The sequence below is a fragment of the Zootoca vivipara genome, chromosome 3 (genome assembly GCF_963506605.1).
Source record: "Zootoca vivipara chromosome 3, rZooViv1.1, whole genome shotgun sequence".
Lineage (NCBI taxonomy): Eukaryota > Metazoa > Chordata > Lepidosauria > Squamata > Lacertidae > Zootoca > Zootoca vivipara.
Genome location: NC_083278.1, coordinates 98,846,163 through 98,990,341, shown reverse-complemented (window position 1 = coordinate 98,990,341; position 144,179 = coordinate 98,846,163).

Here is a 144,179-nt window from a genome sequence, read left to right as displayed (position 1 = left end):
CTTCTTCTTCTTCTTCTTCTTCTTCTTCTTCTTCTTCTTCTTCTTCTTCTTCACAACCTTCATGGCTCTCCAAGGATCATCAGTCATGGGAGCTGAAGCTCTAGAGCAGGTATAGGGAACCATGACCTTCCAGATCCTGCTGGAGTTCATCTCTCCCATCCTCCCTGACCACTGGCCATGCTGGCTGCACTGGGTGGGGAAGGCAGAAGGTGAGTGGCAGTGCTGGGGAGATGCTGGATTTTGGCATTGCACAGGGCAGTGCTGAAATTTGAGACTCCAGGATCTGCCAATGTCTATATTGCCTGAACCATCCTTGGATGCCTTTTTGACCTGTCCACATTCTGCACAGGTATGCAAAGCAGTGAGGAACTGGGCCCACCTGCTGCCCCAGGATTGGAATGAATGAGGATATTCTTGTATACCAGTAGAAGCTAACGCTAGCCCTTGGCTGAAAGGTTAACATCACCGATGGTGTCACTTTTTTTAGAAGCAAAACAAAACAGAGAGACTGATTAAAATGAAACCCTTGCCTGCATCTCTTGACACAGCAGTGGTGAGTCATATGTGATCAAAACCAGACTCTTAGCAAAACCAGACTGCTGGTGCATAACATCAAAAAGGTGGCAGGGCAGCTTTCAAAGTGATGGCTATGGGAGAAAAGCCAGTGGGAGCTGAGGAGCACACAGTTCAAGTTAAATGATCTCTACAGGTTGAGGGTGAAAATGTTTCATAGGATCTTCAAGTTCAGGTATCCCCAAACTTCGGCCCTCCAAATGTTTTGGACTACAATTCCCATCTTCCCCGACCACTGGTCCTGTTAGCTAGGGATCATGGGAGTTGTAGGCCAAAACATCTGGAGGGCCGCAGTTTGGGGATGCTATTCAAGTTGGAAGGGACCCAAGGGTCATCTAGTCCAACCCCCTGCAAAGCAGGAATCTCAGCTAAAGCATCCATGGCAGGTGGCCATCCAAACCTCTGCTTTCTAACTCCCAAGGAAGGTTTGAGGAAGTCCCTCAGTCCAGAAAAACACAATTGAAATCCTCAAGACTTCAGGAGATCACAGCTAATTTGTTCCCATGACTCCAGTGAAATTGAAAAGCACAACTTCCTTGCTCGTGATTGGGAATGCAGACTTGCAGCATTTCCATATGGTGGCTTTTTTCAGGTGGGACTCCGTGGCATACTGGTCAATGCAAGTTGTGGGATTAGAGTTAATTGGGAGGTCTTGTGCAACCAATTCCTTTCCTGGAAGAGGCTGCAATTAAAATTCTTGAGCATTTCGATAAGATTCAGCAGGAGATCAAGGCACACCTGAACACCTGGTTTCCCTGCCAGCTACAAGGGAAAGCTGCTTGAAACCCTTGAAACCCATGAAAAATGAAACTAGATATCTCACATCCTGCATTCAAAGATAATAGAATGCAACCAAGAAGGAACAGAGATTCAATGGGGAAGACTCATCCTATCCTGGCATGATGGAAAATAAATTAATCTACAGGAGCTTCATTCTCACCTGTTGCTGAATGGTGTGGAATAGTGAGGGATGGGGGACAGGGATGGGGAATCTTGTAATTGTTGTCAGTCTGAAATGAAAGTCCCAGAAAGAACATGACACTTGGGTAATTCTTGGCCTACTCATTTCCATTGTCATCATCAACACCACTACCAAGGAGTTTAGGTGGCCTAGGAAGGGAGAGAACCCTCAGGCCCAGAGGCCAAACGTGGCCCTCCATTTCTTTCTATCTGGCCTTCAGGACTCTCCTCAGGCCGCACAGATTCCTAAGCTACAGTCCTTGGCCGCCCTGCTTTGCACACACTATTGGAGTGTTTCTGCCTAGCTGGAGATTATCCTGGAATTCTGCTATTGCCACTTGCTTGCCTGGATGGAAAGGGGTGTAAGTTTTTGTAGAAACCAGACTCTTCTAGAAATGCAAAACTTACATTGGTTGCTTCTAGCCCTGGCCCTGCCTGTGACTGGCCCTTGGAAGGTTGCAGAATGCAGCCCTCGGTCTGAAAAAAAGCTCCCCACCACTAGCCTGAGAAATTGCAGTGGTGGTTTCAATCCGCATGGACCTTGTTCAGAGGACTAAGATGACTTAATGAATACGGAGGCCGTTGCATGTAGTTACCATATGAATAAATACCGTATGAATAAGTGGGGCTTCTCTGAGGTGCAGAGAAACAAAGAAGAGAGGATATCTGAGGTCAGGCTTGTCTGAATAAAGAAACTTTGAACAACGGAGACGTTGGTTTAAGATTTGAGGAAAGTTTTTTTTAAAAAAAAAAAGAAGAGAGAGAGAGAATGAGAGTAAATGAAGCGTAGTGGAATATTAGCGCAGCTTAGCAAAGGAACCCAGAACAGCCTGCCAATTGCTCCCAAAACACATGCAAGTTTAACTTTGTTGCTGAGGGGGAATTAGGGCCGACACCGCTGGAGTCTGACTGGAAAAAGAAAGAAAAGAAAGAGGTCCTCTTGAAGAACATGAAAGCTTTCCCCTCTCCTGCCTTTTTATTGACTTCGGATGTCAAATGTGGCCCTCGCCAGCAAGTTTCCACTGAGGTAACAAAGGTACGCAAGACTTCAATGGGGATTTGGTTCTACCAATTAGAGTCGGAGGGTCACTTGCTGGCAGGACGTGGGCCTGCTGGAAAAGAAAGCAGCCCCAAGCAGGCTGCATGAAAGCAAACATTTATTATTATTATTTTTCTAAGGAAGAGGGAATGAACTTTTTTTTAAGGAAGTGGGAATGAACAAATGTCACCAATGATTTTACTGATAATTACACCTAGCAACAAAGTCAAGAAAGCAGATTTGCACTGATATTAAAAAGGACCAACAACAACTCTCTTTCCTCCATAAAAAAAAGAAAGAAAGAAAGAGAAACTTTTCAGCTTTATACCAATGACCTCTTGGAAAATATATGAAAAATCCTGAGTGGCCAGTGCATGTCTAGAAGTTACAGAAAAGAAGTTGCTTTTTGCTAAGTGTGTGGGTGGGGGGGGGGGAGGAAGATATTGTATTTGGATGGGTACTCTTTCAGCATCAGCAATATTCATTTCCATGCTCAAGAGTTGAAAGTTCCCAATTCCATGACTTTAGGCCTTGAGGATATTAAATCTGATGAAGTTATAAGAATGCCTTATAGTACAGTGTTGGTGTATTTGTCCAACTGGTCCATGGTGACCAGTGCTCATTGGAACTGATAGGGCAGAAGGCAGGGAGACTGACCATAGGGGGCTATAGAGACAATGATAGGCAGAGCCAACCAAGGCTGAATCTACACATATATAAAAAACACTGTGAAAATGCCTTTTTAAAAAAAGTTTTAAAATATATATGGAATTTGCCATTAGCTCACCAGCGCCATCTAGTGTCGCATTTGTATAACACACTTAAAATGTTATATTTGCAGCTGTATCGTCTTTGGCAATCACTCGTAACCAAGTAAGATTGTCTTCCATAAACACAGTTTTAACAATGAGTCTGTAAGTGACTGTGGAGGCCAATTCTGGATCCACTCGTCCTTCCGCAGTTTCCAGGTGGGAGTTGATCACGGTGTGGATTTGCCAAGCATGCCTTCCTCTTAGCACGTTTCTCCCTTGCGTCCTGAGTTTGAGTGTCTTCAAAGCCCATGACACCTTTGGTAAAGGTGCTCGCAGGCCAGTGTTCCCCAGTTGTCAGTGTTTATACTACATTTTTAAAGATTTGCCTTGAGACAGTCCTTAAACCTCTTTTTTTGACCACCAGCATTTCCATTTTTAAGTTCGGAATAGAGTAGTTGCTTTGGAAGACGATCATCAGGCATCTGCACAACATGACCAGTCCAATGAAGTTGATGTTGAAGAATCATTGCTTAAACGCTGGTGATCTTTGCTTCTTCCAGTACACTGATATTTGTTCGCCTGTCTTCCCAAGTGATGTGTAAAATTTTTCGGAGACACCGTTGATGGAATCTTTTGAGGAGCTGGAGATGGCGTTTATAAGTGGTCCATGTTTCACAAGCATATAGTAAGGTTGGTAGTACAATAGCTTTGTAAACAAGCATTTTGGTTTCCCTGCGAATGTCCCGGTCCTCAAACGCTCTGCACTTCAATCGGGAGAAAGCCGCACTCGCAGAGCTCAGGCGATGCTGGATTTCGGCATCAATGTTGGCCCTTGTGGAAAGGTAACTGCCTAGGTAGGAGAAGTGGCCGACATTTTCCAACGTTGCACCATTGAGTTGGATTTGTGGCGCTGCAGAGGGGCTATTTTGTACTTGTTGGTGCAGCACTTTGGCCTTTCTGTATAGCTGAATCCCAATTCTAGTTTCCTCCCCATCCTCCTCTCTGCTGTGCTCTACAATGACCAAGGAAGAGGAGGAAGCTGACACACAGTGCTACTGCTTGAACTGGTTATAAGATAGTGGGGGTGGTATGTAGAATGAGCTTGAATACCCTCCAACATGTTGGAGCAGGAAATCAAGACGCCCATCTTCCAGGCTGCACTCCTGCAAGAGCCACATGACTTGCGCGAGAGCATGGTGCCCCAAAATGTGTGTCTTTGCTTGGCCTTCTATAGCTGGTGACCTGATTTTTCTTTGGGGGGGGGAGTTTCGCTGTGCTTTAAAATTTGGGCAAAGAAAAAAAAACACCTGTCATTCCAAACCTCGCAGTTTGCTTTTCAGGTTAATCAGAACCACACTAGAAATGTATGTTCTCTGAATTAAAGAAAAAGGAGGAGGAATGAGTGGGGTCAGCTGTAGATGTAATTTGCTAAGAGCGTGGAAAACAAACAAACCCCGAAACAAATAGTTCTAAATTTAAATAAATTTAAGAAGGCTTGTGACTGATCCGCTAATAAAAATCCATTGTAATAGTTATAGCTTATTTTCCTTGTATGAAACTACTTAGGGAAGTATTGAAATGCAATAATTAGCCTAAAAGGCCTCATTGTTTATGTCTTTTGATCACTGTGGCTTTCTGGCAGAGCAGCGCAGCATTTCAGTATCCTTGAGAGGGATGAGTAGGTTTTTGACTGCCATCCAGGGCTTTGTCAGTAACAGTATATGCCTATGATCCTCAAGATGTAGATAGATATCATCTTATTTCCTCTCATCAAATGCTTTCATAATAAATGCACTTTTTGTTATGTTATGTTATACACTGTCCAGTGAGTTCCTGGAGAAGCAAATGACTGAGAGGAGGGAAGAAAGAACACATTCTTTCCTTTTTCCTTTTCCTGGCGAGTGCTGTTCGCCGTAGACTTTTCGTATTTGTAGAAGAAATGATGCAGAGAGGAGGGCGGGAGGGAGATAATTCATGACTGAAATGGTGAGCATCTAAACCACAAACTATGGCAGGAGGAGCCTAGGGGCCAAGAAGCAGCTTCGTCTGGTTCTTGGAGGATTCTGCCATATGTGTGTGTTTGTGTGGTAAAAAAAAAAGGGGGGGCTGCTCAGTATTACTTGAGGAGAAAATAGCCTTGAGGACTTTCCCACATGCTCATATTCTTTCCCTCTTTGGTTCTTCTATGCAAAATGTGCTGGCTCATAACTATTTCGAGAACCTATGAGGATGCCATGGGCATTTCATATACATTGCTGTCTCACAGCTCAGTGGCGTCATACAACACACACAAGTGTCTTCCATAACTGCAAAGCCCTCTAAATGAAGCAACGGCAAACTTATTACAGAGTTCATAAGTACAGTGATACCTCGGTTTAAGAACTTAATTCATTCTGGAGGTCCATTCTTAACCAGAAACTGTTCTTAACCTGAGGTACCACTTTAGCTAATGGGGCCTCCCGCTGCCGCCACCACGTGGCCATGTGATTTCTGTTCTTCTCATCCTGAAGCAAAGTTCTTAACCCGAGGTAGTATTTCTGAGTTAGCGGAATCTGTAACCTGAAGCGTCTGTAACCCGAGGTACCACTGTAGAGTCTTGCCGTACCATTTTTGTGGGGGATATTTAAAATGCAGTCAAATCAGCAATTCATGTTTTGCTAGATAGGCACATGATAGGAGCAGAAGATCACAGAGTCTTCTTGTAAGTTTGCTAGAGAGGGACTCTGTGAGAGACACTCCCACTATGCTATGACAGCGAGAAGGTGTAGCTGCCTGGGTACACACCTTCCCATCACTTTCACTTTCTCTTTCCACTCTGCCAGCATTGTGAGAACACCTGCTAGTCTGAGCTCCAAGCTAAGACTCCATTTAAGCTACACTTAAGTGCAGTGGTACCTCGGTTGAAGAACAGCCCTGTTTACGAACTATTTGGTATATGAACTCCGCAAAACTGGAAGTAGTGTTCCGGTTAGCGAACTTTACCTTGGTCTACGAATGGAAGCTGAATGGTGGAAGGGCACCGGTGGCGGGAGGCCTCATTAGGGAAAGCGCGCCTTGGTTTAAGAATGGCTTTGGTTTAGGAACGGACTTCTGGAACGGATTAAGTTCGTAAACCGAGGTATCACTGTACAGTATGTCTTTGTAACCAAATGACCATTTTAAGTCTGCTTGAACAAAGCTGCTGCATCTGTTGCAAGTATTCTGAGTGAGTAAATGTTATTTTTACCTTTTACAATACTTTGTGATTGTGGGGAGAAAAGGGGAAGAAAAGGGGGAATAACAGGAAAATCCAGTCTGCCTTAAAGCATCCTGGATTACTGAAACTAAAAGGCTAAAACTAGCCTAAGCTTCCCTTTTAAATTGCAAAGGGGGTGGCACTCTGCTGATCTCACAAATGTGAGGAAGGAAGGATAATATCTAATAAATATATATAATCTCCTAGCATCTATTCACATCTCAACATTTTGAAGAAGTCAGGTTGTGCAACAAAATACAATTCTTTACGGCTTGTACTGTGTTGAAGGAGAATTTGATGAAAATGATGTATAGATGGTATCTGACGCCGGTTAAATTAGCCAAAATGTACCATAAAAGTGATAACAGATGTTGGAAATGTAAGCAGGATGTTGGCTCATTCTACCATATGTGGTGGACATGCCCTAAGATAAAAGGCTTCTGGGAAATGATTTATAATGAATTGAAAAAGATGTTTAAAAACACATTTTTGAAAAAACCGGAAGCCTTTTTGCTTGGAATAATTGGGGAAGAAATTCCCAAGGATGATGTTAACTTGTTTATGTATGCCACCACAGCTGCTAGGATTTTAATAGCAAAATATTGGAAAAAAGAGGAACTGCCTTCGAAGCAGGAATGGCAAATGAAAATGATGGACTATATGGAATTGGCAGAATTGACAGGAAGACTCCGGGACCAAACAAATGACAAAGTTTTAAAAGATTGGAAGAAATTTAAATTATATATAGGCAATGTATTTGTTAATTAGACTTTGAACATCCAGGAAAATAAAGAAGATAAGGCAATAGGGAGATAATAGAAGACTGAAAGGGAGAAATTATGGTGGATGATATAAGATGAAATTTTGAAGCGTTAATGAGATTATATGATGGGTAAGAAAGATGATTTAGAATCTGCTACAGAAGTTTATAAAAATGAAAATCAATTAGTGGGGAACTGGGGAAGCCAGAAGACAATGAATATTAAAATGGATTCGGGATGATATATATATATATATATATATTTGTTGTTGTTGATGTTGTTCTTTGTTTTTTGCTGTATTTGTATTACTGTATTATGTATTGTTTTTGTATTATGTATTGTTTCTTTTATGTGTGTTGATAAAATGTGTAATAAAAAATATAATGAAAAAAAAACAAAAACAAAATACAATTCCAATTCCCAGACTGTTATCTGGAGAACTGCATAGCCCATGACAATACAGTGGTACCTCGATTTACGAAGATGATCCGTTCCGCAGCTGTCTTCGTAAGTCGAGGTTTTCGGTTCTCGGAGCGCTGCTACGGCGCAATTTCGTGCTTCAGTGCATGCGCTGACCGCGCACAGCGAAAAAACTTCCGGGGGTTATCAACTTCCGAAGTCAAAACCTTCGGAAGTCGAAGCGTTTGGATGTCGAGGTATGACTGAGGAGTTCGCCATCCTTGTTTTATGGATGAAGTGTTGAGTTTGGAGCTGCCTTGCTGCCTTGTAAAGAGGTCATAAAAATGATAGCTTAACTAATTCTTAAAACGTAAATGACTCCGCTACTGGAATGAATGAGGAAGCCATTCTAGACATCAGAGCTCCATGTTCAGACTAGAACTTATGTCCATAATTATCCCGTTCTACTAGAGCTTAGCTGAGGAACTGGTAGCAATGAGATGGTAGGTTCTTGAAGTCAAGGTGAGGCGAGGCAAACCAAAATCATCAACACACACACCCCATTGTTCCTCAACTTCACCATGAAGTCCCAGGGCACACTACATCTAAGAAAGAAAATACAATACTATAAAACAAAACAAAACAAAACAAAACAAAAGCCCCACCCTAAAATACAAATCAGGTCTCTGGCCAGTTCCCAGTAGTCTCTGCCAGTTGCTCTTTGAAACAGGTTGTCTCAGCAAAGGACCAGAAGGTTGAAGAAGGTTAGCAAGGTCTTTACTTCCACCAGTGCCTCCACTGCCTGCAATCCCTAAAGGACCTGTAACTTATTCTGCAATTGCCTGCTCCTGCCTGGCTGTGGAGCAGAAGGCATAACCCCCAGTGTTTGAGGAAGATGGGAGTGTTGTTTCATCAGGTTGGGATGATGTACAAGGGGGTGCTCCCCTCCCAAGGGGGATTGGTTTGTGAATAATCTGAATATGAGTCCTCTTTGGGGCAACACTCAGACCTGGATGTAAGGGCCAGGAGGACAACAGGATCTCTAAATCAGGACAACACTGTTTTGTTGCTTTTGTTGTCACACCACACACTATTAACTCATGGAATTCATAAGATGCCATCCACGGTAAGGGCCACTGTGGTTTTAAGAAAGGAAAATAATGGAGGGTAGGTCTACCAGCTGCTTGGTAACAATGAAGGAAAAGGACTATTGGCTCCTTATGGGCTTCCCACAGGCATCTGCTTGGCTACTTTAAAAAAACAGGATGAAGGCTCAGATGGACCTTTGGTCTGATCCAGCAGGTCTCTTGTTATGTTGACTGTCTTCTGGATGAACCCACCTAGCTAGAAAGTTGTCTTCACAGAGCATTTGGGAGAGAAAATATAGGAGTTGACCAGAGGTCCATGGAGGAGAGGGATCTAGTCATGACCGTGGGTGGTCCTTCCTATGTGGCCTATGGTGCAGCCAAGACTTAAATAGCATCCAGCAATCATGGACTATCTCTGCCAATAGTAGCTGCGATTCATGAACAGCCTGAGAGTACTGAACTCTTGTCTTTGTGTTGCAATTATTCTGATAAATCATATAGAAGCACTGGCTGCCAGCTGGAGGAGGACAAGCTAAAATCTTGGCAGAATGTGTTGATTCCATAAACGCTGCTTTGGATTCTTCGATCAAAACACAACAGTAAAAAAATCGATCATGAGAATAATGACTTTCCTTATGCAAAATATATAGATACGTTTTTAGAATGGCAGATTTGGAAGGCCTAGTCTAGTATGCTTCATTGGTACATCTAGTCGCTTCAAGCTGCATAATATTAATATTTGCAATATAGCCTGGGGAGGGATGAGGCCTGGGGGAGAGAGAGGACCACATTCATTCATCCGCCAGGCAGGCCTCAGTTTCACAACCTCTGGCTTATCATGGCCAAACAAATGTTGAGAAGGAAAGTTTTGAAGTAATTGCTTGTTTATCATGTACTGAAATGACAAATTACAAGGAACAGCACAACTATATGCTCCATTAGGAACACAGTAAAATATTAACAAGTTTTAAGTGCTTAACAGTTTTCTTGCAAATTGTTATTGATTTCCACCCTCCCTGTAATGACAACTGAAGAAAACAATACAAACAAAACTTGTGGAGTATAATTATGTCCATGTTTAATAAAATAGCAAGGAATATAAGAAGTTGCAATACACCAAGTCACCAGTGTTCCACCTAGCTCTTAATGCAAACATTATTTCCAAGAAATGTCCTCTATTGTAAGGCTTTTTTAAAATGTTACTTTCCTGTGTTTTTTGTGTGCAGACTTCTCCCTCATAAAGGTTTTTTGAAGCACATTTGTTGGGTTGAAATTGCAAAATTTGGAAAAGTTTCAAAGGATACCAGTGTTTCACTTCATGCATTGTTTCAGGAAGTGCAAATTAGTTAGGTTTGTGTTAAAATGTGAACCTAAGCAGATTTCTTCATTGTTCCTATTGGTGCAGACATAATTCTCCTTTCTCCTGTCTTGGGGAGCGAATTGTTTCCACAGAAATCAAGCTCACGACTAATGAAACCTGATACAGGTCCTTTCCCCCTTGGGATCTCCCTGATCTGTGTTTTACTCTCTATCCAAACTGTTCTTTGTATTCCCTTTACTTATTCCAAACAGGCAGATACATTCCTTGGCAACCCTCTTTTGTTTACAACAGGCGAGATCTCCCTAACAAGGTAGTCATGGGATGGGAGGAGGAGAAACTAAACAGTCTCTGACTGCTCCCACCCATCATACTTTAGAAGAAGCACATCATCAGAGAACAAATCTGGATCCCATATAAAAACTGAAGCATTTGAGGAAATAGCAGAGGATCTACAAAATCTTTATCAGTGTTACTGAAGAGCTGGGTGATTCTGAGCAGGAAAAAGGAAGGAAGGCAGCCATAACAGGGTCACAAATCATTGATTAAAAGGTAAAGGGACCCCTGACCATTAGGTCCAGTCGTGACCGACTCTGGGGTTGCGCGCTCATCTCGCATTATTGGCCGAGTGAGCCGGCGTACAGCTTCCAGGTCTTGTGGCCAGCATGACAAAGCCGCTTCTGGCAAACCAGAGCAGCACATGGAAACGCCGTTTACCTTCCCACTGTAGCGGTTCCTATTTATCTACTTGCATTTTGACGTGCTTTCGAACTGCTAGGTTGGCAGGAGCTGGGACCAAGCAACGGGAGCTCACCCCGTCACAGGGATTCGAACCGCCGACCTTCTGATCAGCAAGCCCTAGGCTCAGTGGTTTAACCACAGCGCCACCTGGGTCCCTCAAATCATTGATTAGCTGTCCCCTAATTTTGGACCACCATGGTTGTGTCTTGCACATGCAGAGGGTAGGAAAGTTGGAAGATTCCCAGGGTCTTTCAATGCCTCTCTTCCAGGGCTGGTTCTCACATGCATGTGGAACAATTGATTATTGCTGTATGATGAGGAGATGGCCTTTCCATTCTCCCCAAACAGATTCATGAGGCATCTACAGCTGTGCAAGCACCATTGATTGGGTTCAGGGCCCAATTTGGTGATCCCGATTAGTCTCCAAACTGAACCAGACAGATCCACCCGTAATTTGAATCGAGGTGCTTGCACAGTCCTAATCCCTAATTAAATATGTGGTTGGCAGCAAGGGGGGAGAGACAAGGAGACATTCAAGCATCATCTCCCTCTCCAAGCTCTCCTTTCTGCCCCCCATTTTTCACAGGCCTGGTGGACCTGATCCAGGGCAAATTGGGGCTGCCTTGACTTGCTCTGGACAAATCCCATATCAGCCGAATTCATTTTGGGATCTGGGATTTGTCCAGACTTGGTGCACGGCCCTAGCAATCTACATTGTTATTGTTTAGATGCCAGTTCAAGACCCCGTGACTACTCAAGGCTTCTCATCAGCGTGTTCCTGCTCTACAACTTACCCCTTTCCCTCTCACCCACTGCTTCTGCCCTCTAAAACGTCCCTTCAGAACTCATGGAGATTGGCAGGCACATATTTGCGAAACATGGAGACGGCATAATCCTACCCTGAGAGAGTTGATTTGCATGACATACTCTGGTGCGAGTGCTAGACTGGAATGACATTAACAAAGCCTGGCAGCCCAGTGAGTTGTCTTTTGAAGGGCCAGTTCCCAGTTGGTGTTTATTGTGTCCAATGCCAAAAGAAACAGAAAATGTATTTCACAATTTTGTCCAGTGCTGAATAATAACCTGGCTCCCAGTTGCATTCCTTTGCTCCTTCCTTTCTTTACATAGAGACGTTTGGTCAAGTCTTCTCAGCTTGGGTTCTTAATATCCGGCCACCGATGAATACTCACTCCTTTAAGTGAGGTTAAAATGATAGAAAGCAATCCTCTCTCCCTCCCTTATCCCAAGGGGGTGGCTTTGGCAAGAAGAAAAGGGAGGGGGTGACAAGGAGGAAAGGGAGGGGTCGGGTGGGGGTGGGGGTTGGTGAGAGCAGGGGCACAGCCCCTAGTTCAATCTCAAAAGAACAGAGGTATTTAGGAACTCAAGCTGTTAAGGGCTGTATAAACCTAAACCTGGACATTGAATTGTGCCTGGAAGACAACTGAATAGAATTCCCCGGCAGGTGCAATAGAGATCAGTGAAACTGTGGATTTCAGTTTCTAATTTTCCCATTTTAGGTTCAGTTCACATGGCCACAATTTTTTTAAGTCCTTGTGAAAAATTCATCAGCACTTTACTGCAAATATCTCCTACATTCCCCCCCCCCCTGTGCAATTCTGCCTAATATTCACATTTTTGCAAAGCATATTCTTCTCGTGTGTATCTGAAGAAGTGTGCATGCACACGAAAGCTCATACCAAAATATAAACTTAGTTGGTCTTTAAGGTGCTACTGAAGGAATTTTTTTATTTTTCTTCTCGTTAGAGTCACACTTTCTGTAATATCATGCATTTTGGATGTTATTTCCACTGATATGTGCTAATTTGGATGTTCACTTTACCTTAGTATATGCATTTTTCATATGCATGATTTGCCTGAAGGACTGCAAGGCAAAAAAAACCCCAGAAATGTGTGGATTTCAGAGAATGGGTTCATTTCATTTCACATATTGTTTCAGAAGGTGCAGATCAAGTACATTCATCTTTAAATATAAACTGAATTGGGTCCCTCCCCCATCCTCAAAGAATTACATCCACTGCAAGAGGAACATACAGAAATAAGTCATCATGAGCAGAGCCCTTTTCACTTAGGAATCATTATCAGGTTATAAAAATAATGGGGAGGTCTAAGTGAGCATCATAGAATTCATTTTCATTTTCATTTCTGCTTGTCTATTCCCCCCACCCCAATAAAGCTTTCTTTTATGGTCTTGTCACAAATGAAAAAGGGTGGATTGGAGTTTGATAGTTTATAGGAACCCCTGCCATTTGTCTCCAGAATGTTTACATGCAAAAAAAAAAAAAAGCAGGCGTTCTGTGGGAGATTTAGACTCCCTAGCAAAACCCTTTTCACCCCTGTAAAAACTTTAGATTTGGTCTGAATCTGGCTTCGGTCCCAGAACTTGTCATAACTTAACTTTATTATAAATCTGGAGTTCTGCTAGAATGCAGTTCACTCTACAACAACCGGTCCGTGCCCTTAAAATAAGATCAAGAGCACATTTCTTTGTTTCATATTTTGGACACTGTTGGGATTTTGAGAGAATTTTTATTAGAAAACAGAATTATCTTGGTTTGGGGGGGGGGGAGATAGCCATCATTGACCGCAAGAAAACAAATGGTGCGCATCTGAAATATGTAAAATGATACGTCCTACTATTTAGAAGAGACCAAGGATGACTAATCATGTAAACAATGGTTTTCATACCACCCCACAAGCATTCTTTGGGTTAAGGAGAAAGTGCAAAGCAGACTTTGGCAGAGAAGAAGCTGGGGATCAATCATAAAGGGGTCGTCTATCTGAAAGGGATCTTCAGCAGCTCTTTTTTTTAAAAAAAAGAATCAGTTTAACACATCCTCTGCATGTTGGAATGTAAGATAAAAACATAAGAACTTGCTGGATAGGGTCAATAAGAGCCCATCTCATCCAGCATCTTGTTCTCACAGTGGCCAGCCAGATGCCTGTGGGGAACTGGGAAGCAGGACTTGAATATAAGAGCACTCTCCCTTCCTTTGGTTTCTAGCAAATGGTGTTCAGAACCATTCTTTCTCTGACTGTGTAAGCAGAACACAGTTATCATGACTACTAGCCACTGATATCTTATCCGCCAAATGATGCAACGTACGGCAATTAAGGACAGAACTACATTTTACAAAGAAAATGGCTCTACCACAAAAAAACCCCTGAAACCTTGCCCTCTTATCATGTCTATTTCAACTTAGAATCATAGAATCATAGAGTTGGAAGAGACCACAAGGGCCATCCAGTCCAACCCCCTGCCAAGCAGGAAACACCACCAAAGCATTCCTGACATATGCCTATGAAGCCTCTGCTTCAAGACCTCCAAAGAAGGAGACTCCACCACACTCCTTGGCAGCAAATTCCACTGCCGAACAGCTCTTACTGTCAGGAAGTTCTTCCTAACGTTTAGGTGGAATCTTCTTTCTTGAAGTTTGAATCCATTGCTCCGCGTCCGCTTCTCTGGAGCAGCAGAAAACAATCTTTCTCACTTATCCCATGGCCTGAATCACTGGGAAGTACCTTTTTTGATCCTGGCCATATTGCTGAAACAGATGTTAGGGACAGGGAGGGACAGACTTGACACTGGGATGCTATATTTGCCAGGAGCACTGTGTTTTTTGTAACATCAGAGCCCATCCTGAATTGCTGCCCTGATCCTGGATGAAGCCGTTCAATGAGAATTGGCATCAAAACAGGCTTGGGAAACCCTGTGGTTGTCCAAAGGTCGCTAGACTACAACTCCCATCATCAACGTGCATTTGCTATGCTGGCTAGAGCTGATAGGAGTTGGAGTCCAACAGGTCCCCGCCCCCTGCATCAAAGGGAACATTACTCAAGACCAGCAATGGTAAGTGTCATTCTATTAGTTTCTCTTTTGATTTAATAATAATAATAATAATAATAATAATAATAATAATAATAATAAATTTTTATTTATACCCCGCTCTCCCCAGCCAAGGCCAGGCTCAGAGCGGCTAACACCAAATATAAATATAGCTTAAAACCATGGAGCCACCTGGGATGAATAGAGACATCGGATTCTTATCTCATTATGCATGATCAAGCTTTCTTTAGCACCTCAGCCCTTGCTCCCCCCCCCAGGACTAATTGCAGTCATCAGCAGTCGTTAACAGCCATCTACAGGTTTACCACTCCCATCAGCCCATCACCCATTCCCACCCACCCCCACCACCCTCTGTATATATATAAGGGTCTGACACTTCTGTTTCAAGTGTATCTGAAGAAGTGTGCATGCACACGAAAGCTCATACCAAAATAAAAACTTAGTTGGTCTTTAAGGTGCTACTGAAGGAATTTTTTTATTTTACCAAATATAAAACAACTAGTTAAAATATGATTCAACAACAAGACTAAATAAATTAAAAATTAAAAAATTAAAAATGCAGCCTCATACAAAAGAGGAAAAGAAAGGGAAAATGGGGGAAGGGATCAGGTTGGCTCCAGGCCAAATGCCAGGTGGAACAACTCTGTCTTACAGGCCCTGCAGAAAGAAATCAGGTCCCGCAGGGCCCTGGTCTCAGGAGACAGAGTGTTCCACCAGGTCGGGACCAGTGTTGAGAAGGCCCTGGTTCTAGTTGAGGCTAATCTGATTTCCTTCGGGCACGGGACCTCTAAGGTGTTACTATTTATGGACCTTAAGGTCCTCCGTGGGGAATACCAGGAGAGACGTTCCCGTAAATACGAGGGCCCTAGGCCGCAAAGGGCTTTAAAGGTCAAAACCAGCACCTTAAATCTGACCCTGTACTCCACCAGGAGCCAGTGCAGCTGGAAAAGCACTGGGCGAATATGCTCCCATGACAGGGACCCCGTGAGGAGCATCGCTGCAGCATTCTGCACCCGCTGGAGTTTCTGGGACAGCTTCAAGGGCAGCCCCACATAGAGCGAATTACAGTAGTCCAGCCTGGAGGTGACTGTTGCATGGATCACTGTGGCCAGGTCGGGGCAGGAAAGGTAAGGGACCAACTGCTTAATGCGGCGAAGGTGGGAAAACGTCGCCTTAGCTGTTGTAGTAACCTGTGCCTCCATAGAAAAGGAGGTGTCAAGGATTACACCCAAACTATTAACGGAAGGCAGTGGGGGAGGAACCTTACTACACAACTTGGGAGGCAACAGCTGGGGAACTCCCAAGGGAACCCCCTCCCCAGGGGAGGAAGCTTCAGAGCCAGGGGGTTGGTGATGGGATGACAATGAGTGGTCAGAAGCAGAGAGAGCAGACTGTGGGGGAAAGGACTGTGGGGATTGAAGGGTTTAGGGAGCAGGAAGAGGCTGTGGCAGAGGACAGTCCAGGCTCAGAGGCAGAAGAGGGGGGCCAGGAGACAGAGATGAGGCAGGCTGCTGGGAGTATCCAGGCAGGGCCGTCTTAACCATACCTGGCGCCCTGGTGCCAAGATTCCTCCGGCGCCCCCCATGAGTGAGGTGGGCAGGAGGGGCACACGGGGAGCTGAGAGGTGTGGAGGAGGCAGCCCCAAGCTCCCGCTCCCCGCACGAAGCTCTGGAGGTGCGCGGGGAGCACGAGCCTGGGGCCGCCGCGCTGTGCCTCTCAGCTGTTCAGCCAGCCCCAGGCCAGCGATCCCCACGTGCCTCCGGAGAGCTGCCTGAAGCCGCTCAACAGCAGAGGCGCGCGGAGGAAGACATCAGCGTCCAGCGCCCCTTCCGCGCCCCTGATGGCCAAGCGCCCTGGCGCCTTGCGCCACCCAGCCCGGGCCTAGGGACGGCCCTGTATCCAGGGAGTTTCCCCTCCCTCCTAGACATGCAGAATAACTGGTAGAGGAGCCTTAGGGAGCAGTGGGAAGGTGGGGACCTTCAGTTCTTACAACCTCTTCATTGGGGCAATATCTACTGGGAGGTGTTGTTGTGATCACTAGGCCTGCACTCTTTTGGTTTCTTTGAATAAAGAGTTAACTTCACTGTCATTGGTGTTTTTATTGCTGACTCCGGCTCCTGACAAGATCTCCCTCCACACGTAGCACAGCAAATGGACTTCAAAAGGGCTCACTGATTGGTGGTTACAGCAAGACCTTTCAGAAGCACACTCTCAGCACCCATCAGCTGCCTGGTCCTGACAGCAGCTCATTTGAACTTTAAAACAGATGGATGGGGCTGCCTGCCTGCCAATCAGCCTTTTGCTATTTTGACATGTGATTGACCTGTCAACCTGGCCATGGAATGGGCAGGGATTAAGGCTCCGCCAAGTGCATGCATATTGAGAAAAGTATTGTTTTATACCTCAATAAAGTCATACCAGTCCATTTGACTAATATCAGAAAGGAAAACACCCATCTCAGTTTGTGAAAATAACTTCATGCATCTCTTCTAAAGTGCTTCGACAGTTCTTTCGAAGTGGAAATCCAACCAGGGTGACTGGATTTCAGTCCAGATCTTCTGCTGGGATTTTTGATCATATTTCACTTCAAATCACCCTTCCCTTCAGCTTCTGTTCCACAAACCAGATTTCTTTTTGTAGCCTTATGAACTTACATCTGACGTGTGTCTTTCTGCTGACACCCTCAATATTAAGCAGGGAGCTGGGATATTAAACGCACCCCACGATGATATAAGCCATGCTTTTTGGATTGGTTAATTAATGCGCCACACATATCCCCTGAAGGAAAATTTAGGGGGTCATGTTTTTGCTGCCTCAGCATCCCGGGATGTTTCAGCTACTAACCAGTTTCAGATGCTCTGTGCCTTTCAAGAAAGAATAGCCATCTTGCTCTAGGGGCAAGGGAAGGGGGAGAAAGAAAGTAATGTCTCTGCGAAGGGTTTGTGTTTTTTACCAGCTGCTTTGTGTTGGGTTAATGGATGGCTGGAGTGAAGGATTATATCCTCCGAATTCTTCTAAAGTGGCAAAATATTTATTCTGAAGCTGAGATAGCTGACTTGAATGTGACTTTGGGGCTCCATCATTTTTATTGAACTGTTGATTGACTCGACTTGATTTAACCTCAAAATAGCTGTTCTGGCTTAGAACCACCGAGTTAGAGGTTTGTATGTATGTACACAACCTGCCGGGCCTCCCAGGAGTTGACATAAGTCATATTTTAAATATTTGTAAATGGGACGACTTAGCTGGAGGGATGAAATCCGAGTCTCCAGCCAAACAGAAGGTCTGCTTAATGCAACAAAGAGCAAATGCCACAAAACAGGGAAGAGTTTGTAAAAAGGGAGGCGTATAAATGTGAATGAAACTGCTTAATGTTTAAGTAGTGTGGGCTTTTATTATAAAGCCACATTCCTTTCCTAAGGCAAGAAAGCACTAAACCTTTACATTTTCTAAGGATAGAAAAAAGAGAAGAATAACTAAGATAGAAAGATAGAGCAGTAGAAGCTAAGTTAGATCTTATTTACCTAAGAGATGGAAATGAAATTCCTTCAGACAATTTACTTCACTCCAGAAGGAATAATGGCATCTTTCATAATATGCTTGCCTTGCATGGCTGCTTCTCATTTTTGAATGAATCATGTGAAATTCTAATGGTGGTAGAGGTCTTCTATTAGACACGACATAGAATGCTCCCCCTCGTTTAACAGCATATTATCTAATAGAATTTCAAATTTAGCAGAGGACGGTGATTCTATTCAATGTATGAGTTTCTTGGCTCCAAGTCGCTTGCAAACCTAAATCATGGCATGAAACTAGAGGGGGAAAAAGGAAACAAAGCCATTCAGTAATCTATGAAACAAAAAACAGCAATAAATTCAGCAGAATTTCAGAAATAGACTGGAAAGAGAAGTTGCTGAATTGCAACTTATCACCAAGCTCAAAACCATGGAGGGACCTGGTTTGAACAGAGATATCGGGTTCTTATCTCATTATACATGATAAGCGATCTTCAGCCATCTCAACCCTTGCTTTTTCATGCAAAACCATTTGCAGTCGTTTGCGGTCATCAACAGCTATCAGTCAGTCAATCACCCATTTCCACCACCCTTCTGAGTGATCCCCCCTCCCCATCCCCACCCCTCCCCACCCCTTCTCTACATAAGTGCCTGGAAACTTCCATTTCACTGTATCTGAAGAAGTGTGCATGCACACGAAAGCTCATACCAAAATAAAAACTTAGTTGGTCTTTAAGGTGCTACTGAAGGAATTTTTTTATTTTACTTCGATCCAGACCAACACGGCTACCTACCTGTATTCAGCAGCAAAACACACTGCTGTCTTCCGTCTGCCTTGAGAGACAATGGAGTGCGCCTCTGGGGGTGAAGGCAAACCACTATGTTAGCGGAACTGAAGTGACCTTCCCAGGGCACAAGCCTGGGCAGTGTGTATGGAGATCCTAGGCTGCCTAGACAACAATACCCCCCTCTCAGCCTCACTGATGTGGTCCAATGGAAAGCAGTAAAGGTAAAAGGTAAAGGACCCCTGGATGGTTAAGTCCAGTCAAAGGGGACTGTGGGGTTGTGGCGCTCATCTCACTTTCAGGCCAAGGGAGCCGGTATTTGTCCGCAGACAGCTTTCCAGTTCATGCGGCCAGCAGGACTAAAACGCTTCTGGCATAACGGAACACTGTGACGGAAGCCAGAGCACATGGAAATGCCATCGACCTCCCCGCCACAGCGGTACCTATTCATCTACTTGCACTGGCGTGATTTCGAACTGCTAGGTTGGAAGGAGCTGGGACAGAGCAACGGGAGCTCACCCCATCGCGGGGATTCAAACCACCAAGAGGCTCAGTGATTTAGACCACAGCGTCACCCGTGTAGTAGACACCAAAATCACCATAACCTGTCAAATGTGTGGGAGAAGAGAAAAGCTGGTGTTGCAAGGATGTTAATGATGGAGACAGATGGGCCTTCCTGGGAAGAGGATCCCACAAGCAAGGAGGCAGAATTGAAAAGGTTGCGAAGGCTTACAAGCCTCCAAACCTCCCTCACAGAGGCACCCAGACAAGGATTTCAAATGAAGACAGAATGGTTTGAGTAGATTTATATTGATGTTTCAACAGACTTAGGCCACATCCTCAGTAGGCCACTACAGACCTAGGCCACTACACAGTCGTGACTTCCACCAAAGAATTCTGGCAGCTGTAGCCCATTAAGGGTGTCAAGAGTTAGGAGAGCCCAATTCCCCTCACAGAACTACAATTCCCAGAGTAGTTTAGCAATGAATCCCTCTTGCCTAGGGAACCCTGGAAATTGTAGTTGTATGAGGGGAATAGGGGTTTCTTGACAACTCTCAGCACCTGTAACAAACTGCAGTTCCCTGGATTACTTGGAGGAAGCCATGGCTGTGGCATAATAATGCTTTAAATATATAGTGCAGATGTGGCCCTAATGAAAGCGAGCTGTATACTAGCATGCTTGAGAAAACATAAATGAAGGCTGAGACATACGGCAAGCTAATCTTAGTCCTGATCCTTGCTTTGCCAGGCAAATGTGTCTTGAATTTAGAATGCTGTGAAATGTCTAGAGAGCACAGTTGGGTAGGCAGTATAAAAACATGACTAATAAATAACAAGAAATGAATTTACTTTGGAACTTGGGGTGTGACCTGGTAATAGTTCCTTGATAATTTTATTTGGTTTCTTTCATTTTTCAACACTTCTATGTTGCTTTTCATGAGAAAGCCCACAACAACTATTGAAACATTGCATACAGAGAGAAAGTTTATGATGCATAAGGCCAATTAAAACAACAAAAAAGGTATTGACCTGTATTTGAGGGCAGGAAGAAACAATAGGAAGAGGCTACAGTTGTTCCATCCAACCAACTGAACTTGCTTCTAGTAAATCTTCAGGGTTATTGATATCTTGAACACAACCTGAACAACGATGATGAAATGCTTATCTGTGAAGAAGGACGAATCATGAATGGTTGAATCCTATTGAAGAGAAGGTATGGGAAAAGTGCAAAAGAAAATGAAACCCACCACAGGAAATCCAGGAGAAATGGCAGGAACGTTCTCCATGCCATGACCCTCATCCTTACAGGAGAGTGCATTTTCACCCATAGTTGAAATTTCCCCCATGTAATTGGTCCACTGAGTACCCCACCAGTTCTGTTCTATCTGGATTCAGGGCATAGCTGCCAAGTTATCCCTTTTTTAAAGGAATTTTCCCTTATGCTGAATAGGCTTCCTCGCGAGAAAAGGGAAAACTTGGCAGCTATGATTTAGGGCCAGTTTCTTCCCATGCTAACAACCAAGATATACTGCCTTATACAGGATCAGAACACTTGTCAATTTAGTTCAGTGCTATCTGTCCACAGCAACTCCGCACACATCTTTGGCTGTGGGCTTTCTCATCTTTTCTGCTGGGGATGATTTGAACATGGGCTGAAACTTGAGACCTTCAGAGAAGTATAGAGATAGCCAGTGGGGTGGAGTGGTTAGAGTGTTGGACTATGATATGGACGATCAGGGTTCAAATCCCCTCTCAGCCATGAGGCTCACAAGGTGACCTTGGGCCCATTACTGCTTCTTAGCCTAACCTGCTTCAGGGGGTTATTGTGGGGATCAAATGAGAGGGAGAACCATGTACACCTCTTGGAGCTCAATGGAGAAAAGGTGGATTTAAATGCAATAAATCAATAAAATCATATCCTTACTACAGGGATATGGAGACTTCCTCCAACTTTGCATTAGCACACCACCCTCTGAATACTTACTGCAGAGATAGCTCTGTTCAGGATTTTTCTTCCTTGATTTCAAGGGCGTTTCAAATGTATTAATGGCTTGATTTTGCTAACTGGTGAAAAATCTCCCCCAGCAATAGTGTGCGTCAGCAGTTTTCAAAGCACAGATGGCCATTTATGTAACTCTGTTTGCAGTTGTGGCTGTGTTCCACGGCAACAGGGAAATGGAATACATCTGCATGCTTCGAAGAAAATAGATGTACACGAACTGGATGCTTAAATGATGGCGAAGCAGGATTGTGATCAGCCATGAACTTTTATGAACAGGAAGGCTGATCCGGCCTCAGCCAGGAGCTGAAAAAGGAGAGGTCCAATTATGGCCCACACTGCTTCATTGAATGGAAGTTTGTTGTGTATAACCTTCCTTCCTCAAGAGTTTCCTCTGAGAGGAAATGGCGTCACTATGGGGGTCAATTGTTGGACGTTCCTCTCTGAAAGTAAAATGCCACCCACAAATACAGCTTAATTGAAAGCGAGCAAAGGGAACTCAGGTTGCCTAGAGCCCTGTGCTTTAATGAGGGGTCTCCTTCCTAGGCAGGCATCAAAGGTCAGGGGCAGAGCATGTGCTTTGCTCTAGAAGGTTCCAGCTGCGACCCCTAAAGTCTCCATTTGCAAGCAGTGGCCAAGAGATGGATTCCCTCTCCCTGAGACCCTGGAGTGCTGCTGCCAGTCAGAGAAGGCAGTACTGGGCTGGGATCTGCTCTTGGTGGGCTGGCTGCCGTTTCTTTCACCTCCAAAATGGGCAAATTGTACATTTTGGTTTCTCTCAGTTTCTCATTATTCCAGTCTTAACTTTAGACCTCCATATATGCTTGTGATTTATTAGTTTCTTGGTGTTTTTTTTAAGTCCTCATGAAAATTCTTCCAGATTTCAGTGTGAATTTTTCATAGTGTACATATTTTGTTATGCCGTATTGGACACATTTCTGCAAAACCATTTCCCCTAATGCAATGCATTTTTGGGACACATGACATGGCCAGAGAACAGCATCACAACATTAAGAAAAGCACACATTTTGAAGGGTTGCTGTGTTTCTTCTGCTTAATTACTGTTTAGAAAAGGGCGAATTTTGTAGGTTTGCCTTTTGATGCAAACTGAACCAAATCCTTGCCTTACCCCCAAATGACCCAGCTACAGTCAACCAGATTGGGGTGGTGGTGGTGAGGTGGGTGATGACAGTATAGCCACTATGGCTGTGCACCAGCTCCAGCCAAATCCCAAACCGAATCGGGCCAATTAGAGTAAACCTGGGATTTAATCATAGTAGGTTGAGTAGGTCAGATTAGGTCAACCCAGAGTGAACTGGGACTGCCCAGAGTGGGAGAGGGCGGTCTGGGGACAAGGAGAGGGAGGCCATGGTGCCTATCCTCCAACATTCTCCTGCCTGGCTGCATGTTTAATCTAACACTGTTCAAGCCCTCAAAGTTGGTTTGGACCGCATGTCCAAGTCATTCACGAATCGTCCTTGGTTGAAAAAGGTTTATCCCAATTGGATTGTGTGTATGTGTACAGTCCTGGGAGCCACCATGCTTTTGGGCTGGCCACCATGTTTCCTCCCAAAAGGGCCCAGAATGACACTGCGTCTGCGTCATTTGGAGGAGGAGAGAAATGATAGCTTGCCCACAGGCAAAGGCAACACCTTTTGTTTTGTTATGAGTCTTTGAGGTGCCACTAGACTCTGTTGAGTTTGCTTGACTTGGCTGCTACCCCTCTGGAAAGAATCGATAGTTTGCCGTCAAACAATTTGAAAACCGCTCCCATGTCATATTTGACTGCACTTGACAATTGGCATAAAGTATTTCTCTAAAAACCTTACAGCATTTGATCTATTTGCAGTTTCAATTAGAATTTGCGATTAACCTTTTATGGGAATTCTTATCTGACGCTTGCCAAAAATAAATTTAATTTTTTTAAAAAATAAAACACATAAGAAATGTTAACAGGTCTCGAGAGTGCAAACTCGGAATTAAGCATTGCATATTCAAAATGTGAATTCAAAAATGGAAGGACAAAATTAGGAGACTTTCAGGATAATTGGTTTCAGCTCTAGACCTGTCCCTACCATGTCGCCCGCAGAACTATGAGCTTGTGGATTATTATCTTGCTGAGCTAAGCATTAAAGACTGGGCAGCCTGCTGCATGAGTTTTCTTTTCCCAATATTTCCCATTGTGATTTCTCAATTTAGCATTTCTTTTGGCTAGGAAATGTGTGCAGCATTTTCCTTTTGTTATCCGCCGTGTGTGTGTGTGTGTGTGTGTGTGTGTGAAAGACAGAGAAGGGGAGAGGGAGAAAGATGGTTCTTTAAGGGGGAAATTTCCATCTCTCATTTTCTTGCTATGTACCCGGGTCATTAGGCAAACTGCACGAACACCGCTTTTGAGCCCGAAATTCCCACTATCAGAATCGTTCCTCTGTGTTAAGCAACAAAAGCCATGGCATTGTCTCAGTGTTAAGCGGGTGTTAAAATGTGCATATCTTACTGGGCTCATTGTATAGGAGGTCCCATTCAGGGCAGGCCATTTCTGATCCACTGGCTGCTGTGAGCTCTCGCATCTAAGACACACACAGTCACCTCTGATAATATTAGCTACAGTTGTCCTCGATTAATTTGCTTCGTGAAAGAACCACCAAAGGACCTTCTGACTACAAAATTTAAAAGAGCCACCTTTGAGTTATCAGGGTTTTAATATGAATTCAATGGAACATTATCTCCCCCACCCACCCACTTGCAAGACAGCTGTGAATGAAAAATAAAAGATATATAATACAGGAGTCCCTGGACTTATGTAGGGGTTATGTTCTGGGCCCCCACAAGCATAAGTGAAATTGCGTGAAGTGGGGAGCGCCCTCTAAACACCTTTAAAGGCCTTCCCTGCTGCTCTCTCATCAATCCATACCAAATATACTTATCCAAAAATATCCGTTACCAGATTGAAGCTCTGGGGTCAGCTGGAGGCTGTGCAGGAAAGTAGTTGTTGCTGCACTACCCCATGTGTCAGCTGTAAGGCAGGGAGGCTGGGTGGTGTAAACAAAGCTCCACTGTGCCTCTGGTCTCTTTGGAGCTTCCTCTACCCTCACTGATGTCCTTTTCCAGCTCTGGGAAGGGTCTGCCCTCCTCTACTTCCCTCTTCCATTGAACTTCCATCTCCAGGGTCTGCCCCTGTGACATCACCAGGGGCCTCCTCTAGGTCTCAGGTTTGGGCCCTGAAATCTCAGGGTCTCGGATGTTTCTGACCTGGCAAACCTAGTCCATTGTGTGGGCAGCATGCAACTCTCCATGGACAAAAAGAGGACCCATGTAGGAGGATGTTGAGACCTTTACCCCAACGCCATCTTTCCTCGCAGGCTCTCAGTTTGGCACAAATTGTGCCAGCTGTATTAAAACGCAACTATATTATGGGACCCAGGTGGCGCTGTGGTTAAACCACTGAGCCTAGGGCTTGCTGACCACAAGGTCGGCGGTTCGAATCCCTGTGACGGGGTGAGCTCCCGTTGCTTGGTCCCAGCTCCTGCCAACCTAGCAGTTCGAAAGCATGTCAAAATGCACATAGATAAATAGGAACCGCTACAGTGGGAAGGTAAACGGTGTTTCCATGTGCAGCTCTGGTTTGCCAGAAGCGGCTTTGTCATGCTGGTCACATGACCTGGAAGCTATACGCCGGCTCCCTCGGCCAATAATGCGAAATGAGTGCGCAACCCCAGAGTCGGTCACGACTGGACCTAATGGTCAGGGGTCCCTTTACCTTTACCTTATATTATGTAAAGCAAATAGCTGCACAGGGGTGGGGGTGGGGAGCTTTGCAGCATTCTACCTCTTTGTGGTCCTGTGCCAGATCACTTGCTCAAACCTTGCATAATGATTTCTGACAGGCATCTGATCGACAACTGTGAGAACAGGATACTGGACTAGATGGGCCATGCTGGACTAGATGGGCCATTGGCCTGATCCAGTATGTTCTCCACCCCTCTCATAAAATATCAAAAGCATAAAACCAGTATATATCAAATATCTCAATTGCTTTTTAAATTCATGATCGCCATTTCCTTATCCAACATGAATTTTTAAGCTTAGTGATGTGGGCTACAACTTAACAACCACTGTTACCACTGAAATTCTTGTCCTGAAAGATCATGCCTGCAGTTGTGCCTGGCGGCTAGAACAGAAGCTTCCAGCTCCATTTTAAAATATGTTAGGCCTGGTCTATGGCACCAGCCAAAAAGGTTTCCCCCTCCCCCTCTAGACCCGCCTGCACTCGATCATTGAGCAGCACAGGGTCACCGAGCAGCTCAGATGAGGTAAATTTGGCTTCTTCTATCAACCTCCCTGCCCCACAAAAGCAGTCCCTCGTCATCAAGATAATAGCTCTTCCTGCCTGTCATGATTGAGATCCAGAAAGTCTGCCTCTTAGGCGCATCTTTTAATGTGGGTTGTTCCCCCTGAGCCCCGAGCCAATCCATCTCTATTTCAGCAAAATCAACCCGCTTATTCTTCCACATGACTTCATAGTTTTTATAACATGTTTAATATGGGGGTTACGCTTGCCAGCGACGTGCCAAATGTGGGTGGAAATGAGATGGATCTCGATTTGGGCAGCTCTATTTTGACAGGTAGAGATCAAGGATTTTCGCTGCTATAATAACCAATCACCCCTTTCATTTTTCTTCTGGTTTTCCTTTCCTGACATCTGAGATCCGCAGCTGACTTCAGGGTAATCTTACTCCTCACTTTTAGAGAGAAATGCTGTAAGGCTCACAGATTTACGCAATCTACTTATGTTCCCAAGCCGGGAGGCCTGTGGTAAAAATCTCTCACTGAAGATGGTACCAGTTTGAAATCTGCAACTTTAGGGTTGAAAGCTGGCCCATGGGTCAGATTTGGTGTCCCCATTCTCCAAACCACAGGCACCTGCCCCACACCTGATATGATATATGGGGTAAAGACATCGCTGCTCACGAAGCCAGTTCCTCCAGAAAGCAAGACTGAAACACACACAGTCCATCCTTAGCTGCCAAGTATCCCGTTTTTCACGGGAAACCCCTGGATTTTAATCGGTTTCCTGCTGTTCTCCCGAATGGAGAAAAATCCCGGAAATCCCCGGATTTCCTACCTGCCAGGGAGCCTCCATTTTGGGTGCCGCTCTGCCCATGTGTGGGCACCGGAAATCAGGCAGAGCAGCACCGGAAGTTGCTTCTATGCATGTCCGGCGGCCATCTTGGTGGTGGCCACATGGCGGCGGCCGTCACCAAGATGGCTGCCGCCATGCGGCCACCACCAAGATGGCCACTGGGAATGCGTAGAAGCGACTTCCGGTGCCGCTCCGCCCGATTTCCGGTGCCCACACATGGGCAGAGCGGCAACTTCCAGTGCCGCGCCGCTGCTGATCCTGCATTTTTCAGCGGGAGACTTGGCAGGTATGAGTCCATCACCTGATGCGCAAGGAGTTCAATCCTGCTTGGTCACTATCTTCCCCACCTGATAGTCACTATCTTCCCCACCTGATAGTAGCTGACCACCCACCTGCCAATCCCCCCTGCTGTGCCAGAACGGTCATGCCGAGTCTCTCCAGAGCCTCACGCCTAACAATGGCTCCCTCATACCATGTCTATGTTCCCAGTCCTTCCAGACTTGAGAGAAGGATTGTGGCTGTTCTTCCTACTATTAAACTTTAAGCAGCCTTTGTCGACAAAGCGGCAGCAGTGAAGGCGTTCTTTGAGGTTACCTCTCCCAGGATTCCTTGCAATGTGAGTGACCAGTCACCACTGGAGAGCCTTGTGGCAGTGCTGCTGCCTGCTCTCCTACAGTGACAAAGTGGCGGTGGCTCTCCTAGTCCTAAATGACACGTGGTTGGTGGACAGAGGCGCCAGGGGGAGGGTGCGCCAATCCAAGTCTCACTGTGGCTATTGGGTGGGCTGGCCCTGACTCCCCCACACTTTTCTTCATCCTCCAACCAGGCAAGCAAGAAGCATTTGCAGGGTGCAAGGACCACAGTCCAACCAGGCCTTGAGGAAGGGGTGGAGCTGTCATGGAATTCTACTCAATATCGATACAGAGTAGATTCCAATGCATAGTTAACAGAGTAAAAACTTAAACATGTTGCAGAATTCCCCAAAAAATAGACCAGAGGCAATTAATATTTCATCCAGCAGAGCTTTACTGCTACTGAAGGCAAATGAGCATAATGGTCACAAATCCAATGCATTCAGGATTGGCGCTGTCCATAAGAAATCCAGTTGCAGGAGACTTAACTTAAACCGACAATAATTTATAATAAGTCTATACCTTGACAGAAAGAAAGTGAAACCCAGGCTCCTTCTGGCCTTACTATTATAGTCAGCATGACCTTGACAGAAAGAGATTACAGTTTAAACCAGCTGTACTCGGCTTCTCTGAAGAAATAATCCAAACATCATGAACCTTCTGCTTGTTTCTTTCACACAGAGAAGCTTCCAGAACCCCCTTGAACTAATTAGAATAGGAAAGATCTCTACACATCAGATCAATACTTTCTGTACTAAGAAACTGACAGGAGCAGTGAGGTGTGTGGCCTGGAGCAAAGGGGTGTGGCTTAGGGAGAAGCCTCCAGAGTGGGCAATGAGATTTGGAGGATTGCGTTTGGCCTCCTTGCCTGAGGTGCCCACCTGTACCTCAGGGCATGTCCACAAATTATCCATTTTTTAAGACATTGTTGACTAGTGTCCCCAGTAGGAGAATGTCTCTATAAACAAGGGAAGGGAAAGCTGGACTTCCCTTCCAGCTTTGAGAGCCAGCATGGTGGTTAGAGTGTTGGACCAAGACCTGGGAGACCAGGGTTTAAATCCTTGCTCGGCCATGAAGCTTGCTGGGTGATCTTGAGCCAGTCTTTGCCTTTTAGTCTAATCTACTTCACAGGGTTGTTGTGGGAATAAAATGGAGAGTCGGGGAAAGCTATATATGGTTCCTTGGAGGAAAGGCAGGACAAATCAAACAAATACAGTGGTACCTCTGGATACGAACGGGATCCGTTCTGGAGCCCTGTACGCATCCCGAGTCGTATGTACCTTGAAGCGCTGAATCTGCGCATGCTCCCTGCGCAATCCGGCACTTCTGCGCACGCGTGTGATGTCATTTGTCACGTCTGCGCATGCATGAATTGCCAAACCCGGAAGTAACTTGTTTCGTTACTTCCAGGTTCGGGGCGTATGTATCCCGTGTCGTACGCAACCTAAAGCATATGTAAGTAGAGATATGACTGTAACATAACAGAAGAGCAAAGTCATTTACATCAGTACTGTGATCCTGTGAACTTCGACCCACATGTGGGCTGTTGACATTATAATGTTGTTGTTGTTTAGTCGTTTAGTCGTGTCCGACTCTTCGTGACCCCATGGACCATAGCACGCCAGGCACTCCTGTCTTGCACTGCCTGCCGCAGTTTGGTCAGACTCATGTTCGTAGCTTCGAGAACACTGTCCCACCATCTTGTCCTCTGTCGTCCCCTTCTCCTAGTGCCCTCAATCTTTCCCAACATCAGGATCTTTTCCAAGGATTCTTCTCTTCTCATGAGGTGGCCAAAGTATTGGAGCCTCAGCTTCACGATCTGTCCTTCCAGTGAGCACTCAGGGCTGATTTCCTTAAGAATGGATAGATTTCCTTAAGAATGGATAAAACAACCACCAACAGACCTTTCTTAACCACCAACAGTCCCTATTTTTACTGCTGCTTATGGAAGATAATCTATGTCAGGTCGATTTCTAAACGAAATAAACTTCTGCCAGACAATGTGAAAAAAAGAAAAAAAGAATGGATAGACCATTATAATGGTCGGTGACAGAAAAAGGTTTCCCACCTTTGGTCCTTTCTCTCTCTGTCTCCCATCAGATAAGAAGATACTTGGATTGCTCTCTCTCTCTCTCTCTCTCTCTCTCTCTCTCTCTCTCTCTCTCTCTCTCTCTCTCTCTCTGTGTGTGTGTGTGTGTGAAGCAGAATTTCCTGCTCCACTCGGAAGAGGAAACCTTCCAGGAAGAAAAGCAACAACAACAACCCCATTTGTTCCTTAGCAAATGGTAGAATTGAAGGAGAGAAGGTGGTAGGAAGTATAATGGGCTGTGGCACTTCTTAAATCGCAAAGCGTCATGAGAAGAAAGGGCTGGGTGGGAGAGGGTTGCTATAGCGAGCGCAACCAGAAGGCCTTAATGTGTGTGCTCACTGAAAGACTGGCTGTTCCAGCTCAGTGAAGCAAGATGGACCCATGCAGCTCTCTGGGAACGGCTCACAGAAACGCCGACCTCCAGTAGGGAAGCAGAAGTCTGAGGCTGCGCTGTTGTGAGGGATGGGTGGATCGGCCCGTTTTGGCTCCTCTCTATATCTCGTTTCCCCAGTTTTCATTTTGTACTTCACATCAGTTTGCAAATATGTACATATCTTTTAATATGTGATTTTGCCTACTTTATTTCCACAAACCACGGAGGATAAGGCTATTAGCCTCCATCGTTGGAGGCAGTAATGCTTTTAAATACCAATTGTTGTAAATTTCAGGAGGGGAGGGTGTGTTTGTGCTCTGGTCCTACTTGTAGGCTTCCCAGGGGCATCTGGTTGGCAACTGTGAGAGCAGGATGCTGCACTCAATGGGCTATTGGCCTGATCCAGTAGACTTTTCTTACGTTCTTACGGCTTCTATGCAATTAAATTTGACTCAGAATAGACCTATTAAAATTAATGGACTGAAATTAGCCATGCCTGTTTATTTAAATGGGTCTACTCTGAGTAGGACCAGCATTGGGTTCAACCCCATTTCTCTCTAATATAATGCATCACGTATGCTATTTTCCCCAAATATATGCATTTTAATGCACATTTTAACCCAGAATATTCATTTTTCTATGCGGTAACTGGGTGGAGAACTGTGCTGCAAATTTCAGAGGTGTGCAAATTTCAAAGTACGGATGTGTTTCAGTTCACAAATTGATTCAAAAATTGATTGCATACCGTAAGTTTGCCTTTAAGTACAGCATGAGCCATGTTTCTTGCCCCAACCCTAGTTGTCCCCATGTAGCTAAATCCAAGCAGCCTATACTGCGGCCCTCCAGATGTTTTGGCCTACAACTCCCATGATCCCTAGCTAACAGGAACAGTGGTTGGGGAAGATGGGAATTGTAGTCCAAAACATCTGGAGGGCTGAAGTTTGGGGATGCCTGGTCTAGAAGATTGTATTAGAAAGGTCCCGTTCTCTTCTGGCATTGATGAATTGCTTTGCCAAAACATAGGCCAGCGAGGGAGGAAGAATATTCCCCCCCATGCAACCTTCCTTCACTGCCTTGCCTTCTAAAGAGTTGGTGGCATGCAACTCGGTTTTACTCAAAGTAGTCCTATCAAAATTAATGGGTCTAACATAGGGCTGGATCCAACTAAGCTGTTGCGCGAGCTGAACAAAATCTGCTTGTACAATGGAACTCCCCCCCATGCTCCCCCTATATCTGCCCTGGAGGCTTGGTGGAACCACCGGAATAGGTTTGGGGGGGCACATGGGGGCGGGGAGGATAGGGGGAGAAGTCCTGTTGTGCGAAAGGACCTTATTTTGCTCAACACACCCCGCTTAACATGACGTTGAATTCCACCCTCGGTCATGTTCATTTTAATCGGTCTACTCTTGAGTAACACTTGATTGGCAACCACCCAGAGATTTCCAATAGCCCACTGGGAAGGAGATGGAGAGAGATGGTTGCCAGAGGCTTGGCTTGGGACTTCCACTTCTCAAATAGAAGGAGCTTTGATTGTGAAGTTGAAGGAGAGGTTCAATTTCACACACCAGGCACTGCATTATAAAAGAAAGAAAGAGTAAAGACCTGCTAATATGTTTTTCTCATTCTGTGTTCTGTAGGCTAATTCCCTTCTTTAACTTATCCCAAGAGAGCCCCGTGAAACGGCTGCGGGATCTGCGAATGGCCAAAAGGCTTTTTATACAAGCTTTTCTTTTCCCTCTGAAGTTGGGATAACTTCCTTTTTTTTGCTATTGTTAAATGATAATGAGCAATAAAAGGGGTACCCCCAACTCCACCAACAGACAGGCCCCAAGGCTGCGGCACATTACACGCGCATTTTTATTGGCCTGACGCTGCTAAATGGAGTCATTCTTCCAATGTAAACTGAAGTCTGCTGCCTTTGATGTAGGCAATGGCATATCTCCCTCAGATGTTTAGACTTGGATTAGAGCTGCATACAATATTCAGGAACGAGTTCTGGCAAAGCAGACAGGACGGCATATTAGGGATCTGATGAAAGGTTCCATCTGATCATTGCATCACCCGCAGAGCCTGCGAGTAATATCCTCGACAGACGCCAGTATTCTTCACTGGGAATGCCTGCATGACATACCTTCTGTATTGGGATTAGAAAGGCATTACGGGCCTTTCATGGGAGGCAATGGAAACCAGGTTCCATGGACACGATCCAGGCCAAGTTCCCAATGTTTAAACCCCATTGATTGCAATGTGAGAGGCTTCGAAGGTTTGCTTTGCTTTCATGCTGCAACTCAACAGAACTGGCAAATGCTTGATTTCGGCTGAATCATATTCATTCCATTTCCTGTGTCTGCATGAAGATCTTACCTCAGACAATTCCTGCTCAAGTGGTAAATGAAGGCTACAGTTCTATTCACATTTACTGGGGAGTAAATCCAGTCAAACTCAATGAGACCAAGGTTTGAGTCAGCAAACACTAGTAAGCATCCTTACAAATACTTCATTCTTTCGCCGCACCCTATTCCAAGAGCAGCAGAGGCTACATCCTCAGGAAGTTGAACCCAGATGCTATGACCCACTTTGGTGCTGGTGGGGATGTAATCTAGTGTCTGAATACGCATGCCATATTTACAGTGCTTTTTTCTGCTGGGATGCATACCCCTAAACATTTTGTGAATCTTAGTTTGGCCTCATTGAGGGACAGGATTTCAATATGAGTAGGAAAATGAGAGTACAGTCGTACCTCGGGTTACGAACACCTCGGGTTACAATCACCTCGGGTTACGAACTCCGCAAACCCGGAAGTATTTTTGCCGCGCATGCGCAGAAGCGGCACGTGCGGTTTGCGCATGCGCAAAATGGCGCTTCAGGTTACGACCATTTCGGGTTACGAACTGCGTCCCACAACGGATAGTGTTCGTAACCCAAGGTACCACTGTACCCCTAAACATTATTATTATTTTTAGAAACAAAGCACTGCATATTTAAGATCATGCCAGTTAACAGGAGGCAAAATTTGCGACCATCTAATCATCGCAACTAAATAGCCGGACTTCTAGGAAGTAACATTCACATTAAAAATGGCTGTTCTCCACATTAAATTGACAATTAAACATGCACACATTGATTATAAAGAGTGCTTTGGAAAAAAACTTATTTTTATTGTTAGCATCTTTCATCATGAAAGTGCTCTGTTATGAACAGCTGAGCATGAACACAGAGGTAACATTTCAAGTTGTTGCACAATATGAAAGTGTTGCTATGCTGGTCGAGAACCATAACAATAACTAACTAACTAACTAACTAACTAACTAAATGAAAGTGTTGCTGTTGTTCTAGGGTAAGCTGTTAAAAAAATAATCTACAGATTTGCATTTTTAAAAGCAACAACACACAGTTGTTCAGTATTGATCCAGGGATTAATTAGATGTTTCCTGGAATCCATGATAGAATCTTCCAAAATAATGCTCTTATTCTAAAAGCAGGTTTGGATCAGGGAATCTATATACAGTGGTACCTCGGTTTATGAACACAATTGGTTCCGGAAGTCTTTTCATAAACTGAAGCATTCATAAACTGAAGCAAACTTTCCCATTGAAAGTAATGGAAAGTGAATTAATCCGTTCCAGATGGGTCTGCGGCGTTCGTAAACTGAAAATTCATAAACTGAGGTGTTCATAAACCGAGGTTCCACTGTATATGGAGATGCTAGCCTTCTACATGCTGAAGCACCCTCTATTCCAAATCACTTCTCTTGGGGCTGTAATAGGCATAAGGGGGAAACCAGAGACACTCTCATTTGTTTGTTTGTTTGTTTGTTTGTTTCTTATATAAAATATTTGGGCCCATTCTTCATCCCTAAGCAGCATGCATATCAGTTTTTTAAAAAGAGGAAGACAGTTATCTGCCCCAAGGCTTACATTCTAAAAGACATTACACGAAAGGAAAAGGTGAGGAGGAGGGAGGAGAACAACAAACAAGCTCAGGCACTAGTTCTTAAAGTTACATTTACCTTACAGCGACCATCTCTGATGGAAACAGTCCAGGTAGCCTGATGGGAATGGCTGCCATTAGGTGACACTTGAGAGATGACCAAAGGCAGAAACAGTGAAGAAGTCCTGCTTCCATTTTCTCTCCCTCTGCTTTGTAGCCAGATGGAACAGCTGTTCCTAGGTTGTCATTGCCATTCTTTTTATTTAACATTATGCCATATATATATATATATATGTGTGTGTGTGTGTGTGTGTGTGTGTGTGTTTACCTAAATATGTTACCACGTATGGGCAGGTCCTCATCCACCTTTGGTCGCAATCCAAATCGCTGGCTGATTTGAGAGGAAGAAAACTATATTGGGAAAATCAGTCATTGTCCGCCCATATATGACATGCTGTTAGGGTTGCCAGACTCAAGAGAGGACAGGACGTCTGTGCCTTCAATTGCCCTGCTCTCTTTTGAGTCTGGAAACCTTAAGGAGAAACCAGCAGACCCTTTGTTTAATTTCCAAGCAAAGGGTCTGCTGGTTTCTCTTTAAGGTTTCCAAACTCAAAAGAGAGCAGGGCAATGAAAGGCACAGAAGTCCTGTCCTCTATTGAGTCTGGCAACCCTACATGCAGTTTAGACCTCAGTTTCGACTGAGGGGAAATGGCCATAGTGTGTGTCCATTGACTATAGTAGCCTCCCTCAATCTGTTGCCTTCCAGGAGATGGTGGACTACAACTTCCACCAGCCCCTTCCTGGATGGCCAATGGTTAACAAGGACTGATGGGAGCTGTAGGCCAACAACTTGTACAGAGCACCAGGTTGGGAAAGGCTGGATTTAAGCCTATGACATCAGCAAATCACCTCACTCTGATCCCTCAGCACTATTTTTTTTGCAAACTTTTTTTTTGGTGGGTGAGTGGGGGGGAAGAATACTTGTGAATTATGTTGCACGACAAGCGAACCTTCATACTACAAACAAAAATGTGATGCTTTAATAAAAGAAAGGTTTTATTCCAATGCCAAATGAAGAAATCAGGCAGAAGGCCCACTATGTGTTAGAAAACCAGGTTTCATAATGTACAGGTTAGATAATGTACGGCGAGGATCACTGGATTTCGTTTTAAATTTTGAAAGGCATTTAATCCGTATGAAACATCTCATTCTGCTCACAAATACGACAGCAGCAGCAGGAAGCAAGGGCAAAGTTGCCGGATGAAGCATTTATTTCTCAGAGTTTTTCATAATATGCAAAGGGCAACTTTATGAGGAGCATGTAGTAATAACCAAAAATGGAGATGGCAGGGAGAGCAAGCAATCTTCCTCTCTCTCCCTCTCCTCCCCTTGCCAATAATCTCTTTTCTGTTCCTTAGCTCTGAGAGCTTTTGACTCAAATATTAAAGATTCCAGCTTTAAGGCTCCTGGAGTGAAACTCTGGCAACATGCCAGCCCCTCTGACTGAGCCCCAGAAACTCTCCAAGAAACTTCACAAAGAATAAGAAAGAAACCGAATACAGGCTGGAATGAGAAATCAGATATTCCCTCCCTCCTTCCTACCCTCCCTCTCTCTTTTTTAAAATTGATGCTCAGATCTGTGAAAACTGGCCCAGCCTTTGAATGGTAAAGCAATTTGCAAACACTAGGAGAGGTTGTTTTGCTCCCCAGAACTGAACTGACAAGAAGTTCTTTGAGTGAGACCAAGGTTAACCCAAGCTTTTCAACAATGCAAAACATGGATTCCTCAAGTCAGCTTCATGGGAAGGTATTATTCAGCTGTCAAAACCTGTTTTGAGCTTAGAAAGAATGGTAAGGCAAATTTATTTGGGGGGGGGAATAAAGACATTAAGTAGACCTGGCAGATCTTTCCACCCTCCTAAATAACTATTTGATACAACAGGATTCATACAGAAAAGATTTCTTAATATATGATGGATTTCCCTGACAGGAGAAGAAAAGGCCCATCATATGATAAGCACTAGCCTTGGAAAGAGCATTAGGCTGTCATTAAGTGATATATGCTTTCTTTTTTTAAATGCTCGAGTGAAACTCCTAGCTCACATTCTGTTCCTTGCCCATGTGTATGAAGCAGATCAAAGAAACAATGCAAATATTGCCATGTCATGTCAATTCACGGGGCACCATCGTCACCCCTAATTAATGGCATTCTCAATATCTTTCAGTTAAAAGTGGTGCAGCCATTTTGTATTCGGCCATGACTTTTTTTTGCTTCATCTTTATCCTGCCCTTTCTCAGAGGACCTCAAGACTCTCTCTATGCTTGTCTCCACACTTTTAATTCTCACAACAACCCTGTGAGGTAGGTTTGGCTGAGAACCAGTGACTGGCGCAAGGTCACTTGGTGAGCTTCACAGGTGAACAGGCTTCCCTGGTCATAGAGTGCTTTGAGATGGGGGCTTAATTCTTCACAAATGGATCACTGGCAAGAAGGGGTTTTTTTTATAAAAAAAAACACCTTACTGGATTTTCCTTAAAAGGGGAGGGCCTGTGGAAATTGTAAAAATCTTGGAGCATATTACAGGGCCGGATTTAGGTTTGATGAGACCCATAGCTACTGAAGGTAATGGGGTCCTTTATATGTCCAGCTGTCCTTTGTCAACAACAAATTGACGCTGTTTTTTTGTGTTGAATTCACGCTATATGGTAATATGGACCCAATAGGCATGTAAAGCCATTTGCACATAACAGAACATGTATTTTATCAAAGTAATCATTGAACTGAAATACAATTAAGAAGAAGTATATTAATAGTGAAATACAATTAAGAAGAAGTATATTGGGGGGGGGCAAGAGAGTGGGGCCCTAAGCTATAGCTTGTTTAGCTTATACGTAAATCCGGCACAGAGCATATAACACAAAACACTGATTTAACAATAATCACCTATCTGGAAGTTCTCTTCGTTCAATAATAAATTGTTTTTAAAAAATAAATTTTAAAAAACGAACCCAGAAATTCAGGCTCTTCCAAACAGCTGTGAAAGCTGGTTCTTTGTGAGCAGGTCATCACATTATATCTCTGCTGCAGCAGAATCTTTTGCTTGTTGCAATCCAGACTTGGCTCCAGACTCAGGTTCCAGCTCAAGTCTCCCACTTCAATTCTTGCAAGAGACATCCAAGTCCCTAGAATGAACAACTCTTGCTACAACTATGCATGCTGGTAGCTGGTAGCCCTAGCATAGCCATAGGTGAACTGCAACAGCTGAATCAATTGAAGGAAAGGCCCATTGACAGACCAAATATGGCCCATACTCTGTTTAGCTCTTAAGACGTTGGTTGACACTTGTAGACTATTCTAATATGAACTGACATATCAATTCCTTTTTTACACAGCAAAGTACAAACTTTGACTCTCTAGGCCAGGGGTCAGCAACCTTTTTCAGCCACGGGCCGGTCCACCATCCCTCAGACCATGTGGTGGGAGGACTATATTTTGAAAAAAACAAAAAACCATGAACGAATTCCTAGTCCCCATAAATAACCCACAAATAAAAATTATCATTAAAAATTATCATTAAAAAAACAAACCCACAAATAACATTCTACTCATGTAAAAACACCAGGCAGGCCCCACAAATAACCCAGAGATGCATTTTAAATAAAAGGACACATTCTACTCATGTAAAAACATGCTGATTCCCGGACCATCCGCAGGCCGGATTGAGAAGACGATTGGGCCTTAGGTTGCCTACCCCTACTCTAGGCTGAGTCAAAGCAAAGGATTCCATAATATATCAGCTAACAGATCCAATCAAGTATATCTCCCCTGGTCAGGTAACACGAAAGAATAAAAAGGAATATTCACATAAAATGTCAGCTTCTGATTTCTCTGTCCTTTTCCAGTTTGTAACCGAAAATACATGGCTGAAAAAAATGAATGCAGATATCCACTGTTTGTTTTGTGTAGTCAGATTTTGCTGTAAAGCTATGAATAATGACCTCGGAGTCAAATGTCAACTTTTGGCAGGGCAATGTAAGCTTCATTTAGATCTGGCATGGATTACAAATTTTAGATTTGTTTCAGTCAGAGTTTTATTGAAAATTTCAGGAATCTCTCTCTATGTGCACGTAGGCTTCTTTTGATTTAGCTTCCTTTTGAAATCTCCATAACCGTTGCAGGTTTACGAGACTATGAAGTTAAACAGGAGAATGAAGGAAATACGTGTTTCTTGGCATACCAAGAATTCGGTACTGCTTACCTTTATTGTTAGCTTGTAATTCTACCAGCTAATTACTCCAGATTAAGTCCACTGAAAGTGATGAAACTATTATGAAATGAGAATTTTGAAAGTAGCAGTAAGCATTCTTAAGGCAGTGGGCCAAATGAAGCTGCAGGAGACTCCAAATTTGACTGGAGCAACAGCACTGGGGAAATGGGTGCTTAATACCCCTGCTGTTCAATGAGCCCCATCTAAATCCCTTCCAAGTTATTTTTTGCCCCAAAGGGGACTCCATCCCCCCCCCCTGCATCTTTTATAAAAATCAATGAAGATGCACTTCTTCTGGCAGGCTTTTCACAGAGCTGTAGAGTTGGAAGGGACCCCAAGGATCATTGAGTCCAACGGCTTGCAATGCAGGAATCACAGCTAAGGAATCCCTAACAGTTGGCCATCCAACCTCTGTTTAAAAACCTCCAAGGAAGGAGAGTCCACAACTTCCCAAGCTAGTCCATTCCACTGTCAAAACAGCTCTCACAACCAGAAAGCTCCTCCTAATTTTTAGGCGGAATCGCATTTGTTGTAATTGGAATCCATCGGTTTGGGTCTACTCTCCAGAGCAGGAGAAAATAAGCTCGCTCTATCTTCCATGTAACAGTCCTTGTTACATGAGATATTTGAAGATGGCTATGGTATCTCCTCTCAGTCTTCTGTTATCCAGGCTAAACATACCCAAGTCCTTCAACAGTTTCTCATAGGGCTTAGTTTCTAGACCCTTGATCATCTTGGTCGCCCTCCTCTGCAGACGTTCCAGCTTGTCAATTTCCGTCTTAAATTGTGGCACCCAGAATTGGACACAATATTCCAGGTGTGGTCAGACCGAAGCAGAATAGAGCGGGACTATTACTTCCCTCAACCTGGACACTGTATTTCTGTTGATGCAACCTAGAATTTTGGATGAGACTATCAATAATTTGATGCTGATGCTTACATTGGATTGTATTTATGTGCCTTTCTGTATTTTATCAATATTATGTTATGCATGCAAATTATTGCTAGGTTTATTACGTTGCTATGCTGCCAACTGCCCTGTGGCCTCTTGATGGAGGTCATAGACATTTCTTAAATGAGGATTTCCTCTCATGGGGCTCATTGCAGCAGGGTTTTTGGGGGTGCTGGCTGACATAACTTTGCAGTGAGTCCCAGGTAAGATTGTACAAAGCTACAGCCTTAGGTCTTGTGACATGTTCCAGTCAGAGTCTTCTTTTAAAAAAACCAATGATTTTTGGCAGATTCAGCCACAAACCTCACATGTAATGTGCAATTTGGTTTGAAGTTTGAGCTGGGATATGTTTGCAAGAAAACCTTAAAGATAAATCGATACGAATAATTCAGTTAAGCCTGAAACACCCACAGGGGACTAAGTCCCATTGAACTAGGTGGGGCTTACTTTTCAGTAAACAGGCATAGGACTGGCTGTTTGAAAACCACTTGATTCTTTATGAAGGAAATAAAACAAAAATGGTATGTGTGTGCAGTATAGAGGGGTGGGTGGAATAGGGGTGGATTTCTTGGTTAGCCAGCAACACCTATTTGAAAGCTCCTTTATCCTTGAGCTCATATAACAGGAGCTGTGATCCCTGAAGCTGAGTCGGGTTTGAGCTGATTGAATCAATCCATTGCGCTGGGTAAATGGGACCTGTCACAGTGCAGGAGAAAACCACAATGAGGTCACATTTTTTTGGAGTTGCTCCCCTGGGCTTTTAAAATCTTTTCAAAAGCAAGAGGATTGCCTGTAGAACGAAACACCAAGGTGCATTTATGATAAACTGCATATCAGCCCTGCCTTTTTCCTTGTATATGTAACAGACCTAACCTGCAAGTTCTAAAAATCTCAGAAGCCCACTCCACAGTAACTGGGGCTTTTAGTGTGGCTGCCCCTGACGTGTGGGATACCATCCCTGTTGAGATACAACAGTCACCCACGCCACTGTCTGCACTTTCTGGAAACGACTGAAGACATTTTTGTTCCAACAGACCGTCCCAGCTAGATGAATAGGTGTCTGCCATGAGTGCCTATTTGGTATTGTTTTTTTAAAAAAATCTTCTGCTCTTTTCTGTAATGTTTTAAACTACCCTTCCCTGCTGTTTTTATTGCAATCTGTTCATCATCTTGAGATGTGTGTGGGAAGCAATTAATTAATTAATAACTAAATACTATCAGAAGCAGCATGGACATTTGCCTCGTAACCCAACTTAGGAACCAAGGAGCGCTTTGAGACATTTAACCTTTTGTTGTCTCTTCCACCAGGTGGAAAAGGAAGAGGTTGGTTTCTGAGCAGTCAGAAAGTTCTGTAGTGTTTGTGATAATTTTTGTGGATGACTTAAACCCGGCCGGCGCTGATCCCGTAGGACACAGAAAGGTTCTGAGATAACCGAAACCTGCCCACCTCATGGAAACTCTCCAGAGTGCCTTGACTATCCATGTTTATAGGAACTGTGGACTCTACTCAGGTACCCATTTGGATATAAATCTGAATGTGCATCTTTAAGCAGATGCTGTCCTTTGCTCTCACATTCAGATGGCCAAAAATGTACACCAGTTGACAGATCTTTTCTCCTTCTCCAGACCTATGCTTGGCAACAGTTGAAAGCTACAATATAAAGCACAGAATCTGCTTTTGACTTTGCAAAGCAGCACTGGCTGCCTCACCTATGAAAGATTTGGAGGGGTGTGTGGATAATATAGTTTTGTGTCGGTTAAAACAAGTTCTGATTATTTGACAGAGTTTGAATCCGAGCTGCTGCATCAAGTCTTGATGAGAAATAAATCGGATAGACTGTTCAGGATAACTGTCCACACGGGCAGAAACTGAATCTTGGGCAGGAATCTGGTGAACTTTCTTGATTGGCATGGATCAGATTGGGAAGAAGCCTCCTGGTGACTGTAATAGCTCCCAGTTCTGCCAGCTGCTACAGACACCCATGGCTTCCTGTTCACCTGTTTGCTCATCCTCATCCTGGCAGCAACTGGCTTCCTCTCCCTGGAGAGAAACAAGCTTTCTCGCTACTAACCAAAGCACTCCTGGAAGCTGGCTAGGTGAAAAGGTTAATGGATAGGTGCCCGTGGGGATGGATGTGTGCTCCTTACCCTTTCAAGGTTTCGAGAAGCCAGCTGGGATCAAGTTACAGCTCAGCAATGTTGACAAACATGCACCCCTCAGAAGCCTCCCCTCTATGAAAGGCAATGCTGATCTGAATAACAGAAAGAGGGGAAGAAAATTGGCACAAGGCACACATGAAATTCAACCCAACAGCCCCTCTCCTCTCCTGCCCCCCCCACTTTTGTTAAGCCCTCTCCCCCCACAGAGGGAATCAGCCATGGCTGGGGTTAAATGGGCAACTGTTGTGTCCCTCACAATGGCCCGGAGTGACGAGTGAGATCAATGATTTACTGGTGGAGATAGTTTGAAGGACAGAGGCATGTAGCCTTGGGAACACACACACACAGAGCCATACAGAGGATGGGACAAGCCATACAAGAGGATGGGACTTTCTCTCCTCCCAACCCACTGCAGCAATTCAGACAAAAGATTGCAGGACAAAAAATAAATAAAAATAAAATGACAGGCGACAAGACACACACTGGGCTGTTTGTGGCTTCTGCAGCTGTGAAGACATCTGAGCTTAATTATCACTTACTTTTGATTCACTTTTCTTAAAACCAAACTTTTTTTAAAAAAAAGTTAACCATACAAAAAAGCAGTTTCTTACCGGGCTCAGTTTGGTCAGGAACCACTTCCGTACGTGATTCTGATATAAACAGGCCATAGAAGGAGGTGGTGGTGTAAAAAGAATCCTTTTTTTATAGCTCAACAGAACTACTTCACTAATGGCCACTTTCATTTTTTAAAAAAAATAATTTTTATTGGTTTTATTAATAACACAAAAAAGACAGAACATCAAGAAGAAACAAACATATCCATCCACCTTCCCTCCCTCCCCCCACAAGTCCCCTTCTGCCACAAGTAGGTTCTGCGGGTGTTGAGAGTCGAAGGTAGTCCATTTTAAAGCCGGGTTTGTCCTCCCCCCTCCTCCCGGGCCCCCGGACCCCCCTCTGCCACCAAGAGGCCCCAAGACCAAGGAGAGATTGGGGTAGGTTTCCCCTCAGCTGTTCATATATCATCCTCGAACATAACACACAAACAGACAAACAATAAAAATATATATATCAATATCTAGCTTTCTTAAACATTATATTTGTGACTTCTTCAGATCCCTTCTTCCTGGTTTTCATTATTTCCTAATATAGTTATAGCGGGTTTCTTATTCTTAATTCCAATTCTTAATCTTTAAAATCACCATTATTTCCCATCTTCTTCGTATCACCTCCCCACAGGCCCCCTCCTGCCACAAGAGGAACCTATGAGGTGTGACCATCCAAAGGAGGTCCATTTTTGTAATTGGGTTTCCTTCCGCCCCCTCCCCCCGAGCCCCCCCCCCCGACTAATGGCCACTTTCAGACCCTACGTTTAAGGCACTATGGTACCACTTCAAAAAGGCACAGCATCCCCGAAGAATTCTGGGAGTTTTCGTAGTTGTGGGTGCTGAATGTTAGGAGACCCACTATTTCCCTGCAAAACCTACAATTCCCAGAACTCCTTGTGTAGAGGGTTTGTTAAAACCAGGGTTTTTTCCATCCGGAATTCACCAGAACTCAGTTCTGGCCCCTCTCAGGTGGGTGCCATTGCCAGTATAACAGGATGCATTCTTTTTTCTAGAAAAATAGCCCTGGTTAAAAAAACTCTGGGTGTTGTAGCTTTGTGAGGGGAACAGGAGCCTTGACAACTCACAACTGCAAACTGGCTAAATGTATGAACCGGGTCTGTGCCTCCTGGTATCATTTCAGTTTAACCAGCTGGTCAGTTGGTTTAAACATTGCCACTCATTTTGCCTCCACCCTCCACTCACAGAGACTTTTGTGGCAATGTTTAAATCAACAATAACAACACACACACACCCCTAGTACTGAAATACCACTCTGCAAGTTGAAAACCTGGAAACGTAATGGCTTTGTGGCCTCAAGCACAGATACTAAGTGGGCAGGATGCTTTCTATTAAAAATCAGAAGGCTTCTTTGTCTGGAACTCGCAAGAGGGAGAAGAGGCAGAGTATCACAAGAGTGACTCACTCCCCAGTTCCTGCCCCCACCCGCCCCTCCTCGTGCGCAGCAACAATCGTTTGCTTCCAGGCAAACTTTTTCCAAGCTGCCTTTCTTTACATTGAAAGCCCTTCCATTCCTTCGCAGCCCCCTTACGTCATGTCACAAGACCTCTGGCACGTTACAGTGCTGTGTAACTTGACCCAGTTCTGGCATTGCTCTGTGATGTGTCACGGTAGAAATGTAAAGACTTTTATTTTTAGAGAGGGCCTCTGGGCTGCAATTTGCTGGTTGGCAAGAGATGCTCTGTGAGATGGTGGTGAGGCAATGAAGTCGGCAGGGTTGTCAAAGTGGAAAACAAAGAAGACACCCTGCATTAAATGCACTGCTTTTTCTGATCAAAACCATATATGAGTTCATTGCCTGCATACATTTATTCCCATATGCATTGAGTTGTTGTTGTTGTTCGCCGTTGTTTTTCTTGCTTACAGTATGCAAATAATGCATACATTTATTCCCATTTGCATTGAGTTGTTGTTTTGCATTGAAGTGAATGGGGTGGAATAACATATTGGCATCATTAGGTAATTTATGTAATTAATTATTATTATCATGTCATTATTATCAGTGTCATTGTTATTTATAAGAGAGAGAAAATCTCAATGTGGTCTACAACCTTGGACCTTAGGAGTTGGCTCCTATGGTTACAGGGGGGAGGAAGGCCCTGGGAGATGTAATTCTTCCAGGGGTTGCTGCAGCAGCCTTTAAAACTACAACCTCAGGGTCTCCCACAGCCCAGCATGTTGTGCTTCAGTGAGATGGAAAAGAAGAGGAGGGGAAACTGCCTCTTTCTCTCTCCTTGCAGACCTCTGCTATTGCTCATGCCTAGGGTTGCCAGACTCAAGAGAGGACAGGACTTCTGTGCCTTTAATTGCCCTGCTCTCTTTTGAGTCTGGAAACCTTAAAGAGAAACCAGCAGACCCTTTGTTTAATTTCCAAGCAAAGGGTCTGCTGGTTTCTCTTTAAGGTTTCCAGACTCAAAAGAGATCAGGGCAATTAAAGGCACAGAAGTCCTGTCCTCTATTGAGTCTGGCAACCCTACTCATGCCACTGATTCAGGTGAAGGGAATGTATGGGTTTTTTTTGCGGGGTGCAGACAGGTTGGGGTGATTTTTCAGAGCAGTCTCAGGTGGTCGAGATGAATTGGGTGAAGCTGTGAATTCTTCTGCGGCTCAGATTTGGATTTCGCTTCTTTTCTTTTTAGGCAGGGTTAACAGACCCCTGAAAGTTGCTTTCTGAGCCTTGCTCAATGGAACTGTGCTGACCTATCTATTGTTTAGCCAATTTAAGAAGCCATTGCTAGAGTCTTCTCTTTCTTCACTCACTGCATCCCTCTCTCTTAGACTCCCTGGGCTTGTTTCTGCTGATCTTCACATCCATTTACAATCAAAGTTCCCCAGCTTTAACTTGCTGAAAACACAGCTCCTGCTGAGTCACTTTCATGTATGCTGGGATCCCCCATCTGGTGACTTCAAAGTTCACCACACCATAGGGGAGAAATATTTCCATCTGAATTCCTGTTCGGCAAGAAGGTATTCAGATTCCCCCTCCCGTTCCTTGTTGCAATTTCTTTCTTGAAAAGCATTGCTAAAAAGAAAGCGGTTTCGGAACCAGAGTGTCAAATGGGTTGACAAACTGAGAACTGCAATTATATTCAGGGCAGATTACACATTTTTCCTTCCTGATCAAACGTAGTTAAGGATCATGGTGGAAGGATCATTGTCAAACATGCAGGATTGCTATACTCCAGCGCTGAAACACGAGCCCAAAGGATATAGTCCAAATGTCAAATCTAATTATAGAGAACAGCATATTAATTTAGGCCTTTCATATTTCTCTAATCACGAAATTGCCCCGTCATTTGTGAAGGGTGGCTGTGAGTTCCCCCCTCAAAATACAAAGAAGCAGGGACTAGATTCTTCGCGCTTGAATTGGGGTTAAAGGGACAGAGAGAGAACGTATACAAGAACTGACACTTGAATGTTTCAAACGAACATTTTATTTGCAAGATTAGGAATAATAGAATTGTAGAGATAGAAGGGACTCCAAGGGTCATCTAGAAGAAGAAGAGTTTGGATTTGATATCCCGCTTTATCACTACCCGAAGGAGTCTCAAAGCGGCTAACATTCTCCTTTCCCTTCCTCTCCCACAACAAACACTCTGTGAGGTGAGTGGGGCTGAGAGACTTCGAAGAAGTGTGACTAACCCAAGGTCACCCAGCGGCTGCATGTGGAGGAGCGGAGACGCGAACCCGGTTCCCCAGATTACAAGTCTACCGCTCTTAACCACTACACCACACTGGCTCTAGTCCAACCCCCTGGATTCTCTATTAAATGATCCATGAAAGATGGCCATCCAACCTCTGCTTAAAGACCTCCAAGTAAGGAGAGTCCACTGTCTCCAGAGGGAGACAGATCCACTGTTGAACAGCTCTTACTGCCAGAAAGTTCTTCCTGATGTTTTGTCGGAATCTCATTTTTTGTAACCATTGGTTTGGGTCCTACCCTCCACAGGAGGAGAAAACAAGCTTGCTCCATCTTCCACATGATAGTTTTTGAGATATTCAAAGAGGGCTATCACACCTCCTCTTTTCTAGGCTAAACATGTGCAATTCCCTCAAGTGTTCCTTGTTGGGCTTGGTTTCCAGATCCTTGATCATCTTGGTAGCCCTCCTCTGCATACCTTCCAGCTTGTCAGTATCCTTCTGGACTGGACACAGTATGCCCGGTGTGGTCTGGCCAAGGCAGAATAGAGTGGTACTACCAATGTTTCTATCACCCTGACTGCTAACAGTGGTGTTCACAGTCCATCAACTGGAGAGGTATTCAGGGAAGAAAACTAACTTAGAGGATCCAGCATATTCTAGGAGTAGTGTATGTCAGACTCAGGGGCCAAATGTGTCCCCTAGGCCCCTCCCTTTGAGCTCTCTCTAGGTCACACCTACTTCCCAGCCACACCCTTTCTCCACTGGCCACACCTCCATCTGTCTTGCTTTGTATCATCCTTGAGTGTTTTTGCCTGGCTGGAATGTGGAACTCTGATGGTGCCTCTCTTGGATTTTTTGAATAGTCAAGTTAATTTAGAGCCAGTCTAATGTAAATACTGTCTGTTTAAGAGAAACAGGTGTCTGTGTTTCTGTTAATTGCTCACAGGCATGGGCTCTGCTTCTTTTATATAAGGCTCTGCCAGAAAGCCTTCTGCATCTCTTAGTTAGATCTTTCAGTTTGATTCATCTCTAAGTAGATCACTCTTTCAGTTGTTCTCAGTTTGAGAGATTCCTTAGTTGAATCTTAGTATGAGAGTTGCTTAGTTATAAAGCTAGTTTGTTGTTAATTCTCGGGTAGTTTAATGGGAGTTTTGTGGGAATTTTGTGGGAGGTTTGGAAAGTGGGTAGATAACATTGCTAAGAGAGAAAGCATTTATCTTTAGTTTAAAGTCTCTGTAGAGTCAGTTTGTTTTTCAGTTAAAGAAACCCAACCGTTTATATTTTCATCTGCATACTTTTACAAGTGTGCAGCTAGTAAGGGGTTTCGTATAAGGGAGATAATTCCCTACGCTCTTGGTGGTGTTTTCTTAGCCAGGTCAACTTCTGACTGTGTATACTCTGCGTGAAGCGTACTTTAAAGGGCCGCTGTAAAACTGGGATATATGATTTAGGTTAAGCAGGTTTCAATATCCAGTTTTCTCCAATATTATTCTTATCATATATATATATATTCCAATAGCCTCTTGCTTGTCTGGATGGAGGCTGGAAAAGGGAAAGTAGCCTGGCCTCACAAAGGTAACATTTACACCTGTTGCTCCACCCACCTTTGCCTCTGGCCTCACAAGCTGGTGGCGCATGGTTTCAGAAGAGGATGCATCCCTCTGGCCTGAAAAGGTTCCCCGTCTTGGGTATGTGTCACTGCCATGAAGAAGAGAGGGTGGCAAGAGCACCAGCCCCCAAAGTCGCCTGGCCCCAGAGCTCTTACCTTCTAGGAGCTCCCCTGAAGGAATGCATTTTTCTATTTTTTCCACAGCCCCAGCACCTAATCAATGGTCAGTTGTGACCAGTGGGTTCAGAACAAGACCCATCCAAGGAAAAGAAACATAACTGTGTCTCCGTACACACCACACATTTAAAGCACCACCGAAGAATTCTAGGAACTGTCGTTTATCCCCAAAGCGCTGCAATGCCCAGCACACTCAACAAACTATAGCTCACATAATTATTTAAGGGGGTGTGTGCACTTTCAATGCAAAGCGAGTGAGCAGTCTGGGTTTGCTATAAAATAAGGCAAAAAACAAAACAAAACCCCAAAGCAAATCTAGCTTTGTGAGGAATGTGGGTAAAATCAAGAATGCAAGCTAAATTCCTTCCCAGCCCCATCAATCAGCAACTGACAAGTAAACTATGACAAGCACCTGCTTTTACATACGAAATTGTCTTTAATATATGGAATTACTTTTGTTTGCACGGACTTGTCTGTCTATCTGGAATTGTCTTTCATCATTTTTATATAAGGAATTGTCTGTTGTTGTTGTTGTTTGTTGTTAGTGCCTAGACCGTGGATTCACTTTGAGATGTTTTATCGGAAGCAATTCATAAATGGAATCCAATATATAAGAATAAGAAATCAAGATAAACTTTTTATAAAAGAATGGAAATGGTTTCTTGAATATTTACAGATAAATTGTAAACAGGTAAGAACATTGGCAGGATTATTGTCATAACCTGCAGTTTGATAAGAGTATATATTTAAAGTAGATGAATAAATGAGCAAATTAAGTTAATTTGGATATTCAGAAGATATTAAAAATAAATTTAAGGAGCTGCAGAAAGAGAGGGAAGGAAGTCAAGTTTTGAAATGTTAAAATGACTGTAAAATTAGTGAAATGTATAAACCTGGAAAGCATATCTCTCTCTCTCTCTCTCTCTCTCTCTCTCACACACACACACACACACACACACACCTATCTATCATCATCTATCTATCATCTATCTATCTATCTATCTATCTATCTATCTATCTATCTATCTATAATCACCTACCTACCTACCTACCTACCTACCTACCATCATCTATCTATCGGAATAATAATAATAAAAAAAGTAGCATTGGATAAGTTCATTAGAAAGGCAGGGCAGGCTGGCCAGAAAGCCAGTGGCTGGTGTCTTAGTTAACCAGAGATGGAAGTTCCCTTTTAGGTCCACCCCTAGCCTATTTTGAGTCAAGTGGTACGGTGGGTGTGGTACAGCCTGGCCAGACCACAGAGGCCCACACTGAGCACAACAGCATCTGCTCACCAGCCTGCAGGCTACCACAAGAGGCAGAACTGTTGCTACTGTGTAGGGATGGTGAAAAATGCAATTCAGTTTGTGCTTTGAGCCAAACGTACCTAATCTGCGAAACAACACTGGAACTGAAACAACGAATACCCTTTGAAATTCACACTTCCTTTTGGGAATTATAGGGACAGAACAACCCAAACTGCACTGAAACTTGTTCATGTATGCTACCAAAGCGGCAAGAATGTTACTTGCTCAAAAATGGAAAGAGGAAGAAGTCCCAGCAAAAGAAGAATGGGTGCAAAAACGTATGGAGTATGCAGAACTGGCGAAACTTACTGGAAAAATAAATCAAGATAACAAACCTTTTTATACAAGAATGGAAATGGTTTATTGAATATTTACAAACAAATTGTAAATAGATAAGAACATTGGCAGTATTATTGTAATAACCTGCAGTTTGATATGAGTATATATTTAAAGTAGATGAATAAATGAACAAATTAAGTTAATTTGGATATGCAGAAAATATTAAATATAAATTAAGGAACCACAGAAAGAGGGGGAAGGAAGTCAAATTTTGAAATGTTAAAATGACTGTAAATTTTTTGAAATGTACAAACCTGAAATATATATATATAATGAAATTCACACTTCTGCAAATTTTGCAATGCAGCCAGGCATTTTGTGCAAAAATGCATATAATGTACTAAGGTTATGCATTATACGAAGGTTATCCATTTTAAAAGTGAATTTTATTGCTTTGTCATTTTGGTTGAATAGCTTGAGCTGTGTTTTCCCTCTCTTTCTACTGCAGCCATAATTCACAGATCTGCACAACAGGCTTTCAAGTGGTACAATCTGCCTTGTCTTATTCTCACCTCCTAGTTTAGAAATGAAGTATTGCTTGGTGGGGCACACCAGAGGGTCTTTAGGCTAACCACTCCTCATGCCGTAAAACTGCTCCGTAGCTATACCACATCAAAGAGTGGGGGGGGGTAGTGATTCTAGTGCCTTTTTTTTTACTCCAAAGTCGCTGGGGTATTGGTTTTCACACAAACCATCAGCAGCAATATCACATTGCTGCAACTTCATAGAGCCATAGAATTGTACTTCCAGTTTGTTTTCCCCACTACATTACTGATGCATGTGGAAAATATTACTTTTTAAAAAATGTATATACACACCTTATACCCAGAATAAAATGTCATCTGATCATAAGTATAATTGCATCAACAGTTTGTGCAGTGTTTTAGTGGTGTGCACTTTTGTACCTTGGTACATGCCACACACATGAAAGAGTTGATACTACCACATGTACAATCACATCTGCATTGCCTTTTATGTGATGTTTTTTTCAGGGATTTTTTTCCAGCCAGAACTCACCAGAACTCAGTTCCAGCACCTATCAGGTGGTTGCCATTGCCATTATAAGAGATCAAGGGAGGCGTTCATACCGAGTTTTGGCACCTCTTTTTCTAGAAAAATAGCACTGGTTTTATCAATACACACACGGTTGCATCAAGATTGCGTTTATTGTAGTATTTTATCAATGCGTGCATGGGAGAAAGTATGAAAGAAGGAAGAGAACCCTGTGTCAAACTGTGTACAAAATGCAGAAATGAAAAATTGGAATAATGGGGAATTGCTATTGCATACGTTTTACTTTGGAAACATGGCAGATAATTTAGAACTTAAAATCCCAGCAGTAAAACTCATGATGATAAGAATCTGAAATCTTAATCTTGCTGCACAGACCCTGCGATTTTCACTAGACTACCATGAATTTTTTTCTGGGAGCTTTTCATTCCTGATGGTGTGAACTAGGCAGAAGTTTTTAAAAAATCTGAAAGGGATTTCTATCCTTCCCTTCCCTTTCGCTCTGCTTGCATGAGTAATATATCACTACGCGAGACAGCAGTGTGGCATGCTAATCTTAAAAGTCAGCTGCTCATATAAACAAATCCATTAGCTGTTGAAGCCAATTATATGAACCATCAGAAAGAATTGAGCATTGCAGTTAAATGATGGACTTGTAAAGATTAAATGCACAGAACACTAATACTCATCGAGTGGTGGTTTGAAGTAGTCAACAGAGTTCCCATTTCTTTCCTTCTTGTATTTCTGGAGAAAGGAAAAAGCAGCAAAAACAGCTAAAATGGACCAATGGATGAAAATGACAGCAGCTTCAGTTTCCTTATGTTTGAAATGTATCACAAAGACTGATTGCATCACAGACTGAAAAAAAAGGCTGGAAAAACAATCACACCCCGAAACATAGACTGGCCTGACCTTTCATTCATCAGGCTTAAAGTCCAGGTGGTGAAATTCTGCAGTGATTACAGTAAAGGTTGAAAAAATGGATGGACGGGTGTAAAGATCAAGGTTCATGGCATATAGGCTTTTCTTACGGGAATCACAAGTAGCCTCTACCTTGAGGGCAAGAGGAAGAGCAGAGCTGTTTCCCAGTTGTCGGTGTTTATATTACATTTTTAAAGATTTGCCTTGAGAGAGTCTTTAAACCTCTTTTGTTGACCACCAGCATTACGTTTTCCATTTTTATGTTCAGAATAGAGTAGTTGTTTTGGAAGACGATCATCAGGCATCCACACAACATGACCAGTCCAACGAGGTTAATGTTGAAGAATCATTGCTTCGACATTGGTGATCTTTGCTTCCTCCAGTACACTGGCATTAGTTCGGACCAGCATGCTTGCTTTTCTATGCTAAGCCACAGTGATTGAAGCTTTTCTGTCCAGGGGCGTCTTGCCCATAGAGGCAAGTGGCACGGGGCGCCAGGGTGCCAAGTTCTGGAGGACGGCAGGGAAGAGGCGGAGGCTGGATGCGGCACCTCCCGGCATCAGTTTGCTGCCCTTGCCTTCCTCCGCCATGCCGTGCCAAAGCAGCGCCACGCCTGGCAGCGCCGTAAAAAGGTCAGCAACTCTGGGAAAGGGGGGGGGGAGGCGCCAGAGGGATCTTTGCACCACGGTGCCGGATATACTTAAAATGGCCCTGTGTCTGTCAGTGCTGTCTGAAAACATTTTGCTGCCTAAAGCGGAATCCAAAACCTTAGCACCTTTCTGAGCCATTCCTCAGTTAGAGCCTCTACTTTAAGAACTTTTGCTGTACCATTCGGACACCTATATCTGCCTTCATCTATCCTTCTGCCCATGGGAGCCAACTCCAAGGGGCTGAGATCTCTTTAGTCCCTCCAATAAAATAAGGGTGCTGGGTCCCCCCCCCCCAAAGTTGATGGGCATTGCAATTCAAGTGTGTGTGTGTGTTGCATCATGATTGATTTTGCGGGTCAGGGCCTACCTGCCCCCCCCATATTTTATTCAAGTTCGCACCCTTGTTCCTGTCCCTTATTGCAACCTGACCAGGACCAGTCCAAGACATTTTGCTGGCTGAGATGGAGCAGCAAATGCCCCAACCAAGACGCACAGAGACCAAAGCCAAACGGATTATTTTGGCACCTGAGGCACAAGATTCCACAAGCCCTTCTCCCTGACAGAATTATTATTGTATTTTCAAATGAAATAACTAACACTTTGTTGCCATTTCCTGACTCCCAAAAACCAGCTGCCTGAGGGAGCTGCTTCAGTTTGTCTAATGGTAGGATCAACGCTGCATGAAACAGGTCACATCTCCCTGCTGTTTGGCCTGGCCAGGCCGGCTTCCCGTACTGTTCCAACATCCTGAGGTGATAATGCAGCCAGATTGTTGTTGCAGTTAAAGTTTGCTGGTGATGAAGAATGTGAAGGCCTATGCTAAACTAAATACTCTCTCTTAGGATTCATAAAAGGGACATAGGCAGATTTTTCTGTCTCAACCTCACATTCCTCATCAGCAATGTATTTTCATTGATCTGTTACCATTTCCCCTCTAGTATGTAAGGGTATTTTCTTCATATAACCTGTTGTTGTTGTTGTTGTTGTTGTTGTTGTTGTTGTTGTTGATACCCTGCCCATCTTGCTGGGTTTCCCCAGCCACTCTTCTCCTTGCAGAGAAGAATATAAAAAATGATAAAACATCAAACATTAAAAACTTCCCTAAACAGAAGCCTTCAGATGTCTTCTACAAGTCAGATAGTTGTTTATTTCCTTGACATCTGATGGGAGGGGCTTCCACAGGGCGGGTGCCACTACCGAGAAGGCCCTCTGCCTGGTTCCCTGAAACCTCAACTCTCGTAGTGAGGAGGACCTCAGTGTCTGTTGGGCTCTTTTTGAGAAAAGAAAATTGCTGCTGCTGCTGCTGCTGCTGCTGCTATTACTACTACTACTACTACTAATAATAATAATAATGGCATCTGCTTTGAAGCTCATTCTATGCTGGGCACTTATTGTGTTCGGTTTTTGTATGACTAGTATCTGGTTTAGTCATTAGGTGGCATGTGACTTAAGCTTCATCTGCAATATACATAAAAGGAGGGATTCCACATTGTGCTAAGGCAATAATTCCATCATGGCAAGCATTTCGGCTTGGCAGGCAGAATGATAATCTGTCCCCCCGCCCTGTGCCCTGTTCCAGTAATTCTCCCAGCCTCTCTAAGCCAGTTTTGGGTGTGTGTAGGGGACAGACAGAAGGAAGAGGATGGAAAGCCCATTGCACAAGCAGAGGTCCCTGCGCAGAGCTTCTGCTGATGGGACTCGTTTGTTGAATCCTATCTTCAAAGCAGTGTCATGCCACTTTAAACAGGATGTTGAGAGCTGTTCTCACAAAGGAGGAAATGGACCACTTTCGTGGAATATTGTGCTATGCCGTCAGGATGACAAAGCTGACAGAGCCGAATACAGAATACAAGTTCATACATTCCTCCTCCACCCTGCCTGCTCTTTTTCCTTTTCAACCATATTCTTGGGCGAAACTTCCCTGTTTCTGAGACAGCTTAGAGGAAAAAAAACACAATATTTTCACCCCCTCACATGTGGCAATTAGCTTCGGGATTTAACTAACAATCCCACAGAAGTGATTGCATGTTTGATGGGTATCTTGGTTGCCAGCAGCAAACTCAGAACCCGTTTCGGTCAGACTTGCATGGCTTTTGGTGTAGCTTGGCAGCAGAACGCCTTTTGCACATCAAAGAAGCAGCAGTGCATAAATTCCAGTGGCTGTTTATGTAACTGTAGGCTGTTATTCTGCGAAAAATGCCGGTGTCCCAATGCAGCAGTGAGGATTAGTTCATGGGAACAAACCAGCCTCTGCACATGGGATGGCTCATTTGCATGCAGTCCTGCATGAGCAAAAGGGTGCTCTGTGGAGGTGGGGGAGATGCCCAGCATGACGCTTTTGATCCCAAAAACCTGCTTCTCTTCTTATTTCTTCTTCCCAGCCAGAGTCAGCACAGCCAAACTTGACAACAGCTTGGGACTAAAATACTTAAAATATGTCTTCTAGATGGGATTCTACCTGTTGCCCTGACATTTTAATTTGCTTGCTGCTAAAATCTAGTGTATATTTTAGGTTGTTTGGAAAAAATAAGCCACGGCTTACTATAATATTGCCATTACAGTATTGTTGGTTGGTCTAGTACAGGGGTGGCCAACTCCCAAGAGACTGCAATCTACACACAGAGTTAAAAACTGGCAGTGATCTACCTCCTTTTTAGGGGTTCAGGTCAGTTGTTGAGCTTTTTTAGGGGAGCCAAAGTTGTTCAGCTTCTTTGGGGACGTCCAGTGATCTACTGGTAGATCATGATCCACCTGTTGGACATGCCTGGTTTAGTATATGCTGATGAACTCCATATCCCATCACCCCTGACCATTGGCTATGCTAGCGAAGGGGTGATAGGATTTTGAGTCTAAGAACATTTGGAGGGCTATACATGCCCTGGAGTTTGAAGCGACCCCGAGGATCATCTTGTCCAACCCCCTGCAATGCTGGAATATCCAGCTGCCCCATACAGGGACTGAACCTGCAACCTCAGTTTTTTTCAGCACCATGCTCTAACCAACTGAGCTATCCATACCATATGTTTCATTGCAGTTTATTTCAATGCTACTTTTTAGCCATAGAGTTAGGTGACTAACAGTGCTGTCCTATGCAAGTTTGCTCAGAATTTCTCATTGAGGTTTAGTCTCGAGTACTGAGCTGTAGAATTGCATTTTAACTTGAATTGATGCTTTTGAATTATGGTGAGCTGGAGGAGACTCTTGAGAGTCCCGTGGACTGCAAGAAGATCAAATCTATCCATTCTGAAGGAAATCAGCCCTGAGTGCTCACTGGAAGGACAGATCCTGAAGCTGAGGCTCCAGTACTTTGGCCACCTCATGAGAAGAGAAGACTCCCTGGAAAAGACCCTGATGCTGGGAAAGATTGAGGGCACAAGGAGAAGGGGACGACAGAAGATGAGATGGTTGGACACTGTTCTCGAAGCTACAAACATGAGTTTGACCAAGGTGGAGGAGGCAGTGGAAAACAGGAGTGCCTGGCGTGCTCTGGTCCATGGGGTCACAAAGAGTCGGACATGACTAAACGATTAAACGAGAGCAACAGTGAGTTTGACTAACCCTGGATCCAATCTTATCTAAAATGTGACTTTAAGAGAATAAGGAACAACAAAGGCTTTGAGTTCTTGCTTTCATAATTTTATGTTGTGAACCGCCCTGAGATTTGCAGATGAAGGGTAGTATTATATCATCATCATCATCATCATCATCATCATCATCATCAACATCATCATCTCACTTATCTAGCAAGGCCCATCCCATCTGCACACAGGGACAAGCTGCCATGTGTAGATTCCCCTTCTGGATGAGACCCTGCGTGCACCTGAGAATGCTGAATAGGGATATAAAGTCCACATCCAGCTGTGCTTGAGAGTACCTGGATAAAGCCCATTGACTAGCAACACGTCTATGTATGCAAGGTGTTCTCCTGCTGAGTTTGGAGAGTGCTATGGTAAATTTGATTTGCAGCTTTAAGAAAAGCTTGATTTAAAATACTCCAGGCAGAAGCGACAGGAACAAGAGATCTGGGCGAGGACAATAGACCCAAAGGATCTTTGGTGTAACTGCAATTTATTCACAGGGATTTGTTTTGCCCTAATGACTCCCCAAATGATGCTAATGAGAATCCTTAACACCATGGCTACGGAGCTCTCTATTTAACCCATGCTGTGGCAGTTCATGTGAAAAAGCAAATGAAACATTCACATGAACTGACACAGTATAAAGCAAGTGGCTATAATAAATTGGCTTCCTTCCTCTCTCCCAGGGCTTAGGCAAATGGGTCACATTGTTGTTCAGAGTTCTATTATCACTGCTGCTCCATCAACTGCATGATGTTCTCCCATGCTCAAAAATCCCAGCGAGGTGATTCAGTGGTCACTTGCGCGGGCTTAATTAAATGATTGGGGCTATATCCGTGTAAGTGCCCACTCCTTGTGGTCTTCTAGATATTTGTTCTTACAAGGGACATAGAGCAAAATTTTATCCACAAAGAATGGAAACATGGTCGGTCACATGCCTTACTTTACAGAAAACAGTCTTCTACTGTACTTGAAGGTATCCTTTGTATGAAGGGCAGTCTCGGAGGACAATCCTGTGTTTGAAACTGACTGGCCCAAGTCTGGTTTAAAGATAAAGAACCATAAAAAGTGACATCTCAGGCCCTGAATTTGCCCATCTACAATTAGCATCTGAGCAGCAGACTGAGTAGGCACACAGATCTCTGGTTGGATATTCCCCATTTTGGAGAGAGATATTTCTAATGATATTTGTTTCTAAAAATAACATCTATACATTAAAAATATTATATGCAAGCCTTTGCTCTCTTTCTCTCTCCCTCCTTGTTGACAATGTCAAGAGTTTCTGGAGTTTCTAAGGCAGGCATAGGCAAACTCGGTCCTCCAGATGTTTTGGGACTACAAATCCCATCATCCCTAGCTAACAGGGACCAGTGGTCAGGGATGATGGGAGTTGTAGTCCCAAAACATCTGGAGGGCCGAGTTTGCCTATGCCTGTTCTAAGGGCATCTTGACATACTCAAGACAGGGGGAAATAACCTCACTCCTAAGGCTTGAAAACACATTGGTGGTTCCATGGGAAGGTTGTTCAGGAGTGGTGCACCATGACTGAACTTGCAGGACACATCTGTGTCCTGAACATGCACAATAATTTCATCCTGACACTTCAGTGTTCTGGAGGTGGGGAAGAGCTCTGAACTGAATGTGGCGGAAGGCAGGATCATGTATCCCTTCAACAATTCCTGAATTTTCAGGGTTCCAATTTGTGTGAAGAGGATGCTTCATGCAGTTGTATACCCAGTGACTTTTTAATTACACTGAAAGCATACGATCTCATTCCCGTCCATATATTAAGTCATGTAACAACTGAAAAGGCCTTATTGTTTTTCCATCAAGCAAACACTCTGCCAACCACGATGCTGAAGTTTTTAAAAGCAGTAGACCCAGTCCCGAAGACCTCTAATGGAAAACATACGTAAATATTTTCCCTACCTTCTCCCACTGCAATTACAGAGCTGTAGTTGTGAAAGACAGAAGCACACACTCTCATTGAATCAGCTTGATATTTTATTTTTTATCTCCTTAGCATCGTTATGTTAGCAAAACAGGGCTTCCTAAAACATGAGCCTTTCAAACATGCTTGAAATAAAATCTATTGTGCATTTGATGAAGCTATGAGAACACAGTGTGGTATTGTAAACACCAGTTGGTCATTTTCCTAGAAAATCTACTCTTGGTTATCATCAAGAACAGTTGTGTTATATATATTTTTTATTAAAAAAACACGATAATTTCTGAGGCCCTTGCCAGGCATTTGAAACCCATGCTTTTGTCTGGTTCTAACTTGCTATTTTCAAGTTGAAGAGCAATTGGGGAAACACCTACTCTGGTTCCCACAGCGTTTCAAAGGTGATAAAATCTTCACCAGAAAAAGAAAAAGGGAGAGACCCTAATCTTTGCTATTCCTCGAGGCTTTCAGTATTATGAAACTGAAGCCTATTTTCCCTCATCTGCATATCTTCCTGAACCTGCTTGTCCGCCTAACTTTGGCTCCTGTCTGTGACCTTTTTCTTTCCACCCTTTTCTTCTGTGTAGTGTCTGAAGGACCTTTTGTTCTTCTGTCAAATTGTTGTCCTCAAACTTTTTAAAAAAGTATTTCCCCTCCATACCTCATGGTGCCTTCTCACTGAATCACACCTTTGCACTTGGATTTCTTTTGAGTGATACTAAAAGGCAGCCAACACCCCCCCCCAATTTTTCTCTGAACAGAATTTTTCCAAGATGTGAAGAAAAAAACCACCCATATGTCAAATATGATTAACTGCTTTTTCACAACAATTCCAATAAAAATAGACATTGTACAGGGACCAAATCCTTTTGGTTCCAGTATTCTGAACACTGAGAGCGAGGAGAGAGGGACATAGATGGACCCCTTAAGATTTATTTATTTAATACATTGCATTTAAAAAACACTCTTCAACTCCAAGACCCCCAGAATTTAAAATAAAATACGGCATATATTCATGAAACCATTGGTTGAGCATTAAAGAGCAGTAATGATCGTTCCCCACATAAAAGGAGAGGCATATTTTGCGCGGTCGCACACAGCCCCCTGGGATCCCTAAGGCAGCCCTAGAAGTTTGGAGGCTGGTGCTGTCTTCCCGGGCTGGATACTGGTGGACTCCACCCACGCAGTTACCTGTCCAATCCAGCTCGGGGAGGCGTTGCCAGGGGGATTGGCCAGGTAGGGAGGAGGTAACCTTACCGTGCATACGGCTGAAGCAGAGTCATTCCTGGGAAGCAGTCGACGGCTCCAGAAGCTTCCCCACCCTCCACTCCCCCAAAATTAATGATCGCATTACAGGTTATTTTCTTCCACAGGCGTACACGCATGCAGGCGCTGCTATGACACGGCTGCTGTTGAAGGGCCAGAAAGGAATTTCCCTGCATTGGCAGGTTTCGCCTTTCCCGTAGCAATTCGTCACAACTTTGGCGGATGCAGGCCTTGGGCGGAATCCTTTAGTCATCTACATAAATGGGGGGCATGGGGCAGTGACCCCCTCCCCCATTGCGACGGCGATAACAGGGTTCCTGTAAATGGGGCTAAGGGGGAGGCATTGACCATAGGCAATAGGCTGTCATTGCCCTCCCCCTCCAGCAGCGGCGATCGAGGGGGGCAGGCTATCTGCTTGAACATATGTTCTCCAGAGCTAGCCCAACCCCCACACATGCTGGATAACCCTGAAATTACCCAGATCCCCTGCTGGGGGCTGGGAAGGATATACGCCCAATGCCTGAGCCAAGGTCTCCCTACATCTGAATCCTCTATAATAATATCCAAGTGTCTCTGCGTCCAGTCCCTGTGTCCGTGGGATTGCGCTACTGCACATGTGCCCCATGGACAGCCGTTGGGACTTGGAGGCTCACGTGCGCCGCCAGGACTGTAGGCTCTTGCCGCTCGCTGTGATGGGAGGGATTAAGTACGTGAGGTGAAGCAGGGCGGCGCTGGAGGAAGACGCGGAATCCTCCTGAGAGGAGCTGCCGTCGCCGCCCCCGTCGCCGCCCCCGCCCGCCGGCACCAGCCGGAGCCCTGGCAGTGCCGCCGCCGCCAGTTCACAGGGGCCAGACATGTGGGTGTGGGCGGCGCATGGGGGCCAAGCCGGCCAAGCCCTCCTTCGTCTCCTACATCAGCCTGGAGGTAGGTCGGGCACTGAGGGGACCAGGAGAGACGGTTGGTCTGAGAGGAAGGGAGTCCGTGCGCGCGGGTGGGGCTGGCTGGCGGCACGCGGGACAAGGAGGGAATTGGGACTCGGGGGGAGAAGGGTTTATTTACACATTCCTGGTAAAATTAAATCAGGTGTCCCTCCAGGGAAATTATGTGTTTCTGTTAATGACCATGATGATACCAGGGAAGTTCTCAAACAAGACATAGTCCATCACCAATTATAACTCACTGTTCTAGCACCCGTTAATTTAACGGGCTTCATGATACTAGTTCTTAATAAAGTTGTGGCCAATTTTAATCCCATAGAACGTGGTCTTCTGTCATCATTCCGCTCGGGGGCTGCCTGGGGCTTTGGGGGACTCCGCCTGATCGCGCAAATAGTTCAACAGGGAACAACCAGCAGCCAGCTCAGTTATCTCCAAAGGCCTGAAGAAATCATCACCATCATCATCATCATCATCTTCAATTGCTGTTGGGACAATAATCATGAGGGGACAATTGTATCTCTACTGGGAAGAAGCTCCACAACTGGGGTACTATAATGGTGTCTTTTGATGGCACCCTTATTTTTAAAAGGTAGAATAGTGTTTTTTAAAAGCTGAATAGTTCAGCATGACTTGGCAAAAGAGAAACCTTGGGGAGTGTCAGAAAAGCAGTTTTTAATGCTTGGAAAGTGAAATAAAGCCAAAAGGGAAAAGATTGTATCTCCAAGTTGGCCCAATTTAAAAACTGTGGGAGGTTGTAAAACTGCAAACAACCAGTCAAGTTCTTAGTCACTGATTATTGTACTGAAATAAGTCTGTTGCTAACTGTATGCATCTGCAAGAATACTGCCAGTGCAAGAACAGGATACAGTGGTGCCTCGCTAGACGAATGCCCTGTAAGACGAATTTTTCGCTTAACGAAGAGATTTTTCGAGCGGAGGTTGCCTCGCGAGACGAATTCGTTTTGTGAAAAATCCGTCTAGCGAATCGCAGTTTCCCATAGGAATGCATTGAAATTCAATTAATGCGTTCCTATGGGCAAAAAAATAAAATAAATCAATGCATTCCTATGGGATTCGCTAGACGAATTTTTCGCAAAACGAATTGACTCACAGAACGAATTAAATTTGTTTAGCGAGGCACCACTGTAGATTTTTAAAATAGATTTGACAATCAATTGAAAATAAGGCTACCCACAGAGTTTCTCCGATCAGAATTACTGTAACAAGGTTACAGGCACCTTCCAGCTGAAGGGTGGCCCTGTCCAATCTCGGCTCTGGGATCCCTTCATCAGTGCAGGCAAGAAAACAACCTGTTAAGAAGGGGAATGTAGTAAACATTTTGGAGAACCTCTCACCTTGAGAGAAACTCCCCCCCCCCCCATGTCTTACCTCAAGGGCTGGCCCTATCATTAGACAGAGTGAGATGGCTGCAGTGGGAAGGAGTTGTAAGACAGAGCAGAGAGTGCCATATAGCCTAGGGTTGCCATATGTCTGGAAATTCCCGGACATTGCTGGGATCCAGCTGTCGGAAACAGTGTCTGGGCGGAAATCGCTCTAAGTGCAGGTTTTGGCGAATTTCATTAAAAATAACTAAAAAAGCTTCTCTCAACAACTTTGCCCCCTAAAAGCCTGCCCTGTGTCCCCTAAACAGTGACATAATCTACAACTGCCCTGAAAATGCCAGGAACCTCACAAAAACCCTTAAGCCATCATGGCTTCTCAAGCAGAGTCTTTGCTAAGGTATGGTAACCAGAAATGGCTGCACACTGGTACAAGCAGGGGGAAGAGAGAATTGCTGACAGAGGGAAGAGTCCTGTGCTGGGTCTGAGGGAGGGAGCCAGGTAGGCAGGCTGGTGGGTTGCAGTGGCGTAGCTGCCCAGGGCGGCAAACCCGAAGGCACCCCGCCAAGGAGCGGGGTGTCCATCGCGACGCATGGCGCATGCACACACAGGAGGCATACAATGTGGCGTCGCGGCAAACCCCGTGAGCAAGCCGCGGAGTGAGGCAGTCTCGCTTGCATCGGTGCTTCTCCTCGATGGCGGCGGCTGCGTCGAGCGGCAGCGGTGCTGGCCATCGGAGGTGGTCAGCCCCGTCCAGCCTGCTGCCCCCCGCCCAGCCTGCCTCCCGGGGCTGCATGCCCCCACCCCCCATTACTACGGCACTGGTGAGCTGGCCGGCCAGTGGCACAGCAGCAGCAGGAGGAGGAAGAGGAGGAGAAGGAAGAGAGAATTAGGCAACAGGGTTACCATTCCCGCCTTGGGAGGCTGCGACTCTCCAGCCTGGCAGGCCCCCAGCCAGTCGGTTGTGCCAAATAAGAACAAGAAGGAGAAAGTGAGCCAAGTCAGGCTTCAAGAGAAGATGGCAGCTGGAGGAGCAGGCCCTAGGGGTGGTGGGGAAGGGTGTAGCTGGTAGGGTGGGGGGCTGGAGTTTGAGGGGTGGTGGGGCAAGGAGGTTATGGGAGTCAAGGGTGGGTGCTGGAGCTAGCTGGATTCGGCAGGGGGATTTGTCCGTATCATAAAAACTTTATTAAATATCTTAATGTGTAAAAGATAAAAAAAGCTCTCGCCCCCCTGGCAATGATATTGACGTAGAATAGAATGGCCCTATTTTCATCTGAGGAATATTGGGGGGTATGTAGTGATGAAGTGCAGCCATCCGAAGTAAGAGTCAGCGGTGAGTCTGGTTGGCTTTTGCATGTGAAATGGAGGTAGAGGGTGCCATCTTGAATTTAGCCTCAGGCAGGAAAATCTTCTGAATTGGTCTTGCTCACCTTATGAACAATAGTAAGGAAAAGGCATTCTCACTATAAAATGAGGAATGACTGTGTCATCAGCAGCGAAGGGGCCAATTCTCTCCCTCCTCTTCGCATGTTTGGAAGTTCAAGCTGTAAATGGCAAACAGATTTCAGATGTTGTCTTCATTTGGTGGACATCTCACTGCTCTACTATAAACAGTAGATCAAAACTAGTTTCTGTTACAGAGCTTTGTGTACCTCATCAGTAATACATCTTTATACTGCAGTCCTGCCCTGTTTACATTTAAATGTACAGCAGAATGCTGCAATTTAATTGTATTTAATTGTCATTCCCTAAAAAATAAGGGGGGGGGGAACTATGCAAGAAATCGGAGCAAATCTTGTTATCCACCAAGATAACATTACTTGGATAACAGATGTCAAATGGATCTGAAGAGAAATCAAAATAGCTACCGACAGTACTTCAACTTTTTTACTTGTCATATGGAGAATAAATCAGGGAGCAATAAATTATGCAATGTTTTGAAGGCTGCTCTCTAAATGTCTCTTGACTCTAAATGCTAGGTATTAGGTTTGGAAGTAAATGTGATTTATGGTACTGTTGTTGACATGCAGTCAGGGACCTAACCGCCGGGCCTTGCCGCCTCTGCTTCAGTCAAAGCTGACTCTTTGAAGTCCAGAGTAGTTTGTGCCCACACTTTCCCCTTTCCTCACGCAAAAAGGCACCTCTGCATTTAAAGTGGTCACAGGGTGTTTTGCTCCAGAGTCCACGGCACAGTGTGCGAGTTGTGTTCTGTTTGGAAGTCGCAGCCAGTGGAAAATGCTGTGGCTTCTTTGCTAAGTGCCCATGCATACTGTGACCCCATTCAGTCAGTAATCTGAGAACGTACACTGATCCTTCTGTGTCGAGCTTCCTCCTTGGGGCCTGATCCAAAGATTATAGTACCGTGCAGTGAGAGCTGCAAGACATATTGAGGCACCCTTGCGATGAACCAGAAACAATTTATCAGCATGCTTGCCTTTTATAAGGTTGCATCGCAGTGCTGCACAAAGCGGGGCTCCACTTGTCCATGTTCCTCTCCTCTCGTACTATCCCCCCCAGATCTGATCTGGAGGGTACCTCAACCTTCTGGAGCAGATTTCTGACAATTGGGCATGCTGGAGGGAACTGGAAGGCCAGCCACATCTGGAGGACACCAGTTGGGTGCATGAAAATATCAAAAAACCCAAGTACAGACTGGAAATTCCTGGAGAAGTTAACCTTTCTCTCCAGCTGTGTGAACAGCAGAACAACCACTAAGACTCCCTAGTATTTGTTTAGGACCTGCATATTGTTACCAATTGTCCTTTTTCCATCTGGTCCAGCCCACCACTGGTGTGTGGGCCCAGGAAAGTCATTCATGCGGAAATTTTTGTCTTTGGGCTAAAAAAGTTTCTCCATCCTTGATGTAGACAATAAGAAGCCAGATGGACCAATGGATTGGTTCGGTATAAAGCAGCTTTGGGCATCTCTATTGTCAGAAAAGAGGAGGGGGGAATTGCATAACCTAACAGCAAGCAACAAATATGAGAATCATATGCAACAATTTTTATTGTTCTGGTATAAGCTGTTTGGAAAACAATACACCATTTGTTCTTACTTATGTCAGGGTCCGTTTGGTTGGCAGCCCTCCGCTATGGCCTTAGTTGCCCAGTTGTCAACATTAGGTTTATGAAATAGCTAAGAACGCAAAGAGAGCCATGAAAACTATTTTTTAAGGCCTGCCATATTTGGGCTCATCGCCATTTTACCGTATGAAATGCAAGGCAGAGTTAATAATTCCCCTTGTTTTCTGTGATTAAAAATAAAATAAAATCCAAAAATGATTTAGACTCACAGGACAATGGAATGCAAAGAAGCTAGGCTAGGCACACCTGCAAGCTCTTAGCTAAAAGGATTAACACATGTACAGATAACCCTCTTATAAGCATTCAGTGAATGTGTGAAGGCAATGGGAATGCATCCGCAAGCCATGCTGCCTTGCCACACGTTTTGTGTGGCCTGATCCAAGTGAACAGGAACCCTGAGTGGGTGTGGAAATGGGAATGAGCAATAAACTCAAAATCCTCTCCTCTTCATCTCCTTCCCTCCTTTTCTCATGTGAGCCCAATAAACTTCCTGGTTTGTTAATAAAGCACAGTTTTGCCCTGACTTTGAAACGTTTTGACAAACCAACTTCAGCTCCATACAAAGCAGGATTACAAACCGGGAGCAAATCATGGCTTCACAAACCAGGAAGCACATGAGAAGAGGAGACATGAATGTCTGACCTGGTGTGTTCACACACTGTTGAACCCTGTGTGAGGAATGGGAGTGGCAGTAGGTGTGTCTGGAAGGTGAGCAGTGGTATGAAAGATGGAGGCAGGGGAAGGACAGTGAAGACATGGTCATTGGGACCTGTGGGAGAATGAAAGAGTCATGTTCCAGGCTGTGGATCCCAACAGAGAGAGATGGAACAGAGTGGAAAGATGGAGAGATGGAACAGTCCAGACATGCGTAGAAGCAACTTCCGGTGCCGCTCTGCCCGATTTCCGGTGCCCAGATATGGGCAGAGCGGCACCCGAAATGGAGCCTCCCTGGCAGGTAGAAAATCCAGGGGATTTTGGGGATTTTTTTCTATTTGGGATAACAGCGAAAAATGGGTCACTTGGCAGCTATGGCTGGGACTGAGCAACGGGAGCTCACCCCAATGTGGGGATTTGAACCACCGACCTTCTGATTGGCAAGCCCAAGAGGCTCGGTGGTTTATTTACTGACATGTATTTATTGGTTCATTACATCTAAGTCGATAGGTTTGGATCCAGATTAAACTGGTTGAAATACACTAATTCAATTGGTCTAGTTGGTATCTGAAGAAGTGTGTATGCACACGAAAGCTCATACCTATGACAAACTTAGTTGGTCTCTAAGGTGCTGCTGGAAGGAATTTTTTTATTTTGTTTCAATGGGTCTACTCTAAGTATGAATAAGTCTGAATTCAATCCACTTAGTTTGAGCACCTTTATGTTTCCTTTGGATGAATGTTTTCAAAGCCTACCTAGGCTATGTAGTGCCAAGCAAGCGTTGTATTCATAGCACCCCTGCAAGCAGTTTGTAGATTTTGCTGGTTCATTTTTATTATTATTATTAAACATGCTATACTGAGCATAAATGTAGGCATTATATTTATTCTTTTCTGAGTTTTGTATCTGGTTGAAGTTTTAAATAAAGACTGAGGAAATTGGGGTTTTATTTATTTATTTATTTACCTGGACTAGCATAATAATAATATAAAAATCCTGCCATGACAAAATAGTGTTCATTTCCTATAGAATTTGCAATGGTTGCTGTCTTAACTGTGACTAATACTCATTGGTCTCAGTAGACATATTCTGTATCATTGCATTTGAAAAGCATTCTTTCGCAAAGGGAATAAAACAAAAACAAAAAACCCCAAACAAACAAAAAATAGCCTATCAGAATTCAGTTTGCTAGGACAAGGAACCTTTAAAAATAAGAATAAAAAAATGTATCTAATCAGATGCAATCTCTGCATTAAAATGAAGCATTCCACGCTACTCCAAGTTTCAAAGACCCCTCGCTTTAAAACCCTGTTGAAATATAAGCCGCTGGTGGTAGGTCGTATTGTCCCACAGCAAACCTTACAGGCTCATTCCAGCGAACATCAGCTTCCAATTAAAAAAAGGAAAGAAAAAAAACACCCAGACTGCATCCTGTCCGTCAACAGATTCATCCCCTCTGCTTTGGGGCAGCCTGTCTTCCTTGTAAACAAGCTTTCAAAGATCTAGTGAAGACAGACAAATGTCCAAACAGAGATAACAGGAACCAATGTGCCTTAGTTGTTTCTCTTGTAGTCTCGGGGATCCATTTTGGCAGGGGACCTGTAAGCCAGCGTTTCTCAACCGCTGTTCCGCGGTACACTAGTGTGCCGCGAGAGGCTGGCCGGTGTGCCGTGACATGCCGCGGCGAGAAGGGCGACTTGCTGCCTTGTCACGTGCCGCCGGCCTTGGGCAGCCCCCCCCCCAAGAAGAAGAAGAAATAGAAGAAGAAGAAGAAGAAGAAGAAGAAGAAGAAGAAGAAGAAGAAGAAGAAGAAGAAGAAGAAGAAGAAGAAGAGGCCAGGCGCTGCAGGGCGCTCCGAGCGCTCGCCGTTTCGGAGCGCTCCGCTCTGCAGCCGCTGGCCTTGGGCAGCAAAAAAGAAAAGAAAAGAGGCCAGGCGCTGCAGGGCGCTCCGAGCGCTCGCCGTTTCGGAGCGCTCCGCTCTGCAGCCGCCGGTTCCAGGCACCGAGGCGGCAGGCCTCGGGCAGCCCCCCCCCAAAAAAAGAAGAGGCCAGGCACTGCAGGGCGCTCCGCGCGCTCCCTGCTGCTACAGCAGCAGCAACAGCAGCCGGTTCCAGGCCCCTCTGGCTGGCTGGGGCGCTCGGTGGTCTCGCTCTACAGGGCATGGAGGTATGTCTTATGGAGGTGGTGTGCCTCGTGATTTTTTTCACGGAACAAGTGTGCCGTGGCCCAAAAAAGGTTGAGAAACACTGCTGTAAGCATTTGTCTGAATGAATAAATGGAGCCATTTTCTTCCCACAGAACTTACTAAGTACCTCTCTCCTCATTAGTTTCCATTGTTTCTTTCTCCGCATCCAACATGCCACAGGAAGCCTTTTTGATCATGGGGGTGGGGGAGAGTTGGAGATATTTCGTAACCAAGGTACCAGGCTTTGGAACAATACAGAACCAACAGGCTGTCAAAAGCAATGTTTGCTGTTTGGCCCAGGTTTTGCAAATACCATTAAGCTGAGTTATTGGTTTGTGTGTCCTTACCGCCTGTTGCCCCCCCCACCCCCAGGACCCTCCCCCAACCTGCCTAGTTGTCAATAATAATGCTAGAAGGCACTTTTCTCGTTACGGCTTCCTTGTGAATTGCATTTGCTTTCCGAAAGGATCAGGAGGAATTTTGTTTCAAGCAAAATGGAACCAATGTCCATTAATGCCATAAAATCCCACTGGAGCATTAAGGAAGCCCACGTTTCCAAACCTTTGTGAAATCGCAACTCCTTGTAAATGTACTAACCTTTTGTAAGAGTGTCTCCAGCCACTTTTAGACCTTTAAATCCACAAGGAATGACTGCACATGGGGCTGGGATGTGGGATTGCAGTGGCAGGCCATGCTCATGACCTACACATGTTCATCCGAACACCAGAACAGGCAATGCTCATAAAAGTTAAAACAGTTCAACTCATCATCAAAGATCTACAACCTCTCCTAGGCAATGACAGTTCTCTTTCTCAAGCTCTGGGAGGAAGACCTTTCATTGCCTACAGACAGCCACCCAATTTGAAACTCCTCACCCACAATAATACAACCACCAGACTTAACATGGACACTGGTACCAGAGCCTGCAATAAACCCAGATGCCAACTTTGCTGCTACGTACACCCGGACAACACCATTACTGGCCCTAACAACATCAAATATACCATCTCAGGACTATTTAATTGCTCATCTTCTAACGTTGTGTATGCCATCAAATGCCAACAGTGCCCTTCAGCTCTCTATATTGGAAAAACAGGCCAAACCCTATGCCAAAGGATAAATGGACATAAATCTGACATCAGGAATCACAAGACAGAGAAACCAGTAGGAGAACACTTCAATCTCCCAGGATATTTTATACAAGATCTCAAAGTAGCTGTCTTATTACAAAAGAATTTCAGAAATAGACTGGAAAGAGAAGTTGCTGAATTGCAACTTATTACCAAACCTAGACAGCACCTTAAAAAGCAGAGACATCACCTTGCCGACAAAGGTCCATATAGTTAAAGCTATGGTTTTCCCAGTAGTAATGTATGGAAGTGAGAGCTGGACCATAAAGAAGGCTGATTGCCGAAGAATTGATGCTTTTGAATTATGGTGCTGGAGGAGAGTCCCATGGATTGCAAGAAGATCAAACCTATCCATTCTTCAGGAAATCAGCCCTGAGTGCTGACTGGAAGGACAGATCCTGAAGCTGAGGCTCCAATACTTTGGCTACCTCATGAGAAGAGAAGACTCCCTGGAAAAGACCCTGATGTTGGGAAAGATTGAGGGCACAAGGAGAAGGGGACGACAGAGGACGAGATGGTTGGACAGTGTTCTTGAAGCTACCAACATGAGTCTGACCAACCTGCGGGAGACAGTGCAAGACAGGAGTGCCTGGGGTGCTCTGGTCCATGGGGTCACGAAGAGTCGGACACGACTAAACGACTAAACAACACCACCAAACTTTAAACCATGGAGAGACCTGGTCTGAACAGAGACATTTGATTCTTATCTCATTCTACATGATAAAGCTATTTTTAGCCGTCTCACCCCTTGCTTTTTCCTGTAAGACCAATTGCAGTCGTTAACAGTCGTCAACAGGTTTACCACACCTATCAGCCAATCACCCATTCCCACCACCCTTCTGAGTAATACCCCTCCCCACCCTCTCACTATATATAAGGGTCTGGTGACTTCTGTTTCAGTGTATCTGAAGAAGTGTGCATGCACATGAAGGCTCATACCAATGACTAACTTAGTTGGTCTCTAAGGTCCGACTGGAAGGAATTTTTTTATTTTGTTTTGACTACGGCATACCAACACGGCTACCTACTTGTAATTCATAAAAGTAGATATGCAGAGCTTCTTTTCTGACACTGGGATGGACATGTGGAGGTTTTTTTTGGCAACGTTATAAGGAGATGAGTGTAGGGAGTGCAAGTGCAGTTAAGTCTTGCTTCTGGGCTTCTTGCAGGCCTTTGGTTGGCCACTGTGAGAACAGGATGTTGGACTAGATGGGCCATTGGTCTGATCCAGCAGGGCATTTTTTATGTTGTGTTTCAGCTTGCTGCTGCAATCCTACTCCCTACTCGACACATGTTTTTTCTACCCTGATTGGAAGGTCTAAAAGGAGCTACAGTCGTACCTCGGAAGTTGAATGGAATCTGTTCCAGAAGTCCGTTTGACTTCCAAAATGTTCGATAACCAAAGTGTGGCTTCTGTTTGGCTGCAGGAAGCTACTGCAGCCAATGGGAAGCCACGGAAGCCCCGTTGGACGTTTGGCTTCCAAAAATAGTTCACAAACCGGAACACTCACTTCCGGGTTGGCTTCCAAAAATAGTTCACAAACCGGAACACTCACTTCCGGGTTTGCAGTGTTCGGGAGCCAAAACGTTCGGGAACTAAGTTATTTGAAAACCAAGGTACAACTCAAGCAAAGACACAACTTTAATAAACATTGTTTGAAATACCAGACCCTCCAACATGTTGAGTCCCAAAAGCAGGACACATGTCTTCCTGTCGGTGCTCTCATGTGAGTCACATGATCTGCACAAGATCACAGAGCCTCAAACCTAGCAGTTCAAAAGCACGTCAAAGTAGAAGTAGATAAATAGGTACCGCTCTGGCGGGAAGGTAATTGGCGTTTCCGTGTGCTGCTCTGGTTCGCCGGAAGCTGCTTAGTCATGACCTGGAAGCTGTACGCTGGCTCCCTCGGCCAATAAAGTGAGATGAGCGCACAACCCCAGAGTTGTCCGCGACTGGACCTACTAATGGTCAGGGGTCCCTTTACCTTTACCTTTAAGCAACTGTAGAGTCTTACAGCCAAATCTGAAAGAGGTTTGCTCAGAGGTCTCACAGAAGTTGACAGGATCGTTTTCCTGCTCTGGATGCTCTGGATTGTAAGTCTTGCTGAAAGGAAAATTCCCGCATGAATCCAAAGTCAACTTTCCTGACACATCTAAAGGTTCATATTCAATGTTTCCCAGGTGCTTTCTAAAATCTATTTAGTTTCCCAGATAAAATGGCACAAGTGCCACTAGTCATTACTACCTTCCAAAATGACCCTTACAATTCAGCTGGCAGGGACTGTTTGTGGACAGGCACTAAATTTGGCCTGGACTTATTTAGCCACACTAAATACAGCAATTTAGATGGATAGAGTTTCTAGAGAATGCAGGGTTTCTGTGAAAACGCTATATTTAACGTAAAGTAAATTGTATATCCCGATTTGGAGTACGCAAACGTAACACACTCCTTAAGCGATGGCAAGTAGAGCCTTCTCTGTACAATTACTGCAAAAGCCACCTCAAACGTTGCAGGTGTCCCCAACCTTTTTGGCCCTTGGAGCACATCTAGAAATCTATGTTGGAGGGCACCATAAAATACCCAGCAGTGCAAGTGGTGATGGTCATAAACACATGATGCAACAACATCACTACAGGCAATATACCTCCATAAAACATAAACCGTCAGGCTACCCACCATAAAAAACACCACAAAGAACAATCACCCCCTGAAAAGACAGACACTGGGGGTGGGGATGGGGAAGCAAAAAGAGGAACAGGCAGTCTAAAAAATGCATGTAGAACACACACACACCCCGCAACAGACATAAAGGTAATGGTAAAGGGACCCCTGACAATTAAGTCCAGTCACGAATGACTCTGGGGTTGCGGCGCTCATCTCGCTTTAAAGGCTGAGGAGCCGACGTTTGTCCGCTTCCACAGAGTTTTTCCAGGTCATGTGGCCAGCATGACTAATCCGCTTCTGGCGAAACCAGAGCAGCACACGGAAACGCCGTTTACCTTCCTGCCAGAGTGGTACCTATTTATCTACTTGCAGTGTGTGCTTTCGAACTGCTAGGTTGGCAGGAGCTGGGACCAAACAACGGGAGCTCACCCCATCCCGGGGACTCAAACCGTCGACCTTTCAATCGGCAAGCCCAAGCGGCACAGTGGTTTAACTCACAGCGCCATCCGCGTCGCCCCAAACATAAGCACACACCAAATCTCCTCTCTCAGGTCACTCCCATAATTCCCCCAAAATGTAGCAGTAAAATGGTCCAAGGTGCAAGACAAAAGTCCATGCCTCTGTCCCTCCCTGGTATTTTCTTCTCCTGTCTCTGGGCTTATATGCAGGCTAAAGGCATTCTGGGAATGGAATGGGAAAGGGTAGGATGGGTTGGAGACCTGCCCTTCTCTTTTCATCCAGCCAGACACTAACCAAGGTAAAAATAAAATAAAACAGAGCCCCCCCTCAAAAATATTAAAAACTGGAAGGTGCAGGGGGTCGCAACTGGTACCCGGGGGTTATCTGGGGTGCCATGGCAGCCACAGCTACAACTTTGGGGATCCCAACCTTAGTGGGAGTAGTCAAAATAAAATGTTATTCTAGACATTACTTCTTGCAATCTCATTTTGACTGATTCTGCCCCCTCACAGATACCGGTAGCTACTTCGTGAATGACAGTCATAGCTATTTTGAGATGTTCATTAGGGCAATGCTCATTCCGTGAACACATAGGTTATGAGGGGAGCCTGCAGCTGCAATAACACCCCCAGGTGCATTTGTCGAATGTGTGAATGAAAGTCTGCTAAGGGCACATAGAATGGTAAAATTGTAGTGTTGGAAGGGGACCACAGGCATCATCGAGTCCAATCCGCTGCAATGCAGGAATCTTTTGCCCAAACTGGGGCTCGAACCCATGACCTGGAGATTTAGAGTTTCATGCTCTATGGCAAGGGTGGCCAACTCCCATGAGACTGTGATCTACTGGCAGTGATCTACCCCCTTTTTGGAGGTTCAGGTCAAAGTTGTTGAGCTTTCTTTAGGGAAGAGGTAGGCCCCGTTTTGGGGGGATGAAGGGCAAATAAATATGTTGAGCTTATTTGGGGGAAGCCAGTAATCTACCAGTGATCTACCACAGATGTCCAATGATCTACCTGTTGAATGTGCCTGCAGGGAATGAAAATTTTAAAAATGCCCAATACAGAGCACTGATGTCCAAGCTACCACTCAACAGATAAACATTTTGGATAGAATCCTACTGATGCCCTTGCATTCACAGAAAGTCTTTTGGTCAAAGAGGGTCACTCACTAATGGAAAAGGAAGGGAGTAAGACCATTGATACATCTGCACAGACAGGCAGTGGCTCTCTAGAATTGCAGGGGTCTCTTCCTGTCCCACTTGGAGATACCAGGGATTGATGCTCTACCACCGAGCTATGGCCTACCCCCTGTAGGAGCATCTCCTGAGTGGGGTTCTAGCCCCAGGAACTCTGGATCCAACCAAAAGCATTTTTATGGGATTGAGAAAGGCAGGCAGGCAGGCAGGCAGGCAGGCAGGCAGGCAGGCAGGCAGGCAGGCAGGCTGGGGCCAAAGAGATGTGGAGGCTCATCAAGAGTCTCAGTGTACTGGCTGCCTTCCTAGATAATGGATGTGAAAGCACCAAACTTTGGGCTGACTGCCAGTCTTCAATGCTAGGTGTTCATCTATATTCAACCTGTATATTTCTAAATAAACACCAATATTTAAAAATGCCAATAAACTTTCATTGGCTACCTTCTAAAGGAAATTGAGCCCTGGGTAAGACCACCGAAACCTCTCACCTCTTGGAGAGAGGTTAACACTGTAATTAAAAGCTTGGCTCCCAAATTATTCCCAAAGTTAAAAGCTGATGCCCCAAACTAAAATTTGCCATGCTATTACTTTTAAGGAAAGAAAGCGTTATGTGAACATACCAAACATCCACTTACCCAGCAAATTACTATTTTCCAGCGCAAAAGGTTCCTGACCACTTGCGATTGTAAATGTGACATTTATTATAGTAATTGCATCAATATATCATGGGATGATTTCTGCACGCTGCATGCGCCGAGAGTGTTTTCATTGATTTTGCCCCCATCAATTGTTTGGATGAAACGGGGGGATTTGTTTTGATTTTAAATTGCTTGGTTGTTTGCACAGCTCGGCTTAATTAGCGTCTGTACAGCCATCGCAGAGTGCCGCATGTGGTGTTCTAGCATGATTAAATGAATATTAAACTGCCTTACAGGAATGTGAGGAGGCTACAAGGCATAAGGATGTAATTCAAAAAGGATTCTCTGAAAGGCTGAGTTGTGCAGCTATGAAAGGAAAAACTTGAGAAAGGAAAGAGCAGTTCCTGGTAACTAGTGCTTTGAAATCAGCTGCTGAGCACTCTTCAAATACCTGGTGTTGCTGCTGTTTACAAAAGGCGTTCCTAATAAAGGCACCTACCTGCTAAACTTATAGATATTGTCTGATAGCTTTTAGGAAATGATTGCTGGAACCTCCCTAGTGCATGCTTGGTTTGTGAAATGACAAATTTATTGAGTGAATTGAAAACTGTTGAAAACATGCATTACTTTGAGCTTCTTCTCCCACAGAACACGGCCTTTCTCATATGTAACGTTGAGTGTTAGTTGTTCTCTCATTAATTTACATGGCGGTGGCTGAGAGTTGTGACCATTAGCAACATTGCTAATGTCTGGGAATGCCAATGTGGCACTCCTGAGGTCATCCCCTGCTGCCTGTGCAGCTTCCCCTCACATTCATTGCCCTCTTAGTCATGAGGAAGTGGGAAGAGTGGCACTCTTCCCACTTCCAAGGCACAGATTAATTTTGCTGGACTCAACTTTTGCCCCATTCCCTGAGGAAGTGTGGGTGCTTTCTCTCCTTCTGCCTCCCAGGGGGCAGCTGATCCAGGGAAGTGGGGAAAGAAATGCCAGAGGGGCTGGGGCCCAGGTCACTCACTCAAAAACCCAAATGTTCCTAAAGGCTGAAAAAGGTTGGAGACCGCTGGCTCATGTGATTGGATAGCATCTGTCATCACAAATAGAGTGGTACCTCGGTTTACAACCACAATTGGTTCTGGGAGTCTGTACTTAAACCGAAGCATACTTAACCTGAAGGGAACTTTCCCATTGAAAGCAATGGAAAGTGGATTAATCCGTTCCAGACGATGAAAAACACCCCCTAAAACAGCAACTTAACACGAATTTTACTGTCTAATGAGGCCATTGATCCATAAAATGAAGGCAATAATCAATGTACTGTACTATAAAAATAATTAAGACAGCATTGTAGATGAAAAAAATTAACATTTTTTATTACCTGGGCTGATGATAGTCATTGTTTGGATAGGGGCTCAGGGTCCTCTTCCACAAACACTTCTCTCCTGCCATTCTGCAGCTGCCCGGAGCGTCCACGACTGGGCCGCAGCTGCGGAAGCGCTCCGATGGCTCCGCGAAAGTCCGGAGCGAAGGCCCGGCCTCCGTGAAGGCATCGGAGTGTCATAGGCCTCGGAAACCTTGGCTTACTTACTTCTGGGTTACGATTGTTCATAAACCGAAAATTCGTAAACCGAGGCGTTCGTAAACCGAGGTTCCACTGTTGTTGGCCAACCTTTATATTCTCCCCATGCCTTAGTTAACTGAAAGGTTGATACCTCCTTCAACAAAAACTTACCTCAGCCTTCCCCAACCTGAAGTTATTTTTACCAATCCTAATTCAGTGATTATTTATTGTAATTGATAAGAGTGAATTTCTGTTATTTGCTGGTGTTTTGAGAGTCACATTTATTGTGTACTAATATATTCCAATAGATTATTGAATATCTCTTTATCAGATATAAGTTGTTCCGTTTTAAAGTTATGTTTTATAAGGTGGGGTCCTTTGTTGTGCGTTTTGTTGCTATAAACTGACTTGTGTACAGTAATATAGAAAAGTGGCATACAAACTAAAAGTGAAATGAAATGAAATCTTTTCCCACATGTACTGTATCTGCAGTAGCATTGCGATCATTCCAAGTTAGGTGGGTCACTCAGTTGGCCTCCTCACGTGTGGTGACTAGGTAAGACCAGGCAGACTTACCTAGCCCCTCCTCTTGTATCCTTTCAGCATCAAGAGAATAAGCTGTTGTTTTGTTTTGTTTTGAACCCTAGGCCAGTCTCCCTGAAATTGGTGCTTTCCTGATGTTTTGGACCCTAATTCCCATCAGCCCCTAACAGCATGGCCAATGTTAAGGAGTGATGGAAGCTGAAGTTCAAATCATCTACAGACCACAAGGGTGGGGAAAGTTGTCTTATTTTATACCTCATAAAAGTAAGAGCTGTCAAGGTAAAGTGGGGAAAAAGGGAGAGGAGAATTTACATTTATATCCTGTCCTATCAGACCTCAAGTGAACCTTCAGAGCTGCTGACATAAAATTTAATTCAATCAAAAATGGTCTTAGAGCATCGTTAAAATCCAAGCTGTAAAAGCGAAAACCCAGAAAGAGCACCAAACTCTCAAACATACAGCAACAGCAAAACTACAGCCATTTTTGGCTGACTCCCTCAGAAGTTTAGAATCGGTGGAGGCAGAGACAAGGTGGGACCCAAAGAAATTAACAGGAAACTTACATCCGTGATCTGAAGTTGTCTCAACAGTCAATGGCAGCTCCCCTTAATGAAGGATGACTGCTTGAGAGATGCTCCCCCAGGCAAGACTCAGAGGATCTGCATGCACAATTCATTAAAAAAATAAAAAAAATAAAAAGCCATGAAATGTGGCAGGGCAGCAAGTTGTATAAACAGCAACACAATTGGGAATACGCAAGGGACCACTTGGGGAATATGATTGTAACTGATACCGAGACCTTGAAAGGCCGTTGTAAGTATTCGCATGTAAAGACTTTCACCTGTTGCCTTAAATCATTCATACCAAAGGCATGTCCGCCGTCGACTTCGACCTCGGGCGCAGGGCAGAAGGACATCAAAGGGTGTTAAGGGATCAGGTGGCAGGTAGGTAGCATGCTCATGTTCCTGAATGAAAGGAACGTGTCAGTAAGTTGCAAAAACAGGTGGAGGGGAGACTTTAGCACCTGGGCGCATGAGTGATGTCAGAAGAAGAAGAAGAAGAAGAAGAAAAGAGAGAATTTCTCATTCTGTATATATGGATGTGAATACTGATGAGATGAAACTGCTTGCTGCTGAGGTTGGGTTTGAAGAATACACAGCATGGTCCAGCTAAGACTGAACTCAGGAAAGCCCCACTGATTTCAATAGGGTTAAGCATGTGAACATCGCAAGTATTTTTCTTCAGGCTTAACCTCAGGCTTGTGCCTCTTTCTATCAAGGAAAGCCTGCATTTTCTTTCTCTGTTCATGTAAAAGTTAGGCTGGCTTTGAATGGGACCAGCTGGGAAGTATCAGCAAGACTTTGACACATAAAAATCTAGACACATAAAAAACAAACAAACATGTTTCAGGAAAACGCATTGTAAACATAAGGTTGCGGTAAGATGGAACTCTACAGCTCCATCTGCTGTAATAATAATAATAATAATAATAATAATAATAATAATAATAATAATAATAATAATAATATATTATTTATACCCTGCCCATCTGGTTGGGTTTCCCCAGCCACTCTGGGCAGCTTCCAACAGAAAAATAAAACACAGTGATCTATTAAACATTAAAAGCCTCCCTAAACAGGGCTGCCTTCAGTTGTCTTCTAAAAGTCTGGTAGTTGTTTTTCTCTTTGACACCTGATGGGAGGGCGTTCCACAGGGCGGGCGCCACTACCTAGAAGGCCCTCTGTCTAGTTCCCTGCAACTTGGCTTCTCACAATGAGGGAACCGCCAGAAGGCCCTCGGTGCTGGACCTCAGTGTCCGGGCAGAACGATGGAGGTGGAGACGCTCCTTCACAGTGTTATAACACATTTAAAACAAATAATAATAATAATAATAATAATAATAATAATAATAATAATAATAATATAGCTGAGTCATAACATTAATATTTTATTTAAAAGTTTTTTCTAGTGCCCTCCTCTGATGTTGATGCCCTCTCTTTTGGGCTTACCTGTCACAGGTGGTAGCAACAGCATTTCAAAGGGGACTGAGACCTGCCAATTTATTCCCCACAATGCCTTGAAGTGCCAAGCATAATGCCACCCACGACATTGTGGAAAATCAAACTGGAGGCTCACAGCTATGGCCAATAACTCTCTAATCCCTCAGCTTGGAGGGCCCAGGACAGGTCTTGGTGCTCACGAGCCTTTCTGTGGCCCTGGGAGTTGTGCTATTAGGCTAGGTGATGGCAGTTTTCATTGGACCAGTTTCCAAGACTGAGATACAATCGTATAACCACCGTATGTGAGAAGAAGCACCATTGGGCCGTGGCTCAGTGGTACAGCACCTGTTTGCATGCAGAAAGCCCTGGGTTCAATCCCCGGCATCTCCAGGTAGGGTTGGAAAAGATTCCCTGCCTGTAACCTGGGGAGCTGCTGCCAGTCAGTGTAGGCAGTGCTGAACTGGATCGTCCAATGGTCCGACTCTGTACAAGGAATTGCAGCTAAAGAATCCCCAAATTGATGAGTTTTATTTAAAGGCAATGGATTAGGCTGTATTGGTGTACAATGGATTAGTCTGTATTGGTGTAACTAGATCAAGCAGTTGCATGCACTGTGTTTTTGGATCGTAGTTCTCTTTTGCATGGTGGTGGTTGTATAAATCAGATCACAACATTTCAATATCTGCCTTGCAGTTTGATTCCTTGGTATTCAGAATCCCATTCAGTAGGAACATTTCCTGTAACTCGGAATGAGGGAAAAGGCCAGGCTACAAACTCCCATGAATGCATTAAATGACCATTTCCCCTAAACATAAGTAGCTGCAGATTCTCGATTAGCCAAGAAAAACTTTTTTTTTCTTGCTCAAATACACACACAGAGATACTGTTCATGGGCAAAAAGTATGTTTTACAACACAATCCTGCACATGTCTACAGAGAAGTATGACACACTGAGTTCAATGTGGCTTACTCCAATGTAAGTGGATGTAGGAATGGAGCCTATATGGTTTATTTAATCAGTGTTTCTGCAGCAGCCTGGAAAGCTATGTATATTACATAATATTATCTGTTATAAATCTGGAAACCACTCTGTGGCTTGCAAAGATATCTGTCTGCACCAATTCTTTTAAAAACAAGTATATGTGTGTTTAATAATTCCTATCTCTTATGCCAATTATTGACCACTTTGGCCCCGTTCCTTTTCCTGCATGGCATATATGATCAAGAATCTTTCCAGTGTTTTCTGGAACCAGACTTAAAACCAGCATTTCAAATGCCACAAAAGAAAAGAGAAAGTCTGTGTTTTTTTACTCTTCTTCAAGTCAAGGAAACCATGAAGCACAAGATCATAAATAGAGCCTTGCTGGGTTTTCCAGCATCCTATTCTCACAGTGGCCAACTGGATGCTTGTAGGAACAGAGAAGGAGGACCTGAGTGTCACAGGGCTCTCCCAATTTGTGATTCTCTTTCAGGTCACTGTGAGAACAGGTTGCTGGACTAGATGTTAGGGAGTTCAAAATCTGGGTGGAGCAAGAAATAAGGTTTGATTGCGGGGGGATTGGAAGGAAACCTGGAGGCAATTTGGAAAGAAAGACTATTTCTAAGGGATTGAGGGAGGTTAACATTTGAGTAGGCTGCAACTGTGAGTCTTCTTTTTTTAACAAGTATCTTTTTGGGTGTTGTTATGTATTAAGTTAACTGCAGTACTCCTTCTGGCCAACGTGGCTGCAGTTCTTACCCTGCCCACTGTGGCTGCAGTTCTCACTCAGGTCCACAATGGGTGTTATGTATAAAGTTAACTGCAGTACTCCTTCTGGCCAACGTGGCTGCAGTTCTTACCCTGCCCACTGTGGCTGCAGTTCTCACTCAGGTCCACAACATGCAAATGAAGGATTGAGAGTGCTGTTCACAGATTGGGTAGCTAGGGGAAGTTTGTTACTGTTGCAAGTTACTGAGTACTATATAAGCCAGTCGGCTAAGCTGCTGTTCAGTCTTGACTGAGAGCTAGAATAAAGAGCTGGTTGTTTTAAGAGCTGTGTCTTCAGCCTTCTTACCCACTATTCTACAGGTGTCACCAGCTGGGGGAGAGCTCTTTCTTGCTCCAACTCTCACTGCATCCAGAGACATTTTTTTTTCAAGGGGGGGGGGAATGGTGGCTACTAGACAGCAACTGCCAAGAAGATTCCCACCTGAAAGATCTGAAAATAATGCTGTCCAAACCTCTTACACGAAGTACCCCCTCTTTTTTGTGCTGAAAAGTCTCCCGCAAATTCACTGCTTGCAAATTGTTGGCATCTGTCTGTCTCAAGAGACAATGGGGTATGCCTCCATGGGGGGGGGGGAGTCAAACGGCTTCATTAGCAGCACTGAAGTGACCTCCCCCAGACACAAGCCTGGGCAGTGTGTTCTGGGATTCCCAGGCAACAAGACTTCCTTCTTGGCCACACCGATGTGGTCCAAAGGAAAGCAGAGCACCAGCAAACACAATGACCCCAGGACACCTCCACTCCTTAAATCAGCCTTCTCCAACCTTATCACCTCCAGGTGTTTTAGATTAGTGGCTGGGGATGATGGGAGTTGTAGTCCAAAATGTAACAGGTTGCAGAAATCAGCCATAAATCTTACATCCCTTGGTTTCATTCTTTAATATATATTTTTAAAAACCTCATTCAATTTTATGCCAAGACCACATCATTAAAAAACAACAACACCCTATTCCTGAAAAAAGAAGCAGCAGCTATGAAAGCAATACAGGTAGCATTGCTATCTACCATGCCATACCCTGGGGGAATTTACTTTACTAATGTTTGCAATTCCTTTTTAGAATTAATATTAGCTTTACTTGCTTCCCTATCATGGTGCTGATATGAGTAGGGTACATGCGGGGGGTACTTTTTGTATGTCTCTATTTACTTTAAAGTCTCATTTCAAGACCTGAAGAATGGGAGCCAAAAGTCTGAACAAAGAATGCATTGTAGCGATAACTAGCAATTTTGCTGTTAAGTAGAAAAATTCACGAATAAAACAATCTGGTGCTACCTTCTTTCTTTTTCTCTTTTTTATCTTTTGCCTCTGAGTCCCTTTGCCAAAATGCTGGAGGTGTGATATAATCCCCTGTAATTACATGTTTTGTGATTGAGCATTCCTTGGCTGTTTAAATGGATTAAAAATTGATTTAGGAGGCTGGGGTGGGGAGTTGCATTTCAGACAGGCTGGTGAAATAATTAGCAATTAATACTGTGCTGCTGTTTAGCAAGCCATTGTTCAGCTACACTTTGCCATTGGCACACGGACACCAGCGACTTGTTGAATGGTTTCCCAGTGCCTTATCTCACTGTGTGGAATTTGTGTTGCTTTGTGGGCAGGCGGGCATTTCAAAAAGGGGAAACCCAATTTGGCGGGCTAAAATGGAAATAACCCCAAGGCTCTCTTCTCCTGTTACCTTTGCAGAGAGGGACCAAGGGTGCCAGCTGAACTGGGGAGGAAATAGGCTGGCCTGCCCCTGTGCCTTTTATTTCCATTTAGCCAAGAGTCCTCCAGACAACCTGTTTATTGAACTTTCACCCTTGCAGAAAGCCAGCAGGGAGGTTAGACTATTATGCGGTCTGGTGGAGGTTATATGGCAGTAAACATTCACCTCTGTTTGCTTGTGGGCTGTCCATGCATCTTCTTGCTAATCATTCATTCATCCCATGCTTTTCAGTGTATTGCCCCATCATTGTTATAACTGCAACAAGCCTGTATTTTTTTATTTTTTTAAAAAACCCACAATCGGCTTTGTTGTACCAGGGTGAAAGAGCGCTTGAATAAACTTTAATTGCAGAACCCTCCATTTCCATTATGCACTGGAATCCCTCGCACAAAATAGCGAGCATCTTTATTTGCTAACACACTTGCACGATACTCTCTCTGCAATACCATACTCTCAGGGCTAACAATAGAAGCAACTAAGACCATTGCTAAATAAATCCTATCCCACCTCCTTAGAAACAGCAACAACCTGATGGCATGATGGCTTGCAGATTTAAACATCATACAATGTATAAAAGGGTGCAGAACCACAACATCAAAGAAAAATTGAAGAAATAACAACCACAGAGCATCAATGTTAAAATAACAAGCCAAGAAAAGAAAAATCCGATAGAGGAAAATAATTCATTGAAACAGCAGCGATTCATAAAGTGACGATCCTCAGCAGCAGTGAGATGATTAAAACAACAAAGGCTCAAAAACAAAATAGATATGTATTTAAAAAGTGAAAAAAAACCCCACTAGGATTCAATTGATGGTAACTTGGTGCTATCCAGATGTCTTGGACTACAACTCCCATCCTTTAGGGTTGCCCTGGAAAAACAAGATGTTGAGCTTTTTTTTTTTTTTAAGAAAAACCAGAGACTTGTTGAGCTTTTATTTGCCTAAGAACCAGGAAAAAGTGCTGCCTTTCGGAAAATCCCCCCAGACGTCAATTCCCCCTTTGAGATTCCAGTAATGCAATACATCCTTCCTTACCATTGGGGCTGATGGGAGTTCTGGTCCGAAACATCTGGAAAGAACCAGTCTGGGGAAGACTGGTCTGAGATAATGAAAAGCTCTTCAAGGGCCATATCAAACTAACAAAGATGGGATCAAGTATTCATATTTCTTGCTTGGGAGTTCCACAAATGTGGGGAGGAACATAGGAAGCTGCCTTATACTGAGTTATAGAACTGTAGAGTTGGAAGGAGTCACAAGGGACATCTAGTCACACCCCCTGCAATGCAAGAATCTCAGCTAAAGCATCCATGACAAATGGCCCTGCAACCTCTGCTTGAAAACCTCTGGAAGGAACCACAATTTCCCGAGGGAGACTGTTCCACTGAGAACAGTTCTTAGCATTAGAAAGTTCTTCCTGATGTTTAGTCAGAATCTCCTTTCTTGTAAATTGAAGCCATTGGTTTGAGTCCTACCCTCCAGAGCAGGATAAAACAAGCTTGCGCTATCCTACATGTGAGATATTTGAAAATGGCTGTCACATCTCCTCTAAGTCTCCTCAACTGTCTACACTGACTGGAAGCCAATCTCAGGCAGGTCTCTTTGAAGCTGAGACCTCTTGCTTCTAAGGCAGATGCTTGATCACTAAACTATGGTTCTTCCCCGAGGTGATAGAAGACGCCCTGTCCCTGGAGCAGAACAATTTAATTGGGTAATGCTCCTGGCAAACTATGGACCAAACTATTTCTACTCCTGATACTACAATGGAATGTGATTATATTATGGAAATCTTGAGTAAGCTGCTTTGAAAGCTGCTCTCAGGCTACCAACCTGGATATAAGTAACTTATTATAAATAATTTGCATATATTTGCATGAATATAAGAAATTATGGTGCTGGAGGAGACTCTTGAGAGTCCCATGGACTGCAAGAAGATCAAACCTATCCATTCTTAAGGAAATCAGCCCTGAGTGCTCACTGGAAGGACAGATCGTGAAGCTGAGGCTCCAATACTTTGGCCACCTCATGAGAAGAGAAGAATCCTTGGAAAAGACCCTGATGTTGGGAAAGATGGAGGGCACAAGGAGAAGAGGACAACAGAGGACGAGATGGTTGGACAGTGTTCTCGAAGCTACGGACATGAGTTTGACCAAACTGCGGGAGGCAGTGGAAGACAGGAGTGCCTGGCGTGCTCTGGTTCATGGGGTCACGAAGAGTCGGACACGACTAAACGACCAAACAACAAGAAATTATTTGCATAGATTTGCATGAAATTCATCCAGCCATGTTAAACTCACTCTGATGATGATGATTTTTTAAATTTTTACCCTGCCCATCCACTCTGGGCAGCTTCAAGAAATATAAAAGCGTAATGAAACATCAGACATTAAAAACTTTCTTATACACTCGAGACATAGGCACTCTCGAGGTCGAACTAAAGATAAACCAGGTCAAACGTTATATTCCGATAGTGGGGGGGGGGGCACCACTGCTACTTTTGAATGAGAGCCAAACTCAGCTCCATGATGGTTGGTCAAGCTGGAGGAGCCAATCATTTGTGTTGCTGCCTCCCCAATGGCAGCAACAGCAGAGGAAAGGGATATTACTGCATTGGGTGGGTGAGTTGAGGAATGGGTGCCCCCTGGCAGCATCATATCCCCTGAAATTTGATGCTGGCCTTGGCATCAAGTCCATTGCTCACTCTTTAAATAAGATCACAGTCAGGACTACTCCCCCCCTCCCCCGTCAATATAGCCTCCTGGTACTTCAAAATTTAAGGCCTAAATTGACAATGTTTTGCTAGCATCACAGCCAGGGCATTATTAAAGTGGTGGCTTTCTCAGACCACAGTATATTTGAAACAGGAGCTTAGCTTTCACAGCAGTGAACCTCGATTGTGCAGAACAATGATCACTGTACCATGGAGAAGACCTGTAATGCTCTCCCACTTGAAAGAAACAAAACAAAATCCGATCCTCGGGTAACCTTAGAAGCTATTTGCTCTAGCGGGTCAGAAAAACGCTCAAGTAGCTGAGATTAAAAGAGCGCCACAGCCAGTTCAAGGAGGGTTTCGGTTCCAATATGACATCCAAAATCATCTTTAAATCTCTCTCTCTTTCTCTCTCAGACATACATATCCCTCCCTCTTTCTTTGTACCTATGTTTCTGCAAGCCTGTCTGCACGAATCAGTCGCCTTAGGGAATGTGCAAAAACCTGCACTGGTTGTATATGTTAATTTAATACACGTTGTAATTATTGATTCTCTTGGGTTTATATCCTGCTTTAAAAATAAATAAACTATGGACTCAAGGTGGTGTGCAAGTGGTCCAAAGATGGCTACCCAATCAAGGTACTGACCAGATCCGGGCCTGCTTAGCTTCAGCATACCTTGGACACCAGGCCTGGAATCTGCACTTGGCCTACTGGGACATTTGCCAGGGCCTAAATACCCAGGTGAGCTCAGCAGATTTGATAACTTGCTTGGCTTCCCCCACCCCAGTACTCACAGCCACTCATGCCCCCCAAATGCTAGCAGAAACTGAAGAGATGGTAGTTAGTGCTGGGGCCCTCGTTGCAGGCATCATGAATGCCTTGGGGACCACATCCATTTGAAGGGGTGAGAGAATATCTCCTATTCTCTTCCTTTATTGTTCCTCCGTTTCCCTCTTCACTCCTGTCATATTCTGAATTAATCCATACATTTGCATCTTTCCCCCGCTCCAGTGCTCATGTGTGCATTTACAAAGCACTGTGTCTTTGCCACGATGCAATCACACACCTGATTGAATGCTCTTTATTATGGGAGTAATGTTTCACTGTGGCCATGTGTATGACCAAGATTGCTTTTGGGGTGCACCTGCAGACACGGTGGAGATGGGACAGGTAGGAATGGGTCAAAGGTGGGTGAAAGATGCAGCAGGTATGGTGCTTTTACCAAAGACATGGATCAGGTCCAGGACTGATCCAGCCCATGAAGCCAGGATGGAATCAACCATGTTGGTGTCAGGGACTGGGCAGAGGAGGAACAGTGGAAACCGCCTCCCCATCCTGACCCTTCCAGGGAGGGGGAAGAGAAAGACAGTATAGATTTACAGCAGAGGTTTGAGGGAGGTAGCAGCTCAAAGGCAGATGAGGGGAAAAGTTGGGAAATCATGGGAGAGCTAGAGCAACACCCAGCTGACATGTCATTAGAAAGCGTTCCAGACCCACCATCTCCCAGAACCCTGCATCAATAGGAGTATAGCATAGGAGTATAGCATCAATAGGAGTATAGCATCAATAGGAGTATAGCATCTAGATCAAGGGAAGTAATAGTACCACTGTATTCTGCTCTGGTCAGACCTCACCTGGAGTACTGTGTCCAGTTCTGGGCACCACAGTTCAAGAAGGATACTGACAAGCTGGAACGTGTCCAGAAGAGGGCAACCAAAATGGTCAAAGGCCTGGAAACGATGCCTTATGAGGAACGGCTTAGGGAGCTGGGTATGTTTAGCCTAGAGAAGAAAAGGTTAAGGGGTGATATGATAGCCATGTTCAAATATATAAAAGGATGTCATATAGAGGAGGGAGAAAGGTTGTTTTCTGCTGCTCCAGAGAAGCGGACACGGAGCAATGGATTCAAACTACAAGAAAAAAGATTCCACCTAAACATTAGGAAGAACTTCCTGACAGTAAGAGCTGTTTGGCAGTGGAATTTGCTACCAAGGAGTGTGGTGGAGTCTTCTTCTTTGGAGGTCTTTAAGCAGAGGCTTGACAGCCATATGTCAAGAATGCATTGATGGTGTTTCCTGCTTGGCAGGGGGTTGGACTGGATGGCCCTTCCAACTCTATGATTCTATGAACCCGGCGAGTCTTAAAAGTAGGAGAGCAAAGAGTTCCTTAGGCTTTGATTTTCAGTTCTAGCAGAGGGTATTTGAAGCACCGCTGAATTCAGCTTCTTCCATAAAACTATTCCTCATCCTTAGTATGGTTTGTTGGAACCAGAAACATCACAGTTTCTGCCCACTTGTGTTTCCCAGCACAATAACCACCGGCAGGCTCATCCTCCACGACTTTGTTGAAATGCCTTTTAAAACCATCCAAGCTGGTGGCCCATCCTACATCCTCCATGAAATGACACTGGGTGCCTTAGCTTTGAAATCAAAACATGCATGAATCAGAATAGCCGCCATTCACCAAAGAGGGCGAGTGATGTGGGGAATCCATTTGATTTATTTAGAGTTCTTCAGCTCCTGATATATGACCACGACCCTTGCTGACACTAATGAGAGTTTCATGTCCCTGCCAAGAAAAGAGAAGAAGATCTTTGGGGAGTATTTAAGAGTTTACTAATGTTGTGTTTGGGGGAGGGAAGAAGGGATTGGAATTACCTGAACTGCTAGTTCCGTCATAAATATTGCCCAGCTTTGTAACTGTCATGGAGCTTCTAAAATTATATCCACATAAAGTGAAGACTGAATCTAATTCCAAGAATGAACATTCCTGACAATGTTCTCCATAACTACAAGGTGAACTTCAACTCGCATCATCATTGGCCTTTGGTCATGCTGGATGGAGGGCAAAACAGTGGCTCCGCCTGCTTAGTATTTTACTATCCGTGAATAAATGTATTCACAAGAGAACTATACTGAAAACAGAAAAAAATACAATCATCTATAATAGCAAGAGCAAGAAAGACATGAAAGACCCCTTGGAAGTATCAGCTACTAAATGACACTATCCCTTATTCTCCAAATCTCCAAACTTTGCTGCCACATACACCCAGACAACACCATTACTGGCCCCAACAACATCCAACATACCATCTCAGGACTATTTAATCGCTCATCTTCTAACATTGTGTATGCCATCAAATGCCAACAGTGCCCTTCAGCTCTCTATATTGGACAAACAGGCCAAACCCTACGCCAAAGGATAAATGGACATAAATCTGACATCAGGAATCGCAAGACAGAGAAACCAGTAGGAGAACACTTCAGTCTCCCAGGACATTCTATACAACGTAGCTGTCTTATTTCAAAAGAATTTCAGAAATAGACTAGAAAGAGAAGTTGCTGAACTGCAACTTATTACCAAGCTTAAAACCACGGAGAGACCTGGATTGAATAAAGACACTGGATTCTTATCTCATTATACATGATAAAGCTGGAAGGAATTCTCACCCCTTGCTTTTTCCTGTAGACCATTTGCAGTCGTTAACGGTCATCAACAGCTTTCCGTCTGTCAATCACCCACTCCCTCCACCCTTCTGAGTAATACCTCCCCCCCCACCATCTGACTATATATAAGCGTTTGGGGACTTCTGCTTCAGTGTATCTGAAGAAGTGTGCATGCACACGAAAGCTCATACCTATGACAAACTTAGTTGGTCTCTAAGGTGCTGCTGGAAGGAATTTTTTATTTTGTTTCTCCAAATCTGACTATAGTGGCTCCCTCCTCATGTCAAATGGACAAAAAGAAAATAAAAATGGTGTGCAATGAATGAAAAATGTGGAAATATGGGAAACATACTAAAATGAACTACAATGGATATTTTTGAGAATGGAAGAGAATAAAGAATGAAAGGGGGCACAGATTATGACTGTAACCTTCTTAGCAGTTACTTGTGATTTGGTTTATTCCATTCAAAGGGATGCACTCCCAAGTCAATAGGCATAGGATCTGGCTGTAAACGTCAGCTCAGTTGGGAAAGGCTGAACACACAACCAACCTTCCCATTGAAATCTCTGGCCTTTATCCGGATGTAGTTGTATGTACGTAGGCAGCTATTGCACATGTAGCGGTAGCAACACCAGGCAGAGTCGCTCGGTGTTGTTTGCTGGAAGACTCTTCCAGGTAGCTCAACAGAGCTGGGGTGAGCATCATGGTGCAGAAAAGGATGTGCTTCTGTGTTAAATGCTGGTGTGCACAGATTGTGGCAAAAGACTTCTTAGAAGTTAACTTTAGTGAAATCTTTCTTGAGATCTTCTGACTTTCCTTTATCCAGTCACCTATGAAATTTGCATGCATGTCAAGTCCAAATAATGTTTCAGCCCAGAATTAACATTGTTGTCGTGACCACTGAAGGCAAAACATTTGCAGTCTTTTTCTTTTTTTGGCTTTTAAATTGATCTAGCCTCAACTCTGCACTTTATAGGGTTTATTTATTTTTTGGCTGCTGAATATACACACACACACAGACGGTTTCATATTGCCCACTTCCTGAATTTCAAAAGTGTATGGAACAGGGGATTCACCAGCATTTATTTACTTTATAGTGGTTCCCAGGATGTTCCCTGAAAACAACTCCCTCCTTTTCTCTTTTCTTACACATGTCAAAAGGCAGATTTGGAACAAATTATGTAGAATTACCAGTGGCAGAATTGCAGGGCGTAATTATCTGTTTTGTTGCAATAAGACAATAATCATTACGTTGCTTTTTTTTTAAAAAAAGAACTCAACAGGGATAACTGGATTTCTTTCAGTTTGGATGTAACCATAATAACAATTTAAGCTACTAGTTTAAAAGTATGGTTTGCCTTCGTTTTCCTTTCTAGTGGAGCAAAGTATACTTTGAAAGACGCTGGCCCCTCCTGAATCACCTTTTGTGGCCTACAAACAAGCACAGTGTTCTGTCAACTGCATACAATGTCTGTAGTCAAAAGCTGGCATATGTCCAGCTGGCTTTGATGGTGTTTCCTGCTTGGCAGAGGGTTGGACTGGATGGCCCTTGTGGTCTCTTCCAACTCTATGATTCTATGAGATTTGTTGAAAGTATTGCTGTGCTAAAAATTTATCCTTTCTTTTTCTGCTGACAATTCTCCAATTATAAGAAAAGAAACTGTATTCAAAAGTTATCAAAGGGAAGAGAAAACATCGCTGAAATTCTTGTGTGCAGATGCAGAGGTTTTGTTGCACTTACCTTACTTTTGAGGTCGTCGGGAAAGGGTGTTTCATCTTTCATTCTACAAATCATCTCACCATTGTCTGGCCTGTGCAGCCTTCCCAGGTGCCCACACTTCAATCATAGTCCAGGAGAAGGCATCTCTCCAGAGGAATGCACTCTGATCACCTGCATTTCCTAAAAACACGATGGCGTCCCCAGCTTGTCCTTCCTGTAAGCTTGGGAAGGGGGGAGCGTCCTGCCTACCATGTGTTTAGCAGTTGTTTGTTTTAAAGTGTTTTTACTTCTTAAGAAATCAGCAAAAATGTGAAAAGGACTTCTCTTTTAAAAAAGAAGAAAAATATCTGTGACTGCACTCATCTCAGGCACTTGGAAGCCAGCCTTTGTGGCTTCTTGTGCTTCAGTTAAACTAACAGAAAGGTGTCACGATGCAACTTTCTCCCAGGGGCTTTTTCAGATCAGGATGTGCAGACACCCGGGGAGGCTGTCCCACAGACATCAAAGTGCAAAAGAAGTTTCAAAGTGCCCTAAGAAAAAGGCAGAAACGTTGAGGCCTCTTTTGCAGGGGAAGAACTTTTCAGTAATTAGGGCGGAGTGTTTGGCACAGGTTTATGGTAGCTGAAAGTAAACTCTACTCCACAAAAGCATTACAATATTTTAGCCAATGTGCTTCTGTTACAACCCTGAACCCTGCAAAAGAACTGCAGAGTGCAGCTTTCCTTCCCACAATTGCTCATAGGAATATCGGAAGCCCCCTTATACTGAATCAGAACATTGGGTCATCCAGCTCAGTATTGTTGGCATGGACTGATGGCTGGTCTCCCCAGCTGGTGGGCAGGGGATGTTCCCAGCCCTGCCAAGAAAAGCAAAGAACATAAAAAGAGTCAAAGGCCCATCTGCTCCAGAATCCTAAAGTGCCCAACCAGATGCTTATGGCAAGCCTGCAAAATATGGCGGGGTACTTCTGGTACACTTGGGTACTTCTGCATTCAAAGCAGGCGTTCTGCCGTTGAGCTACAGTCTTTCCCCAAGGCTACTGGTAGTCCAGATCCATTTGGTCTCAGCAAATATTTATCCCTAATGAGAGGATCCTCTTTCCTTACAACAGGGAAGCCAACAGCCAGCTCCTCTCTTACACTCCCAAGTAACAACTTTTCAGTGTGAGCTTTGGCAACGTTGGTGACTGGATGCCCCAAGTTGGGTTGCAGAAGGGACCTGGTCAATCCTTTCCTACCTTGATGAGGCCTAGCGGGTGCATCTGATGGTGGACGTAGGGGCAACAGCAGCAGGTTTCAGTGGTGTCCCAACCAGTTCTGGTGGACTAGGCGCTGCTGTTTGAATCTCCCAGAGAGTTCCAGAGTGCTAGGTGGGATCATGGCAGAATATAATGCCTGCTCACATACCCAGCTGTTGTTTTTGTTTTGTTTTTTAAGATGGGGGGATACATACCTGCTAAGTTCCTGCCGGAAAAATAAGGGATCGAACTGGAAGTAGCAGACCGGAAGTTGCGCTGCAGCCATTTTGGAACTGGGCAGAGGAGCATCAAAAGTCGCTTCTGAGCATGCTCTGCCCAGTTCCAAAATGGCCGGCGCGCCAGAATAAACCGGGAAAAAACAAAAAAAAACGTTTTTCCGGCTGGTTTCCCGGGGAATACGGGAGACTTGGTAGTTATGGGGGGATACCAGGCTAGACACCAGAGGTAGACCCTTCCAGAGTGCTTGGACTCTGGAAACTGCCCAAGGATGACCCATCCTTGGCCTCTATTTAGAGGGCAGAGGAAGTGACCCTTGTAGAGCAGGGAATGGTACCATATGGGATTTTAATGGATAGTCACTTAAGAGAAGCCAAAGAGCTGCAACTGTTGTGTTATTGGCTTAGCACTAAATAAGGCCTCTCATACACTACGTTAAATATTTAACTTGTTCCAGTACCAAACTAAACATTGGACGTATAGACCTGGGTGTGCATATCAATCATCCACTGCCCTTAAAACCATAACAACAACAAAAACAACCAGCAGTAGTTTAATGAGGATGTGTTTATTTGAACAATATGGCAACTATGGCTGCGTAACGTCACTCAGTCTAGTCAGACCTTCTGGCGGAGATGTTAACAGTATATAGCCTCTTGCCCTTTACACACAGTCAAGCTATCTGGATTTGCTTTTCATTCGTTTTGGTCTTCAGGCTGAGCCAATGGGACCTTCATCCCACCTGCTCATTTTCTCAGCATATCAGACATGCTGCAGCATCTGTGCCCATGTTATTTGTTCCTGACGGTTGAGGCAGGCTGCTCCAATCACCATTAGAGCTCCCTGGCCAAGAAATTGTCAGCAAGCAATGTAGCCATATGGAATTACACACTGTTTCTTAAACATTGTGACAACGTTTGATGAGCAGCATGTATTGCATGCTTTGTATTGTCGACAATTAACTTCATTCTCCTCCTGAGGAGTCATCCTTAATTTCGAGTGGCACAAACTGAAGTGAGTTTGTTCCTCAGGATTCCCTTTTTAGGAATCTGGTATTGAGCATTCACCGGATGTTCTCAGAATGTTGGATATCAGCTTTTGACATTGATTTCAGAATTTTGGCAGTATTTGAGGGAACACATGCAATGTGTTTGGTTCTGACAGTAGTCGTAAGACAACAGGCAGATGTGCTAAGTATTAAGTTGAGAGCTTCCGAGATTTCTTGTTTGGCCGTGTCAAAAATCAAAACAATCCACATCTTTAAATTTTCTTTTACCAAAGATATAGTTTTTAACAAATTAAAGGACAGAATTTTGTTTACAAGGACAGAATCTTTTTGCTACTCACCTTAACTATAGGACGTGGGTGGCGCTATGGTCTAAACCACAGAGCCTAGGGCTTGCCGATCGGTAGGTCGGCAGTTCGAATCCTCGCGACGGGGTGAGCTCCCGTTGTTCGGTCCCAGCTCCTGCCCACCTAGCAGTTCAAAAGCACATCAAGTGCAAGTAGATAAATAGGTACCACTCCGGTGGGAAGGTAAACGGTGTTTCTGTGCACTGCTCTGGTTCACCAGAAGCAGCTTAGTCATTCTGGCTACATGACCTGGAAGCTGTCTGCGGACAAACGCTGGCTCCCTTGGTCTATAGAGCGAGATGAGCACGCAACCCCAGAGTTGTCCATGACTGGACCTAACGGTCAGGAGTACCTTTACCTTTACCTAAAGGACCACTTCCATGCTCCTAGAATTTCAAATTCCGCTTGAGATGCACTGCGGGATATCAGCAGCTTAATTTATCCCTCTCAGAAAGGTATTAAAGGCATGGGAGACCTGGTAAAATGGTGGCTATAAACCAGAGTTTGAACAACAGACACATGGCATATATGTGACTGTGTTGTGAGCACATTTAAGATGTAGCCTTTCAAGAACAGAGGAAAAGTGAGACATTCAACAGCTGCAACATTTCTGATTATGAAGTGATGGGGAAAGCAACATTGTGGGATTTATTACCAACAGAAACAGCAATCATCTTCTTTTGCATGAAATTTGCATATGGCAATTTAGATGAAGGGCAACTGAAGTTTCTCTCTTCTCATGGTACTTTATCATTAAAGTGGCCTTTGTCTGTTAGGCAAAATTGTATACCAACATGTGTATTAGGTGAAATTTGCACTATAAAGCTGACACTTTTCCATGAGAACTTTTAAAATAAACCACCCCACCCCCACCCCCCGCTCAAATGGATGTGGAAATGTGAAGAACTGAATTTAAGATTGGAAAAATGAGAAACTCAGAGAAACTGGATTCATGGACTGCAAGAAGATCAAACCTATCCACTCTTAAGGAAATCAGCCCTGAGTGCTCACTTTGGATTAAGGGTGGTATATTGAATGAATGAATGAATGAATGAATGAATGAATGAATGAATGAATGAATAATAGAATTGTAGGTCCGTATAGTTAAAGCTATGGTTTTCCCAGTAGTGATGTATGGAAGTGAGAGCTGGACCATAAAGAAGGCTGAGCGCCGAAGAATTGATGCTTTTGAATTATGGTGCTGGAGGAGACTCTTGAGAGTCCCATGGATTGCAAGAAGATCAAACCTATCCATTCTGAAGGAAATCAGCCCTGAGTGCTCCCTGGAAGGACAGATCGTGAAGCTGAGGCTCCAATACTTTGGCCACCTCATGAGAAGAGAAGACTCCCTTGAAAAGACCCTGATGTTGGGAAAGATTGAGGGCACAAGGAGAAGGGGACGACAGAGGACAATATGGCTGGACACTAGTGTTCTCGAAGCTACCAACATGAAGTCTGACCAAACTGCGGGAGGCAGTGGAAGAGCCTGGCGTGCTCTGGTCCATGGGGTCACGAAGAGTCGGACACGACTAAATGACTAAACAACAACAACAAAGTGGCAGCCCAATATCATGCCTATGTAGGCCTACCAGAGCAAGCACACAAGAAGAGCCTTGCTAGGTCAGGCTTTAGGCCCACCTAGTCCAGCATCCTTCTCTCACAGTGGCCAAACAAATGCCTATGGGATGCCCATAAGCAGTGCTCCCCAGTTTCTACATTGATAAGGAGTACCATCCATATCCTTAATAGAGGATTGTTATTCCAAATGGGGACACCTGAAAATTCTGCAGTACTTCATCCCCCTCTGATAAACAATAGCAAAACCTCTTGAAGCTTCTCATGTTAAAGGCCCAAATCTTTTGTGAATGCTCAGTACATCTCTTCTGTTTACTCGCCTTCTTCACCTTTGTAAAGATGTGACCTGACACCATGTAACTCATTGTAATTCGAGAGGTTCACAGTTTAACAGGTAAATGCACCTGTCAGTGTTAAACACCTGTGTCAGGAAGACCCTGAGTGCTTTCTGTTGATTCCTGAATAGACCTGTGGATAAACGTATCTCCCCCATCTACAGTCAGGTGAAAACAATAGCTTCAGCGAGGCAAAGTGCTATACTAAGAGATTTAAATGTGTTTTTGTTACATGGTTTTTTTCAAGGTAATGCCTTCCTTTTAGCTGTAGCCCCCAGCCCTCCCCACTCTCATTTCCCCCGAACAAAAACATTCTGGCAGAAACCGGACATTCCTGCTATAAGGATTTTTCTCACCTTATTCTGTTAACCCTACCAATATAACTGTAGCTCAGGGGTGCAAATTGTGTATTCCCTTGAGGCTGCATGCTAGTGGTGGGCGGAGCCAAAGGCAATGTTGGGTGGAGCCAGAGAAAAAAGTCTGACAATCCCGTTTCAATTTTCATCATGACTACCCAGAGTCAGCTTGGTGCAATTGTTAGGAGTGTGGGACTAGGACCTGGGAGACCTGGGTTCAAATCCCCACTCAACCATGAAGCTCACTGCCCATTTCTCCTCTGAAACTATATTGTAGGATTGTGGTGAGGATAAGATGATATGACATGAACCATTTATGCCTCCTTGATCTCATTAGAAGGGAAAAAACCCCACCTTCCCCTCCCACTATATATAAGGGTCTGCTGGCTTCTGTTTCAGTGTATCTGAAGAAGTGTGCATGCACACAAAAGCTTATACCCAGAACAAACTTAGTTGGTCTCTAAGGTGCTACTGGACAAATATATATATATTCATCAGAGGAAAGGTAGGATACAACTATAGTCAGTGCTTTTTTTCTTAAATTTTTTTATGTTTAGGGCTACTCTCATTTTCTTCCCATATTGAAATACTGCCCCTCATTGAGGCCAAACTTAGATCCACAAAATGTTTAGGGGTATGCGTACCCTTGCGTCTCTCCAGAAAAAAAAGCACTGTCCAACCATCTCGTCCTCTGTCGTCCTCAGACTTTCCCAACATCAGGGTCTTTCCCAGGGAGTCTTCTCTTCTCATGAGGTAGCCAAAGTATTGGAGCCTCAGCTTCAGGATCTGTCCTTCCAGTGAGCACTCAGGGCTGATTTCCTTCAGAATGGATTGGTTTGCTCTTCTTGCAGTCCATGGGACTCTCAAGAGTCTCCTCCAGCACCATAATTGAAAAGCATCAATTCTTGGTCAATCTGCCTTCTTATTGTCCAGCTCTCACTTCCATACATCACTACTGGGAAAACTATAGCTTTAACTATACGGACCTTTGTCGGCAAGGTGATGTCTCTAATTTTTATGATGCTGTCTAGGTTTGTCAGTGTCCTTTTTTAGTACATGCTAAAACACGCACAGAGAGAAGATCATATAGAGATTTGGCTGAACGACTGAATCTGGAGGATGTCAGAACCGCGAAGGAACCTCTGAACAACTGAGCAGTAGCCTGGTTCATAAACTCACCTGGTTTGGGGATTCACCTTGCATGGCAGAGGTGTGGTAGATGCCTCGATTACACCACGTATCGGAAACCTTTTCAGACATTCAAAGATAAGATAAGATAAGATATCTTTATTGTCATTGTCCCCTTGCGGGAACAACGAAATTACTCGGTTGCTACATCCACTCAGATAAAGCATACCGCATAATCCAAAATTACAAAACCTAATTAAAAACAGTAAATATAATACAAATAACAAATGAAATAAGATGACTTCAAAGTCCAGGCTTTCCATTTAAGGCCAGAATCGCTCTAGAGAAGAAACTGTTCCTGAGACGGCTCGTTCTTGCCTGCATTGTTCTATATCTCCGTCCCGATGGCAGGATCTCAAAGAAATGGTGACCAGGGTGCGTTGGATCTCTTGATATGTCTAGTGCTTTTCTATGGCACCTGGTGGTGTAGATTTGTTCTAAGGTGGAGAGTGAGCAGCCAATAATGCTTTCTGCTGTTTTAATAATTCTACACAGCCCTGCTCTATCCTGAGAAGTACAGCTTCCGTACCACACAGTACTTCAAAGGAAGGCATGGAGAGGGCAAAGGAGCATGGCATGCTCATTTTGAATAATCAGTTTGAAAGCCTGAAGAGTACACTACAGAGGATGAGAGCTCTCTCCAAATGCAGAGTTCTACATGGTGGTGGGCTGGGGGGTCTCTCTTTCAGTGAATGAATGTAGGTTGCTGTGAAGCCCATCAGCAGTCCCACCTGTACCTGTTCATTTTATGTATGGATGGGGAAGCTAAATGAAAGTGAAAACTTCATGAATGGGGAAGTGCAGCAGAGGTGGAGAGCCTCAGCTCCTGGACTAAATGCAACCTTCCATGCCTTTCTATCTGCCCCTCTGGACTCTCCCCAGGCCACACCCCTCTCCCCCAAGCCACACCCCTCTCTCCCCAGGCCACACCCCTCACTGGTCCCTTTGTCATACCTGGAGTGTTTTCATCTAACTGGACTCTTTGGACTCTGATCATGCCTTTTGCTTCCCTGGATGGAGGAGAGGGAGGAGTGTATGCCAACCTCTCACAAACATTGCGGGGGCCCAATGTGCTGTCCTGACGTCACACATGCAATGTCGCATGGAGCCAGGGGGTGGAGCTGATTGCGGCGGCAGCAGAGCCCCAGCGGCCAGTGACCCCTGTCCTCCCACTCTGTCTGCCACACAAGCAAAAGATGGGGGAAGCCCTCCCCCCCACCAGTGGTGGTGGCAGCTGCAGGAGCTGCCAACCACTGAGCTGCGCTGCACCCAGCTCCACATTTGCCCTCTGAGAAATGCAGGCTCCCCAGCCACCTAAAAAAAAAACCTTGGGGGCTCAAAGTGTCTTGGCCCCTAGGAGCCAGCATCTATGGCTATGTGTTTGTAGAAACTAGCCTACAGTACAGTCGTACCTCGGGTTACGAACCGCTCGGGCTGCGAACAGTTCGGGTTACAAACTCCGCACACCCGGAAGTGTTTTCGTCAGCTTTGATTGACTTGATCCTTTCTCAAGAAAAAAAGAGTCTTGCATGTTGGGTCAGGTGTTACATTGTGGTTGGTGTAGGAAAGAATGTGTTGGACACATTCTCAAGACCATTGAAACAGGGTCCATGGCCTAGGTAAGTGTCTAAACTTGGCCACAGAGTGTTTTTGTTCCAGTTCCATGAAATTATGCTGTGTAATTCAACATCTCCCTGCAGACAGAGTTTGACAGCTCTATCATTTTGTGGCAGGCGTGTAGAAGGAAAGCTCTGGCATCTTGAGAATTGCTTATACATTTCTGGGTTGGTTTCATCAGATTTCCTAAGGAGGTTTTTATACTGATAAAATAATAGTGCCTGCCAAGGAGACCAAGTAGTAAGTGCATCTAGTCAGTGATTAAAAGAAAGGAATTCTGTTAATCCTCTTATAGAGATGTGGTTTCATGCCAACGTTTCATGGTTTCTTCATAAAGCAGTCAATCTTCATTGTGTTCTATTTTCTGGGGCCTTTTTTTTAAAAAAGATAAATGAACAGTTTGATATCCACTGAGCACATATCAAACTTCTGGATCAAACGGTAACTTTACCTTTCTTTCTTTTTCTTTTTTTTAAAAAAAACACCCCACATTGTGTGAGCGAAGTTCCCATTACAAGTGTGGAATCAAAACAAAATGGGGATGGTGAGAAAAATGGCAAGGGCAAAGGAGGGAATATTTTTTTGGGTCACCTTTATTCTTTGTCTTCAACTCTTTTCTCTGTGGAGTCAGCTTTGCCTGCAGCAATGTCTTAGCCCCATAACTCTTCTTGAGCTATTTGTAGATGCCACAAATAGCTGCCCAGCCCTCGGATGTGTGCATGTGGGGATGACACTTAGGGATGGTGGAGAATTTTGTTTGGCCTTTGTTTTAAAGCAAACCAACTTTATTTGTAACCCACATACTTCCCTATACAAATCAGAAAACACTTTACAATCAAATTACGCTCTTCTCAAAATTCTGTGATAAGGTTTCTTCATTTTAAGAAAAGGATACAACAATGCATATTTCAGGGGGGAAATTCATATATATATTTTTAAAAAACCTTTATTTTAAGGGTGGGTGGGTATGTGTGAACAAAATGTGTTCACGTTATCACCCAGGTAACAGAATGGATTGCCTCAGGAAGTTTGGCCAGCCCCTTCCCTTGCTATCATTTGCTGTTTGGTGAAGACTGTTTTATTCCAGTAGCCTTTTGCCCTGTTGGGCAAATAACATTTTCAGGTGGTGAATTCTGCTTTGATCTGTTGAGCCTGTCTCTGTTTGTTAATCATTATTCATTAAATAGTTGTAAATACTTTTAACTATTGTAAAATGTCAGTCAATCAATTTCTTTATCATGGTCGATGGCCAGTTTTTCAGGGAAAAAACCTGTCAGATATATAAAATAATAGCAAACAAAACCAAATGAGAGAACCATAACTATATCATCATACTATATGCATCATACTATAGACCACCAGGCACAGAAAGCACAATTTGATAAAAAAGGTGGACGCTTTCTGGTCTGAAAGGGGTAAAAAAATTAATAAAATGCATCTGACTTGTCCTGGAAATTTCTGTAAGCTGGGTTCAATAAAAATCTTCCATATATTATGATGAAAGGAACAATACATAAGAACATTGATTATCAATTCCGCGCCTTCAGATTCTCAATGACACTTACATTGACAGTAGGGATTTTTTTTAAGAACCTCCCCTCCATAACTGCTGATGGAGGAACATTTAAACACGCCATCTGTGATGTTTTCTGTCAATTAGCATGCTATCTGAGGTTAAGCCAAGATCATTTTGCAAAACATTGCCCGAGTTTTGCTCTGGCGGATTCATATCCCACAGGGATAAAGTAACCCATGGAAAATCCATAACACTGCAGCTTTGCAGTCCAATATTGTTTCCAGGCCAACTGGAAATCATTCTGCAAGTCTAAAGGGGCCAGACCAGTTGGAAAGAACATTAGCCTCTGCTCCAGACTAAAAAAAATGGCAAACAAAACCCAACTTTTGACCATCAGCATCCCCACCTTTAGTTGCAAGGCCACACTTGGAGCAAAGCAGGATACCTGGAATACTGCAACAACTCCAATATCCCACATCCCAGCTGAGTAAAAACTGAAGAAGAGAAAATGGTGAATTGCTTGAGTCCTGAAAAGCGATGAGTCTGGAAACGATGCCTTATGAGGAACGGCTTAGGGAGCTGGGTATGTTTAGCCTGGAGAAGAGAAGGTTAAGGGGTGATATGACAGCCATGTTCAAATATATAAAAGGATGTCATATAGAGGAGGGAGAAAGGTTGTTTTCTGCTGCCCCAGAGAAGCGGACACAGAGCAATGGATTCAAACTACAAGAAAGAAGATTCCACCTAAACATTAGGAAGAACTTCCTGGCAGTAAGAGCTGTTCGACAGTGGAATTTGCTACCAAGGAGTGTAGTGGAGTCTCCTTCTTTGGAGGTCTTTAAGCAGAGGCTTGACAGGCATATGTCAAGAATGCTTTGATGGTGTTTCCTGCTTGGCAGGGGGTTGGACTGGATGGCCCTTGTGGTCTCTCCCAACTCTATGATTCTATGAAACTGGGTGTCCATGTTGGGAAAGGAAAAAAAAAAGCTGAGGAAAACTTACTTTGTTTAGGACAGGGATAGGCAACCTAAGGCCCGTGGGCTGAATGCGGCCCAATCGCCTTCTCAATCCGGCCCACAGACAGTCCGGGAATCAGCATGTTTTTACATGAGTAGAATATGTCCTTTTATTTAAAATGCATCTCTGGGTTATTTGTGGGGCATAGGAATTTGTTCATTTTCCCCACCCAAAATATAGTACGGCCTACCACATGGTCTGAGGGATGGTGGACCGGCCCACGGCTGAAAAAGGTTGCTGACCCCTGGTTTAGGAATTGTACCTACCTACCTACCTACCTACCTACCTAGGGACCCAGGTGGCACTGTGGGTTAAACCACAGAGTCTAGGGCTTGCTGATCAGAAGGTCGGCGGTTCGAATCCCTGCAACTGGGTGAGCTCCCGTTGCTCGGTCCCAGCTCCTGCCCACCTAGCTGTTCGAAAGCACACCAAAGTGCAAGTAGATAAATAGGGACCGCTCCGGTGGGAAGGTAAACAGCGTTTCCGTGCGCTGCTCTGGTTCGCCAGAAGCAGCTTAGTCATGCTGGCCACATGACCCGGAAGCTGTCTGCAGACAAACGCCGGCTCCCTCGGCCTCTAGAGCGAGATGAGCACCGCAACCCCAGAGTCGGACACGACTGGACCTGATGGTCAGGGGCCCCTTTACCCTTTACCTACCTACCTACCTACCTTTGCACATACACATGCTATGACAACAAATATTCCATTCAGCTAAAACAAGATGGATCTTTGCTCAGCTCCTCCAGCCTTGTTTATCAGTGGATTAATCTCCTCTGTGTGCCCCCCCCTCCCAATTCAGTTACGTTTCACTTCATCATGTTTCTTGTGGTGAGGCCATTATTATAGGCTGCCCTGAATGCGAGAGGCATTAGGGAAGGGGGGAGGTATACCCTGATGGAGGACAGATAATGACAAAGACTTTATTCTCCTGTCCAGGCCATCCGCTGAGTGGGACCAGCTATCAGTTGAAACTGAGCCTTGAATTGCACGTTTTCAGAGCTGCAGGCAGGGGCTGGGCTTCCGTTACAAAGCCTGGGTCTCTCCCATCAATTAAATCCCTGTGTGCGGAGCAGATGCATTCATAAGAAGGTGAAGGAGATATAATCTTCACCTTTCACCTTGGGTCAGAATACAAGGTTACCAAGGCAGGCTGTTATTAAAAATGGATTGTTCCTGTCAACTTAATGTTAAATGTTTGCCGGTACAGTTATTAGGGGCATTCTTCCTGGCTTTATGGAGGAGTTTTGCACTTAAAGCAACATAAAAGAGGAAGTAATAAAATGATGAAAGGGGGGGGGAATAAAATAAAAAAAAATAGTTGACTCCCAACACCTTCTTTTGCATTGATCATTAATGGACTGTTCCCCCAGATGAAGGCCTTAGAAAGAGGGTGATTAGCTGGGGCTGAGCTAATGATGGGAAGGCAACAAAGCTAATAAATGGAATAATGAGAGAACAAGTATTTTTCTTTTTCTTTTAAAAAAAGCTTTTATTTTTATTTGGCATTCACCCTGAGTCGCCTTGCACAAAGCTTATGTGGTAGTTAATATTGAGCTTTCGTTGTGATATGTTTCCAGGGTGGTTATGTGACACTCATCCTGATTTGCTTGTGGGGTGCTTGAACATCTTCCTGTTAGTTCATCCCACCCTTTTCAATGTCTAAGGAAAAGTAGTTAACTCATCTTAAAAACAAGGGGTAGCTGCTGTTCTCACTAGCCATGATGGCTCTGCTCTGCTTCCACAGCTGGAGAAAAGAATACTTCTGAATACAGGCACACACACCCCAATCATGCATGATCAACTTGCACATGATTGCGTACATGAAAATAATTTAATTCATACCCGGAAATGCAGAGAAAGAGCTGTGCCTGTGGCTTGTGAGGAGACCCTCTGTGGAGCCCCAAAAGGACTTCAGTGAATGCGGAGAAAAGACTGGAGACACAGTGGGGCTTCGTTTAGGCTCCTCAGCCTCCCTGCTTAACAGCTGATATGCGTGGTATCGCAGCAGTGGCCACCTCTTTCCCATGCATCCTCCAGCCTCCTGCCAGCCCCAGAGCATCAATTCTAGTTGTGGATATTTTTGAATACAGTATTTTTGACCTGGATTAGAGAGAAAGAGTAGCAGGGAGGGCATTTAAAAGGTGTTTAGAGGGTGCTCCCCACTTAGGCAATTTTCACAGTCTTATATAATGGAATGGGCGAGATATGTTGCTCTTTTGTTTATTAACATATGTAATAAAACCACACCGTTCTCCAACAAAGTGATCACACCTCCATGTTCTTCACTTGATGGCTGTATTTGAGATCCTTTAGGACCCACCCTATTTGTGTGATTGTAATTTGTTTTACACTTTTAAAATGTTGTACTGTAAATGGTTGTGACCTGCCCTCGGACCTTATGGCCAAGGAACAACAACAACAACAACATGTTGTTGTTGTTGATGATGATGATATTGATCATCATCATCAACATCAAGAGGGGATGTGCAGTGTGAATGAACCATCTCAGATCAAACACTGCAGATAAAATGTTCATATGACCTCAGGCTCAATTCTTCAGTTCGTTTAGACGTTGAAGGCTATATGTGCTTGTTGTTGTTGTTTAGTCGTTTAGTCGTGTCCGACTCTTCGTGACCCCATGGACCATAGCACGCCAGGCACTCCTGTCTTGCACTGCCTCCCTGCTTAGTACCACACAAACCATCTGTTGCTGGAGTAAACCCCTGGAAAGATTGTAGGTGGAGGATCAAATGTTCTTCACTGTGCCAGCTACAACTACTAATATATTAAAAAACATAAGGAGAGCCCTGAACAGGATCCAGGATTCTCACATGGGCCAACCCCTCCGGGAGGACCTACGTAGTACAATAGCACTCTGGTGACTCACAGCAACAGGTATACGGAAGGAGATTGCCATTGATAGCCTTAACCGCCATGAATTTGTCTAATCTGGTTTCAAAGCCATCTAAAGTTGGTGGCCATTACTGCATCTTGTGAGAGTGAATCCCATTAACTATTGTTACCTCTCAGCAAGCATTCGATACATGGGTGTACCCCCCCAGAAGACCAAACTGCGGGCCCGACTAGGGAAGCAAATACCCTGCGCAGGCGCCTCGCTTGTTGACACGGGAGGGGAGAGGGGGAGGAAACGCTGCTGGTGCACGCTGCTGGTGCCCGCCCTGCCTACATTTGCACCAATTCCCGCCCACTAAAGCCTTCGCGCCTCCCAATGGAAAGCCCTGCTGGGCGGCAACCTCTCCTGCCTAAGAGTTCTGTTGGGCTGGCAAGCGAAGGAGACACGGCTCCCTGCATTGGTTGCAGCCGCTGCCGCGCTCTACCTCCCGGTAGGCTGCACTGCGATGGTTGGCGCCACGGGCTGGGAATCGCCCCCTTCCCCCCTCCACACCCCCTACCCCCCCTGAGTTAGGAGTTGCTACTGAGACTCCTCCTGGGCCGGGAGAAGAAGTGCACCGACAGGAGCCAGTTCAGCCTCGGTGGGCAGAAGCCCGCAAAGGAGAAGTGGGGGGCGGCGCCCTAAGGCGGTGGTCGTGGCTGCTGCAAGGAAGCTGCGTGGGGGCGTTTGCGCCAGATTGCCGGCGGCAGGAGTAGCCCAGTGGCAGTGACCCTTCCTCGCTGCCCCCCACCCCCGGCAATAGGAAAGGAGCTGCCTTGGGGGGCGGCACAGCTCTCTGCTCCCCCTGCGTGCATTACCCTCTCCGGGCATTGGCTGCTGTTTCCTTCTTTGCAATGCGCCCCCCCAGCCGCTAGGGTCGCAGCTGGGGGGGGGGCTCGCTCGCTCGCCTGCGCTGCGCCACCCCACCTTTCCCATCTTTTGCTCCCTTGCGATGGGGAGGCGGCGGTGGCAGCTTCTTCTTCTTCTTTGAGGGTCTCAGCTTGGCGGGGGGGGGGTCCCCAGTATCCTCCCAGGCCACAGGGGGATGTCCCCCCAGGACTAGCAGACCTCTGAGCTTCCCCATCCCAGATATATAGGGTGGGAACTGGCAAGGCTTTGGGGGGACCTGGAGGAGGGAAAGCGGGGCCCAAAGGGTTTTTTCAGGGGGATGGCTAGCCGTAAATGCAGGGCCGTCTTAAGCATACCTGGCGCCCTGGCACCGTGGTGTGACGGATCCCTCTGGTGCCCCCACCCCGCCCCGTTTCCCGGCACGGCGGGCGCAGCTCACTGCGCGGCTGCCGCCTGGAGGGCCGAGGCCCTGCGCAACCCAGCCTGGCCGTAGGGCCAGCCCTGGGCCAGGGGGTGCTGCCCGCCCCCTGTTGCAATGCCCCTGCGCACGGCGGAGGCGGCCCCAGGCCCACACGCCTCTGGAAAGTAGCCTGAAGCCGATGAACAGCTGAGTGGTGCGCCTGGGGCGGCCTCCGCCGTACCTCTCAGCGGGCAAAGCGGCGCCCCTGGTGGCCTGGCGCACCGCGCCACCGGACCCGGGCCTGGAGACGGCCCTGCTTCAGAGCAGGGGAATTTCGTGTGAGAGAGTTTAGGGGGTTCATTTAGCGGCTGCAGCCGCCGCAGTCGTCGGGCCCGCTGGCCCTGTAGCCCCGCCCACATTCCCAACTTTGTGGCCCCTCCCCTCCCGTGCCTTGGCCCCGCCCCTGAATGACCATGGCTTGCCCCCCCTAGTTTTGATCCTGGGTACGCCCCTGATTCGATAGCAGAGCTTATCCTTATTTTTAGGTTATGGTGGTGGGTTGTAGTTGTTGGATAGACAATGGCATGGAAAACATGTTTATTTCAAGCCCTGCTTGCTGGTTTCCTGGAGGCATCTAGCTGGCCCTTCTGAGAAAACAGGGTGCTGCATTAGGTAGATTCTTAGTTTGATCTAGCAGGACTTGCCTCCTGTTTGAATGACCGCTCGTGCGCAGCCCCCTAATCCCATAAGGCTACTCCCTGGTAGTTCGGGGCTGGCACCGTCTTCCCAGGCAGGATGCCAGGGGGCTCTGCCTACTAGCATCCACTCCTGCCTGGGGAGGTATTGCCAGGGGACCGGCGAGGTAAGGGGAGGGACTTTCCAGCTCACACAATAGAATTTGAATCTTACCTCCAAGCACGAGTTGGTTCCAGAGCTTCTCCCACCCTCCACACCCTCATTGAAGTTTCTTTTGCAGGTTCACCTTTTCCCACAGGTACACAGGCGCTGCTACGTCAAGGTCGCTGTTGAAGGGCCGGAAAGGAATTTTCCTGCACTGGCAGGTTTTGCCCTTCCTGTAGCAATACGTCACAAATTTGGCGGTTTCAGGCCTTTGGCGGAATTCTTTTGGCGATCTTCCTAGAGGAAGGGGCGTGAGGCGGAGACCTCACCCCCTTTGCGGCGACAAGATCGGGGTATTGGGATGAAGCATTGACCATGCCAAGAGGTGTCATCACTTCCCCCTTCCAGCGGCGGCGAATGGGGGGACAGGCTCTCTCTTCTTGAACATATGTTCTCCAGAGCCAGCCCATCCCCCCCATACATTCTAGATAACCCCGAAGCCTCCCAGAAACCCAGCTGGGGACTGGGGAGGATAATGCCCAATGCCTGAGCCAAGGTCTCCCTACATCTGAAACTTAATAAAGTTGTGGCCAATTTGAATCCCATAGCATGTTGTCTTCCACCATTATTCCGCTCAGGGGGTCGCCTGGGGGTTTGGAGGACTCCGCCTGTCCATACAAATGCTACTTTACCTGGGTCCAGTGCGTGGAAAGTTAAAGATGATCCATCTGATGTTTCCAGTCCCTTCACTCCTGTGAGGAAAACTTTAAAAAGCTCACCCCCCCCCCTTTTAAAACAAAAAGAGAGAGAACAACCTGTACGATTAGATCAGCAAGGGATTTGGTGTCCTGAAACAGCTTATCCGTTAAATATCACATTCGTTATTATGATCACTGATATTCTTATTTTCCTCTCTCTCACTCAGGTCTGTACAAATAATCTGTCTCCTACAACATTAACCAGTTAGGTTTGAGTGCACCAGATTAATCTGTGCAGAAAAATGGGGCTTCGCTGCTACAGAATCTACGGAGAAACCACGTTTCCGAATGCAGGGATAATCAATCAAGACTTGTGTCCTCTTCAGTTTGGTGGGTTTAGTCAGGCAAAGATTTAAGCCATGCCTCCCTGTCTATCTCATTAATTACCTTTCATAGTCTTAAAGCAGATTAAACGCTAACTTGAAGAATACTTACTGGGTGGTTAGAACTGGCTTATACAGCTACAAACTCATCAGAGTATGTGAAAGGGACCCTTTTGCACGTCTCCTCCTGCTAGGGAGGGATGTGTTTGTTGAGTACAGTTGTTTCTTGTAAGCATTGTCAGCAAAACGCCCATTGTTGTGTTAATAGGTCGGTGAGGGACTACAATGGCTGCCATTCACTTAGAATTAATGAGTCATAATCTAGGACTGCTAGTTGCTGGAAACCACAGGAGGGGCGATGGATCTTGTACTCCATCTTCTTACAGATAGAATGGTGGAGTTGGAAGAGACTCCAAACCTTCTTTATGGTCCAGCTCTCACTTCCATGCATCACTACTGGGAAAACCATCGCTTTAACTCTGCTTTTTAAGATGCTGTCTAGGTTTGTCATTGCTTTTCTCCCAAGAAGCAGGCATCTTTTAATTTCGTGACTGCTGTCACCATCTGCAGTGATCAAGGAGCCCAAGAAAGTGAAATCTCTCACTGCCTCCATTTCTTCCCCTTCTATTTGCCAGAGGGTGATGGGACCAGTGGCCATGATCTTAGTTTTTTGGATGTTGAGCTTCAGACCCTATTTTGAGCTCTCCTCTTTCACCCTCATTAAAAGGTTCTTTAATTCCTCCTCACTTTCTGCCATCAAGGTTGTGTCATCAGCATATCTGAGGTTGTTGATATTTCTTCCGGCAATCTTAATTCTGGTTTGGGATTCACCCAGTCCAGCCTTTCGCATGATGAATTCTGCATATAAGTTAAATAAGCAGGGAGACAATATACAGCCTTGTCGTACTCCTTTTCACAATTTTCCAATGAAGTAACTAACAGTTGACAAATTATATTTGCAGGGTGGGGGTGGGGTGGAGGTTGAGAAGAACATCCTGACAGCTTTAGACATAATGGCCCTATTGTTGTTTGATTGCATGGGGCTTTGAAGGAAGGAGATTGAAAACTCACCATAAACAGCGGCTTTCTTCAGCTTTACAACTTAAGTGCTCTTTCCTAGTCTTTCCTCCTAAACGAATTAGACTCCAGCAACCAAGGAATAATGAAAATGACTTTTACTTAACAAGCTCGTTGTTTAATATTAAATTAAGGACAATGATTGCAGATACATTGGCATGGATCTTCGTCCCCACCCCGCTCTCCCCTAGTCCTAATCAGGAACCGCAGACATTGAAATGCTAAAAGTAATTACACAGCCTCTGCGCCTTTTATCCATTTCATCCTAAATTTGCTTTAGTGTGAGTTGTTATAGAAAGGGACCAACTTGAATTTCAGAGTGTCTGCCAAAGGTTAGTGGCCTTCTCTGGGGGATTGAATTTTACCTTCCTTAGTATACAATGACTCACATCCAGAGCAGCGGTTGTTCTGCTGTTTTGGGTCCATGGGAACAGGTTGATGTGAAATCTCATGTGTCTGTTTGGGTCTGGAGCACACAGCCTCATCTCTACGGGATTTTTGCTTGAGCCCACTTTGAGTCATCCTGAAGATTTCCTGCTTCAACAAACTTCTTTCCTGGATTGATCAAAGACTCCTTCAAATGGGTTTACTGTGGATCAAGACTGACTGTGCTACTAAACTTGCAGGACTTGGCTCTTCTCTTGGTGGGCCAGATACAATAATTTAAGAAGGGCTATCTTACAACAGTTCATAAAAGCATCTGGTAAGCTGATTGTCCATATTGTCCTAGCAAATGCTAAGGGGAGTCTTGCCACCTGATCAGAAATATGGAGAAGCAGGAGTGACAGAATGCTCCTTACCACTTGGCAGGAAATATGCAGATGTGCCCACCCTAGAAATATGCATGGCCAAGTCTCCAGCACTGCTGTGAAAAAAATAGCCCTGTGATTCTTGGTTGTAAGGCTGAGGTTTGGTCAAGAGCAGCCCAATGAAATAAACTGCAGCAGTAACTTTGGCAGCTCTGGCAGAGAGTTGATCAGTTTCCCACTTCTTTTCTGGCTAGGGATAAGTGTGAAAGAAGAAGACTAGCTAGTCTTGCCTTGGACTGAGGCTAGAAAGAGAGAGGCCTGGTTTTGCTCTCCATGCTGAATCCAGTGCCGTGGCTTTGTTACCCCCCTCCCAAATAATAATAATAAAAACCCTGAGGGAGCCATATCTGTTGGAGCATTAATGCTGTAAGTTCTCCCATCTAATGTTCAGCCTGCACATATGTGGGTCCATAAAACCACATATTACCAAGAAACCAGAGTCTCTAGTCATCTTTATTGGAAGAAAGCCATAGCTGGAGACTTTGGGAATGTCTTATGACTCGGATGACCTGAAGTCTCCAGGTTTCCTTTCCCCCAACCCAGGTGGCAGGGGAGAGGCTCGAATCTCCAGGTGAGTGAGAACGCCTTCTTTACCAGGCTTCCTAAGCAGATGAGAAGGAACGGTCCTCTCATTTCATCTAAAGAACACTCCCAGTAGGTAAGGTTTCTATTTTAATTTAATTGGGTTTTTAACATCTGGTTTTAATTGGGTAATTAAAATTTAATTGGGGTTTTAAAATCACACTGTGCTCTCAGCAACTGTGGCTATTGCTCAATGTGTCATGCTTAACGACATCACTGGGGGCCATCCCCTGTGACATCATCAGTGACTGCATCTAGGTCTCAGGGTTGGGTTCTGAAATCTCAGGGTATGGGATGTTCCTGACCTGGCAACCGTATTCACCAGACTGCAGCAAAATAAAAATAAATCTGTCCTCTTGCTAGGCTGAGTCACTCAGTTAGCTTTTCTGGCAAGGCTATGTCTCATATTTTGTTGTACCAGTAATCCAGAGTAAGTCATTTTGAGTCTTTCCATTTAAATACCCTCATCCATCTCTACAGAAACATGGGAAGCAACCTTGTTCTGAGACAGAGCATTGGTCCATCAAGCTCCATACTGTCTACACTAACTGGCAGTAACTCTACAAGATTTCAGACAGAGTCCTCTCTCAGCCCCATCTGGAGATGCTAGGGATTAAACCTAGCTAAGCGGATGCTCAACCACTGACCTAGGATACTTCCTCAAACCACAGCACACCAAAATACCGGTATAGTTGAGATCAGAGGGCAAAGTTTCCAAGTAGGGCCTTGATCCTGGTCCCTTCTTTTTTTCTATAACTAATTGCTGTTTCTTTCTCCCATCTATGAAATAAAATTAGTAGCCTACATGTATGAATGGTACAGATGAATAACAACTGTGAAGTGGGAAGGGAATTAGAGTAAATAAGGCTGTGCCTTATTGATTTTGCCTCTTTGCAACAAACGCCTGCTGTGTTTAGAAGTTTGGTTCCATAATCCTGAGGACTAGAGAGTTGTCTAACAAAGGAGTTTCTCACATATAGTCATATGTATCTTTTTTCCCCATTAAGGTCAAACATAGATGTGTTTTGATGGTCTTCTTTGAGCTGAGCTAACCCAAATATGTTCATTTACTTAAACAGCCTCTAAAAGCAGGTGCTGTAGAACTGCCCCTCCCCCTGCGTGATGATCAACTTCTAACTTATGAAACCCTCGTCATATTTTCATCTGAAAAGACCTATTATTGGGAAAGCTCTTTAAAAAAATACTGTCAAGTTTGCATATTATAAACATTTGTCTTTTTTCTCGCTGGTGGAACTCAGCCAAAAAACCCCCTCACAATGGGGGAACTAGATGTTAATGAGCTGAGATTGTGGGAAAACGAGTACAGTGTTGGCCTGCATGACCTGACCAATAATACTACATTTAGCACATTACTTGTGCCATAAGCTTTCCGGGGTTGCAAGCAATGTCCTTCTCTCCCACTCCCTGGTTTTGTTTTTATAGAAAACTAGTTTCCTGCAAGAGAGCAGGGTGTGCGAGAGAGTTAACTGTGTATTGTAAGCAAATAACAGCTGCCTTCATGAATATAGCCAAACTGCTCCCATTCTGCATTCTGTTATTAGTCATTGCTAGGGGTTGGCGGTTGTTGTTGTTGTTTAGTCGTTTAGTCGTGTCCGACTCTTCAAGACCCCATGGACCATAGCACGCCAGGGGTTGGCGGTATATTGATATATTGTAAAAAAAACGGGTTTGAAGTTCACATCGTGATAATTGTTTCAAAGCAGCTGGCAATATATTGTGGATCACAATGCGTGTAAGGGCTAGGCAATATCTGGTTTTCAACATTGCGATAACTCCCAGCTAAACACTGCAATGTTGCGTGTTGAGGTCCCCAAGCCACCCTCAAATAAAACACAATTCACACGGAATTTTTGTTTAAGGTTTTTGGCATATTTTTTGGCCACAACTTTATTGATTACAGAATGTGAGTGGTTGCTTAGGCATTGGTTCACAACTATCTGTTCCCACCTAGAGGTAGGAACAGAACTGACATCCGCAAGCCTGCGAAAGTCAATAAGGGAAAACATTTTGGGGGAGAGAATAGAGCTGGGTGCCAGGCCCTCACCTCTACCCAAATGGCAGCAGTAACGGCATTGGCCATAGCAACAAGATTTGGCAGCAGAAGCGGTGGTGGTCTGTGAGTCCTTGCAGCAGAGGCCTGTGGGGATTTGCGGCAGTGACAGGAGGTGACGGCAGTAGCTACATTCTGTGAGGCCTGGTGGCGGCGGCGAGATGGTGGCAATAGTAGTGGCAGCCTGCAAGGCCTCATGTGACCCAGGCAGTGGGGCTTACAAGGCCTTGCCCTGATGGCAAGAATTGACGGTAGTGGGAGGCTGTGGCAACCTGCCTCAACAAGGCCTTGCGGGCCACCTCTGCTTCTGTCACAATCTCCTGCTGCCACTGCAAGGGCTCGCAGGCTGCCACTACTGCAACCACCATGTCAAGACCTTGTAGGCCATCGCCACTTTTGCCACTGCCACAAGGCCTTGCAGGCCACCACTCCTGCTGCCCCCACGACAAGGCCTCGCAGGCTACCGCAGCTTCTGCTGCGATGCTCACTGTCATGGCAAGACTTCGCAGGCTGCTGACTATTGCGCCACTGCTGCCAGGCCGCTGCCGCGGCTTTTGCCCTGACTGTTGACGATTCCGCTGCCTCCAGGCTGCTGCTGCTTCTGCCTGCCTCCTAGCAGGCCAGCTGGCAGTCTGACAGTCCCGGATTATTTATATTCACAATGACTCATCACCATACTTTGGATTGTCCTGAATGCCACCATTTGGTAGCCAAGTCTCAAACCAAAAGTATCATTTGAATGCATTTTGGCTTGCCTGCTGCTGAAAGTGACCATGAGGTGATTAATTAACAGTTTTAGACCCTTAAGTGGTAGCAGTTGCCAGGACATTGTCCTGTTTGCCTCTGCGTAATTCCTTCCTTAAGTCAGATATTTTGATATATCAATATATTGCGATCAGGGGCATTGCGACCCGCTTTGGCACCCGGGGCGTCAAAACGGAGGCACCCCCTGGGGGCGGTGCGGTGCTCCGCAGTGTTGTGACATCACAACGTGCGGGTGTGATGCCCCTTGCTGGCCCGCCCCTCGCCTCCGTCCAGAGAGAGAGTGCGCCGCAGCAGGAAGGGAGAGCGGCGTTGGCCAAGGGAGCAAGCCGGTCCCAGCAGCCACCTGGCTAAAACCTCGCTAGGCGCTGCAGGGGCTTGCTCAGCCAATGTGAGCTCTCCCTGCTGCGGCGCACGCTCTCCCTGGACGGAGGCGAGGGGCGGGCCAGCAAGGGGCGTCACGCCACCCACAAGCATGACGCCACCTCGCGTGCGTTTTGGGGTGGGGCACGTGTTTGGGGGCGGGGTGGGCAGCCATGACGGCGCCCCTGGGATCGCGCCACTCAGGGCGGCCCACCCCCACCGCCCCTATCTTCCTACACCCCTGATTGCGATGTTTAGCTGGTGATATATTGTGATATTGAAAACCAGTTATTGCCCAGCCCATGTCATTTCTTGGTTATTATTATTTTCGCCAGGTCCGCGAGGGAAGAAGTGCAAGACTCCAATATGAAACAACTTGCAATCACAGAAATAAGGTGAGTCCTAAAAACACAGGTGTCAAAAGGTGTGTCTTCAGCATCTGAAGTGCATCTCCACCTTAGACAAAGCTTCCTTAACAGGCACATCTTCAAAGATGCTCAGGAGAGAGCACCTTTGAAGTCATCACCTGATGATTGAAAGTTATCACCAGGTGACTGAAAGCTAAGCAGGCTAGCCCACCTGTCAAAATTGACTCATAGGGGCTGGGGGAGGCAAGGATCCAGCCAGGTCGTTCCTCACTCCTGATCTAAATCATATAGTTTTTAAAGAATATTTGCTGTTCTGGCAACTGCCTACCAAAAGAACAAACCAAGAAACTGGCCAGACTGGGACATTTTTTTGCCCTGTTCGCAACTCTGGATACATATGCAGTTGCTGGAATGACAGAGATCTTCCTAGCAAAAAGAGTTGGCAATCCTTTGCCAACTTTGGACTGCATGGTCTTTTGCTTCCTTCTATCACTACAATCCTTTTCTCTGGACATAGAATGTGGTCCAACAGCAAAAAAGCTCTTACATTGCTAAGCAGGTCTCAGCCCTGTCTGTGCTTGGATGGGAGACCACCTGTGGTGCTCCTACAAAGTGACCTCCTTGGGTTAAAAGCAGGATATAATTGTAGTAAATTAAATGCAACCCAATGAACTGATTGACTAAATCTTAGCTTTCTTTTTGACTTGTCAGAAGAAGGAAGGTGACTGAAATAAATGGGATACCGTCGGAGAGGACATTGGTCCGAAACCTGTTGCCTTTTCTGGCAATATCAGATGTTGGAAATGAAACTCTTCAGTGTATTTGATTAGTTGGAAATGAAGTTGCTCACATGCCATTGTAATCTGTGCAGGATTAGGCCTGAATAGAAAAGAAAATTAGCTACTCCTTGCCCTCCCTTGACAATGTACGGTGCAATTGAAATGTTTTTCCCAACCATTGCTATGTTTCATTGTCTTCAGATATTTTCGTAGCTTTTGAGTAAGGGTTTCAGAAAGCACCAATTGGAGTTAAGCACTTGATGCCTGTTGACATTTTGGAGAAGGCAAGTTCCTCACAGCCCTTTGTGTGTCTGGAAATTACTCCCCAAAGGCTTGCTTGATGGTTGAATAGTTGGGTTTAAGGGAGAGAAAAGGTGACTGGGAACAACTTTGCAAGATGGGTGCACCTGCCAAGTTCCCTGAAAGCAGAGCTTCCTTCTCCAGGGCACTGACAATCAAAGTTGTGCGAAGGTTCACACATCTTATGAAACCAGAGAATCTGAGCCTTGGATTCCTGAGGTCATAGGGTACATTTCCCTTTTTGTGGATGCCAAGTGGTTGCTTCAAGCCAAATTATGGTCAGATAAATAGGAAACTTGAGAGAAACAAGTTAAGGAGTCATTAACTTTAAAAAGCAATTAACAACAACAACAAGTAAAAAGGTAAAGGACCCCTGGACAGTCAAGTCCAGTTGAATTTGACTATGGGCTGTGTCGCTTATCTCCGCTTTCAGGCCAAGGAAGCTGCCGTTTCTCCGCAGACAGCTTTCCCAGGTTATGTGGCCAGCATGACTAAACTGCTTCTGGTGCAACGAGGCACAATAGTGAGTGCCAGAACTCAAGGAAACACCACAGTTGCTGTGTCCCAAACTTTCATAGAATCATAGAGTTGGAAGAGACCACAAGGGCCATCCAGTCCAACCCCCTGCCAAGCAGGAAATACCATCTTTAATCAGCCTGTCTTTCAAGCTCAGTGATGTGAGTCCCCCCCCCATTTATAGGCAATAGGAATCCAAGCAGCACTTAACAAATAAATAAAAAACCATATCTCTATCACTTGTTGGAACTATTTTTTTATATACCCCTAAAGAAGAACTAGAGGGTCATTTGGTAAGAGATTTCCAATAGCGGTTTCAATTTCCTCAATAACAGTAACCCCAATTTTTGCTGTTTTAATACAGGACCAGAATAGATGCATAATGTCAGCATCAGATGTCTTACACATCCAACATAACACAGCACCTCAATTCAATCAGGGTTAAGTTTAAGCTTGCTTGCACTCATGTATCTGAAAACAACCTCAAACACTTATTCAGAATTTCCACAGCATCCCCAAAGTTTGTCGGTGAAAAGGAGAAGTAGTGTTGTGTATCATCGGCAGTGTTTAGAAAACATCTCCCTACAGCTTCATGGAGATGCCAAAAGGCACAAGGGTTGTTAAATGTAAATTAAATGCCCCTGATTCAGTCTATTTCTCCCCCCCCCTTCTCAAAATTGGTGCCCCCTCGCACAGGCTCAAAGTGGATTTCTCAGCAGCATGCATTACCAGCCCCCTACATACATTCCATAACAGAAATAGGACCTGCCTGAAGAGTGGATTAAAACATTTCACAGATATTAATAGCCCACCCATCGTGTAGACTTTTGAGTTTGAAAAAGCAGGTAAAAACGCAGGCATTAATTCTGCCTATTGTGAGATTAATCTGCATTTCCACCAGTGGAGGAGCCTAGAAGAGGGAAAGCTTCATTTATTGCTCCCGTCTTTAAAATTGGAGCCAAGGGTCACTGGGCCTTCCACCTGACTACGTGACAGTTCACTCCGTCAAGATTTTCCTTCTTCCACCCAATCAGTTCTATCAAAAAGACAACACCCCTAAGGCTAGGCCTGGTAAAAGCTCCGCTAAGCCTTTTTCACCTTCGAGCCATTCTTGAATTCGGCTCGCTCCACTCTGTCTCTGTTGTCATAAATCAGATCAAGAGGGTGGACACCTAGTTTAGTTGACTTCAGGGGGTCTCCCAGGTTCTGCATTCTAAGTGCTATTTGTGTTTGTGTGTTTTGCTTTAGGGGGCACACTAACACCCCACACTCCCACCGCCACAACACAGAACAATCAAGACGCAAGTCCCTCAGAGCCAAACACCTGCTCTCATGGAGACAGGAGGGGAGGGGAATACCTTTCCTTTGGGTTTGCTTCAGCTTGCAACAGAAAACTCCCAAATCGTTGATCTCTTCAGTGGACGAACCACTCACCAAATCGTTTCATAAAACACACCTCCTCCCAATTAATTGCTGTGCTTATATTTGTTGCTCATTATCTCCCAATGACTCAGGAGGGATAAAAACAGTTTAAAAGATTTCAGGTGGATAATTTTTAAGGCAATTAAATTTGTGTATCAAAGGCAGAATTGACGTCCAGGGGATTTCCAAAAGGTGGTTTTTTGTCAATTAAAAAAGAAGTTCAACAACTCTGGGGTTCTCCTTGCCAATCTTGGGGTCCTCCTAAAAAAAACCCCCAGGGTGTCCTGGTTTTTATTTTTTGAAGTATGGCAACCCTAATCAAATATATGATGTACCACTATAAAAACACATCATACTGTGGGTACAATTCTAGGAATGCTTAGTTGGGTCCTATTGCACAATGCATTCCTAGGTGGAAGTAATCCACACTGAGTTCAATGGGACTACCGGTAACTCCCAAGATTAGCATGTATGGGATTGCAGTCCAAGAGGGACTTATTTGGAAGAAAATTTCATAGGATTGGACGGAATCCAAAAGACAACATTATATGGCACATGCATGTGGTAATATCCTGATTTTTTTTAAAAAAAATGAAATGCAGCTGAGGGAGGTTGAAAAATTAGAGTGAGGAATAGGTAGCAGAGGAGTGCTTAATCCTTCCCTTCTGTCAATTTTTCTATTCAGAATTGTACTCCGTCAGCTGAAAGATAATATACACACATACATTGGCAGCAGTGGCAGAAACAGAGCAGGTATATTCTATGTTTAAGATAATATTTTTTTAACTTGCTGATTATGCTGTTCTAAAAGCGTATTTTAAAGCTGACTTCCTTTACCAATGTTTAATTTTGAAATGTTGAAGGTTTTTTTTTGTTAACTTTGTTGCATTAAATGTGAATTCTTGACCTCCTTTGTCATGTCTTAGTTTGAAATGATTAAGATAATATTTTGGTTTCCTGTTAACTATGTAGCTTTGAATATATACTTTACATTTGATTTTCTTCTGTAATGTTTTAATTCAGATTGTTTTATCTGAAGTTTCAATGTAGGTTGTAAACCGCTTTGAGATTTTTTCTTAAAAATACAAAGCGGTATAGAAATGATAATAATAATAATAATAATAATAACAACAACAACAATAACAATAACAATAATAACAACAACAACTTCATCCTGGAAGGACTTTCACACTCTGACTGTATTTTTACTGTCAAGAAGAAGGAGGAGACCTTGTAGGATTTTCTGTCTCAGGTGCCAAAATAAGTTGACCAGTCTTGGATACTACTAGGAATGTGCAAATCTGTCAATTTTGGTTTCTCTCAGTCCCCAACGTCTGCAGCCTTCAGTTCAGTTCTCTGCATTTTCACATATGTAATATTTTTAAGTCCTCGTGAAAATTCATCAACATGTTGGTGTAAGGTTTTCCTATTAGACACATCTTTGAATGCAATTTCACACTTTTGCAAAGCGATTTCTTTTCCTAGGTACAAGTCAAGCTGGGAAAGGTTCAGAAAAGGGCAACCAAAATAATCAAGGGGTTCCCATGTGAGGAAAGGTAATGACATCTGTGGCTCTTTAGGAAGAACTGTTGCCACTATTGCTCCAATCCCCATAAAATTTTGAACATTTCTTCCCTCTTTCCTGCTTGACATTTTTGTCCTGTCCCCAACCCTAAAAAAATGCGTGGGAGACAACGTCTTCATTTTAGCTCTCATTTCACTGCTTTCTTCCAAAAATGTAGCTGGGAATAACTTGGATCACCACAAATCCTTTTAAAAATTAGTTATTTGATTAGAATTATGTAATTCAATAGGGACCCAGGTGGCGCTGTGGGCTAAACCACTGAGCCTAGGGCTTGCTGATCAGAAGGTTGGCAGTTCGAATCCCTGTGACGGGGTGAGCTCCCGTTGCTTGGTCCCAGCTCCTGCCAACCTAGCAGTTTGAAAGCACATCAAAATGCAAGTAGATAAATAGGAACCGCTATAGCGGGAAGGTAAACGGCGTTTCCATGTGCTGCTCTGGTTTGCCGGAAGCAGCTTTGTCATGCTGGCCACATGACCTGGAAGCTGTACGCCGGCTCCCTCGGCCAATAATGCGAGATGAGCGTGCAACCCCAGAGTCGGTCACGACTGGACCTAATGGTCAGGGGTCCCTTTACCTTATGTAATTCAATAATGTGTAAGAAATAAGGAGCGAGAAGGAATGAATGACATCAAATGAATAATACAAAGAAAAAGACAAATCGAGGCCATTGCATTCATATTCCCTGGGAAGAATTCCCTGGGGTGGGGGGTGGGTGGGTGGGTGGGAATACTAATTTCAAAAACTGTGTTTTGAAGAGTAAACCTTCATTTTAGGGCAAAGCCAGCTTGTCAAGCCAATGCAGCAAGTTGATAACCGTAAAGCATCGCTACCGCAAAGTGAGAGGTGGCTATTTGCCAATGAATGGTGTGTTGCTTGTACAAGCATGTGTAAGATCATAAATCACAAACATATGCCCAAGTTGTTTTTCTCTTTAGGCCTCGGTGGTGTTGCCTGGAGCTATAGCCGCTTGCAACTCTATTTAATCACTGTAATTATTTTAAATGTGTCTATCTGGGCAATCTTTGAGCTTTATGAGAATGTTATTCATACCTTATCAGTAAGAATCTTGAGGGTCCCGTTCTTTTTCCCCTCGAGGGAATCCACTAAGCAGGTTTCTTTAGACTTGGGGGCAGGGGGGCGGGTGGTTGTAATGTTTATATCTTTATTTTGAATTACAGGTTTTTTAAAACCCCAGGCCTCTGAAACTAATCAGATTTTGAAATCTCAGCAGAGGCTATAATTTCCTGCGAGGAAATTAAGCTTTGTATATTGTTTGTGAAAAGGGAATACCTGGAGAGGCCCTGATTGGCTTCTTCGTTTACATCTTAACTTGCTGACTGCGTAAAGGCTGTTTGGTCAAAGGATTGACAAGTATATAGGAATGGTATTCACCCTGGTAAAATGGATACTTCCTTTGGGTATTTATTTTTTGGTAAATGGTTTGACATAATAGCAGTGTTTTGCCAGTTAATTTCGAAAAGCGGTGAATGGCAGCTGCGATTGATGCCAGAGTGTGAAGATCAGCGACAGGATCTCTTGTAACATTTTTTTTTTTTTTTTTTGCAATTTGAAGCAATTCTCAAATTAAATTGAACTTGGAACTTGCTAACTTTCACACCATCTGTTATTCAAAAGGGCACAGGCAAGTTGACCTCTCAGTTCTAAGCTTCTTGGACAGAAACCTGGAGATACCAAAATGTCCTTTAAAAATAAAAATCCTGGTCCTCATGATCAGAGAAGACAACTTACAATTCCTTTTTTGTATAGGTCAGTTATCCTTTTCTTTATGCATATACTGACTTAGTTTAGGCTTGTTCAAGACATGGACTGAATGGAACATGGAGGCCTGGCAAAGTGCTAATGATATATCAACAACCGTTTCCCCATATTATGGCAGCATGCACACCATACCTTTTAGTCACATGACTCCCCCACCCAGGAATCCTGGGAATTGTAGTTTACCCCTCCCAGAACTATAATTCCCAGCACGCTTAGCAAACTACACTTCCTAGGACTCTTTGGAGAAAGTTACGTGCTTTAAATGTAAGGTATACAGTCATACCTCGGTTTAAGTACGCCTCTGTGTGAGTACTTTCAGTTTAAGTACTCCGCGGACCTGTCTGGAACGGATTAATCCACTTTCTATTACTTTCAATGGGAGAGTTCGCTTCAGGTTAAGTACGGACATCCGGAACCAATTACACTCATACCTCGGGTTAAGTACGCTTCAGGTTGAGTACTCCGCGGACCCATCTGGAACGGATTAATCCACTTTCCATTACTTTCAGTGGGAAAGTTCGCTTCAGGTTAAGTACGCTTCAGGTTAAGTACAGGCTTCCGGAACCAATTGTGTTTGTAAACCGAGGTATAGGCAGCCTGTGCCTATTTTCATAGTATGAATAGTATCACACAGTCTTGAGTTTGTCCTAGGTATGTTGACCAGCACTTTGAACTAAATAGTCAACCTTGGTCCCTTGAGACACAACATCAAGAGAAATATTTTAAAAGTGGAATATAAGAAGCTGTCTTATATTGCAACAGACCATTGGTCCATCAAGCTCAGTATTGTCCATACTGATTGGCAGTAGTTTTCTGGGGCTTCATATCATGGTCTCCCATAGTCCTACCTGGAGATGCCAGGGATTTGTCTTGAGACCTTCTGCATGCAAAGCAGATGCTGTCCCACTGAGACCTTCCTCAAAGAAAGGAGCAGAATTTTATGGATCGGAATGAATGTGCATCAGTGTGGTAGCTGGCTTTGGAACTCACTTGTGTTGGTTTGTCTGAAAGTGGAAAGTGCCTCTACTCCTGCACGCAATAGGATTTCCCCACATGCTTGTGAGCCCTGCAAAAACTACCAAATCCAACAGGCTTTGCCCAGTTTCCATCTGAAAAAAGTCTGCTATGTACTGACATAGAGGACTTGCACATGCCACATGGTAAAAAAAATGTGAAGGTAAAGGACCCCTGGATGGTTAAGTCCAGTCAAAGACAACTATGGGGTGTGACACTCATCTCACTTCAGGCCGAGGTACTCAAATGGCAGGTTCCTTTGAACTTATAGCATACCTTTCTACCTGTGTCCAGGTAAAAAGTGCTGTTCAGGTTATACTGACAAGCTGCATCATAATCAACCCTGTACTTGTTGTACCAAAGGCCCACAGTTGTTATCCAAAAACTACTTTCTGCATCTCACGCGCTGGATCATCACATTGTTGTGGTGAGTGGGATTTCATGTTCCTTTGACCCTTGTGAGCGAAGCCGTTGGGAGTCTCATTCTCCCCAGCAGGGTCATCCAAGGTGGTAAGATCCAAAGGGAGGAGCTAGACAAAGAATGATCCAAGACATCCTCAGCGGCAGAACAGGTGGAAGATAACAAGCGATATATTACAATGGCTGTGAAGATGGGTGAAGGCTGCAGCAGATAAGAATCTACCGATCGTCGTGATACACATGCCATCAGAATTGAGCCTTACTTGTGAAGACTGTGCATTGGTCATGATCTACACATAGTTGGAGTGAGTGCTCCAACAGGAGAATAGCCTTTACCAAAGGTATCGTAGACTTTGAAGACACTCAAACTCAGGACGAAAGGGAGAAAAGTGCTAAGAGGAAGGCACGCTAGGCAAACCCGCGATCAACTCCCAACTGGAAACCTATTTCCCCACTGTGGAAGGATGTGTGGATCCAGAATTGGCCTCTGTAACGGATTAGCCCTAGTATGGAAGATTTATTATACCCTGGATTAGAAAGAGTTAATCCATCTCCAATTTAACGGACAGCACATCTTTTGGAGGCGGGGTGGTTCCCGGTTCAAAAGAGGAGGGGATAGCCGTTTGGAGAGGGAGAGGGGAGTGTGGGGACAAAGGAGGGAAGGAGAAGGGTGTGAAGTGAGGTTACTGGTGTTTTAGGTTAGGCTTAAGTTAACTTGGAGTTAAAGTTTGACAGAGTTAGTGTACAACTGTAACTAAGTTTGTAACCTTATGAATCGTTAAGAAAAACAACAACTATGTTCTCAAGAAAATAAAATTCATCTTTGTTGTGCCAAGGAGAATCATCTCAGTTGTTCCAGCAGCATATCAAAACTCACAGAGGTGGAGACTCAGAAGAGGGCAAAACTTACCTCAGGGAAAAGGGGGATAGTTTGTGTCCTAGAGCCACACAAAAGGGGCAATAGGGTGAAAACCTAGAGTGCCACAAATTTGCCAAGGTGAAAAGGCAAACTGATACAGTGGGGATCCTAGCTGGGGCGGGGGGGGGGGACCCTTTACTGTAGGCAAGAGGTTGTTCATTTAAGTAGCCCTGAGTTTTTATGAGATCAGGCCACGAAAGCTGAAATTAGACTCTCATTACTAAGAAGCCCAGAAGTAGTGAGGGGTTTATTTTAAGGCGAAAGGAGTTGAGTGGGGAATTGCTCCACCCCCTGGACCGCTTCATCTCATAATTTATTGACAGCATTGGAGTTCCGTTGCAGCCTCCACAGCCACTTACGGACTCACCATCAAGACTGTGTTCCTGGAAGACAATCTTACTTGGCTATGAGTGATCGCCAAAGAAGAAGACTCGCTGCATCCAGACCCTCCAAGTACCCCTATTTTCCAGGGACAGGTCCTGGATTTACGGAAGCTGTCCCGGTTTCTGATTTGATCCTGGAATGTCCTACTTTTCCTTAGGATTTCCCTATTTTCACTGGAGAAATGTTGGAGGGTATGGAGTTACCTGACCCCCGAGCCGTCTGAAGGCAATCCTGTATAGGGATGTTTTGAAAATGTTTTAAAACATTTTTATATATGTTGGAAGCTGTGCAGAGTGGTTGGGGAAACCCGGTAAGATGTGTGGGGTATACTGTAAATAGTAAAATTATCATGATGGAATGAGACGTGCCTATTTTCAGCGGAGAAATCTTGACGCGTATGTGCACCAGTCTTTTAAAACGAGAGACGCCAACACACAACCCTACCTGGAACTTAGACCTTCTACTCTGGAAGTTGTTCTGCCGACTGTCAGGGATAGGTTAATAGGAATGCTGGTGGTTTCACAAATATAAGGAAAAGGGCAGACTTCCCATTTTGAGATGTTCTTACGCAGTATGCGTGTGTCTGTAAAAATAAAATAAAATACACAGTGTGTGTTCCAGGAAAACAAAACAAAAAGATCTTTTTTATTGCCCACCTGGGAGAAATCCAGTGCCCAGCTGACTCACCCCAGAGACCACGTTCACAACGCACTATTGTTAAAGATCAGATATGTCTCATCCTGTGGAAAAACACCAGCCGAATCCAAAAGAACAATGCACTTTCCACATCACAGACCAGAGAGCTTCAAAACCACAAATTATTGCAGGTTATTTGGCACAGATTTGGGCAAAGCCACAAGAATGTATTTAAAAACAGAGAAGAAAGCAGCATCCCATGACATGTGGAAGCCACTGTTCCCATTAATTAAACGGCGATTGGACTCAATTATAGCCAGATAGTCACAAACTCCAGGAGGTGCGAAATTACAGATGCACCAAAGCGGAATTGTACATAGTGATTTAGAGCAGGAAGTTAATATATATAAACAGATACTGGGCCCATGTGTTGCAAGAACGATAATAACTTCTAAGTGCTGGTGCACAGGAAAACAGTAATTAAATGATCATTGTGTTTGGATTTGTCACTGAAATCCACTGAAAGGTGTCAGAGGTATAAAGCCTTTCAGTTAAATTGCAAGGTCCGAGAAATGATCTTTGAAGCATTTGAATCTTAGGGTGGGGAATGAGTTGGCCCTCCAGGCCTTTCTATATAGCCCAGGGATCAGCAACCTTTTCCAGCTGTGGGCCAGTCCACCATCTCTCAGACCATGTGGTGGGTCGGACTATATTTTGAAAAAAAAATAAAATAATGAACAAATTCCTATGCCCCACAAATAACCCAGAGATGCATTTTAAATAACAGCACACATTCTACTCATGTAAAAAGGGCAGGCCTCACAAATAACCCAGAGATGCATTTTGAATAAAAGGACACATTCTACTCATGTAAAAACATGCTGATTCCCGAACCTTCCGCGGACTGGATTGAGAAGGCAATTGGGGCGCATCCGGCCCACGGGCCTTAGGTTACCCCTGATCTAGCCCCTTGTTCCCAGGCCCCACTCCTCATCAGTCCTGCTCCATATTCTCCTTGGCTGCTTTTGCCTGGTTGGAAGGATCCTTGAATCATGACAATGCTGCTTGCTTGCATGAAGAGAGGTATGTGTAGGCACCTCTGACTTTAGCATGACTGGAACATCACTTACTGGCAAAATGTAAGACCCACATATATTGCTCTGGCCATGTTTCCCTCTGGCCATGGACATACAACTTCCAGAAGATTGCCCATGAGGTAATGCAGCCTTCAGGCTGATAATGGTTCCCCACTCCTAGAACCAATGGAATTGAACACCTAGAATTCTCCTCTCCATCGCTGATGTGGAATACAGTCAGGGAAACACACCATATCATGGTCCCAACTAGAGAAGCGGGGAGAAATTTGATTCAGTTTGCATCTAAAGCCAAATCTATCAAATTTGCACTTTTTAAAACAACATTAGAACTCGAACACAGCCAGTCTTCGAAATTCACGCTCATCCACATTTTGTGATGTGGTTCTCCAGGGAACGTGGATGAATATATTAGTGAAAATAACATGCAGCAGTGCATTATATTAAGATAAATTACTTGCAGAAATATGTGCATTGGTCATAGAAGGAGAAATTCCCAATAAATGCTGGAAGTTTTTTTTTTTTATAAGGATGTTATTTTTTAAAATCACAATTTGCTGCAGCAATGCAAAGAACTGGATTTAAGATTGGGGAAAATGGGAATCTGAGAAAACAGAAGTTGACTGATCCTTCCATGCCTAGCCTCAGCTCAGGAGCTCGATTTCATCACGTACAGTCTGGAAGTGGGAAATTTGCTGTGAGAATCCCTGGAACTAAAGTGACACCTAGACCAGCTTATATGGTCAGAGGGCGTTAAGATTATCAAACAAGATGGACTTGCTGCAATTTTACTTCACCCTTCCGAGAAAGGACCTCGGGCCAGATCATTCTTCTCTGCACAAAACCCAAAGAAGCCCCAATCTAGGAGGCAAAGGAGAGTGCCTGCTTTGAAAGCACACAGGAAAGAATGACCTATGCATTTGGAGCCAAAGATTCCTCCTCAGGGCCAACAGAAAACATTTCTTAGAAAGAGCTGCCTATTTTCAGCATGCTAAATTAACTTGTAAAACTGCAAAGGGAGATCTAAATATCTGATTATTCTTACACCTTGGGCCATAATAAACAACATTGTTTCCTGGGCACCCCCCCTCTCATTTCCTCTTGTCAAAGGTCAGCCACCCTGTAGGCTAGGGGTGGGCAGACTCCAAGCTTGTGGGATCTGCTTTGCTTTTTTTTTTGGAAAATTATTATTAGTCCCCTGAGATCCACCAGCTGGAGCCTAGTGCAAAAGACATACATTTAAGAATGAAAGAACTCTGTGCACAGGAATATCTTTTGAGTACCAGAACTGCATGGAACCCACATTTCTTTCACACCAAAACCCCATCCTTTTAAAACTCCATTTTGGAAGTGTAATGTAATGGAGGTCAGGTTCTTGCTGCTGCTGCTAAGTGATTGGGAATCAGAAACCCCTACAGAATTGACTTCAAAGTACCCAGAACTCTTGCTCTATCTTCTTCCCACCCCTGCTATATAGCCTTCAAAGCTGAGGGAAGACTCAAATTAGGGCTGAGCTGAAACTGGTTGGCAGTGTTTTTTTTGTCCCTTCCAGCAACCCCTGTCTCTCTCTTTTCGGTAGGGACAGTGAACAAGGGCAAAAGTATTGACAGTGCAGCAGGCACCTTTCAAGTCTGCTGTCACATACATAGTTTAGCTTCATTTATACAGTGGTATAAATGCAGAGACATCACCTTGCCGACAAAGGTCCGTATAGTTAAAGCTATGGTTTTCCCAGTAGTGATGTATGGAAGTGAGAGCTGGACCATAAAGAAGGCTGATCGCCGAAGAATTGATGCTTTTGAATTATGGTGCTGGAGGAGACTCTTGAGAGTCCCATGGACTGCAAGAAGATCAAACCTATCCATTCTTTAGGAAATCAGCCCTGAGTGCTCACTGGAAGGACAGATCCTGAAGTTGAGGCTCCAATACTTTGGCCACCTCATGAGAAGAGAAGACTTCCTGGAAAAGACCCTGATGTTGGGAAAGATGGAGGGCAGAAGGAGAAGGGGACGACAGAGGATGAGATGGTTGGACAGTGTTCTCGAAGCTACGAACATGAGTTTGACCAAACTGCGGGAGGCAGTGGAAGACAGGAGTGCCTGGTGTGCTCTGGTCCATGGGGTCACGAATAGTCGGGCACGACTAAACGACTAAACAACAACAACAACAACAACAACATGTAAGTAAATAAATAGCTTGAGAGAGGAAAGGGGCCAGATGTAACACACCAGAAAGCAAAACATGAACCTGGGAGCTGGGAGCATCTTCATTAGACTTTGAAATTTACGGTAACACATTATTATAAAGGTTATAAAACAGTTCAGAAAGCAAGGTGAGAAGCCTTGAAACTCCCATCCGTACAGTGAGGGATGGCAGGTCTTGAGATGTACGGCATAGAAGACTGACTGGATGTAGTTACAAATTAAACCGTAACATAATATAGGTTTTTCCTGACAGGTCCCACCCCCCACCCCCCGTTCCACAGTAAAAGTTGTGGTTGGCGAACAATTACTTTCCTGCCTACTACCTTGAGAATATGTTCTGCTCCCCACCTCCCCACCCCCCAGCACATTGGTGAGGAGATCACGGCCATTTAAAACCTGTAATTAATGCCAGGTGCATAGGCTTCACTTTTATTTTTAATTTATGGAAATAATAATAATTGCCAAGCCCAAGAAAACACACACACACACACACACACCATTTGCCATTCATTACAGCTGTCAGGCAACCTTAAATACAGAAGCAACTATCTGCAGGTGTACTATTCTCATTTGGGTGTACAATGTACTCCGTTCCTGTAACTTCCACATTCAGGTTGTGGAACAACCTGAATGTGAATGGTGGTTGTGATTTAAGCTACACTACCCAGCCAAATTGCATGTTATTAGGAGGCTACAGTTTTGGCCACAATGAAACTTCTCAATCTAATTAATATCAGTGTAAACACCTATCCCTTTCCTGTCCTTTGAGGGCATTCAATGCGCCACAGACTGAAAAATGGTGCATTCCCACTTTCCAAGGAACTCTGGAAACTGTAGTCTTGGGAGGGGTGCAAGGGATCTCTTACAGCAGGGATGGGAAACCTGTGGTTCCAGATGTTGCATGATGGGGGGAGCCCCATTGCAGAAGTCCTTGCCCAGGGCTTCTTTCTCTGAGGGGACTCATTCTTATTTGGTGAATCCTGCCCAATGTTTACTCTACTTTTCTTTTTAGAAGATATAATAATATTAATATTAATATTAATAATAATAATAATAATATAACCTGCCCATCTGGTCGGGCCTCCCCAGCCACTCTTGGTGACTTCCAACAGAATATTTAAAACATGATAAAACATCAAACAATAGAAGCTTCCCTAAACAGGGCTGCCTTTAGATGTCTTCTAAAAGTCAGATAGTTGTTTACAGTGGTACCTCGGCAACCGAACGATTTGACTTCCGAAGGTTTCGACTTCCGAGGTTGACAACCCCGGAAGTTTTTTTTCCCGCCCCCCCCCATGCGTGCATTCTGCGCCTGCACAAAGCGGCGCGCACGGCCGGCGCATGCACAGAAGTGGCGCTTTGACAACTGAAGACCTCGACTTACGAAGACGGCCATGGAACGGATCGTCTTCGTAAGTCGAGGTACCACTGTATTTCCTTGACATCTGATGGGAGGGCATTCCACAGGGTGGGCACCACTACCGAGAAAGCCCTCTGCCTGGGTCTCTGTAACTTCGCTTCTCGCAGTGTGGGAACCACCAGAAGACCCTCAGTGCTGGACCTCAGTGTCTGGGCTGAACGATGGGGGTGGAGACACTCCTCCAGGTATACTTGGCCGAGGCCCTTTAGGACTTTAAAGGTCAGCACCAACACTTTGAATAGTGCTTGGAAACGTACTTGGAGACAATGTAGGTCTTTCACAATGTAGATGCATGATATGTGCCATAGTAGGCAGCATCTCAGAAGACATATAGTAGTACCTCGGGTTACGAACAGTCCTGCTTACCAACCCTTCGGGTTTCGGACTCCACAAACCCGGAAGTAGGTGTCCCGGGTTGTGAACTTTGCCCCGGGATGCGAACACATTCCGCTTCCAGGTCCGCGGGAGGCCTATATAGGGAATGCACACCTCGGGTTAAGAATGCTACGGGTTAAGAACAGACTTCCGGAATGAATTAAGTTCATAACCCGAGGTACCACTGTAATCTTTTTAAAGAAAAAAAAAGATGGTGCTTGCAATCAGCACTTCTGATGTGATCTTGCAGGGCCTCTTTTTAGTTGATAACATGTATCCACCTAACGACTGAGCAGGTTAAACTTTTCAGCCTGCATCTCTATAAATAAAACATGCAACCTCCCTCACAGTCAGGGGCATAGCTAGAGGTTGGCCAGGTTGACCCCTGCCAAGGGCGCAGGCCCAAGGGATGTGCAAAAATCATGCCTTTCCCCTCTGGCTCTGAATAGCTAGGAGCCCGTCTGCCCATCCATGCACTCCCCGGGCTGCTCCTTCCCTTTTCTGGGCGGCCAACTTCGCCTAGGTGTACCGCTGCTTGCCAGGTGTGCCAACTCCAGAGGGCTGAGGTATCCTTGGCTGCCTCAAAATCTCTGGGCAAGGGGCCAGGCCCCCTTAATGTTGACGGGGTGGAGGAGACTACTGACGGTCAGCCTTCCTGTCAACCTTCTCCATGAGCTTGGAGCGCCAGCGCTGGACAGGAAGATGATCTGGGCTCGCCAGCAGGGTTGCGCCAGAGTGCCAGTAGTCCAGCGCAACCCTTTGAGGAGCTCAGAGCACTGGTGACTTGTTTGTGTGAAGTCACACGTATGTGATGTCATGCACGCACAACGCCTCCCCCCCCCAGTGTTGGCCGTAACTCAGCACCTCTGCTGCTCACAGTACATGAACCATCATGGACCAGACCCCTTTCAGTAACAGCAGCTTGAGTTTATTAGACGAGGGAGTGGAACTCATCTGCATCCCTTATGCTGGAGATTCTCATCCCATAGATCTGCTTAAGTGTAATAGACTGAGCAGCCTCTCCTTCAATCTGCATTCAGCACACACTTCAGCAGCCTCCAAATTGGAGCCAGCAGGGACGAGCAATCATAACTTCATGGCAGGAATCTTGATTCGGTCTCATTCCTGCAGGTAAAAAAGCCACCTGAGAGCTTCAGGGCCATGGAGGGCATTGTGTGGGCTCTCAGCATGGGGTGAGGTTTTTTCCTTCAAGGAAATTAGGATTCATGTTGCAGAGCAAAGCAGGGAAGAGAAGATCAAAAGCAAAGAAGGTTGCAGTTTGCAACGCATGTCCCTCCCCTCCCCCCCTCTTTGGCATTTCCACCCCCCTCACACAGACACACATGGAGAGGATTGCTTATTATGCATACCGCGCAGCAAAGTTTCAGAGAAGGCAGGAAGTTGCGCATGAATACATGTAGCTTTTTATATTGCAATTTTATGTGATTGTGAACCCCCCTGAGAGCTATGGACAAAGGGCGGTATACAAATTTAATTGCAAAAATAAACGCTGAAGCTAAGGCCCGGGAATCAGCATGTTTTTACATGAGTAGAATGTGTCCTTTTCTTTAAAATGCATCTCTGGGTTATTTGTGGGGCATAGGAATGCGTTCATATTTCCCCCCCAAAAAATATAGTCCGGCCCCCCACAAGGTCTGAAGGACAGTGGACCGGCCCCCTGCTGAAAAGGTTTGCTGACCCCCTGCTATAGTGGTTGCAATGTTGTTGTTTTAATGCTTTTGTGATTATTGTGAGCAGCTTTGAGCTCACAATTTGTTGTTGGAAAAGAAGAATAGAAATATTAAAACAAAATCAAATCTTCTGGATTCATCTGTTTTGGGTTGCAATCCTGGACTACATGCATGGTCAGAGGGCCCAGCAAAGTCAGCACTCTGTCACCCTCCTCTTACATATCAGCTCTAGAGTATGAGGGGTTTTTTTTATTTTAAAAAACCACATTATTTTTAGCCACATCAGAAAATCGACCCACCAGAGGGGTTCTCAGAGGGGAAGAGGACCCATTGGACATTTTCAGCTATCTTGTGTGTGTTTTGCAGCTTATTTAATGACGCAGTCACACAGATGGCCAATTGCATCCAAATATGATTACATGTGGCACTGTTTTTGAGTTTTTCATCCGCTGTTTATGTCTAAACTTGCAATGCTGCCATGTTGCCTCTTTTGTATAAGTTTGTTTTAATATTTTTCTTTATATCTTTCATCTTAGGACCTTCGTACCTACGGGGCCACCTCTCCTGGTATGCCCCGCAGAGGACCTTAAGATCCACAAATAACAACATTCTGGAGATTCCGAGCCATAAGGTGGCTAGATTGGTCTCAACTAGGGCCAGGGCCTTTTCAGTACTGGCCCCAACTTGGGGGAACGCTCTTTCACAGGAGACCAGGGCCCTGCAGGATTTGACATCTTTCCGCAGGGCCTGCAAGACAGAGCTGTTCCGCCTGGCCTTTGGGTTGGATTCAGTCTGACCCCTGTGTTTTCCTCCCTCGTGATTTTGATTAATGGACTACTTAAAATGAGGCTGCATTTTAAATTTTAAATATTAATATTGTATTTTAATCTGTATTTTTTAAATTGTTTTCTTTTCTTTTATGTCTTATTGTAATTTTATTGGTGTCAGCCACCCTGAGTCCGGTTTTGACTGGGGAGGGTGGGGTATAAATAAAATTTATTATTATTATTATTATTATTATTATTATTATTATTATTATTAGTCCCCATACCTTATACCTGACCATGCTCAATAGTTTTTGGTCCTCGCTGTCTTTCATTGAATTCTTGGAATACTTAATGACTTGTTTGTTAAACATTACATAATATAAACAAACAAACAAACAAACAGCCTTTGCAGAGTAAACGCACTACCACCTTGCATTTGCCTATACCCACCACACTGGCACCCCTCCCCCAATGCTCTCTCTGCATTGGGGGGCATGTCTGCAGCGGGGCAACCTCCTGGTTTAGCTGATCATCTTGAAGCGATGTGACAAGTTTCACTAACATAATGTCCTAGTTTGTGGCTTTTCACAGGCACACTGTGTAAGCTGTCTATGCATGTATCTCCTGGCAATTTTAAGATCCGGATATTGGGCTCGCGCAACTAGTGGATCCATTGTTCCAGCCTTGCACCTGATGGACGTCCCCCTTGTCCATCCGTCTCCACTTCCCCTCCCCCCCCTCATAACAACCCACCCTTGTGAGAGAATGCCCCTCGAACTGGCATTGTGACAGAACCTCTTTGCAGCATCCGATGTGAATACCAACTGGGTTGATCCTGCAGCTGTTGGCCAACTCCCCGTACTGAATATTCACTCCCTTTTCTGTTTGCAGCGCTCTGGATTTTCCACCTTACCTCTGAGGCGTCAGCTTGTTTGCTGGTGCTTTATTAATGCCTCACATTATTTTCTCTTGGCAGACCTGGCGACAAAGCACTGTTTGGGAACATGCCTTTGGAGTCATAAACGCATTCAAACAGCCATGAAAATCAGTTAAGCTTGAACCTATTGAATTTTAAAACAGGCTGTTGATCAATAGCCTTTAGATATGTAATGAATAGTCTGTACTCTGGGTGCTGTCAGGTGCTGTTTTCCTATGGAACTGATAAATGGCACCCTTTTGTATTAGCGGGCTGCGGTTGGAGGCAAGACAGGCTTGCGTGGTTATTTGCTTTGGCTCGTAACAAAGATCTGTGCTTGTGGGGCTCAGGGAAAGGTTTCAACAACATCTTAAAGGTTATTTTCACCACTCCCCCACCCCCCCACCCCCACAATAGATTCAAGTCTATTTTACCATAGGTTTAAGACTGCCACAGTTGCACAGATTAGGAAAGAAAGGAGAATGACCTGAAAAGATTCCTCATATATCTCCTTATGTGCCAACTCATCCTCTTTGGATCTGTGGAACTGGAAGTTTTAGAATCGCCATGCAATGGTCATTCCACTTTTGCAAAGAGTGGCAGCAGCTACTCTAAAAGTGAAACGAAAAGGATGAAATACTCTCTTGGACTCCCTGCAGCATTAATACGATTTTTTGTTATAAGGCCCAGTATGTAAGTGACCTCCCTAACCCTTTCCACCGGCTCATATAAGACCAGCACAAACAGTTGGGCCTGGTGAGCACTCAATGTTCCCATCCCCTTATAACTAGTTATAATCCGTGGGTTGCCTCTGATTTTATTCTGCTCCAAATTTGATTTTAAGCTGTATTTTAATTGATTGTTTGATTTATGTTTTTAATGTATCATACTTTGATGTTAGCTGCCCTGAGCCTAGTTCTGGCTGGGGAAGACGGGGTTTAAATAAAAATTATTATTATTATTATTATTATTATTATTATTATTATTATTATTATTATTATTAAATAGCAGGTGCATTTACTCTATTGTTTTTGGTGCCTGTTAAAACTATTTTGCTTAGAGAAGCTGACTCAGGCAAGTAATTTTATTCTCATAGCATCATAGAATTAACTTGTGAACCACCCTGAGATCTTCGGATTAAGGGTGGTATATTAAATGAATGAATGAATGAATGAATAATAGAATTGTAGTGTTGGAAGAGATCTAAAGTTAATCTAGTCCAGACATCCCCAAACTTCGGCCCTCCAGATGTTTTGGACTACAATTCCCATCTTCCCCGACCACTGGTCCTGTTAGCTAGGGATCATGGGAGTTGTAGGCCAAAACATCTGGAGGGCCGCAGTTTGGGGATGCCTGATCTAGTCCAACCCTCTGCAATGCAGAAATTGGACCAAAAGCATCCCTAACAGAAGACCATCCAATCTCTTCTTGAAAATCTCCATACTTAGTATATTTGTTTTACAAATGCGGGATTTGAGTGTTCATACCTTTAAACCTCCCCCTCAAATGAATTCACACAAGACTCATAATTTTGGATTGGTTTTTGGCAGAATTTAGGCCACAACTTTATTGATTACAGCAAGTGAGTGGTTGCATAGGCTCTGGTTCGACTAGCTCCCTGCACCCTTGCAGGTGGAGCTGACCCAGGGTTCCACCATAGGTCAGCCAAGGGTGAATACCCGGATAGGCAGAAAGCCGGGGACATGCTATGTCCGCCACCCAGGTGTCCCCCTGGACTCAGGCACGGGCACAACCCCTCACAGGGTTGACCCAAACCATTGAGTCCCTGGATTCCTTTAACGGAATACCCTTCACATAGGGATGGCGAGAGGGTTCCCCCATCCCTATCAACCTTACAAGTTGTCACGATTTGCTACATGGCAGGCCAAATGGCACCAGCCAATTAGCCAAGTGGGAAAAAATCCTGCCGTGCCCCTGTCCCAACAACAGACGACACATGACGGCCTAGCAAGGTCAAGCGCACAAGCCCTAAAAGTACGGAGCGGTGGGTGGGTGTTCTGATGCATGCACCAAAAGAGGAAGCTCTGGGTCACGTGCATGGGTATATATAGGTCGCTTGATCCGTTTAGCTCACATCCCGTTGGCCTGATTGAACCCAGCATCAGAAACCAAGAGGGCAGTAAATTTAACAAAGACTGGGGAAAATTTATAAGTTACTTATATAATAATAATAATAATAATAATAATAATAATAATAATAATAATTTATACCCTGCCTATCTGGCCGGGTTCCCCCAGCCACACTGGGCGGCTTCCAACAAAACATTAAAATACTTGGGAGAGCACTGTAAATGATTAAAAACAATGGCGGGTTTTAACAACACTTGTAATGTAACAAGAACTATGTAAGAATGAGATTTTAAGGAAAAAATGGAGAACATTATATGATGCAGTTGAAAAGGATTAATAATGGAACCCAGGGAGGTGTGGAGAGAAGACCAAGGATTCAGGGAATCCTATATGCTTTTCATTACTATTTTGATTTGACCGTAAATGTTAATTGCAAAATTGCGTATTTTTATAAAAAATAAGATAGGCAAAGTGGGCAGGGGGTTCTTGGCAGTTCTGCTTTTAAGGCTAATACAAAAGGATTTGAATTATGGTGCTGGAGGAGACTCTTGAGAGTCCCATGGACTGCAAGAAGATCAAACCTATCCATTCTGAAGGAGATCAGCCCTGAGTGCTCACTGGAAGGACAGATCCTGAAGCTGAGGCTCCAATACTTTGGCCACCTCATGAGAAGAGAAGAATCCTTGGAAAAGACCTTGATGTTGGGAAAGATGGAGGGCACTAGGAGAAGGGGACGACAGAGGACGAGATGGTTGGACAGTGTTCTCGAAGCTACGAACATGAGTTTGACCAAACTGCGGGAGGCAGTGGAAGAAAGGAGTGCCTGGCGTGCTATGGTCCATGGGGTCACGATGAGTCGGACACGACTAAACGACTAAACAACAACAACAAAAGGATATAAGTAGGCAAGAGAGGGCATCCTTTGTGACAGCCTGTCAACCACTGACTTCCCTCTCCACTGAGGTGCTTCTAGCATCTTCACTGTACAGCTTTCCACAGATGCTAAAGGTGCATATCTTTGCCCTGACCCCTGACAACTGAGGTGTGTTTTTAATACCTGTCATTATTTTATTATTTAAACCCTTTGGGTTTCTTATTTAAATTACATTAGGCTTTTTTTAAAAAAAAAACAAAAACCTTTATCTGATTTTAAACAGTATGACTATATTGTTGCAGCCTGCCCTGGAACCTCGCGGTGAAGGAGTGGATAAGTAATGCTATAATAAATAAATAAGGATATATTTTTAAAAGCAGCATGACAATCACCAGTCAAAGAGGGCAAGTCCCTAGCGCACACTGTATAATGTCTCAAGCCGTCTCCAGAGAGACCGAAGGATTTTTCCATAGTCAGCAAAGGGAAAGGTGACAGAACAGATGTGAGCCAGGAAGCCAAGACCTGAGGAAACAAAGGACTGACAGAAAGGTGAGGAAACGAGGGAGAAAGAAATCTAGGTGGAAATTCATTCAGGGCCTAGGAAGAGGAAGTTGGGTGGAAAGGAAAGTTTGGAAGATGGCGGGAAAGTCATGGACATCTGCTGGTAGTCGAAACACTGAAAGGGGGCAGAGCAAATTAGTTTGTCACAAGCAAAAAAGGACAATGGACCCTGTATATTTTGCCTCATATATCAGGTTCTACAAATTCTTTTTATTTTATTTTCGAGAAAGCCAGGAATCAGGGGGTTGCAAATGCTCTCTGTACACCCTTGCAGACTCTTGAGGGAAGACACATCAAGGACAGCTGAAATGCACGTACTGAAAACGGTATGACATTGCACATTTCAGTGGTGGTAAAACACCTCAATGGCCGAAGGAATCTTTCCCCACAGCCTCTTTCATCTGAATGTATCTGCACTGCTTTCTAGGAATGCAACAGGAAAATGATGTGTTAACTTTCTCCTCTCTAATAAGGAAGCATAAGGAGATAGGTTCCTCAACCTGAGAAGGCTTGGGGGCAATGGAAATTTATGAGCCTTAAAATCTTTATTTGGCACTACCATTTCCCCTCAGCTTCTGAAAACAGATGTTCCCAGAGAATTTGTAGAGACCCCAGTCCTCTTAGCTGCTGCCCGCCAGCAAAACTCCCTTTAAGGTTAAGGCAGTTCTAACCATTTCGACTTACAAATAAAAAATGGATCTGACATGTCTCACGTGCCGGATTTAGTTGTTTGTTCTAAAGCCACAGTCGTCTGCCATTGATATCTCCTGACTTTGCTAGCCGTTTCGGTTACAGCTGGATGAAAACAGACTTCATTTCCACCCAGAAATGGTACCGTGCAGCAACAAATCCCCAATAGTGAGAGCCTAATGCAGTGGCTGCCCAAAAGAATAAATGCAGAACTTGATACACATGAGATTCAAAGCTTGGCAAACATCTGCAGCATATTAAGAAAGGTTACATGACTGCAACACAAGACCTGCATAAATGTCCGGAGGCCGCATGGAATGCCTCATGCTACAGCGTGACTTTGCTCTGGTCTTTCTCAGAAATGTATCTCAAATTGCTGACCATTTGGACGGGGTCACTCTTAATAGCCCCTGGCTAAAAGCCCTCAGACCACTTACTTTTGGAGTGATTCCATCACCTTTGTTGGGATGAGTCTGGAAAAAGTCACTCGAGAGCTGTGCTCCCGCAAGCTACTGAATGTTTCATGTTACAAAACAGGTACAGAAATTGGGGAGCTGTCTTATATATCCTACATCCACATCTCCTCCCAACTTGTGGGATCCCTTTTGTTGCTGCCAGCCTTCTTCAGAACCATCTTTATAAGGTTTACAAAGTCCACAATTGGAAGTCATGTTCTGGTACGAGTCAGAGCAAAATCATTAAAGAGCACTTAAATCTCCACATGGTGTCTTTAAACGTTAGCAATATCTGGACACTGATGGGACTTGAACTGAGGGATGTGGAAGGAATGCAATTCAGTTTGCACTTAAAGGGGAACCTGCCACATTGGCACGTCCCCAAAAAAATGTCATGCAAACCACAACACAGCCATCTTTTTAAATGTTCACGTCTCTGCATTTTCAAGAAGGGGGTTGGGCCACCCCAAAATTCTGTAGTGATCCTCAAAAGGTCGTGCCAGGGCGAAGACACTTGCCCATGCCCCTGTTCTTTTTAGGATCGCCAGGGATGCGGCAGGGCGAAGCATCTTTCCCCCTGTGCATCCCTTTGAGGATCACAAGAGCACCTTCCCAGAAAACAATAGCAAGGAAATAAATGGCAAGTCACATTTTGATAGACCGTAGGTGTAAATAGTATAGATATTATTCCTTCTGTGAAGTATAGGCTACAATAGTCATCTATATAATCCGTTTTCTTCTTTTGTAAGTGTATCGTTGCTGGTTCTACTCCTGTTGTCATTCAGCCACCATTATTAGAGAATGTGATAGCTCAGCAATGGGGAAGGGCTGTGGCTCACCTACTTTTCATACAGAAGATCCCATGGTCAGTCATTGGCATCTCCTGGTAGGACTGGGGAGACTGGTAGACTCCCAGCCTTCATCAATCTCAGCTAGCGTGGCCCAAGGGTGATGGGTACTGTTGTCCTTTCAAGACCTTCCATATATCACATCAGCCCAATTTCTGTGGCCATCTTGCCTTCTACGGAGTAGTTCAGTTAACAGAGGGAGCTCTATTATATATATATATATATATATATATATATATATATATATATATATATGGTACTATTTCCAAGTGAGCACCACAAATTCTACAGGTTTACTTAGGTTATAGAGTTTAAAAACATCGGCAGGCCAGACGAAAGCAAAAGCGTCTCCAGATGGGAAAGAGTTCAGTAGCTTATTGCCTGCCCGTTCCAAATTTTCAGTATGTTAAACCAGAGTTATCATGTGGTATCCTTGAGAGAGAGCAGTTTTGAGAAAAAAAGGATAGTTTCAAGAGAGCTATTAAGTTCTCTGCCAGGACAAATGGAATACATTTCCTATGAACCACCCCATAAAGATGTTTTTGCCCAATCCCAACGGGGAAAGGGGGTGGGGGAAAGGAAAGGAAACTTATTGCATCTGTCCAATTCTGTAATCAGTCACTTCCAGGAAAAAAAAAGTCTTTTCATGATTTTCCAGAGTCAACATGGCTTGTGAAATCCATGCTTTTTCTGAATTGTCTCATTAAACAGGAACCTGTGCATTAACACAGATGAGATCTTTGAACTCAAGTCAGCATTCCTCCAAGCAGCTCTAAGACATACACTCCACTAACTAAGGTGGAGCCATTTTGAAGCCATGATTGATTATAATATAATACTATCATAATAGTGAGTCATGGTGGGTGGAGTATGGAATATAGACTCATAAAATCATAAAATTGTAGAGTTGGAAGGGACCCCAAGGGTCATCTAGCCCTGCAATGCAGAAATCTCAGTTAAGAATCCATGAAAGATGGCCACCCAAACTCTGCTTAAGAACCTCCAAGGAGGGAGAGTCCACCACCTCCTGAGGGAGACTGTTCCTGTGTTAAACAGCTCTTACTGTCAGAAAGTTCTTCCTGATATTTAGTCAGAAACACCTTTCATATAACTTGAAGCCATTGCTTCGGTTCCTAGCTTTCTCCATGTGACAGCCCTTGAGATATCTGGTGATGGCTATCACACTTTCTCTCAATCTCCTCTTTTCCATGCTAAACATACCCAGCACTTTCAACCTTTCCTCATAAGGCTTGGTTTCCAGACCCTTGATCACCTTGGTTGCCCTCCCCTGCACACATTCCAGCTTGTCGATAGCCTTCTTAAATTGTGGTGCCCAGAAGTGGGCACAGTAATATTGCAAGGCAACATAGTGGGAAGGCTGGCCTTTCATGGGTTTGATATTGTGTCCAGATTGGCTCAAGGGCTGGTTTTGCTCTCATTTCACCACTTTTCCCCATGGATGTGAATGACACTTTTTTGTGTGAATTATTCCTTTTTGGCTACATAAGGAGAATGAGTTTGCTATTAGAAGATACAAAGGGTGTGATTCCTCAGCCATTCAAGTCTCTCTCTCTCTCTCTCTCTCTCTCTCTCTCTCTCTCTCTCTCTCTCTCTGTGTGTGTGTGTGTGTGTGTGTGCGTTCAAACCCACCACTTTGCTCAAGGCAATTTGCAGCCATGTCATAAAAACAGCTAAAATAGTTTGAAAAACAGTATATGAAAAACAACCAAAAATAGGTTTTAACAATACATAATGATCCCCCTAAGGCAGGCAGGGCCAAACTTGGCCCTCCAGATGTTTTGGGACTACAACTCCCATCATCCCTAGCTAGCAGGACCAGTGGTCAGGGATGATGGTAATTGTAGTCCCAAAAAACACATGGAGGGCCAAGTTTGGCCATGCCTGCCTAAGGCTACTGTAGAAGCTTGTCAAAACAAAAATGACTTCAGCTGTGTCCTAAAAGTGCGGATAGCGAACGCCTGTCTAATCTCAACAGGTATGATGCTCCACAGTATGGGGGCAGCCACACTGTTGTTGTTGTTGTTTAGTGGTTTAGTCGTGTCCGACTCTTTGTGACCCCATGGACCAGAGCACGCCAGGCACTCCTGTCTTCCACTGCCTCCCGCAGTTTGGTCAAACTCATGTTTGTAGCTTCGAGAACACTGTCCAACCATCTCGTCCTCTGTCGTCCCCTTCTCCTTGTGCCCTCAATCTTTCTCAACATCAGGGTCTTTTCCAGGGAGTCTTCTCTTCTCATGAGGTGGCCAAAGTATTGGAGCCTTAGCTTCAGGATCTGTCCTTCCAGTGAGCACTCAGTCAGGGCTGATTTCCTTCAGAATGGATAGGTTTGATCTTCTTGCAGATGCTCCACAGTATGGGGTCAGCCACACTGTTAGCCCTGCTCTATTGAAGCAGGCTTCTGATATTTGGGGGGACATGAAGGAGAAATACTCCTGCACAACACCATGACTTACTGGGTATATGAAGGAGAAGGAAGTCTTTCAACCTGGTCCTGAGCTTATATGGGGCCTTAGATGTTAGTGCTAACTCCTTGAACATGGCCTGCTAGCAGATTGTCAGCCAGTGCGAATCCTACAAATATTAATGAATTCAAAAACATATTGGTGAACTATGTCGCAGTAGATGAAGTTGGAAAGGTGGAATTCAAAACGTTCTGACATGATGCTGGTTGCATTTTGTACGAAAGGCCTTTCTTTCTGAGCAACTTTGTGTTCATAGCTTTGTAATTCAAGCATTTAATTCATAAATTCTAGCTTCACTTTAGTCTTCCTCATAATCACAAAATGAGTCATATAAAGTTGATAAATGGCTGCAAAGTCCTTGCTTTTAACTCTGCAGTTTCACTATTTATTTAACCAAGAGCAGCTCCTTTGGACTCGACCTGGTCCTTGTCAAATACACTATGTTTGGAAAACTTCTCATGCTCCCATTAACTCTAAGCTGTTTCCATTGTCACTTTTGATTAATAGCCCAGGTAGTACAAATGCCATTAGAATCAGGGGAGCCTAAAGAAATACGACATAAATATATTGAACAAATACTCATGTTTATACACCCCCTCAACAGGGGTGGGGGGGATTCCAAAGGAAGATGCTTTCATTCCATGATGCAATGTGGGTCCACATTAAAACAGGTTTTATTTTAAAATAAAATTTTAAAACTCCCAGGACTGATTTGTTGTTGTTGTTGTTTAGTCGTTTAGTCGTGTCCAACTCTTCGTGACGCCATGGACCATAGCACGCCTCCCGCAGTTTGGTCAAACTCATGTTCGTAGCTTCGAGAACACTGTCCAACCATCTCGTCCTCTGTCGTCCCCTTCTCCTAGTGCCCTCAATCTTTTCCAACATCAGGGTCTTTCCCAAGGATTCTTCTCTTCTCATGAGGTGGCCAAAGTATTGGAGCCTCAGCTTCACGATCTGTCCTTCCAGTGAGCACTCAGGGCTGATTTCCTTAAGAATGGATAGGTTTGATCTTCTTGCAGTCCATGGGACTCTCAAGAGTCTCCTCCAGCACCATAATTCATAAGCATAGATTCTTTGGCGATCAGCCTTCTTTATGGTCCAGCTCTCACTTCCATACATCACTACTGGAAAACCATAGCTTTAACTATACGGACCTTTGTAGGCAAGGTGATGTCTCTGCTTTTTAAGATGCTGTCTAGGTTTGTTATTGCTTTTCTCCCAAGAAGCAGGCGTCTTTTAATTTCGTGACTGCTGTCACCATCTGCAGTGATCAAGGAGCCCAAGAAAGTAAAACCTCTCACTGCCTCCATTTCTTCCCCTTCTATTTGCCAGGAGGTGATGGGACCAGTGGCCATGATCTTGGTTTTTTTGATGTTGAGCTTCAGACCACATTTTGCGCTCTCCTCTTTCACCCTCATTAAAAGGTTCTGTAATTCCTCCTCACTTTCTGCCATCAAGGTTGTGTCATCTGCATATCTGAGGTTGTTGATATTTCTTCCGGCAATCTTAATTCCGGCTGATTTACATGACCGCTTTGTTCATGGCAGGCAACATTACCCCCCCCCCAATATGGTGATTGGTGGTAGCCATGTGACAGTTCCACTATTGGCAGATTCTTGAATAATCACAATCATAAGTTTTCCAAAGGTGGACTTTACTGCCACATGCAGCCTCTCTTTCCAGGTGCCAGCTTCAGGAGGCTGAGGCACTTTGGTCCCCCAATGTTTTTTTGGTTTTGAGGGGGCCCTGCCCTCTCAAGGTTCAGTTGGCGTTCGGCTCCACCCTCTGGCTCCTTGCAATGTTGCAGGCGTGATGTCAGGTGACCGTGTCGAGGCCTCTGAATCATCTGGAGAAGCTTACCCCTCAGATTATTGCTGTGCAACAGTACAGAAAAGATGAGCATTGCGGTTTCTTGTAGCAATTAAACTTTCTAGTTTCTTGAGAAGTATTGAAGGAAACAGCTAATGTTCTATCATATGTGGTGGTTTTGTACTAAGGTTGAAGCGTACTAGGAAATGATATACAATGAATTGAAAAGGATGTTTGAAATAACTTTTATATATTAAAAAAACAGAAGCTTTTCTTTTGGGAATTACAGGGACAGAACTATCTAAATTGTTTAGAAATTTATTTATGAATGCTACTACAGCAGCAAGAATTCTGCTTGCGCAAAAGTGGAAAGAAGCAGAAGTCCCAGTAAAGGAGGAATGGATACAAAAACCTACAGAATATGCAGAAATGGCGAAACTTACCAGAAGAATCAGAAATCAAGATAACAAACTTTTTATAAAAGAATGGTTAATGGTTTATTGAATATTTACAGATAAAATGCAAACAGATAAAAACTTTAGCAGGATTGTTGTAATAACCTGCAGTTTTATAAGAGTATAGATTTAAAGTATTTAAATGAATGAGCAAATTAAATGAATTTGGATATGCAGAAGATATTTTTTAAAAATTAAGGAACCACAGAAAGAGGGGGAAGGAAGTCAAATTTTGAAATGTTAGATTGATTGTAAAACTAATGAAATGTATAAACTTGAATGGTATAAATAAAAACTTAAAAAAGAAGAAAACAGCTAATGAAGGAGCGTGGCGTGTCACCCTCGTAAGACAGGATGACACAAATTTGTGTAACTTTTATATGTGATCATTTACATTTGCAGATGCACATTCATAATAATTACTATAATTTAAGCTGCAGTAGAAAACATCTCATCATACGGTAGTGGGGAAGGCTGTGACTGGGGGAGCTATGTGCTTACTCAGTCTGCAGTATCAAGGCCCCTCCTGCTCTCCCTTCTCATGACTCCTAAGCTTGGGCTACGCAGCCCTTCAAATAGAGGAGGCCATTCCATCAAATGGCAGACTGTCCTCGGACAGCCCTTCACAATCATCTGTAAATCAAGGTGCATGCCTGTAATACGAATCAATAGACAATTGACAACCCATGGTGGCAGTCATTTTGAGGAATCTCCTGCTTTTATTTTTTAGGTTACGATCCTTATGAGGATCCACAGCCACAAAACACTGCCAAAACACAACTATATGGATGGCCTTAGCTGCCTGGAGAATCTCCATACTGAGGCAGATTTTGGGCAACATTGCTTGTTCTGCCGCAATGGGTGACTGGGAGCGCCATAAAGATAAAAGTAAAGGGACCCCTGACCATTAGGTCCAGTCGTGACCAATTCTGGGGTTGCGGCGCTCATCTTGCTCTATTGGCCAAGGGAGCCAGCGTACAGCTTCCAGGTCATGTGGCCAGCATGACAAAGCCGCTTCTGGCGAACCAGAGCAGTACACAGAAATGCTGTTTACCTTCCCGCTGTAGTGGTACCTATTTATCTATGTGCACTTTGACTTGCTTCCGAACTGCTAGGTTAGCAGGAGCTGGGAGCTCACCCTGTCACGGGGATTCAAACTGCCGACCTTCTGATCGGCAAGCCCTAGGCTCTGTGGTTTAACCCACAGCGCCACCCGCTTTATGATGTAGTGAACTGAGCAGAACAGAAGGCAAGAGGGTTTTATTTGGGGGTTGGACAGATTTTGGCCTAGCACAGGGCACCACTGAAATTTGAAAGACCAAAGTTGACCCCTGCTCCTTACGACCACCAGTCTTCGCAGGATCATGTTCAGAGAAATGTTCAATATGCATGGAAGTATCCACATGAATACTGCTAGCCAAGGACTATGTTTCAGGCCAGTTTCTGCAAGATCAGAGCCTAAGGCAAGATTTTGAAATCTGAGAATCCCAGCCGAATCTAGAGCAGCTTCTAATAATCAGAGATGGGTCGTCAATAGCCCTTTAGATTCTGCTGGACTACAACTCTCATAATCCATGACCATTGGCCATTTTGCTCGGGGCTGACGGAGTCCAACAACATCTGGAGGGCCATGGGTTGTCCACCCTTGCTTAAGCATGACTAAAGCCCACAAGAGCCTTTCTGTAAGCTTGTGGGTCTCTGTGCTTATCAGCTGAAGTTATGCAAGTCAAACTTGCTTTCCTGGGCTCTTCTCATTAAGCAGGGGCTAGCACTGTTTACATTGTCTGGTGCCTCTGTCTGCCCTTTGCCATGCTGACAGCAGAGCACTGGGACAGAAATGAGTTCAGCGTCAGTGCACGAATGTAATACCTTCACTAGTAAAACAAAAACACTGGTTATTTACAGCACTGAAATGAATGGGGTTTTCCCAGGTCAGGAATGATATTCTGTTTTTGCAATGCTTACGAAAACACAAAGCATTATTTTCAGCTCTCCTTAGAAACCTGTCCTCCTCCTTGTACATTATGGCTAACACAAGGTTGCTGCTGAAACAGCATCTGTGGTCCTCTTTCTTCCCATGGAATGAGATTTCTCCTACCATGTGGTCTGAACCACCTTGGCTCTAGCTGGAGGCATAGCTGCCAAGTACCCCGTTTTCCTCGGGAAACCCCCGTTTTTACTTACCTTTTCCCGGTGGTCCCCCGTATCACTTCGTCTTCCGTTTTTCTCCTGCCGGCGGCCTTTTTTTCCTGATTTGCCCTTCTATGGGCACCAAAAATGGCCGCTGGCGGCTTCAAAAGTAGCTTCTACGCATGACCGGAAGTCTGCCGACACCGGAAGTCGCGTCGACGCACTTCCGGTCATGCGTAGAAGCTACTTTTGAAGCCGCCAGCGGCCATTTTTGGTGCCCATAGAAGGGCAAAGCGACACCAGAGGTTACGTCGACGCAACTTCCGGTGTCACACGGCTGCCAGTCCCGGATTCTGCAGTCCGGGACTTGGAAGGTAAGGCTGGAGGAGACTGCACCGAGAGACCGAGAGCTATGACTGACTGCTCCTTTGGCCCCAAGCTTGCTGAAACTACGTGAGGGGCAGTGAGAGACACTCTTGGGGTTTAATGTCCCACACCACCTCCATTGCAGACTTCCATGTGTACATATGTATTAATAAACAGTATTTCTTAAAGGCACTAGCCTCCTAGGTGCCTCGAACTTCCCAATGGAAATATCCTGGGTAAGAGCCTTGAACTCTGGAATCTCATGCAGCCGCTTGGCTGAGATTGGTGCTGGCACGTAACAATAGTAACAGTGCAAACGCCATCCCATAATTTCAAACCTGCCGTCTCTTTATAGGGGGCAGACATGGCTTTCCTAAAGTTGAGAGGAATCAGAAGGGGCTTATGGACTTCATCAAGGGCCCATAAATCCTCATCATCATCATCATCATCAACAACAACAATTTAAGCACTGATTTTCTTTGAAAGTGAAATGTGTTTGCCTGAGAAGCAAAAGCCTGAGACACTCTTGCTATTCACAGCTACAGGCATATGCCTTTTGGGAAATGTTGGGTGGGAACACTGGAGGCAAGCAACAGTACAGCATGCTTTAGAGATAAAATAAATAAATAGGTTAGTGGTAAATAGGAGAAATATAACGCTTAATGCTGTTGTTTTGTTTGTCTGAACCGCTCTGGAGACTCCAATTGCTACCTACAGTAACAAGGGCCCGTAACAGCCGTTAGACATGTTCAACAATTAAAATAATTGAAGCAATGTGGGTTAGATGCCTTTGATTATTTTGTGGCTGCACCAAGTCTCTTGATGTCAGTACTTGTTTCGCCTCAATGAAATAGCACATGGTTGGACTGCTCACCACCTGCTTTCCTGATGCCACAGAAAAGCTGGCAATTCTATGTACGCTTCCACTCTGGCCTCATTCACACCATATATTTAAAGTGCTCCATACCCTCCAATGAAAACAGGTACATCCTAAGGAAAAGTGGGCATTCCAGGATCAAATCAGAAACTGGGATGGTTCTCTAAATCAGGGACGTCCCTGGAAAATAGGGACACTTGGCGGGTCTGAATCCTGTCGGTCACTCAAAGCTGCCTTAGGCCTTTCACTCTCCAGCCATGTCTCCATTCTCTTTAGCATTATATATTTTTATCCGTAACCCTGGACCCATATTCAATAGCCCCCTTTTAAAATTCTTGCTTCTTTTCCAGCCATAAGCCACACACATTCAAGATGCCAAAAGCTTTCACTTAACCTTCTACCCTCGTCCTGCTGAAGGGGGAAATCCTTTCAGTGTAATTAATTATACATCACAGTTTTAAAAGAGGGCAATTTGTCATCTATTCTGGAATCCTGATGAGATAAAATCTCTCAATATCACTTTTATTTATTTATTTTTTAAGCATGCCACCCAGCACCACTGTGTAAAACAGATGGGGATTGTAACACTGACTTCTTAGCTTTAGCAACCAAAATATATCAGGATAACAGTGAAACTTAGCAGCAGAAGATCTGTGAGGAAAACAACTACTTTTATGCATCACGATGTAGGCTTTCATTATTCTATAACCTTTTTTTACCATCATCTTTTAATTTTTAAAGGTATTTGTGGGCTAAGCATGATCACATGGAGACTGCCAAAATTCTAGTTTTAGGATATTTATCATTCAATGGGAGAGAGAGAAAAATCCAGGGTTAACTTGCATTTGTGAAACAGTCTCCACAAATCAATACTTTAAAAAAGAGTTTTCTTATTTGTTGAGAGATGGATTTCCAGTTTTTCTGGCTCATGTGGCCAGCATGACTAAGCCGCTTCTGGTGCAATGGAACACCGAAACCAGAGCAGCGCACAGAAACGCCGTTTACCTTCTGCCAGAGTGGTACCTATTTATCTACTTGCACTTTTTTTGCCGTGCTTTCAATTTGCTAGGTTGCCAGGAGCTGGGACCCAGCAACGGGAGCTCACCCCGTCGTGGGGATTCGAACCACTGACCATCTGATTGGTAAGCTCAAGAGGCTCAGTGGTTTAGACCACAGCGCCACCCGCGTCCTGTCATCGGACAGTTTAATTGGGACTCAAATGCTGTTGTGCGGCTGAATCACCCTGGGTGGGTGTAGAGCTTGGGGAAACCCAGGGGACAGCTCCTGCCATTTCCTCCCTAGGGGTGGGATGAGACCAACAGTGCCTCCTATTTGCCGATAAGCCACTGAGAAGGTAGTGGGGGGTGGGGCTGCTGAGGAGGTGGCAGATCTGAGAAACTGAGATAAGCTGAATTAGACAGATTTTCCCGGCCCTATATAGATGAACCTGGGATCTTTTGCATCAAAAGCAGCTGCTGCCTGACTGATCTATGCTCCATTCCTCACTCAAAACTGCAGTTCACTGAGGGAACCAGTCCAGAAGTCCATCATTATTCCACTGATACAGTCCAGCAATTTCAGCAGACCAACATATTTAAGTTAAATCAGTTTATTCCATAAGTGGTTAAAAAAAACAACCCCAGCAACTCTGAAGCCCTCTGTTTTATTTTGATGGCTATTTAATTATAGGAAAGCCAGAAGCAGCCATTTGGTTAAAGCTGAGAAGGCCATTAATTCTCATAAAAGAAGGTTTGCTCATTATCAGCAGCATCGTTGGGTGGCAAATGAAAGGGAGCCCAGGAAGATAAAAACAAAACAAAACTGAGGCTATAAAAATGTTGATGATCATCTGACCCCAGTTGGGGCATTTCGGCTGCATCTGAATAGTAGTATTAAATCAGGCAGAATGAGCTTTA